A 144,179-nucleotide genomic window follows, 5' to 3' on the forward strand; every position below is an offset into this window, starting at 1 on the left:
GAGAAATTATTTTTTTATTAATCAACTTATTTAAGTTAGGAGACCTTAAGAAATCATGGAAAAGCAGAGTAATGAGGATTCAATGCAACCAATCATCACTCCTGAAAAAACCATACAATGGGCTGGTCTATTGCCTGAGATTAAAATCCGAACTGGGCCTCCTGGAGGAGCGGAAACTCAGCCACTGAAAACACAGCAGCACTCTTTGGTCCTGTTCACTGACACTGCAGAGCCCCACTTTCCTGTACTTGAGAACCCACCTTTGTAGGCTTCAAGGGAAAACAGTCTCTCAGCCTTTCAAAAATAGCTTTGTCTATTAAGGTGCGAGGAGGGAAGCCGCATCCCCAGACCACCTGTTTGCCACAGGTGCTTTAACTGCTTTCTCAAAACAAATCCTTACAACGCACTACCCCAATTTCACTCCTCTGAACTTTTCCTTTGCCTTGACTGTTTCACTTGGGCAAGGTCATCTAGATGACAAGTGGACGAGAAGAGGCTCCGGCTCAGGTGTAAATTCTAAAGGTGATCAGACCAACGCTTCTCAGAAAGAAGAGACGATGCATTAAGCACAGGCATTATGGAGTAAATTCAGTATTCTTTTGAAAAGCGGAGAGCTATGACAATAGGCAGGGCAGAGGCTCTGCCCTCCAACAGTTCCAGCACACTCAGACACAAATGTCATCGAGGAGGCACTGCCGATTCACTGAGCTTGGGTTTCAGCCTTGCTCTGCTCCCACCTGAGCTTCTCGCCTTGGACAAGGACCTTAATTTCCCTTCATTTCGGTTCCCATGGAAGAGAGAATAGTATCTAGATTCTGGAACTTACTCCTGAGAGGGAATAAAGGCTCAATGAGAAAATGCACATGAAGGATTTTTTTTAAATGTAAAGATCTGTATTTTCAGTTCTGAAATTGATGCTTTATACCTAGAATGTGGCTAATGACTGGCAAAAAAGCTGATTCCGGTTAGAACCAGGACCAAAGAACTTTAGAGGTGGGTTAATATTTTGAACTCTGTTGTAGGACGTTCCTCCAAGTAACATATTTTTTAAAAAGTGAAGCAGCCCTGGCTGGTGTGGCTCAGTGGACTGAGTGCCGGCCTGCAAACCAAAGGGTTGCTGGTTCGATCCCCAGTCAAGATACATGTCTGGATTGGGGGCCTGGTCCCCAGAGGGGGGGAGCATGTGAAAGGCAACCACATACTGATGTTTCTTCCTCTCTTCCTCCCTTCCCCTTTCTAAAAATAAATAAAATAAAATACAACTGAAGCAGAGTTAAGCTATTTTACCCAAAGTCATAATGCTACTGGCAGAATAAAAGCTCCAAGCAAGTCTAAGAAAAACGAAGCATCTTAGTCCTGCTTTGCGGATGGTATTTCATTGAACTGAAAAATGAACTTCTTGGGTGGGATATACTTTCAGCTTCTAAAGAGACGTCAAACAGAAATATGAAAACCTCAAAAACGGTAAGCGTTCTAACAGTGACACATTTGTAACGCATCGTACTCTTGCAACCTCGTCTTTTAGAAGGGAACATCGCTAAGAAGCGGTGGCAGTGGTTAAACGAATGTATACATCTGCAAAACTCATCCAACTGTGTTCTTCAAACTGGTGATTTTTACTGCGCAGGAGCGGGAACGTAAACTTACTAAACTGTAAGCTCCTGGGGTACACTTTGCCTAGTTCACTCTGACTTTGCAGCTGCCAACAACAACACAAAGCTATTAGCTGTGCATTTACCGAAAGAGTATTTGCGCCCACGAGGACGTCCTACATGCAAGTAAACGTCTCAATACGGACTTCTACGAGTGACACCCCCTTTCGACAAGTTATTGATACAACCCCTGCACTAATCTAAGTTCGGATAACTTTACGCGGAAAGTAAACCTAGCCAGCACGTGCAGCACCATTTCAGTGGTAACACATCGAATTTCGACCATCAATAATCGCCTTCCCTCCCCAACATGGGCCCCTCCTGCCCTCGGGTCTGCGGGGCGTTCGCACCGCCGCCCGCACAAGCCCTGCAAACGCCGGAGCGCGGGATTCCGTGCGCTCACAACACGTCCCACACGCCTGCTTGGTACGGAGTCTTCAGTACAAAGCGGAGGAAGCACGGGACTAAGGGCCAGTTGTACAACTGTGCGTGACGCTGGACACCCGCCCGCAGGGTCCTCGCGAGACCGGCGACCCACGCCCCCGGAGAGGCCGGGGAGACGGCCCAGGGCACTGTTAAGTATCCACCTGTCAGCCTCAAGTCCAGCAGAAAATTCTGGGAGAGCTGCTTCACCGCTTGCAGTCTGAACAACTTAATGATTTCTCGGATCGTGGGCAACGGCGGAAGACGGAAAGTGGTGAGCGTCCTGGAAGCAGCCATGAGCCGCCGCGGGGCGGTCCGGGCCTCACGCGGGCCTTTCCCAGAGTCCCGGAGCGCAGCCGGCGGAGGAGGAGCCTGGAGGAGCCTAGGGCCCACCTCCGTGCCCACCTCATTGGTCCGTAGTATCCTGTCGGAAACGAGGAGTGTGGACAGGAAATCCGGGCGCTCTCAGGGCGCATGCGCGACGTCCGGCTAAGTGCGGTGCAGGCTGGGTGTGTGTTGTTTTTCTACCCCAGAGGGCAGTAAAGGACGCCGCAGGCGACAATTCCCGTGGGTGGGCGGGGCCTCTCGTGGGCGGGCGGGGTCGAGTTGGGAACCCGGAGGGGCGGAGCCGAGGATGCGTGGAGCCCAGCAACCAGCCAGGTCTCCGGTACACCTGGCTGAAGGACATTCCTAATTTCCATCTTTGAACAGTTGCTGAAAAGCTAGTGATTAGAGGACTAGAGGCAAAAATTGTTTGCTAGCAATTCTTTCATACGCTTAGATATTTTTAGGGCCTCAGCGCAGCAGGGCCGGATGGCCGATTTCTAACTTCTCTCAGCCTTAGTTTTATCATCTGTTTAGTGGACAGAATGCCTGCCTTAAAATTGTGAGCACTAAACAAGAGAGATCATCTGATGTGCAAATTCAGGACAAAGTGCAATGCTTCAAGTGTTTCAGCCTCTCCTTGCAGTAACAGGAAAGCCGAGGCTGAAGGGAAGGAACACAGTAATACTAATAGTTAACTTTCATTGAGCTTTTCCCAAAGTACCAGCCTTCACAGTTGAGTGCTTTACAACTATTATCTCATTAACTGTTAGAAAACGAAGTAAGGCTTAGGTTCAGCAGTTTGCCCTAGGCTGCACAGCCAACCAGGTGGACTCAGTGTTGGAACGCCTGGGTCTGAGTTCAGAGACTTCTTTTTAAGCAGTGCAGTCAGTGTAAAGGTTATTTGGCTTGCCTAGGTTGTTACAGCCAAGTGCAGAAAGAAGGCTCAAATATGAGTTCAATCTCTCTATTGTACCAGAGACAAAAAGCAAAGAAAGATATTAAAATCTCTGATAGAATTTAGCTTTTCTAACCCTGTTGTGTTTTTGTTTTTGATTTTTCGGATTTTTTTGCAAATTGCTGCATTGATCACAATTGAATTTAAGATTTTTTTATTTATCAGAATAGTAAGTCTAAAATACAGCTAATGGAAAATCCACCCACCTTCTGTGATAGCTCTCTGAGAAGGGACTGTGAGATAATCTGACACACTTTCTAGCTTTAGAAAATTGGGATGTGACTCCCACCGAGATAAGATGATTTGTCCAAGGTGGCAAGGAAATGTAGGTCGAAAACCTACACTCTTCACTCAGAGCCCTTTTGGTAACTCAGACACACTATACCTAAGAAGGCATCCATTTGTGGTTATATTCATCGTTTCAGTTAGTCCTCACAATCCTATGAAGATGAGATGATTATCCTTATTTTACCAGGAAGAAGTAGAGATGAGATCCCCTGCCCATGGATGCACGGCAGCAAAACACAGAGAGAAGATTTAACCTGATTTCTTGCTTTTCTGAGTTCTGATCTCATGCGCCACACCCTCCCAAGAATTAAATTTTTATGTTAATTAGTTCATTAATGTATGTTAATTTGTGGTGTTTTTTAAACATATCGGATATATATGTGTAGAATATAAATCTGAGTATAAACTTAAGTTTAAAGTTTTCATATGACAATTTACGACACAGTTACAATAAGTATAGCAGATATGCAAAGGTGCAGATCCAACACAAATGATGCATGATGTTACTACATCACTGCTCGGAATGCAGGACGGTTTCGTAAAAAGGTCAGTACCAACCTGAGTGTGCCATGGAATGACTGAATTTCCTCATCAGCTTTCTGGATCCAAACTAATACCAAATCTTTGCTCAGAATTTTTGCCATTGTCTCTTGCCTTTCTCTTAGAAGAACATAGAAGCTACTTAATAAGTCTGCTTGCATCTGTTTCCGTTAGCTTGAGACACAACTAGAGGTGAATTACTTGGTACTAATGCCGTCACTGGAGACACACGTTGTATGGCCATTATCAGGAGAATGTTCAGATGACTCAGAATGTGCCCACATGAATTTTTAAAAGATTCACACTGACATAAAAATGAAACACAATTTTAAGAGCAAAACCACATTTACTGGAGAATTTGTCCCCAGATATGACTAGGAGAATTATTGTCTTATATCATGCCATCTTAAGTGATCAGCATTTGTGGGGTTGTGACCTATTATTTACAAAGCAGTTTCCCATGTCGCATCACTTAATTCTCATTTGAATTCCATAGTGCATGTTTACAAAGATATTCAGTGAGCACAATTACAGTGTTAGTGTGTCCAATTGAGTCTTGAGCTATGATCTTCTGACTCTATTATTACCTCTGGTATTGTATCGAATAATTGTTGAGCTGAATTAAAAAAAAATTCCACCTTAGGAGACTCTCCCAAGTTTTTAATAGTCCTTGAGATTTAATTTTTATCTTCATAAATATCTGATTCCCAGTCTTTTAATTTTCAGAAAATTATGCATAACTCTCTGCAAACCCGTGAAGTCAGCAGGGGGTGTTGCAGTAGTGTGTTTTACATATTAATGCAAACGGTTTTATCCCTTAGAAGAAAAGTATGCAGTTTCATCAGTTTTGAAGCTTTGAAGTAGCTGCTTCATCTAGATATAGATTTTAATATGGTAAAATATTATAATTAATACAGAAATTACTAGCTCCACCTATCCGTGAAGATGAAGAATTACAAGTCATTCTAAGTAGTTACTAAACTAGAATACAAAATTGTAGTTTGCACAAATCCCAGAATGGTTATATGAGAAAATTACTTATCATTTTAGTATTTATTTTAATGTAAATGATATATGACTTTATTTGGTATAAGTGATTTAGTGCCTACTCATAGAAAAAGTGCTACTTCTAAAAGGTTGTCCTTTTACCAGTTTCTTGAAAGAGACATGAAAGCCACAAAGAGCAATATCTTCCTGCCATGTGGGAATTTTCAGAGAAAATTAAATGTGACTTGGAATTGCCAAATTGAACTTTATAAAATGACTATTATGGCATGCAAAGTGCCCTTTTCTGATAGTATTTTATAATTCTGCATAATATGACTCAATGCTCCAGAGGAATACGAGCTGCATTTGACACATATTTAGTCTTTTTTAAATAGCTGTTTGATGCCACTGTTCAAAAAGGGATCTAGTGACCTACCTAGAGGGGAGAATAAAATACGTGATAATTCTGAGCAGACAGACCAAATGCTTATTCTGTGGGGATAGAAACGAGGCGACTTAGGGAAGCAACGCAGGTTAATTGCTGGAGAGAACCATGTAATAGTTATACTATATTTTAAGTATAGTGTTTTTCACTAATCCAGGCAGTATTTGAAAGAATGATGATTAGCCCCAACTACCTGTGAATTATTGTCAAGTATCCTAATGCGATGGTGAGCATGGGCAACCCTTGCTACTGAGGATGAATCAACCTGGGGTTTTCGTACATAACAACGGAAGTCTTTGTGTAGATCAGGGGTGTCAAACGGCAAACTCATCTTCACCGGAGGCCACATCAGCCTCGAGGTTGCCTTCCAAGGGCTGAGTGTCGTTTTGGGACTGTGTAAAGGGAACTACTCCTTAACAATTAAAGTGAGAGCTTGGTGCTGCTGCCAGCTAGACACAAGGTGCCGGGCCGGATAAAACAGGAGGGGGGGCCGTATTCGGCCCCCGGGGCCTTGGGTTTGGCACCTGAGTTACAGATTTAGAAAAAGGCAGCACCTGCCAAAGTCACTGTAAAAATAAACTAGCCTGTATTATAATAATAATTTATTAGTTCATCTCAACATTTAACTAATGAAAGGTTGAGAATACATGAAGCTATGAATAGGAATACACTTGCATTTAAGGCTTTTTCATGCATTTAAAACCATTCTGTGAATGGGGAGGCTCTGGGTTCAAAAAGTAAATGGGTCTCCCTGGGCATCGTGGTGATAGCAAAGGGACCATGGGTGGACCACTAAATAAGGCCACATCTATTTCTTCTTTCCCTGTTCGAGGTCAGCTGTCCTTGCCCGTCTCTACCTCAGTCCCCAAAGACCCAGGAGTATAGGCCTAGGCCATAGGAGGAAGGCAGTGCTCCTGGGCACATGCCTGGCTTATCATTCACATGGTTCTGTACAAGTGAATGAGTTGAAGTTAATACACAGCAACTGTCTGCCTGTTCTTCCAACAGAGAATGGGTAGGTGGAGAAGGATGGGGTGGCCTTCCCAGCCTCGAGGAGGAGGAGGAGGGCCAGCGCAGGTTGGTTGGTACCCCCGCCTCCCCTGGAGTTCAGTGTCTTCAGACTACTGTTGAATTCACCGCATTCCTCCAAGCCGCTAGACTTTTGCTCCTCTAAATCATCCAAAATTAGTACTCTCCTCACTATTCTCCATAGTTCAATTTAAACCATTGTTCCCCTAATGAATTTCTGCTATTGGGTTAAATGACCTAGAACAAGCATGCTTATTATTTCCCAGAGGTAATTCTGATAACTATGTTTTGGGGACTAGGACCCGGCGGACGTCCTGGTCAAAAGTTTGGACTGACAGCTTCCCTCCCTCACCGAGATGAGACTCTAGACTTAGGTGGTTTCTGCTTCAGTGTCAGAGTGGGTGCCCCCAAGGAAGGAGGAGGCATGGCTGCTGTTACCCTCCCACTGTAGCTTTTGAAGAAGAGGAAGCCATCCTGGAAGGGGTAGGAAAAGAAGACTTTGGGGCTCCTAGCAACCAACATGACTTCTATTTTGAAAAGAAAAGAGAAATAAATGGTACAGCTTTGGAGTCAACAGACCTCTTCAGCTCCTGCCCTATTTCCAGCCCCTCTTTACAGCCAGGCTTGTCCAAAGACTACCTGCTGTTCTGACGTTCTCATTTCCTTCAGCTGCCTCCATCCTTACTTCTAAAACCACTCTTGGCAAGATTCCTAAGGATGTCTACGTTTCCAAATCCAGAAGACACATCTAATCTCTCCTTACTTAATGTGTGAGTGATTAGAATAGTTAGATTTACCAGTGCTTACTACGTGACATGCTGAATTCTAGGTGCTTTGCCCATATTAATTTTTAAACATGAACAACACATTGTCTTTGTTTACTAATGCAGAAACAGAGCACAGAGAAGTTGAGTGTCCAAGTTCACACCACTCTACTCACAGTGGAGCTTGAACTTGGGCAGTCTGACTGCAGCATCTACACACTTCCTCTCTGGGCTGTGGTGACTCATACTGTGGGCTGGCAGTTAACCTCTCTTTGAAGTCCTGTTCTTTCAACTTGGACCACAACCCCTGTCTTTCTCTTCTTCTACCCAAATGCTCAAGGCTCAGTCCAAGGTCCTCTTCTCTCTTTCCCTCCTTTTTTCCTAGGTGATCTCATTCATTTTCATGGATTTAATGCCACCTTTATATGGATACTTCTTAAATTCGTATTTCCAGCTCCAAATCTGCATGTATAACTGCCTGCTTTATGTGCCAAGGGGAGGATGCCTCCCAGAGATCTAAAACGTCATATGTTCTAATAAGGTGCTTACTCTTCTCCACAAAACCTTCCCTTGCCACAAACTGTCCCAGACAGTAACCCCGGAAACCTGAGAGTCAGTCTCTCTGTCCCCTCCACACCCCTTATCCATTGCTATCGCCAACTCCCAAAAGCCCGATTGGCTTCCCATCTCCAAGTGCATGGTCAGCATCTTTCACGTACATTCCCACAGCAGCCTCCTCCAATCTCCTTGCTCCACAGTCCATTTATATTAAGCTGAAAAATTATCTTAAGAATGTCCATTGGATCTCTTACCTGCATACAACCTTTCAGGGACCTCCCCCTGCACATGAAATAAAAATCCGATTTCTTGCCATGGCCTTAAAAAGCCTAGTCTGACCCCTGCCTGTATGTCCTCCCTCATGGAGACCCACCTTCCCAGTGAAGCACAATTTTGCTGGCCTTCTTTTTTCCTCCAAGATGCCGAGTTCCTCTCACTTCCTCTATTTTCTTGGACACGAGGTTTTCTCTGTGTAGAAGGACCACCTCCCACTCTTCGGCTGGTGAGTGTGAATGTATAAGGTTACGTGGCAAGGGAGCTTGAGGTTGCAGATGGAATTTAGGTTGCCAGGTAGCTGCTTGGAAGATGGGGAGATTTATCCTGGATTATCTGGGTGTGCCCAGTGTCATCACCAGGGTCTTTACAAGCGGAAGAGGGGACTGGAAGAGAGACCCAGAGCGACGGCAGCCTGAGAGGGTCATAGCCCAGTACTGCTCACTTGGAAGATAGAGAAAAGAGGGTGAGGGTCTGAGAGGGTCAAACCTCCAACGTGTGCAGAGCCTAGAAGATGGGAAGGGCAAGCAAGCGGGGTTGTCCCCTAAAACGTCCAGAAAGGAACACAGCCTGCTGACATCTTGCCTTCAGCCCAGGAGACTTTTGAATGGTAGGAATGCAAGATAAACCTGTATTGTATTGTTTCAAGCCAACATGTGGAGGTTTGTTACAGCAGCCACAGCAAACAGAAATGGTTTTTTAAAACTAACATGAATATAGTAATGGATAACTTATAGCATTATGAGATTTTCATAATGTTCAAATATCACAAAACATTGTGTATCATTAGACTGCATCAGAGAATGCATATACTGGACCAAACACAGTGCCCAACACATTGAAAGTTTTTTGTAAACGTTTATTCTCTTACTTTCTCTTTTCCTGTCTGAACATACTTATCTAGAAGATAGATATCTAGCTATATATAATCAACATACATGTTGCTAATACTCTTATGGTGCTAAAATCAAATAACTGTTAGGATGTAGTTCCTTTAATGTTGTGACATGTGACAAAGTCAGCTCAGAGGCTTGCCTGCCAATTTACTATTCCGTGGTGCCCAGGAAAGATTTCTCCTTCGCAGATTTTTATGGAGTGTGACTGTTGCATAGTAACTCTATTCTTTTGCTTCATTATTTAGAGGCATTGACAATTTTAACGCCAGAGAATTACCTTAAGGATAGAATCATAAATGGTGTACCTTAAGACAAATGTGTGACTTGCCCTTAGTATTACTCAGTTTAAAAACTGTGTTCCCTTCAGCCTGTTCAGTACTTCTTGTGTTCTTCTGGGGGAGGAGGGTGAGGAAGGGTGAGTGATTTTAATTAGGCAGGTTCAGACCACCGCTATTTATACGGAATTCAGCAGCAGTGTAAACATAAAATATCACACGGTTATTTTAAAATGTTACATTGTGTAGTGAAGTATCTACACGTGATGCTGTGACTGAAATCCTGTAGTTTTAGACTGTCTTTAAGACAGTTTGCTCAGGAGTCTTATAAATGGGAGGGGCTGCAGGAGGAAGTGGGAGTACTTAGGGCCAGGTAATAGCTCCACCAGGTAACTTATATTGAATTATGTTCAGACATGACACCGCATCATTCTATTAATCATGTATCTTACCTCATTGTGCCATATATCGTGTCATGTTATAATGTACATATTGTATTACGAATTAAATATGTTTTTGTAGTTTCATTCAGAAATCCAACTGTGACTTGAACTGCTCTTTAGAGCAAAAATGTCTCCCCAGTTACAATTAATTCACAAATCATCTGTCACAAATTGCCAAACTGAACTCTGGTTCAGTGTCATTCTGATCCTCTGCCACTCCACATTCTCATATGTAATTTCCAAACTTTTTGGGCTGTGATCCACAGTAAAAAAAAAAAAAGAAGAATGCCTTTTGTGTTGTAACCCTGCATGCAGAACACCCCTCCCCCAGCTCAGATGTTCCGTGGAACACTTAACCTAACTGTGTGATCTATTTTCTAATCTATTCTAATCACTTGTGCAGTGTTCCCCCAAAATGATCATTATATAACATTATATTAGTTTTTGCTACCTAACAATGGACTATGACCTGCAACTGTTTTATTTTCTTGTTGGCTATTAAGCTTAAGAGGTAAAACTTAAGAATGCCCACTGGTTCATCTGTGGTATGTATGCTTTTCCAAAATCCTCACCAGTTTTCCTTCGTTTGCCCTCAGTGACTATCTCAGTAACTTGCATGACAATTTTTTGTTTGTTTTTTAAGTTCTGAAAGTGCTAGCAAGGCAAACCACTAGCAAACATAGTAGGTAGGTAACTTTCCTATTGAATAAACATTCCGTAAATGTACACGTATACCTTATTGTAAAACACAATGATTTACAATTGTCATCCAAACAATCCATCCGATACTGTTTTCTCCCTCTCTTCTGTGCATTAACTTTGGGGAGCTCATGGCATGTACCCATTTCTGGTTCATTAGGCAAAACATTCACCTCTTGCTCCCTCTCTGACCAAGGCAGGCTGCGTCTCCTTCACTATTAGCAGCATCTTTGGAAGAAGTGGGCTCAGAGCTTATACAAGTGGTGAGACTCTCTTTAAGAAAAGAATATAGATTATGAATACAAAATTAAATATGGTAGTCAATATTTATTTGGAATAAGGAAAAAATCACAAGACGTGACAAATATTTAGTGACAAATAACGCAAACCTCACAGCATACAGAAAAGTAACGTATTTTTATTAACTACTTTCGACTTTGAGAATTTTCCCCTACATTTTTGGGACACAAACTCTTTGTTTGCTTCCTCATGTGATAATAGTTAGGAATTTTTCCATAGAAAGACTAGAAAAATAATTTCGTTTTTGCACTACTATGATTGATTACTACTTGGTTTTTATTTTTGATAGTTTAGAAATATTTCTGGCAGCTTCCCTAATCATTTTTGTTTATGTCATGTACATTGTTAGGATTGCTGTCAGATTTGGAAAAATCTCTGTTAAGTATTTTTTTTTTTGCATGTGTAATCTGCATGTTTTGGGGGCATTCCAAGTTTCTTGTGCAGTGTTTAATCTTAAATACTTTGAATTAATGACACTCATGAACCAATTTGTCATAGGTGTCCTTATTGTAGTGATGTACTGTGAGTTTATATTATATTAATTGATGTCAGTATTTGGTGTCAAATAATCAAGACACTTAATTTTTTCCAATGTAGTCATATGATCCACTCCTCTTTATGAATTAGGTTATCAAACAATCCATAAGCCTATTCATTACTTCTACTCAATTTATTTATTCTTCTTTATAAATTACTGCATTTGGTATGATGGATTTTTTTATTGCAACTCACATCTTTGTATAGACATAATTTCTATTGATTTTATTGCTCTATATATCACTCTATTGCTTTTGTTTCTTATCCCATTGCATTTTTAATCTAATTTTTCTCTTGGTTCTTTAAATACATAAAATTTAAAGACAGCAGAAAGCTTGCTCCATATTTACACAAATCAGGAGTCTAATTTTGTATTGGTTTTACTGGAATGTCCTAAACCATCTTTTCAAATTTCAATGAAAATTTTCTAACTCAACTTCCCCTTTCACCCAATTCCCAAAGCGTTCTCCTCCACCAGAATACCACCTGGAGACTGACAATGGTCTTGACTGTGGTTAGCATGCCTCAGGTGGGCAAATGTTGCAAAAACATACAGCCAAATGCATACACTTCCCAGGGCCTTGGAAGAGGCTTGTTCCAGAGAAAGTTTGGACGCTTACATTTCCCGAGCTTCATGGTCAATCTGCCCACGTGCTGGAATAAGGGCCTCACTACACAATGACATCCTGGTGACACTGTAATTGTAATTACAGGACTGGTCACACTTCCAGGGCCAACCAAGGGCTTCCTTACAGCATGAGCATCATAGTTTGCATCATCTCCAAATCGGATCCTGAGGCTGGGGTGTGGACGGTGGTTTGTACGGTAGGAGGATCCCATGAAGCACAGACGAGGAGAAGGGGAAGGGAGAAAGCCAAGGAAATGTGGCTCCAGAGTCCTTTAATGTTAGGGTTCTAGGGACACCGAAGCCTCCATCCCACTGAAGACTTTGAAAAAGTGAGTGAAACCCGACTCGGAGTTTTCCCACTGGAAGCTGGGGAGATGCCCAAAGCCCCCTAGCTGTGACCAGAGGCTGCAGGGCAGGAGGGAGCTGCCAGGCAGCCCAGAACCAAGGCTGCAGGAGAGCTCAGGCTGGGCTCTTGCTGGGCAAGAGCCAGCACCCTGGCTCTGGGTGACCCCCATTCTGCTCACAGTTGTCTGGAGTGATAAGGAATCTTCTAGACCTTTCTTATTTTAAGACGACCTTGAGGTTAGAGGACAGGGGGTTGAAAGGCATTGTGGGATCGTTCCAACTTGCCAAGGAAAGTTCTCTAACCTGCACAGTTAAATTTTGGCATTAAGACATTTTGAGCTAGAGATACAACATTTTCTTTAAGTTACATGAGAGCAGAGTAGAAATTTTTAATTCCCTTTACTTACAACCATTACCTCTTAAGTATAAAGGAAAGTGGTGAGACATTTTTGTGGATGCCAACAAGGATCCACTCATTCATGAGAATGAACTTTTTCTTTCTGAGCACTCCTGGGCTGTGGAATTATCCATTGTGAGGAAGGAAAATGAGACCCTTTATCCTCAGATGTTGTGGTCACCTGTTAAAAACTAGTATGACAGTACTTCGAGGGAGAAACACGCCATTTAAAATGAGATTGGTCTAGAAGGAGAGTGAATGCCAGGCCAAGTGTGATGCCAACAAGCTCTGTGAACCTCGAGAAGCCATCCCCCTTCTTTTTTGTGCCTCAATTTCCTCATCTTTTTGATAGAAGCCTGAATTAGTTGACTTTGACATTCACTTTCCATTCTGAGGTTCTGCGATGGAAGAAAATCAAGGGTGTAGCATGCCAGGAGGCATGGGTCCTATCGTGGCATCGTTGGCTTAATCAAAGAAGTTAACCTGTTTCGACCTTCAATTTTCTCATCTGAAAAATGTTGGATAGTCTCTGCTGGATATAATCCAATGGAAAACACGTAGGGGAAAAAATCTGGAAGGATGTGCAGAAATAAGCCCAGCCTGGCCACTGGGTGGCGATCTTGTTCCATGTTAAGGAAGATTTTTTTTATAGCTTTTACCAATTTTGCTAAAGTTTGCATTAACTAAGCACAGTGAAGAGAGATTTTTGAAGGCATACTAAAATAAAATCAGGTCCGCAAAACCCCTAGGATTATCGAGGAATGACAACAAACAGCAATGCCATATAAGAGACATAAAATTCCTCTTGTCAAGGCAGGAAAACATGCGGGGCAGGGTGGGAGGGAAACTGTTTGGATGTTATTTAAAGGAGTATAGGGGGGAGTGCAATGTGAGTTTCTATAGTTTTCCAAACACCTGGTTTACAAGTTAACTCTGGCATTTAAAGATTTAACTCACAGAATAACCAAATACCTTACAACTGTACTAGAGCATAAAAGTCTAAACCTGTAAAATCTGAACCAAATTGATGAACGTGTTACTTCTTTTGTCAAATCGAAAGGAAGCATGCACAGTGATTGCAGTCCTGTTCCAATATTTTAATATTAAAGAAAGGAACCCATGAGCAAGTTTTGAGCTTTTCTGTCCATCACAGAAGTGGCCTCCAGCAGGCGACCCAAGCTTCCCTTTAGAATTTAAAGTGCTGGTCCTTGGAGTTGATGGCCTGCCTGGGTATCTGCAGAGCTTCAAGCCCAGGTTCCTGTTTGTGGAGATCAACGAGGAACGCGGGGGAGGATACAGGCTGTCTGACCACAGGTCTGCCCACCTGTATCTCTAGAAAAGGTTAAATTCCCAAGAAAAATACCATCTCCCCCATACAGCACCCGTGAATGTGAAGGGACCACCCAGGGGCTCGAGGAAGAGGGCAATGGCGGAGAAACTGGGTGCCAGCACAAATCCACCACATTCCCCAATACTGCACGGCAAAGGGACAGGTGGTGGCCGAGGGGCGCGGAGGCCTCGGCCTGGCATTTTCCACCGCTGAGTCCGGTGCTTGCCTCTTCCCCAGGCTTTCCTCCCAGTTCCCCCTGACCCTCCCTCCCAGGACGGACACAGGTTTCTTCCGAAGGCCAAAATGTGGTCCTGCGGCTCTGGTTGCCATGGCTGCTGCTTTTCTCCCCTTTCCTTTGATACAGTTGCCATTAGTTTACATAATCCTCTCACAGGAGGATGTCCCCATTCAAAAGGGGGAAAAAAAGTTATATTGCTAAGTAACCTTTAACAATGAATAGCATTCATTATGCATTTGCTTAATGACACAAAGGCATTGTTTGCTCTGTTTCAGGGGATAATAGCAAATCAAAGGCACCGAGACCGGAGTGTACTTTGGAAGAGCCAGCAGAGACCGTATGGAAATAATGCTTAGCATTTACGTCGCACTTTATACTCTCAATGGACTCTGTGATTATTAATTAATTATCCCACACAATGGCTCTAGGAGGAGGGTCAGTATCATCAGCTCTGTTTTACAGATGAAAAATCTGGTAACAGTTAAGTGATCTTCCTACCTCCCCTCAAACATTTAAAGACCTCGTGGCAAAGCAGACCTTGGGGTCCAAACTGCAAGTGAATTATGAAGCGGCTAAAGGATAAACAGACCAGAGCTGCCCCTTGTGGAGATCCCATTTCCTTTGATCTATCTTACGAAAACCCTCCAAACGGAATTACGTTCTGGACCTGCATACTGCCTCCCCTCGGAGCCTGGTTCCTCTCATGTACCTGTCTTTTCTGCATATCCACTGTTTTATATGCAATGTGATTGCCTTTTCATGCATTCATGCATGCATTCATTCATGCATTCATTCATTCATTCATTCATTCAATGAACCTTACTAGAGTACTTCATGTAGTTGAAATGGGATATGGAAATGAAAACATGATTTTTCTAATGATTCTTGCCTCCAGGGACTTTGTCTCCCAGTACACACACAAACACACACACACACACACACACAGGACAGTGGAGGAGGAAGGAGTCCAGTTACCCTTGTGGAGTTAGGAAGGACGGCACTGAGGGGTGAGGCCCAGCCGCCCTCTGCTTCCCATCTTTTGTTTAAGCGGTAGGGCTCCTGGAGACCTGGGGGAGAGAAGGTATAAATAAGGTGTCCTGTGTTGGCTGCGTCTCATTTTTGCCTTAGGCCAGGCCTTCCATGGACTGATCTGATGACCTCACATTCTGTATGTTTTAGGTGTTTGTGAATGTCTTCCCTTTGTGTAGGACTATGAGCAATTTGAAAATGCTAGCTGCTTTCTGAGGGTGTGGAAGGGCACCGTGTATGGAGTGCCCACTCTGTTCAGTGCAGTGCACGCTGACCTTCCTTAAACTTCCCAGCAACTTTTAGGCGGGTATTGTCCATATCCTCCTCCTTTTTGACAGTTGAGGAAAGAGAGATTCAGGAAGTTTAAGTAATTGGCTAAAACCACATAGTCCTTTCAGCTATTAAAAGGAATTCAGTGACCTATGCTTTGTGCTAAGCACAGAAATCCAAATGGTGAGCAAAACAGACATGCTCTCTTCCTATTTTTACCTTACAGTCCACAGGGGAAGACAGACATTAATCAAACGTAACCGTATGTCAACGTGTAATTACAACCTGTGATAAAGTCTCTGAAAGAAAACTAAAAGGTACAATCTAGGAGATAGTAGCACAATGTGACCTGATCTGATCATAGACCAACAGGGCTGGGGACAGATTTGGGGGAAAGGCCAAGGTCAGGAAGCTTGACCTTACCTGGAGGCAGAATTTTAAAAGATGAATGGGTGTTAAATAGGCCTTAATGTAGGAGGGAGCTGGGAGTCTCTGAGAATCTGAAAGCAGGTCCACTGGGCAGCAGAGGGCAGAGGTGTATTGAGGGGGAAAGATGCCTGGAGGAGGAGGCGGAGCCAGATCTTGAAGGACCTTGTAAGCGAGGGTAGAATTGCATGTGTAGGAACATTAGGTGGGCAAGGGTTTGAGTAAATGCATGCCTTGATCGGTTGAAGTCAGTGTGGGTGAGGTTAGGAAGAACCCATCGAAGGAGGGCCCGAGTGCAGAAAGGGGAATGGGTTAGGCAGGCGTTACAGCAATCTGGCCTGAGCCTGGGGCGAGTCCAGGGTGGCCATGGTAGAGATGGGGAGAAGACACCTTGGCGTGTGAGGTATCTGGAAAGTCAAGTGCACAGTTCTTGGTAATGGGTCGGGAGAGGCAGGGCTGGGAGAGAAAGGCAGGTGTGAAGGCTCCTGGCTCAGTCGAGCGAGGGATTGGAGATGTATCCTGGAGGGGACCCAGGGTTTGGGGTAGGTTCTTAAGTAACTGAGGGGGCAGACTTGGCATCTGAGTCTGCTTCTCATCAAAATACGCTTTGTCCCCCAAGGGGAAGTAGAGTTTTCCATCCCCAAAATGCCTCTTTAAGATATTTATTATATCTAAGAAATGAAAAACCCAAGCCTCCTCCCTGTCTATAAGAATTTTAGGGGCCTGCTCCAGGAAGGGACCTATTAGTACTATTAACTATAGTTTAATCTTAAATTTGTGTAACAGGGAGGAACCCAGCAAGACCTGTTTGATGAAAATCCTCTCCATCTCACTTGTTCACCAAACATTTGCTTTTCTGTTTCCATGTGAATTGCCTCGCTGCCTTTGAACACATCCCCAGAGTCCATCGCCTTGGCTCAGGGTGGTGCGTATAAGCCTTAACTACCCCATAGGGAGTCCCTGTATATACATACACCATACATTTGGTCATTCTCTCCTATTAATCTGTCTCACATTAACTTAATTATTAGACCAGCCAGAAGAAACGACAAGGGCAGAATAAAAAATTATTTTCCCTGCTCACTCCCTACAACAATCCCATGCTTGTAGAAATCCAATGTTGAGTCGCACTTCTAGCTGGCTAATCCGATCAGCTTCCATGGCCATCACTGTGACCTTTACCTCTGTTGTCTAATCAATTAGCGACCCCCCGTAGAAATGTCCACCCGGCAGGGATGGAAGGGAGATCTTTTGGGGGAAGGGCTATTGGTGATTCCCCAAACTCTGCTGTTCAGCAGTGAGGCAGGGAGGCTGTGGTTCAGAGTGTCGGGGTGTAAGGCGAATTCCTAGCTCTGTAAATCTGGGCACGTTCTTTAACACATCTGAGCCCCCTGTTCTCTCTGTAAAGAGGAGATTATGATAAGACCTTCTCCACCCGGAGGCTGTGGGAAGAGTGAGGGCTGCTGCTAGCCTGTAGGACACCTTCACATGAATTAGACAAAGGGTACCATTCTCAAAGAAAAAAAATTTTTGAAGTTAGTATATTATACATTTCTCATTAATTACAATGATACAAACATAAAATCATTCTGAATAAGTAATAAAAATCATCAAACATAATATACAATTTGAATTTTTAATCACAATAATTAGAAAATCAAATTTTAAAATAATAGATATGTAACAAGTCAAAAATTTTAATAACGGTTAATTATGAAATTTCCATAGCAACAAATAAACAAGTCCTCTAATGTAATTAGCAGATCATTAGGTAGTAATCTCTAATTTATGTCAATTTAATACTTACTCTGTATATTATTAATGCTAAATTAATATTTGCTATTATCAGTTATTTGTATCATAATGAAATTGCCGGTATTTTAAAATAGCTCTGCAGTCTCTCTCAGTACAGAATGCAAGTGGCAGAGTATACAACCTACAGGATATTAGTGCTGATATATTTTTTTAAAAAGTTAAAGAAACTAATCAACCACTACTTTAGTGAGAAAAACAGCCTCTTATTTAGGAACACGGGTTATTTCAAAGGTTGTTAGAGCATCAAGATTTTTTAACTAAATATATCCTTTTTTTTGTAAATCCAAGCTGAAAGTGATATGCACAAAAATTCTATTGAAAAAAGACCTTTTATAGTCCCCTGCCACAAAAGTGTCTTAATAAATATATAGCTTGCTCATCTTTGAAGTTAACGAAGTTCTGGTACGAATACGGAGATATTGCATAACTGGGAGGTGGTGCTGCTGTGAGGGTCTCCTTCTCAGACAAGCTACTTTTGTATGGTGACAGCCCAAACCACTGGGTACATGATTCTGGGGAGGATTGTAGGAGGTTATGCTATAAAGTATTCAGCATACATATCCCCTGACTCATCACGTTGGATTTTTATTTTAAGTTTTTAAACCTACATAGTAATGGAGGTGCTTTACGGTTACCAAGTCCTATTTCCCTTTTTGATCAGAAGTGGCTGTGCGTCGGCCATGTGGGTACTATAGTTCAGCGAGTGGTGCTCAGCTCAACAGCACCACAGCTTTCTCAGTGCACACCGCCCCCTGTCTTCACCGGCAGGCATTACAGCAGGTGTCCTTCCGGCTCTGGGAGGTGCAGTGCTTTGCTTTCAGTGGGCGTTGATTGCTCCTTCTCAGACTCACTACAGAGCAGGGTCCACACTGGTCCGTTTCACTGTTTTTCTCCAGTCCTTTCATGGCAGCAGGCTGGGAAAGGAACCCCAACGCTGACTGCGAACACGGACATAACTAGTTGCCCCAGTGGGCATTTATATTGGGATGTTCAAGGGAAAGAGGTGGGAATCATTTAATCCTTAGAGGGAAATATATATATTGTTGCCATATATATATACATTACATATACATACAGAAATAAAAACATATAAATATATTTATATACTTTCATATGTACATATACATTTAAATCATGTAAATATATATTTAGATATTGTTATATTAAAATATATATTATACATAAATATAAAAATAAGTTTATATATATATGGTAACAATAGAACTTGGCAACATTATTTAAAATGACTTAGGAGAAAAAAGAGTCAGAGATATGGGAGAGATTTTTTTCAGGTAGACAAGATGGTATTTAGCCCCAAAGCTTCCATTACGATCAGAAAAATGTGAATGTGTTGAAAGAAGAAGGCCTCAGGAAGTGATGGGGACAAGATCAGGGCCACTGGTGTGGCAGATGAAGGTGAGGACTTCAAGTCAAAATTCCAGGCTGAAGGCATGGGAATGGGATGAAAGCAGAGAAACAGCTAAAGCCAGAGCCAGGCACGACATTTCTGCATGCAAGTGTGGACGTGGGTAGAGCACGGATTTGGTGCTCAGGGATCGTTTTCCGTGGGAAGTTGAAAGGAATGGTAACTAGTTGAGGGGACAGACAAAGTTCCACCATTTTGTTTGTGTTTTTTTTAAAGCTATTTTCTTTTAAATACCCTGCCCCAGTGTTTTCAAAGGCTTTTCTTCATCTTTTAACAGAAAAATATCAATGCTCTCTCTTTGCCTATTAAAGAAAAACAGCAATTCAAAGCATCATTAGGTATATGGGGTCAATTATGGACAAATGTTTCTAAGAAAGGAGGACATTAAAAAGAGGAAGAGAGCGTCTGGGAGACACGAAGTGAAGGCAGGTAAAGGCTGACCGCTGTGATGAGTAAGAAAACTGCTGGAGAGAAGCAGTGTGACAGCGAGAAAGTGACAGGTCTAAGCTCTGAAGAAGTGACATCACCCAGAGGAGGGACAGTTTTTCTATTGCAGACATGACTTTCCCACTCGTACAGCTGTCATTCTGTACCTACAGAACCAAGGATGAGTCAGTCCAGTCAGGACTAACTCTTCCCACACCTGCAAAGGAGTAAATACTCTGCTACTTCATACGAGTTTTAGGCGCTGCAGGCCACCCCTCCGCCACGGTGGATGGAAGGCAGCTGTGGGCAATAGGTGAACACTCGAGGGTGTCTGTGTTCCAACAGTACTTTATTTTTATTATTATCATTTTTTGTTTTCTCCCGAAGACATTTTCTTTTCTTTCTTTCTTTCTTTTTTTTTTTGTAGAGAGAGGGAGAGAGCGAAGCATCGATGTAAGAGAAGCATCAATCAGTGGCCTCCACATGCACCTACAGTGGGAATTGGGGATCGCTCCGGGTTGGGGTCACAAGCCCCTGTGCCCAGACGAGGGGATGGACCCTGCAACCTTTTGGTTACAGGAGGAGGCTCCGACCACAGAGCCACACTGGCCAGGACAACCAATAGCACTTTATTCACGAAACACGTGTCAGGCAGGTTTTGGCTTGTGGCTGCAGTGTGCTGACCCTTGATGTAAGGACTTACATCCAAAGCAGCACATTGGAAGCCTGTTAGGGAGCCACCCCAAGCATCACGACTCAGTAGTTGGCCATACAAATTGGTGAATAAGAACTGTTTAGCAAGAAAAAGAAGATAAAAAATATGAACTGTGAAAGGACAGCAAACTCAGTTATTAACAACCACACCTAAAACAAAAGCAAACTAATCAGACAGCTAGATCAGGAGCGGAACCGCAGAAATGGAGATCACATGGAGGATTAGCGACAGGGGAGTGGGAGGAGGAGAAGGGGGGAGAAGGGACAGAGAATAAGTAGCATAGATGGTGGGGAGAAAATAGGAGGAGGGCAAGAGTAGTGTGGGAAATGTAGAAGCTAAAGAACTTATGACACATGGACATGAACTAAAGGGGTGGAATGTGGGGGGGAGGGGTGTGCAGGGTGGAGGGGAATGAAGAGGGGAAATGGGACAACTGAAATGTTATAATCAATAAAATGTATTGAAAGAGAGAGAGAGAGAAAGAAAGAAAGAAAGAAAGAAAGAAAGAAAGAAAGAAAGAAAGAAAAGAAAGAGAAAGAAGTGTTTGGGTATCTCCTAATTTTGGAGGGATCCTGATCTTCTTAAGCAAAGTAATACTCAGTTGCATTGAAGTTTGGGCTCTCGGGCATGTTTTAAATACTTCGCTCTGGGTAACTGAAGCTGGGAGTAGCTCGGTGGGTTTCCTGGCCATGTCTTTTAAAATGACATATGATCTCGCGTTTGTGGACAAGAAGGTTCAGTTTTGTCATTTAAACTAACTTTAGAGCCAAGAAGCCGTTCGATGTCATCTCACCTGTTGAGCCCATGCAAGTCCCTGTTCACTCCTCCACGGGCACCCGTCCCTTGCCTGATACTGGCTGGTCAGCCATTCCCTGGCTGTGAGAGCACCCGGCTCCTGCAGCACCTCATTCCCCTCCCACGGCCGAAAACCAGGGTGATCAGTAATGAAGCTGGCCAGAGCTAGGGTTCCCATGAGGTTCTTTCTCTGTTCTTACCTTCTTCCTGACCACCTGCAACTGTTGGAGACCTTTCCCTAGCCGCTGGCCTGGCAAGAGTTGAAAGCCTTGGTCCTGGGTTTAGCATTATCTTCCTAAATATGATATTTGCTCCTCAGTTCCCCAGCCACACGCATACCTCAGGAGCTGCTGCCTGCCTGTAAGTCCCAGCAGACATAACTGGTCTGGGTCCCTAATTGTTTCCTGTATCCTGCTTAGCTATGTTCCTCTCTGTGGGGATTGGAGACTGCTTCAAACTTGAGCACTCTTGTTGCAGACCGGCCTATTTTTTACCCCATCTGACCAATCCCTGTAGCCCACCTACCCCTGAATAATACTGTGAGCAAAGCTCACCGACCAGGGCCCTTGCATTGCCTGACTCAACAACTGGGCACTGCATTTGTCCTTAGGACTGACTTGACATGTGAACTAGATGTTAGCCACAAGTTCATTAATTATCCTGGTAGTTCTGATTTGGATCACTGACCTAAATCACCTATGTTAGATTCCAAGGTTGAAACCTGCCCTTCTAGGCTGAGTCTGAGTCTTTTATAGGTAGCATCACAGGGAAGACACATCAGCTGTTTTGAGGAGCGAATAAGCTCCATGAGAAGGTCTGAGGGCTTCCGTGGGGAAGGATAACACAGCTGTGAGTGAACGTATCTCTAGGGTGACTGTGTGTTCAGGTCTGCCTGGGATCACCCCACTCCATCTCTCTTGTCCCAGCATCCTTATCAATAGTGAGCCCTCTGATCATTGTCTGGATGTAGAGGAAATGTGCTATGGGAACCCTACATTTATCATCTGAAAAATGAGGGTAATATTCCAATGCTTTCTTTCTTCTAATGTTGTTAAGAGGACCAAATGAGATTTTGTTCATATTATAAAAGTGTTTTTAAAATGACTTGCAGAAAATCTGCCCTGGCCACATGAGGTGGTGGTATTATTTTTTTTGTTGTTATTATCTGGTTTGGTTCTCATGGACTTACTAGTTCAATCCCATTGTCTTGGATATGTGTTATGTTGTTGAGGTCATGAAACAAGTGATCTCCAGATTAGGGAGTTGTTAGTATATATAGATGCCATTAGCAGTAAAAAAAAAATCTCATTTTTTTTCAAGTTAACACTCCATTTAAGAATAGAATTGATTTGTACAAAATAGAAACACTGCCACCATAATCTTCCCCCACTATTCAGGCTGGACTTGTAAATGATAAAAAAGGAAAAAGATACACAAATAAAATTTTAAGCAAAGAATAAACAATAAAGCACCATGCTAGCAATAGCATACACAAAGAAAACAAAACAAAAAAACTCACCCTGTATGTGTGGTGTGTGCGTGTATAGTTTTGGTATAAACTTGGTAACTGTACGTCTTCCTCTGTCTTTCTAGTACCAAAGTGGATAAACGTTCTAAACAAGAAAGGAAAAGATGGGAGCTGGGTAACCAATCAGACAATGAATCAGATCTTAAATAATTGAGGGCCGACTGTCTTTTAAGCAGTGACATTTCTCCGTGTTAGCAAAGTAGGCAAAGGATCACAGCTGCAACTAAGCCCTGGTTGTGTCACTGCAGGAGCTGCTGCCTGTGGGGTAGGTAACACTGTGCTTTCTCACACCGGAAACATGATTGCTTTTTTAATGCTCTTTATTCCTGAATGACCGGATCTTTTCCTGAACAGGGAGAAAATGGGCTTATCTGAACAAAACAATCCTTTCTTTCAAGGTCTGACCCATTATTTGGTGAGTTATTCATTTCTGGGCCTCAGGTGATGCCTCTGGGCAAAGAAGGAGCTCATTCTCCTTGAGTGGACAGGGTGGGTTCCTGAAAGGGAGGAAAGCGTTTGTGGATTTTACTGGACGACTCGGGTGATTCACGAGGGCATCTCACCCCTGCATTCATTGCAATTGTGTTTAACACGGTGAAATGGGACCTGTACTGGAAGGCCTCTAGGTTGAAACCTGGTGGCCTGTATGTTCCATTGGACCTGTGGCACTAACAATATTAAAAATTATGAGAGCTCATATAGAAATATAGATTTCTGGCTTCTCCAAAAAAACAAAGTATTTCATGTCACTGAGTTGGCTGGAAGCTGAGTAATGAGCGGATGGGGTATTTGCCAACCCCCTCTTATCGAAGAGACTTGGTGTTAGAGTTCAAAACGTTTAATCTATATCTTTATTTATTTAACAAATTATAAAGGCCAGTTGTATGCAAAACCTTATTCAAGGAGCTAAGCCAATATGTAGGTGGCTCGTTTGCCCAAAGGATCTTAAGGAGCAACAGTCTCTGAGACGCTCCACGGAGACCATTCCACGGGCACGTGAGTGGGAACACGCAGCATGTTTCTCCCTTGGGAATTATAATGCATATTATCATATTAGAAGTTCTGAAATGCTCTAACAAAGAAGCTTGTTAAATGTTGCTTAACCATTCTTTCCTGCCTAAAAATGATTTTTAAAAGTGACATCTATTACCTTCACAAAGGCTAGTTCTGGGGAGGAATATAGTTTAAAAAATAGTGACCTGTACTTGGATCTAAGTTGAAGGCTATTAACATTTACATGTTATAACATGTAGGGAACTGATTAGAAACATAGGAAAATTTCTTACACACATATTCAAAGGCAAAAAATAGCTGAATGAAAGACTATTCATCTATAATCTGAAATAAGATCTGTAAGATGGAAAGGTTCATTAGTCTTTTTGTGTGTGCGCAACATTAATATTGGTGGAGCTTTATACCTTCTCTTTTGTATAAGGAATTTTTCCAAAAAAATAAATAAAATAAATAAATAAAATTTTAAATAAATAAAATAAATAAATAAAATTTTAAATTTTATTTAAATAAATAAAATTCAGTCAGTATGGTAAGTGGGAAGAATAAATAAATGCTGTTTTGAGGGCTGATTCAAGAATATGTTCATCTATTCATTAAACAAAGCCAAGTCCTGTGGGTTTATCCTCCTACGTATTCCTAAATGCGCACACCCCTCTGTATCTCACAGGTCTCCCTACAGAAGGCCCTGCTGGTGTGTAGCTCAGGGCAAGCAGAAGACCTCCTCAGTCTAATCCATTTCTTCTACTAGGATGACTTTTTAAAATGTGAATCTGGAAAACTTTGAATGGCTTCTAATGGCTCTTGAAGATCAGACTCTGTGTGAGGTCTGCAAAGCCTCACCTGCTTTGGGTCCAGCTTTCTCCAGCCTCCTTTCACTCAGTCTTGCCGCTCTTGTTCTGTGCTACATTCTCTTAAACCTTTCAGTTGCTGAATGGGAAGTCTCTCCCCTGCCCCAGGGCCTTTGTACATGCTGTTTATGTTCTTGTCTGCAACCTTCTCTTCCCCATCTTGGTCCCTCCATTGGGACTTCTGCTAGATTAATGTCTAGTTATTCAAATCTCAGCTCAAATAGTACTTCTTCCTCGACTCACCCCCCATTCACGGTTCTACGACTATGTCAGGTTTTCCTGTTTTATCCTTTCATGTAGCAACAACCATTGTGATTTGTAATTAGACACTCTTTTTTAAAAATACATTTTATTGATTATGCTATTACAGTTGTCCCATCCCTCCCCTTTATTTCCCTTAGCCCTGCACCCCCAACCCACATTCCCTCCCTGCCTTTAGTTCATATCCATGGGTCATACATATAAATTCTTTGGTTTTTCCATTTCCCATATTATTGTTAACCTCCCTTCTGACTATTTTCTCCCTACCATTTATGCTACTTATTCCCTGTACCTTTCCCCCCTTTTTCCCCCTCCTCCTCCTTGACTGATAACCCTCCATATGATCTCCATTTTTTGTGATTCTGTTCCTGTTCTAGCTGTTGCTTAGTTTTTTTTCTTTGGTTGATAGTTGTAATTTAGCCTTCATATTTTTATCTTCTCTTTCTTAAATAAGTCCCTTTAACATTTCATATAATAAAGTCTTGGTGATGATGAATTCCTTTAACTTGACCTTATCTGGGAAGCACTTTATCTGCCCTTCCATTCTAAATGAAAGCTTTGCTGGATAGAGCAATCTTGGATATAGGTCCTTGCTTTTCATGACTTGGAATACTTCTTTCTAGCCCCTTCTTGCCTGTAAGGCTTCTTTTGAGAAATCAGCTGATTGGGAACTCCCTTGTAGGTAACTGCCTCCTTTCCTCTCACTGCTTTTAAGATTCTCTCCTTACTCTTTCATCTTGGGTGATGTGATTAGGACGTACCTTTGTGGGTGCGTCCTTGGGTCTAACTTCTTTGGGACTCTCTGAGCTTCCTGGACTTCCTGAAAGTCTATTTCCTTTGTCAGATTGGGGAGGTTCTTCTTCATTAGTTTTTCAAATAAGTTTTCAATTTCTTGCTCTTCCTCTTCTCTTTCTGGCACCCCTATGATTCAGATATTGGAATGTTTAAAGTTATCCTATAGGTTCCTAAGCCTTTCTCTCTTTTTTTGTTTGAATTCTTGTTTCTTCATTCTCTTCTTGTTGACTGTTTATTTCTTCCTTCTGCTCCAAACCATTCATATAAGTCCTGGTTTCCTTCCCATCAATCTTGGTTCCCCGTGCATTTTCCTTTATTTTGCTTTTCATAGCCTTCACTTTTTCCTCTGTTTTGTGACCATACTCAACCATTTCTATGAGCATCCTGATTACCAGTGTTTTGAACTGTGCATCTGATAGGTTGGCTATATCTTCATTGTTTAATTGTATTTTTTCTGGAGCTTTGATCTGTTCTTTCATTTGGCCCATTTATTTTTGTCTTGCCACACCTGTTATGTATTAAGGGGCAGAGCCTTAGGTATTTGTCAGGGTGGAGCAACCCACGTTGCTGTGTTGTGATGCTGTGTGTAGGAGAGGGGTCTTAGAGGGAACAGTGTTGCATGTTCAGCTCTCTGCCAGCTTTCAGTCACTTCCCCGGCTATCCACAGCAAATTATGTCCTCCTGGTGCTGATTCCCAGGTGGGTGGGTTTGTGTATATTCTAGGACTCTGTAGTTCTCTCCATCGAACTCTCCTGTGAGGCTAGGAGTTTCTCCTGCAGCTGCCTCAACCCCACAGCTGTTTGCAGTCAGAGATTTTGAGGCTTTATTTCCCTGCACTGGAAACCTGGGTTTCCAGGTCTGTCTCACTCCCCAGTTGTTCCTCCTGGTTTATCCACACTCGAATGTGGGGCTGCCCAGTCCACCAGCTGCTGCCTTGCCTGCCCTGGTCCTCCATCTATTGCCTTGTGGTGAGTCCTTTCCGCCCGGCTGCCTGTCTCCACCCCTCCCACCAGCTTGAGTGAATGTTTCTTCTTTAACTCCTTGGTTGTCGGATTTCATGCAGTTCACTTTTCTGTCAGTTCTGGTTGTTTTTTTGTTTTTAAATTTGTTGTTGACCTTCTTTTAGTTGTGTGAGGAGGCACAGTGTGTTTACCTATGCCTCCATCTTGGCCAAAAGTCCTAATTACACACTCTTTATAATTATTTAGTCAACGTTTGCTTTCTTCCTTTGTTTACTAGTTTCCGAGCACCTGCCACAGAGAGGAACAGTGAATAAATATAAATGGAGAGGTGTGTGATGGAAGATAGAGTTTTATGCATATTGGCAAAAGAAGTGACAAAATAAACCTTTGGGGATATCTAATAAAAAGCCAAGATTGTTTATAAACTGGGACCTTGACCCATGAATTTTGGTATAAAATTTGTTTGCTGGTGGAGGGTGGTAAGTGAGAGAGGGGAGGCAACTAATATAGCAGCAAAGAAAAACAAAATTTCTTTAGGTGAAATAAGTAATGGTTTTCAGATTGGATAATTCTACACACAGAAAATGATTGATTAAAACTTCCTGCAAGTTTGGGCTATGCAAATATACCAGGTGTCTATGTATATGCAAGCTTTCAACAGAGTCTTCAATTATTTTTTTGAAAAGTTGCCCCAAGTTGAATATTGAATCAGGCTTCCACATCTGTCAGTAGGTTCCAATCACTGTCCAAATAAAAATCAGACATGGCCAGTGAGGCCAAAAAGTAAAAGAAAATGAATAAAAATAGTTGGGCTGCCCAGTAGAGAGTGAATGTTCCAATGTACTTATTTCTGTTTTAATGAAAAAAAAAATAGGGTGCTCATGAAGCCATCACTGTTGTCTAACAAGTTCACTGGAGCCTCTGTAATTAGGTGTTACATTGGCTGAATGGGTGAGCAAATGAGTCAAGCAGACAAAGAGTTCTGAGGTCCTATGGCAGGTCTCATTTGATCCCTTGGGGACCTAATACAACCAAAACCTCTTTTGACAAATACTTGTCATGTGGCATTAAGTGATGCCCTAAGGAGGCATTAAAAAGTTGATGGGAAAAGGGCCACTTGGTTCCAGGGGATGTTTTTCCTTCCAGGCTGGTCAGTGGATCCTTGTTTCTGGTCCACTTCAGGGTAATGCATTCGGTTTGCGGTATCACTTTTTATGGTCATCTTCTGGACAATAAAATGTATTCTGGCTCAAGATCGTATTATTGCTAAGTTCCTCTTTGTCTTGTACTGCAAAACCAAAGCAAAACACAGTGAAACAAACAAAAACTCACAACTGTGACCATTGAAATAAAAATTGCTGAAAATAGCCATCAATTAGGATGGAGTCACATATAACTGGCACTTTTTTAAATCAAGTTTTTTTGTTATTGGTAAAATTTTCAAATTGACATGTATTTATTAAGTGCCTCTGATGATTCAAGTTTCCTTCTAATTCTAAGAAAATTTAATTATTCTCTTCTTGCATAAATCATCTTAATTTCTGATTCTGTGACCTTAATTTATATGTGAGTCTTTCTTTAAACTCTGCTCAGTTGAAGAGAATAGTAATATCTATTTCTGGTAGCACAAGCTAAGAAAATGAATCACATTACATGAATTAAATAATTATATTCAGTTTAGAAACTGATACTAGTAGTCCAAAATTTTTAAGTTAAGGGTAGTAATAATATCCCACAAGCTCTCTTAACACCTGGATTTCTTCAAATATAAAGGAACAGACATGAAATAAGATCCAGTTATTGTCAAAGAGTGAAGAAATTTCACAATACTCATGGCAACCTTTGATAATTAATTCCTCTAACTTGAGTGACTCCTTAGATTCCTATTTAAAATATGTTTCTCATTAAATGTTATATTTTTTAAAAGGATAAATCTATACTATTTATCTAATGGGTTTCTGGACAATTAAAAATGAAACATGGCTTACTGTGACAATTTTAAATGCATTTATTTCAATGTGTCCTACTTAATATGTGACCTGAAAGTCTCCGACCGACATCGAAATATGTTTGTCTAGCTCTGATTTGCTCTCCTAAGGCTTGGCCATACTTCTCAGTCTTGCTTCTTTGCCTCTGAGGGAACTGACGGAAAATTCCTCAGCTCTTAGGATCACTTTCTGCAATACAAACTCTATTCTGAAACCATCCTTGGTAGTTATATATCTTCAAGTCAGAGATTGATATACATTTAATTATTTTAAATTATTGTTTAGTGTCTCCTTAGATTCATCACAGTACGTGTCTTAAAAAGTGGTGCCCTTTAAAGGAAAAATGCCTTAAATTTACTAATGGGCTTTGTTAAGTAGGAAGTAAATTGTGTTATAAAGGCAATTGAAGGACATGGAGAGAGTTTTTCGGTCCTCGTTCAGGCCATATAAATACCTTTTGAATTCTCAGTGTTGATTCTGACTGCTTTAAGTGTGGTGTAATTGTGTGTTTGTGTGTATATCTGTGCACACACACATTCCACTCCCTAGTGTGAGATCCTCAAATCCTGTTTTCTTCAAGTTTTAAAACCCAGCGAACATCTGACTTCTTCAAAGACATCTTGAATGAAGCTAAGGTGTCTCCATCCACAGTAGTTCTGAATCTCTCAATCAGGTGTCAGACCCTATTACTTAGCCATCCTTACCCAATGACCTCAACTGTTCTCTTTTTTTTTGAAGTCATTAGGATGACCTCTACACTTCACAAAGTTGATTTTAATTAAAGACAATTTTATTGCCTCACTCAACTGGCCAAGCTGAAAACAAGGTGTTTTGTATAATAAGCTTTGAAACGTGGAAACCTCTTCCTATTTCCCTTCCTCACTATTAAAGGGAAATGGGGCCCGGGACACCCCCCTGGTGTGGATAGTGCAGTCACGGGGTTTGGGGTTTATTTTTGATTTTCATGTTTTTGGTTTTTTTAAGGGCAATGCTCTTTTCCAATTTATTTATTTATTTAATTAAACATTTTAGTAGTTGTTCAAACAGTTTTCTGTCTTTAATCACAGGGGTTTTATTATTATATTTTTCTGGCAGAACCAGGGGAGGAAGGGAAGCTTCTGCAATGAGCTGGGGATGGTGTCGGGCAACAGAGAGTGTTTTTCTGTCTCTAGGAGCCATAGGTAATATAGGAGGCCTCCTGGGGCTCCATCAGTTCATATGTTCATTCATCATTCATTCATTCATCCCACAAGTAGTTTTAGAATGCCTCCTCTGTGTCATGTGGCAGGATATTAAAGGCTGATTTTTGCGTTGTGGTTTTTTTCTCTCTCCAGGTTAACTAGGTTTGTTTTCTGGTTTGTCTTGGTTTCTCTTTAAAGAGCTTTGTGTTCTCTACCTGTGTCTGCTAGGTTCAAAGTGAGTTTAATAAATCTTTGTTATTGACAATGATGGTTACAACAAGGCTTTTAACTTCATTTGCTATCTGGAAATTTCTTATATAAGACTTTTTCTTTTGCCAAAATCATTGTCTTTTTTTTCATGTTCTTTTTTTTCAGTATCATTTAATTTCTTACATGACTGTTTGTCATTCCTTGTCTTATCACCTGTATTCTCTTCAATTCATATTCTTCCTTGGCTAACTAAATAGAAATACTTGGAGGACTTTTTTTACCCCAATTTATAAAATCTCTTTTATCTCCACATGACACTTTTCCCTTTCTGATAGCTCTTTCATTTTTGTGCTTTTTTCTTTTGCCTTTTATTTGGCATTGCTTTTTATTCCTGTGCTCAGTGAAGTCAGGGTTTTTTTTTTGCACATTCTACCATTTCTTTTCAAGTTAGACTGTATCTGCTCTCAGGTTTTTCTCTTTTTTTTTCTTCTTCTCAGTGAGTCTGTCTTTTTTCTCTCTGATCTTTTCCTCTCTCCACTTCTTATTCTCTTTCCTTATTCTTCAAATTGTCCAATATACCCTCATTTCTGTGTGTGTGTGTGTGTGTGTGTGTGATTTTCTTCTTTTTTCACTTCTTTTATTCCTACTTAGTACTCTAAGGAAAGACTAATTTGGAACCTTTTAATTTTTTTATCTATTGTCCAGACAGTGTACACTTTCTGGGCCCGACTCCCCAAGAACAACTCCAACATGGGAAGTTCTGGGTCAGAGATTCTGCCTGGCTTCCCCCAGCCCTGTAATCAGAGCATCTTTAGGGCTGAAGATGGGGCCACAAACCCCCACTTTAGCCTTTGTGCAATAGTGCTCTTTCGTCCCAGATGCCCCGAGCTGTTCATCCTCTTCTTAAAAATACTCCAGATGACTCTATAGTTTAATCACCTTTTCAAATTCTCAAAGTACCTATGCCTCATTTCACACCCCTCACACTGAATGAGGTGTGACAGTCATCTCCCCTGCGTGACTGAGGCAGAGTGAGGAGCAGTGTGTTCCTTGGGGTCTCTCAGTCCTACCGGGTCTGGTCAGCATGCAGAGCGTCGTGGTTCTAGGCTGTCCCCTCCAGATTCCCGGTGGGCGTTTTCAGTACTTCCCCACGGCTCTGCAGAAGGGGAGTGTCTGTCGCCCTGCTTTGCTCTCCTTTCTTACCCCACTCTTCCCCTTCCTGTCCATTCTGGAGAGCGTGCTTAGCAATTCAGAGAGCTCCGCACCTGTCTACCATTTGGATCGGACGGCACTGCACTTGGCCTCCCTTATCTCACTCACTCCTGGGCCATCGGCTAAGAAACTCCAGCAAAGAGGGTCTTGATTCTATGGCTGCTGAAGGAGGACCACGTGTTTTAGCTTTTTTGTTTTACATTTAAATTTTGATTTTTCAATTATAGTTTACATTCAATATTGTTTTGTGGTAGTTTCAGGAATGCAGCATAATGGATCATCATATACTCTATAAACTGTCCCCTGCCCCATACATAGTTATTACAGTATTATTGACCATATTCCCTATGCTGTGCTTCACATTCCCATGACTATTTTGTAACTATTTGTGCTTCTCAGTCCCCTTCCCTTTTTACCCCGTTCCCCCAACCCCTCTCCCCTCTCGAGACCATCAGTCCACTCTCTGTCTGTGTGTCTGTTTCAATTTTGTTTGTTTAGTTCGTTCTTTAGGTTCCAAGGAGCATGTGTTTTTCAAGTCCTTTCTGGAGGGCCGTGCGATTCACCAATGTCTCCTCGGTAGTTCTGTCGTGCATGCTCGTGTGGGGAATTTTTAAAACACGAATATACTTTCCTCTGGCTTCTATTTAAATAGATAAATCCTTTTGTAGTTTCCCTGTTTTCACAAGTAACTATCCATAATCACATATGTTTGGGTGTTGACTAGTGACAAGTACCAGCCCTTTCTTGTCTAGGTCCTAACTCCAAATAATACAGATTTCAAAGTTGTTAGAATGAGGAGACCCCATAGAGAGGACCCGCATTCAAGTTGAAGGGCAGATTCTGAATGTAGTAAGGTAAGTGTAGCAATGGTCTGTTTTCAGGTTTAAAAGGGGAGTACTTGCCAGTGATAAGTTGTACAGACTATGAAAATCAAACTTTTCAGCTCCTGGCGATAATGATATCAACTTAGTGTGTCAATCCTGGATGTTTCAAAGGAAAATATTTTGTAAATGGCCCAACGACAGGGATATGGCAGTCTCAAATTTTCCCAGCATGGGCCCAACATGGGGAGAAGAAATAAATGTGCTCCTTTGTGTTCAGAGGGTAAGGGACTCCTCATTGGAACTCACTCCAGACTCAGATTCAGTAAGCGGCTGAGGTGGAATTAGAACTCAGGACTTTTGACTCCTACTCAAGTGCTTGTCTCTGCAAAACAAACATTGATCCGTTCTTTCATTCAACAGACAGTTACTGAGTGCCAACTATGGGTCAGACGGAGTGGAAAGGCACCGGTGCCTACACCAGAGCCATGTCATTCAGCAGAAGTGACTCCCAGCTGAGTGACCCATGGGTGCTATGGCAAAAGGCTTAGGGAAACCCTGTAAACCTTACAGTGTCTGCTTTTGCTGACTATTTGTTTCATGTCTATGTTATACTTACAAAATGTGCCCATTTTGTATTAGTTTTGTCCAGCTCGCTTGCTTTTAATTTGTGCTCTCACAGTTTTCTATGATGAACAGTCCTCTTTCTACTTTCAAACTTCTTATGTCAGTTATTGCTACCCTAGTCTGTCCAATATTCAGCAAATGTTTCTTCAATAATAATGACGTGAGGTTTGCTGTTCTTCTGCTTTGGTGATAATCTCCACAAATCCCTGATGAAATTTGTTCTGTTTAGAATGTCCTGCTTTTCAACTTGTGATCCTTAATAATTTCAGCCAGCATCTTAAAGGTGTGGTGCAGCCCCTCTAACTCTAATGAGCATGTTCTCAGTTCCCCCATCTCCGCAACTTAACAACACGTAAGATGGAACTCAGTCGGGGGCTGGCCCTGTTCTCAGCCGAGGTCCCTGCTCAGCAATGGGCTTCGTCCAAGAGCTCAACTGGCCCAATGTCTCCCTAGAAAGTTTTTCCAAAGTCAAGGAAGGCAGTTCAAATTACTGTTCATTACATGCTTAATATTCATTATAGATAATGTATTGCTTTTTAGTCACACTTGTGACAAGGTGGAGTTGTATTTTTATGCAGTTAATGTACTTAATAGTAGGTTAGGGCCCTTTCATAATCATTGTGCATGCTCTATTTTTGCTCATTTTGCAAGACCTGGGGCCTAATTTACTATTTCAAGTGATTATAAAATTTTGAAATGGTAACTTTTCCCTTTATGATATATTGTTGGTTATATTTGTGATTTACTGGATTTGAGTCTTTGGTCAAGAACAAAACTTCTTATTACATACTAGTTTCTGTGGGAGAATACAACCTTCTTTACAATGACACGTTTTGTGATGAAATTTTTCAGGAATTTATTGTGGCAACAATTGTGGACACTTAAAACTGCTTTGGTTCAACTTCCTATCAAAGGCCCCTGAAAAAACTAAAAACTAAAATTGATTATTAGATTGAATAAGCCAACTTCATTTTTTGTTTTGTTTTTGAGAAAGGTTTGTAAATTATTTTAGTGTATATGCTTTAAGAACAGAGAATCTAGTGCCTTGCTTATTTTGTGTGATATTGGAACCTTTTGATCCAACACTCTGACTATTGAAAGGGAAAGGGAGGAGGGTGATAAAAGGGGTGAGAGGAGGAGGGAGGGGACCGCAAAGGGGTGGAGAGAGGCTGCTCGAAGGAGAACCCTGGAAGAGAGAGAAGGTCCAGAGGGAAAGAGGGAGAAAGGAGAGAGTGGCCGTAAGATGAAGTAAACTAAACGTAAGACCCTGTTGGTCTGAAGATCCTGGAGTGATTGCCTGAGAACCACACGCACAGACATTCCAGGGCTGTAGGGTTTGCCTCCCGGGATCTGGGGTGGGAAATTCAAGCAGGCGTCCTCTGGGATGGAGGCCTACAGTGGGGCAGAGGGAGTCAGGCTGCAGGCGGGAGTTGGCCCTGGATCAGTGAGATTCTCACCCTCCTTTCTCAGCAATGAAGCCACGCATGAAGAACTTTGGAACAGACGCCAAGCCATCAGCACTTTAAATTCTGGAGAGGCTTGACAGTGAGCACAGCCCAAAGGGGTGACCCTTAGGAGCGTGGAGGCATGGCTGGACAGGGCCAGGTTGCAGGCAGTGCAAATGCAATCGAGCTGGGGGAGACACACTGCCTGTACCTGAACAGTTAGTTCCATCCCAGGTTCTCTGGGGTCAACGTGCTCTCAGAAGAGGTGGCCTACTAAGTGGGTCCACCCAATAGAAGGTGAAATGCTACAGAAATGTACCACAACCGAGGGGGCAGACCCACACCCGTCATAAACTCAGCTGCTTCTCTATCTGCTTGTCCTCTCCAGTGGCCATTCTCTTGAAAACTCTTCAATGGGATAAGAGACCACTGAGAAAAACAAAAAATAAAACTATTCAATGACAGAAACAAATGCTTGGCACTGAGTCACTGGGTCTCAGGGGCTATTTTTGGCCATCTGGTTTCAGTTAGCTGGAGGCTCTGCTCCCACACCGCCTCAGCCTCTTCCATTTCCTGTGTGTCCTCATCTGACTTCGGAGATTTTTATCTCCTGCCTCAGGTCCAGCTCGCGCCAGACACAATGTTGAGATATTTCACTGGGATGGTTTCCAGTAATCTTGAAATCCACTGGACATGACCGAGTTTGTCCTCCCGGGTCCTGGCCTTGCTTCCTCTCCTGGAAACATTTTCCTGTTCCTATTCAAGGCATTATGACCTTCCCATCCACAAAGGCTCAAGGTCACCTTTGAGTCATCTTGCTCATTCTCATATGCAGTCAGTTTCCAAGTTCTGTCAAGTCCTCCTTGAAAAGCTTCTTTTCTTCTTCTTTCTTTCATTTCTACTGTTAATCCCCCTGGAATCAGGTTATACTTTACCCTTTATGGTCCCCTTTACAACCTCACCCACTCCATTTTGTCTGACATACTGATGCCAGGATACTATTTGTTAAATACTTAAAAAATTATATTGGAAAATTTGTGAAGACTTTGTTCTGCTAATGGAGTGAAGATTTCACAAGACCACATAGTTCTTTAGGGACAGAGTTATGGCTAGGGCCCAGGATGTTTTAACTTCAGTCCAGTTACTTTTTCTACTAAACTGTACTGTGTCTTTTGAATTCCAGCATGGAAGTGTTTTATCTGTCCTATTTTATCCCTAAAATCTTTAGGAATTATTTTGTGTTTTATTTTAATCTATAAGCTTCCCTGGAGTTTTATTTTAATCTATAAGCTTCTTACTTTAAAGTAAGACGGACTTTAAAACTTAAGTAAATAGAAACAAATGCTGGCTCAAATAAAAATGATACATAAATAGGCAAAACTACATCAGACAGGTAGAACCCACTTGGTTTTTCTCCCCCTATCAGATATGAATTCTACTGAAAGAATTTGGTTTCAGATGCTATTGGCTACTGATTTCTGATCTGGGTTCCCCCTTCACTGACTCTTCCTCCAGGGCATGTGTCTGTTCTGATTGCACAAGAGAGAGGTAGCCCTTGGTTGCTGAATTCTGGCTCTCGTGGTGCTGGGCTTCAAGACTATCTGGATAGCTCACTATTTTCACATTGTTAAATATCATCTATCCAGGGAATGGGGCTAAAATCTCACTTAAACACAATGTAAGTTAAGGTCGGAAGCATCTAACGAGACTATGTCAAGCCTTTGCTAGGTCCTGAGAGGACTCCTGCAGGGGGCCTGTAGTGGACTTCAGGCCTGAGAGGGGCGAGGAAATTGGTAAACAGAAGCAGAGAACTGCAAGGTTGGGTGGGGGTGAGTGGGAGGGGGCCCGGGCACAGCCTGCCGCTGTAACCTCACACACACTCTGAGCTTGCTTCACTCAAATCCTAGTGAAGAGATGTGCTGGACTCAGCCTCCCAAGGGCCAAAGACCCACTACAGACCCTCTTGGCCACAATATTTGTCTCAACTATTTGTGGACTTGACTCTCATGCTACCTGTTATAACAAGTGAGAAATGGGTTCAAATTCCCTTATTTGGCAACATTCATCTTCAGTGCAGTTTCCAAATGTTAACTAATTAATCTGCTTGACAGTGTTCCATTTAACAGTTGTACACGTTTTATGTCCATAAACTCTTGTAAACTTTTTATTGCTTTGATATTTTATTTCTAGGTTTTTTTTCCTGTGTTCTGCCAAGGCCAGATTATCATAGTTCTTTGCTGACACAGTAGGCAGCATGTTCTCCACAATCTGGATGCCTTCAAAGTGGTAGATGGTCCAGCAAGAGACTAGGATCAAGATATGGGGAGGGGTGGAGGCAGCAGCCATATATTTGTGAATATCAGAAACACAACTGGGGGGGGTAAGTTGGGATGGGAGTAAAAGGCAGAACACTGTACTCGAACAACAATTAAAATAAATAATTTTTTTAAAAAAGAAGGTGCAACTAAATCTTAAGAAGAAAAAACAGAACAAAAAAGAAACACCACCAGCAACAGACCTGGCATTCATGCAGCCACTGTTTCCCATTGTGCCACCAAAACCTATCTAGCTCTTGAGTGATCAACACATATTTGCTGAGTGCCTACTCTGTGCCAGGCCCTCCCTGTTCCGAGCACAGCAGGTAGAGCAGTGAACAAAACAGACATCAGCCTTTGACTCACGAGTCCCCGATATCATAAGCTTAGAGGTTATCTTCGAATAGTACATGAAAATGTCTTCTTATTCTATAACATTTCCCAGGAAAATGAGTTCTACACATTCATTTTCCATGGGGTGAATGCAGCTCACTTTCTTCTAAAGCTTTCTCTTTCAAGTTTCAAGGTCTGCTCCTAGGAATTAGTGATCAAATCCACACAATTAACATCTAGACCTGTAGTTCTTGAGATTTTGGGCTATGATTTCCGTTAAGAATGTAATGACAACTATACATTCACTCAACAGGAGAAATATATATATATATTACAAACACACATAAATTATATGCAGATATAGAAAAACTTGCATGGCATTTTAAGGGGTTTATAGACTTTCTGAAGTCCGTGCACCCCAGGTTAAGTAATATCATTTAATGTAGAAATACCACTCTATATAGATTTTATCTCATTTAGATGTCAGCTGTAACAATCAGATTTAAGTATAGGAGAATGCAATTATTAATACTGATTCTAATAGGCTATGTTTTCACATCTTTGACCTTTTCAATCATTCCTTTGAATTGTTTTGGCTCATGTTAAGGTACAATTGGAAATATACAGAGCAGCATACTTGCTGTGGACATAAGATTGTTTTAGAGAATAAACTATTGCCTTCTGCATCATTTTAAAATCATTTTGTTGAATCAGGATATTGTCTTTATGATATAGTCTATAATGATGGCATGTTCCATGTTCTAGATGGTGATGGAAACCTTAGACATCATCATTTTTTTCCAGAATAATTGGTCTTACAATGCCCTAAATGTATTCTCTGACGCTTGTCTAGAAGGAATTTCATCTGCCAGTTTTCTGCTCCCATATGTAGACTTGTGAAATTTTCAGTTTCCTCTGTGTAAATGGCATGATATTTCATTATTAAAAAGAACTTAGCGTCATGTGCAAAACTGACGATTTTATTGCGAACAGTCTCTTGTTACATCTTAGTATCCATTTGTGAGTCAGAACCACTTTAAAAATATTTATCCTTGCCCTTCTCCACTTTTTTTTGAGCCAGTGTCATTTCTTTTCCAAGATAAAACAGTTAATTAAATTCTGTGTTTGATCCCAAGTTATATACAGCAACATATGAACAGTGGACATTTCTGTTAGCTAGATTGTGGATGATTTCAATTTTATTCACTTTGCTTCTTTGAATGTTTTCCACATTTTCTACAAAGAATAGATAATATTTTTGTAGTTAGAAATATTATTAAATACACAGGTTTTAAAAATGGAATCTCACCCAAGTCTCACGATTTAAACTGATCTGCACAAATTTCAATGGATCCAACGTTTCACCATTGAATTGCTTCTAACCTCTTGGGGAAAGCCCATTTGTTTCCAGTGATTACTCAAGTTTGGGAAAGAAGATTGTGACAAAAATGCATTATTGATCCGGCTAAAAACATCTTGTTTATTTATTGCTCTTTGATTTTGTACCTGTGACTGATCTGCTTCAAGAGTTAATTGAGGAGTGAGAATGTCACTAATGCCTTCCGTTATACACTGATTCGTTCTGCTACCTCCTTCTCAGACCTGCATGGACTTTTTATATTGTGGTCATCAATCAGTTGGTCTCATCGATTCTCTTGCTGTCTTTCTGCCTCCTGTGATTCTAACAAAGGTTTTAATATTAGGATTAGTCCCTCAGAAATGCCCCCCCAATTTGTTTTAGCTTGCTTAAAGAAAATTTTACATTGGCATCTGTTCTATGTATGCCATTCCTTGTATTTTTCTACTTTGGGGTGTTTATTTTGAATATGGTATCTTTTCAAAGGGTACCTTTTTTTTAAAACTTCACTTAGATTGCAGGTTATACAGAAATAGGCTGTGGGCTGGATTCGGCCTATAGGCCACAAATTGCCAGTCTCTTATCCTGACAATTAAGTACAGCAGCCTGCCTTACCCATGGTATCACACTCCACAGTTTGTTATCCACACTCAATTGTGTTGTGAAAATATTAAATGAAAAATTTTGGAGGTACTTCATAAGTAGTAGGGTTATGAAATCTCACACATCCCACCCCATGGGGCCCAGGATGTGAATCATCCCTTTGCCCAGTGGCTCCACACGTATACTCAAGTATAGTCAAGTAGTTTTCAGATGTTTTGACACACACAGAGAGAGGCTCCACTTAAGTATTTTTTATTACAGTATATTGTTATAATTGTTCTATTTTGTTATTAGTTATTGTTGTTAATCTCTTGCTGTGTCTAATTTACAAAGTCAACTGTATCATAGTATATCTATTATGCATGTGTATACACACACACACAGAGTACATGTGCATATAGGAAAAAGCATAGCGTGCATAGGGTTCAGCACAATCCCTGGTTTCAAGTGTCCATTGGAGGTTCTGAAACATATTCCCCACTTATCAGGGGGCACTGCCGTATGGCATTTCTGCCCCCAGCGATTTTATTGTAAATACATCCTTTTTCCATAAAGTTCTGTAATTTGTTTTTATTTAAGATGTTCTAAAACACAGAGCCACACCCCCTCCCATGTGCCTGCACCACATCTTTCTTGTACAGAATTTCTGTTTGGCAGCGAGAGCCTATCTGGTCCCTTACGGGCTAATTATATCCCAGTCCTCACTTGTTGCCAAGTGTTCCCATCTGGCCATTTGGTCTGGTGAGTCTTTAATGTGCATTTGAAGCAGTTATGCATAGTGGATTGGCCCTTCACTACGTCTCCCATCCATTAGTTCTTAGATTAGAGAATCCTTATTTTATTACCTTCATTTTCCTCAGATACTCCACTCCCTCCCTGATTGCTTTAGTTGAATCTTGGATACCTTAAATATTGTGTTTGCATCCATCTTCCCCCTCACTTCTCAATTTAAAATGTTCTGAAAGTTGAAAAATATCCTTGACTGTCTGGTGCTATTTTACTTCAGTATATGTTTTTCTATATAGACTCTACTTATCTGAAAAACATCTTGATTCTTGGTAATCTGCAAATGTCTCCCTTCTACCATTGTCTTGTCTATATTTTGAGACTCTGGAAGTCTGCTCGTCTTTAAAGTTCTTCATAGGACTTACCTTGCTTTGGAAGATTACACTGAAGTTGCTTGCCTTGTACCGTAAATGGGACCCAGACATGATTCAAAGTGAGTTCCTATGATTGTTAACCGTTTATCCTCCTGAGCACCAGGAGCCTATTCCATAAAGGTCACTGTGGGGGTTTTCACCGCAGTTCAGTGTGTGGGTCATGGCCAACACAGTCCGTTTGTGAGAGTGACCGAATCCACTAACAAGCCCCAACTTCTCTGCACTCAGTAGCACCCTTCCTTTTGGAGAAGGGGCTTTAGGGGAAGTGACTCTGGGAATCTCTTAGCAGTTGGATTCCAAATAAAGATCAATTCATTTTCTCACTATTTGGATTTTTTTTTTGGTGTGATGAAAATAGCACTGAAGTAAGCTTTAAGAGATATGAATTTGAGTTCTAGTTACATATCCTAACTGAGTTAAATCAGTCTGGACCTACGTTTCTTCAACTGAAGAACAAAGAATTTGATGTAGTTGGACTTCAAGACTCTATGTCCACCTTTCCGAGACTCTGTTGTGGATAGTGTATTAGGAACAGTGATGCATGCACGTGGCACCACAACTGGCGCATAGAGATGTGATTTCCAGGACCATTTCATGTGAAGTACAGTCCTAAGTTTTGATTGCTTAATTCTTTAATGTGTTTTTCCCCCAGCGATGGTGAAAATGATGGTGTCTCCGTCAAAGAGCTGAGAATGATGCCTCAATTGGGCGCATGAAGAATCTGAGACCCGCAAAGGCAGACTCTTCCTAAGTGGGAGAAAACTGCCAGGTCCCAGAATTAAATAGAGAGTTATGTGAATTGAAGTTTCAGTTTGAGACATAGTCATTGGTTCCTGCTGAACACTATTTCCAATGATAGTTTTATGATATTCAGTGGGTGGTGTTTCAGGCCCTAAATTCAAACTGGTTTTGACTTCTTATTTTCAAAACCACTTTTCATAAGAGTAACTGTCCAGGGAGAAAGATCCCACTGTCCTCTGGGTCCTCATACCACCAAGACTAAGTTTATTTTTTTAATTTAAATTTTTTTAGAAAAATCAAGACAGGTGTTTATGTACAATTCTCATAAGAGTTCACTCAGTCTTTGGATTTGGTATTCCTGTTGACAGAAATGAGATAGCGTTAAGAAATTTGAACTAAATAGTTTATTTTAATATTAAACAACACAAATGGAGAATATAGAGTATTTTCCTAGTATGTCTCATATACCAGACACATTTTGCAAGCAGAGGTCAGCATCTGCCTCATGCTGGACACCCGTGCTTCTATGGAAAAGGCACAGTGGTGCTTTCTTCAGTCTTACCTCCTGTCTGGAATGTTGCCTATTGACAGAGACCCTTTCTCTATGGCCCTGCCTACAAATACCCTACTGCTTCCTTTGGCTCCGAGTCTGTCTTTGGTCTCCCGTTTTGGTGTTTGCTGTCCGTCTGAAGGGCTTCCAGAGACTGGTGCCCGGGGAGCTTTTTGCAACAGGCGAGTTGGACAGTGTTGTGAATTTCACTTCAAACGAAGAAAATGGGCTGTGGCACAGAGGCTGTGTTTGGCATGGTGACTGTTAGAGTCCAAAGTCAAGTGGAAAGATGTGGTCTTCTGAATATAAAACAACCCAGCTTCTGTGTTGGTGCCATTGCCGGGTGGCTTATCAGAGAAATAAACACATGGTAAGGAATACATAAGTGATGGGCAGAGGATCTGAAAGAAGCCACTTACAGATCAGTGCCTTTAGTTGCAGAAACATGAATGATTCCACCTGTATGAGGTTCCTAGAGTAGTCACATCAATAGAGACCGAAAGTAGAACCTTGGTTGCCAGGGGCTGGGAGGAGGGGTGAAGGCAGAGTTGCTTTAATGGGGACGGAGTTTCAGTTTTGCAAGAGGAAAGGGTTCTGGAAGTGGATGGTGTGATGGATGCACAATAATGTGCATGAACTTAACCCTAAATTGTACCTTGAAAATAGTTAAGGTCATAAACCTTCTGTATATTTTATCACAATTAAAAATGTATTAAAATTCATTGCCAGTACTTTTATTTGGCTTATGAGTACATGTTTTCTGCTCTCATCAAAATGCACTGTATCAGTTGTCTCGCCTTATGAATTTGGTGGCATATACTCTGAGGAAATATTTTTCTTGATTGAAATGATTAAGCAAGGAAGAGGTCGAGATGGTTACTGGTTGGGGGGGTCTGATGTGCCATAGACATTGCAACTCCAAGATCAACTTCTGCAGTTCTCCAAACCATAGAAAAATGAACTATTAAAAACTGCTAAGTCTACACTGGTAGCATATGGAGTTTTGTTCCTCTTTTTTAGTTTAAAAAATTAGAATACCTAGAAGAGCTGCTGGCAACTTCATGTGTCCACTCAGCTTTGTCAGAACGTTCTCTGACTTGACCACTTCTTAAATATAAAAATCACATGAAACTTGATTTGCCCAATTCTTCAAGTTTGCTATCTAGTAATATTTAGTACACTGAGCTTATTTAAAGCACAAAGACATAAATCCCAAATCAACTGTATTTTCTTAAAATTCAGCATGTCTGGGCATGTCTGCATGACCCATAGGGCACAGTGTATACCTAGTTATACAAAGAACCAGCAGAAAAACTTATCACAGTGGCAGAATTAGAAGGGTATGTGTTTGGCCCAGGATGTCAGGGTTGGGGGAGGTAGACACATTATACTCCCTTTGTCTTCCGTCTGAGTTCAAACCCAAACAAAGTGGAAGAAGGATACAGAGGGAACAAGGCAGTTTTATGATACTTCACCACATGGCCTGGGACTGCCTGTGTAGGCTTCCATCTTGAATCTCAGAATGAGATGAACATACCCATCCAGTCCCAGGCAGCTCCCAGGCTTCCCCTGTGGGCACAGAGCCTTCACCGTTAAGCTGTGGCCTGCAGGCCGCATGTGTACTACACACCATGTTCCATACAGGCAGGGGTGAACTGTCTGTCCCTGCCTAGTGTTTGCTCTCAGATTTCCCAATAAAATAGCTCAATCCTCCTCTTTACAGAAGAACGAGTTAGGAGGTGAGGCATGTGCAAGAGCGTCTTCTTGCTTCTGTGCCTTCCTGTGGGAAGGTGAAGCTGGGGGTCAGGAGCCCCCTCCCTCAGACCCTCACTCCCCCCACAGCACGGCTGGCTCATCAGTGGCCCTCATCTCCAGGGCCAGTCATGCAGGCCCTTCACCGGTCCAGTTCCCATGAAAGAGGCGGTATTAAGAGTGACGAAAAGCCAAAATACAAAAATCTGGGTAATTGAGATTTATTTATTTGGCAACACTGGCTTTAGTAGCCTAGACTGGGACTGGAGACCACGGTCCACAGTGACACGAATGCCCGGGCCTTCGGGTGGTGGCGGCCTTCAGGGGAATGTTGGCAGGCACTCACCGCAGTGACAGCCTGGAGATGATAAAAGCAGCCGTGATGATAAAAGTCAGTATTATTAAGCATTTATGTGTGTCAGGGAATCTATTAAACAACTCACATGCATCATATCACCTTTTAAAATTTCCTTATGAAATTTATATACAAAAATATAGCATATGAATAAACATTACCCATAAACCCATCATCCCAATTTAATATTCATTTTTTTTCTGTATTTGTGTCATTTTTTTGTGAAAGTACGTGAAGTTACAGATATCATAACATCATACTGAATATTTCAGTATCCACCTCTGAAATACAAGGACATTCGTATATAACCATAACATCATTATCATCGCTGGTAAAGTTAACAGTAATTCTCAATATCTCACACTCAGTCTACATTCCAGTTTCCCTAATTCTCCCCACAAATGTCTTTAATAGTTCAGTTGTTTAAACTAGAATCAGATTGTCATATTTATTATATCTCTTAAATATCTTTGGGTCTAGAAACGTTGTCCCTTCCATTTTTTTAAAGCAGTGCAACATTGTCTGTTCCCCCTAAATCATGACATTGGCTCATTGAAGAGACCAGGACTGTTACTCTTTGTAACGTCCCTCCCGTATCTGTCTGATTGTTTCCTTGTGGTGTCATCTAACCAACTCTTCTGTCCCTTGCATTTTAAAGCCCAATTAGATTTAGGTAAACCATTTTAGCAAGAATATGTCCTAGGCTAGGGGTGTCAAACTCATTTTCACCAGGGGCCACATCAGCCTCACGGTTGCCTTCAAAGGGTCGAATGTAATTTCAACTCCTTGACAGTTAAGGAGTAGTTACATTTACACCTAAAATTATTTTGGCATCTAACCCCTGGTCTAGGCATTGCTGTGTATGTCATCTTGCATTGCATTGGGAAGGAACTACTTTGTGATTGTCTCACCATCAGTGGCACTAAAATTGGTCACTGGGGAAGGTGGTGACAGCCCGACTCCCCCTTTTGCATGACATCATCTAAGCCTCACAACTTGGGTTGTTTTACACATTTGACTGGCACACGAATGGCCGCATGTGACCCAGATTCGATATACTTAAGCACTTCCTCATCTCACCCCCCATTAGCAGCATCTTTAACCCATGTCAGAGGTGTGGCTGACCTTTTCTAAGTGGTATGTGTCCGCACCATGAGCTGGTGCAAGCAAAGAAGAAAATGAAAGAGAACTGGGTACCCCAGAAGCATCAGATACATTTATGAGAACAGAATCAGAAAATTTTTTTTTATAAACTGGTATCATATATTTACATTTTTTATTTCCATTCTTATTCTTAGCTTATTTGGGCCTAGAAAAACATGGCTAGACAAAAACCAAGTGTGTTGGTTGTCACTTTCCTTCCTCTTTGTGATGTGGATGTGGGAGTGAGTGGGTCGGGACTACAGCCAGGGGCAGGGTGCTGGGGTGTCGCGGGCATAAGGGGGGCTCGGGAGAGTCATGCACCAGGGCTCACTGTGCTCATTCCTTTGAATCACCTCCTACCTTGGGCTGCTTCTTGTTGTCTCTGCACGCTAAGCACTATTTTCCTATTTGACAGGCCTAAGGCCTTTGAGGGCAGCCTTGGGCCTACTGCCTTTCGGAAAGAATATTAATGCGGGAAGAACCTGGTCTTGGAAGTCAGACCTAATTAGTTAAGAATACAGGCAGCTATGAATCTGTTGTGTGATCATGTGCAAATGGTTCAGTCTTCGAGTCTATATGTCCCCATCAGTAAGATGGGTAACACGCTGCACGGATTTGCTGTACTGATTCTTTCATGCACTTACCCACTCAACACGCATTTCCTGAGCAGGTCCTACCTGCCACGCCCTTTAGGCAGGAGGATACAGTGTGGGCAATAAGAACAGATCCCTGCTCTTGTTGGACTTCCATGAATCAGATGTGAGGAACTAATTAGCCCATGCCACACCGCTTGAACGGACAGTGAAAATATCTAGGCGCCCATTCTTGCTACGGGCGGGACGTGAAGACAAGTGCTTCCACTCTCTTTCGGTTCTGTGGTCCCTAGTGTAGCTTGGACATGCAGAAAGTCCTAGAAATGAGGAAACGGAGACTTCCTAATTCTGTTAGGGAAAAAAGGTAGAAATGTCATGTATATAAAACATGTAAATACAAATATAAACTCTGGAGAGTGGCTAAATTCTTAGAATATTTTCTGTATTAGTTAGATCATTGGAGCGACTCATTTGAATTTCCTGCCCTGCATTTTTAGGGCCCTCCTGTGTGTTTGTGGAGCTGCCCAAACTGAACTGTAAGCTCCTTGCAGACAGCACCCCTGTCTTAGGCTCCACGTCACCCAACACAGCATCTGTGGGCCTACTCCGTGCTCAAGGAGTGTGTGTCCCAGAAGCACAATTCAGGCTCCAGCAGGAACTATCCCAGGGAGTGGTTAGCACCTCAGGGCCGCAGATGGATATTTGACTTCCACACAAACCTGTGTGGCTGTTCAACAGTCTCTATTTTGGCCACTGTTACTAGTCCATTCCTCCAAGCATTTTCTGCTAAAGAAGCTGACTGAGCAAGCCGATGAAGATATCTTTCATTTCCTTTGATGGAGCATAATGCCTTTGTACATACACACAATAACCCAGTCATCACGTGCGCACTTACATTATCTTCTCGGCTGTGTGCTCAGCAGCACTCCTGGCCAGGCAAGGAGCCCAGTAGTTCTGTTTTCCATTCTGATCTAAATTATGTTCATAATAAAAGAGTTTTCAATCAAGGTAAATACAATTTCATCCCAGCATACCATCTACACTCCTGCACTCTCTCTTTCTTCCTTTGCTTTTATTCTGGGTCACTCGCCCCGGTAGGCGGGAGGTTCTCCTCCCGCGGGGATAACAGCCTTGCTCCTCAATGAACCATAACAACAGCTCTAAACGCCTCTCCCGTAACATACCTCTGTGATTTGCAAAAGTGGGAATAAATCAAAGCAGGGAAGAGATGCCGCGTGAAGCCAGAAGCTAAATGCTACATCATGTAGCGCGAGGCTAGGGGAAGAGGGCGCGTGCTTTTTTCCTGGCAGCTCAGCATCTCTGTGCTCGTTACCTGTTACTGCAGTTCCTTCCGCTGCAGCCCCATTAAAACAATCTTCCCGAATCTGCGGGAAACTGCCACCTCTTTTCTTCCTGCCTCGGCGGCTGGGATTGCAGGCTGCAGACACTGTTCAGTCCCCTCAGGATTCTTAACACACGCAAAAAAAGAAAATGAAGCTTAACTTGTTAAAAAAAAGAAAAAAAAATCGTCAGCCTACCCTGAGGCTCCGTGCAGGCACCAGGGGGAGGAAAGCAAAGATAAATGCCTCTGGGTGAACTGGCTCAGACTCATTCTCCACTCACTCCGCGGCTCACGTTTATCACGGTGGATGGGGAGACCTTTCAAAAACTTAAAGCAATTTTCCAACAAAGATGCGCCGCTTTACACACAATAACACAACTTTATTTGGTGTTGTTTTCTTTGTATCAGCAATGAATCTGAAAAAAATGTGCTGCAGATATTAGTGCAAATAATTAATGCCCAAGTTGGGGGAGTGAGGGGTCGAGGCAGGGGAGAGAGGAGGAAATAGACGAGTGTAGGCAGAAGAGGAACAACCAGCAGCCACTGACCTTTTCTTTCTCTTCCTGTGGCCTTCCCTGGATTGCGGGGGCTGGGCTGCACCTTCCCTGGATTGCAGGGGCTAGGCCATGTCTTCCCATTCAGCGCAAGGTTTAGCTCTGCCCTGGTTCCTGGACCAATTCAGACGACGGAATGGGCAGTATTTAAATAGCTCTATCATTTCATTCCATGGAAGTTAATACCCCAACTTCCCAGACCCCAGAGCCCTGTGATGCCCCCAGGCTCCTGTGTTCTCTGCTTCTAGGAACTGAACTCTGTTTTGGTTCTCACTACCCTGCCATCCTCAAATGAGTGCAGGGATCTCTGCCGCTGACACCCAGCCCTGCAGTTTGCACCCTGATGCTGGGTTTGAAGCTTCCTGTTGGCGACACAGGCCATTCTCAATCCAATATGCTGCCTTACCCCAGATTTCTGTTACCCTGGTTTACTTTTCTTCTTGAGACGTGCCTCCCTCTTCTTAATGTTCATTCTTGCCTGATCCACAGGTCTTCTTTGGGCACTACACTTTGCCTTGCAGGCCCAGCTGCTCTTGGATGCTAGGCTGGGCCTGCCTCCCAGCCCCCAATCTGCTGTAGTTGGGAATGTTTGTGCCAGACCACTCCTCACCCTTCTCCTTTATTCTGTCTATACCATGTTCCTGCCATACTGAGAAGGGGAACAGAGGTTCCTAGAACTCAGTAGAGTGTGGCTGAGGTCAAAGATACTGAGCTCTAGGAAAGGACGCCTTGGTGGACCGCAACATATTGGTGCATAATCCTCAAGGTCTGGATCCCAAAGTGATTGAGAGATGCGGTCACGTGTGAGGGATGACAGTGGTGGGACGGGCCAGGAGGGCCTGGGTCTCTCTTGCCACAGACTTTTGAGAAACCTCTAGACATCAATTGTTGGGAGACAAGGGAGTCTTCCTTGCCTCAGACACAATGATGAATTGGACGTGTCCTCTTTGGTTCCAGAAGAGCAAGTGTCTGAAATCTCACCTTTGATTTTGGGGGTAGGTGTAGAGAGCCCTTAGCCAGCAGGAACTTGGAAAACCCCAGCCACTGAGGACAATCTCTTTGTCTCATGTTCCTCTTTAAGGAATCAGCCCTTGCCCAGGCGAGCAAACATTCACCCAGGATGTTCTAATATTATGAACCACATCACATGCATATAAAATTGCAGTGTCTCAAATTTGAAAAATCCAGGTTAAGAAATAAAGATCACTGAGACGACGGAAGCCTTCAATCCGTGTCCTCCCTCTTATCAGGAATGACCAGTGTTCTCCATGTGGGGCTTTGAATTTAATTTCTGCGCATTTCTGTATGCTTATATACGTGTGGTTTTATGTGTATATAAATAAATAATAGTGTTTTGCATGTTTTATAGCCTTATTTGAGTAGTTCCTCACTACATGCATTCATCTATAACTTTTTTTCCCCCTCAATATGACTGTGAGGCTTATTCACGTTGTTCTAATTCTGGGAATGGGAAACTATGGCCCATGGGTCACATCTAGCTGGTACTCTGTTTTTATACATCCCCTGAGTGAAGAATGGTTTTTATGTTTGTAAAGAATTGAATACAAAACAAAATCAAAGTAATAATCATGACAGAGGCCATATGTGGCTGACAAAAACCTAAAATATTTATTGCCTGGCTCTCTATGGAAAAAATGTAATTCTTGTTCTTTATTTTGCTTTGGTTAATTTTACTCCCACAGTCTTCTAAATATACTTGTTACAATATGCTATTGCCTGTCAAGTTTCATTGAAAAAACCTTTTCAGAATTCTGATGGAAATGACTTTGAATTTAGACATTATTTTAAAGAGAATTGATATATCGATGCTATTGTACCTTTCCATCTGTATTAATTATTTGTCGCTGCTGTGACAAATTACTGAAAACTTAGCAGTTTGAAACAATACAAACTTTGTCATATGTATCTTTAGGTCAAACTCCAACATGAATCTCACTGGACTAAAATTCAGGTGTTGGTGGGACGCGTGTTCCTTCAGAGTTTAGGGCAGAATCCATCGCCTTGCCTTCCCAGCTTCTCTTAGAGGTTTGCCTTCTCTTAGAGGTTGTCCACGTGCCTTGGATTGTGGCCTCTCCCACCTTCGAAGCTGTCACTCACATCACTCAAACCCCGGTTGTCACCATGTCTTCTCTGACTATAATTTCCTCTTCTATCTTCATCTCCTAGTTATTTTTTGATATTTTTATTAATGTTTGAATACAGTTGTCTTCATTTTCCCACCACCACTTTCCCCAGCCTCACTCATGTCCACCTCCCACCCTCCATCCTGCTACCCTTTGGCTTTGTCCATGGGTCCTTTACACACGTTCATTTACCACCCTTTCCCTCCTTTCCCACATTAGTCCCCTCCTGGCCCCCCTCTGGTTCCTGTCAGGTGGTTCTTTATTTCCATGTCTCTGGTTCTATTTTGCTTGCTTGCTTGTTTTGTTGTTTATGCTCCACTTACAGGTGAGATGATACGGTATTTGTCTTTCACCGCCTGGCTTCCTTCACTCAGCACAGTGCTCTCTGCACCTTCTACCTGCAATGTTCTTGGTGATAACATCGGGCCTACCCAGAAAACCTAGGATGATCTTTCCACCTCACAAAAACCATGTCAAAACAACCATAATTTCATCTGGAAGCTTAATTTCTTTTTGCCAAATAACCCCACATATTCCCAAGTTTCAGGGTTTAGGATATGGGTATCTTTATACCCTTATACCTACCACAGGTCCATCTATGGAGTTTTTCTTTCATTTATTATGATTGCAAGTTCTCCAACTTTCCTTAGTTTTTTTATGCCTTCTATTTCTCTGCTGAGACCATTTTTTTCACTCGCTTCACGAGTGGTTGCACTTGTCTAGGGGAACATTTTTATGGTCGCTGCTTTAAAATTCTTGTTAGAGAATTCCAACATTCATGTCATCTTGGTGTTGGCATTTGTTGATTTTCTTTTTTCATTTGAGTCGAGATTTTCCTAGTTCTTTATATAACAAAAAATTTGGACTGTATCCTATACATTCTGAGTATAATGTTATGACACTATGGTTCTTATTTAGATCTTCTATTTTAGCTGGCAGTTAACAGGTTTAGTTAGGTTCAGAACACACAGCCTGGCCCACTTTTGTGGTTTGTAGTTCCAATGCCAATTTAGTCTTCAAAGCCTTTGCAATACTATTCCGATATACCCCTCTTGTGTGCACGCAGAAGCCAGTCTGAAACTTGGGAGGTATTCCTCCCCAGAGCTCAATTCTCTAATCATTTGCTGTGTTGATTCTGGTTGGTTTCACATCGTAGCCTCTTGGTAATTTGCCAGGACTTCATGCACAGATTTTAGAATCCCTTTCTTCAGCTTCCTTCTTTCTGTGATCACCCCCACCCCCAAACTCTCTCTAATCTCTGCTAGACATGTGTTTAGTGTTGGGCAAGAATGATTGTAGGTCTCCATCCTACAGTCTCAGGGTGGGGTAGAGGGAAAGGGAAGGAATAACACCTCTGATCATGTTATTGTGTGGCAGATATGGTTGATAGAGTTTTAATAATTTTCTCTAGAAGGTTTCATATATTCTGTTGGAATTATTTATTGGCATCTTATATTGGTTGGTGCTATTCTTACACTTCTAAACATTTGAAAAACTAAACTTGAAGTTTGAGGTAAGTTGGTTGGAGATTTGGAAGGTGTGCCTCAAGACTGTCACATAAAAATGTAATGCAGAGGTTCCTTCCCGTTGCTAGAGGATTACTTGATTAAATCAGTAAATTGAGACTGGATCATTATTGAGCTGTTTCTTTAAGACCAATCAGGAATTTTGATAATAGTTTGAAGGTGTTTAGAATTGATAATTATTAACATAGATTTTATTCTGTTCAGTCTAAGGGGCGGAACTGGGAAAAAGTAACTTAGAGGACTGAAGATATTCTAATGAAAATTGGTAGAAAGAACAATTTAAGAATTGAGGAAAAGAGAAAAAAAGAAAAAGATCCAGCATGATAATGGCTGGGGGATGTCTAAGAAGACAGTCTAGATTATTTGGTAACAAGGTGACCCTGTAGACAGAAACATGCCTGACTAGGATACCACCCACCTGTCCGAGAGGGAAAGACCAGTGAACCTGATAAGCAGGGCTTTGTTTGTGCCAATCATGTGGACCAGCTTTGCCTACAAGTTTGGACTGGTTGCTCAAAGTTGGAATATACATAAGCAATGGTGTTAACTTAGAAATTCTATTGTACATATCGAAGGACACAAAAGCATAAGTTACACTTTCCTGAAATGTTTGTTTTACATAAAAAGTGGGAATGGATAAGATGACCAAATAGTGGTTTTGGATAGGGATTTGAGAGTGTGGTGGTGGGGGGAGGGGAGTGGAATCAAAGACTATTCAAAGGTATTTAGTATTTTTAGCCTAGGTGTTTGGGTGGATGATGGTGTCCTTAACTGAAATAAGAAACACTGGACAAAGAGCAGAATTTTAAGGAGAAAAATAAAAAGTTTGGTTTTGCATATGTACAATTTGAGATGCCCTTATATTTCTAACAGTGGACTAGGCAGTCGAGTGTACCAGACTGGAATCAGAAACAAGCCTATGCTAGAGTTTTGAATCTTGGAATCATCAAACAGCAAACAGATGCTGTTTGAAGCCCTGAGAACATATGACATGACTCAAGGGTGGGGGGCAGATAGAAAAAGAGAAGAAGAGCTGTGGCTGTGAGGAAGTCCTAGGACACTGCAACATTTTAAGGTTGGGCAGAGAAGCCTGAGAAGAAAACGAAGAGTCACCAAGGTCAAAAGAAGAATGTGTTTCAGGAATGGAGACGTGGTCAGCCATTTCAGTTGCTGCTAACAATAAAAAGAAGCTGGATTTCACAACCAATAGGAGGTTCTGGTGGACCTTGCAAATAGGTACTGGTGGGGAGATAATAATCCAATAGGAGTGTTTTAGAGAGAATGTTGTGGACAAGCCACTGTGGAGAGTTGACTGATTTTGCAATGAACATACATTCTCCCATAGACGGAATGAAGGACACATTTAATTTGATAAATTTTAACAACTCATGCACAGGAAAAGGAAAAGGATTATGGAGCAGACTGGAGACGGCAGTGTGACGTGGCTTCCACAGAGCCCTACTCCTCCAAGTTCCACTTGTGAGGCCCCAATACGTACTCTCACTCGTGGCAAAAGGTGAAGGGGTCATGTTCTTATCTTTTTTCTCTTCTGTGGGAAGTTATGGATGAGTAGGGGAAGAAATCTGTACAGCTGACTTACCCTGTTGGAAGAGTGGGATTCAGAATTTACATCTGGTTGAGGGAAAGGGTCTTAGGGCCAAGAGTGGCTTCATGGAAACTCATTATTATCTCTCCTCCTGCGCCCAATTAGTTGGAGTGAAATGAAGACACGAGGAAGCCAGTACAATCTCAGAAGACAAAACAGAGCCAGGAATCTAACAGATTCCACACACCAACCTTCTCCCAGCTGCTCTTCTTCTAGATGACAGAAAAGTGGATAAAACATAAAATATCTAAAACCAAGGTTTGGATGAGAAAATGTGATCCACTCAAAAATTTGCACATGAATGTAGAATGTACTTTAAATGGGTCAATTTTATGGTTTGTAAATTATATGTCAATAAAGCTATATTTTGGGAGAGGGAGAGAGAGGGAGAGAGAGGACCATGGTCTTAGAGATGATGGGGGAAAAACCCAAGAAATTATTTATAATGTGGAAGAACCAATAAAATGATAAAATGTCTGGACAGAGTCAACTAACATGAGCAAGGTGAAAAAATAGGACTGAAGGAACTGTGCAGATACCACAGGAAGAAAGGGAAAATAGTCATGTAGAGTAAGAAAAACAAATCCAATCTAGTAGAAAGTATAATTCAGATAATTCCTCAATGTTGCTTCATGTAATGGAGAACTTAATGAGGACATTAATACCATAGAGAAAAAACAAAATGGTAAAACAACAGAATGAGATCGACAGGGGTATGTTGGGCCTAACACAGCAAATCAGGGCTCCGCACAGCACCATCACAGGACTCATTGTGAATGACGAGCAGGATGGAATAGAATCAGCATTACTAAATGCCGAATTCTTAGTCCACACTGTCTCTCGAAGATGAGCTACCCAACTCCAAAAAACTAAGAATAATTGGAAAATTTCTTGGTACTGCATACCACCATCAACATAGTTTGCCCTGAACAGATGTAAAGTTCTCTATAATTTTTGTTGATCCCATTTATTTGAGTATTCATGTTTATGCTCTTTATCCCCCCCAAAAAAGAAAAAAAACAGTAAAAGTGTTGAGTACTGGATACGACTCCAGACACTACTGGGAGTATTTTGCAATATATGAAATATACATTTGTTATTTTCTGAAATGTGAAATCATTTTGAATTCTAAAATATATCTGCCTCTAGGATTTCAGAAGGAGATTTTGGCTAGTAACAAAATAAGAGAAGCCACAAGTAAATTAAAGAGGCCAAGGAATTAAAGTGATTAGAAAAACTTGAAAACGAGTAAAAAAAAAAGATCCACTATTAGGATAACTGATGTCTCTGAAATAAGGAGACAAACAAAGGAAACAGCTGTGTTCAAAGACCTAATACAAGAAAACTTTTCTGAAATGAAGAAAACAATGCTCAAAATAACATACTATCATAGAGGAAACTTTATATGAAATATTTAATACCAACAAGGAATGAACTCCAAAGATAAAGAATTATTTAGGCAGTGAGACAGAGAAAAAGTAATTGATTTATAATGGGGAAACAATGAAATTGGCCTCATACTTCACAGCAATTATTTAATGACAAAAAATACTGGACCAGTGCCTTGTAAAGTTCTCAAGAGAAAAGAATATTGTCCAAAAATGTGATATCCAGTCAAATATCAGTTAAATGAATGAGCAACAGGCTGACATTCTCAAATATAAATTTTATCAGGGAACATAACACTCACGACTCTCTTAAAATATAATGGTTGACAATTAATCCAATAAATTAGTATTTTAGGTTAATAAAAATTCCAGAATAGACAAGTTAGGTTAAAAACCAATGGAGGTTAGGAGGTGGAGGGATTGAACAAAAAGGAAAAAGGACTCATGGACATGGACAACAAGGTGGTGATTGGTTGGGGGAGGGGGTATAAGGGGGCTAAATGGTCATAGAAAAAAATACAATAAAGATGAACCAAAAATGAATCGTGGTGATCAGGGAATATATTTAAGGTCATTTCTTTCAAGTTATTTATGGAACTTCGCAAAGGCTACATTAAACCAATATTTCTTTTATCCTCCTGAGCAAGATACAGATCTGGGAATGCCTTAACTCCAGTGCCTGTCTCCTGTCTTCTATCTTATTGTTGTCCCGTATTTTAGTTTTCCTTTTTAACAACATTTCTTCTGTTCATTTTTTTTAGAGTCAATGTTTAAAGGTTTTGACAAAACGTTTTAAAATTTCTTTGCTTATCACTGCTTCTCGGATCTCGTTAATTGAATTTCCTCCTTCCTTAAACACAGCCTTTGGTAGTTGTTCCAGGGAGGGCCATGAATTTCAGTTTTCTTTTGGTTGAAAATATCTGTATTTTGCCTTCACTTTTCAATAATAATCTCACTGGGCACAAAATTTCCAACTGACGTTTCTTCAACACTTTGAAGACACCCCATTATCCTTTGGTCTCTGTGGGTCGCGTTGAGGAGGCAGCCGTCAGATCCATTGCTGTTCATTTGTGGGAGATTTAAGTTTTTTCTCTCTGTTCACTTAAGGGTCTTCCCTTTCATGACGATGCTTCTGAATGTTGGATTTTCATTTTCTTTCTCTTCCTTTTGTTTCCTTCTTTTCTTTCCTCCCTTCTTCTTTTCCTTTCCTTCATTTTCCACATTTTTTTTGCTTCTTTATTTCTCATATATGTTCTCCTAGACCAGGAATGTAAAACTCATTTTCACCAGAGGCCACATCAGCCTCGCAGTTGCGTTCAAAGGGCCGAATGTAATTTTAGGACTGTATAGATGTAACTACTCCTTAACTAGGGACAAGGAGCTTGGCACTGCCACCAGGTAGAAAGAAGGTGCCAAATTGGATAAAAGGTGGGGAGGGCTGGATTCAGCCCGTAGGTCTTGTGTTTGCCACCTGTGTCCTAGCTGAACTTTAGAATATCTGTCATTTCAGAACATTTAAGACAATTTAAATTTTAATTGGAATTTTATTTAACCTATTAATTAATTTGAAACAAATTGATGTTTTCAGTATGTTTAATACTCCTATTTAGAGACATATTATTACCCATTTTAAAAGGTTTCTCTATAAATGGTTTTTCATTTATCAAATAATTGTGCACAATTCTTGTTAAGTATATATACAAGTCTGCTACCATTTTATTTCTACTTTGAAGAGATTATTCTCTCTTAAAAAAAAGCTACAGGTTCTGCTTGGTTCTGCATTACAGTTACATGCTGATTGTTTTCTGGCTGGATAAGTCTGACTCTCCATAATATGCTGGGAAGTAGCCTAATGGGCAAAACAAAAAGGGGGTGCAAACAGGCAGAGATGTGAAAAAAACGCAGCAAAGTCTTTTTGTTTAAAAAAAGACTTTATTTTTTAGAATAGTCTTAGGTTTACAACAACATTGATAGAAATGGACAGAGCTTGAAATCTTTGTTTAAGGACAAGTACATTCTACTGCACTGAACAAAACAAGTTAACAATAGAGTGTACTAGATTTTTAAGTATCCAGGGGAAGAAAAGTAATCATTGAAAACTAAGAATTAAATACAACTAAGAGAAAACCTTTCACTACATTTAATTTTTCTGCTAAAGTAAAGATTTAGTATGTATATTTGACTGCAGAAAATTCTAGTGGTAAAGACTGAATCAAACTTAAATGAGGAAATAAACATGCAGAAAGACTGGGTATGTTAAAATTAGTAGGGGTTTGAACAACGTGCATGAAGCAATACTGAAAGATACTGAGAAATGGCAGTGCAGAGTTACTAGTAATAATTTTTGAGACATCAGAGAATGCACCCAACTTTTCTCCTAAAGCATATTTAAAAATTATAGAATCAAAGTCAATATATGAGGATAAAGTAAAAGAGATTATTAATTTGTAACTTAAAAAATATCTAAAACAGCTTAACGGGCTTGCCTGACTTTATAAAAATAAATCATGTCAGGCCAGTTTAATTCACTTTTATGACAGAATGCTCTATTTTAATTTCAATAAATGTTTTGCTCTATTATATATGGCATGCTATTTATAAGCTAAGAAATACAGGGTGGTATACTATTCTCGAGGGCTAGTTATTACTAATTTGTTTCCAAATGGAAGCCCATAGTAACTAGCAGTTGCCAGAATTCATGGTAGAATTCTTTGGGTTCAATGATTAAAAATCTAAAGAAAAATCTTGAGATATTACTAATTAAATGTGTAGATATTACTAAGTTAAATAGTTGTATTCATCTCTGGTGCTAAACTTCAACACAATCTTCAAATATTAGAAGAAAAAATAGCCCCCAAATTAAGCAGCATTATTAGAGAAGACTATAAGATATGAAGAACACGCTGGGATCACTTCCAGGGGCAAAACAGCGGCAGGATAAGGACAGACTTGCTCAGTGGGAGTACAGAACTTCAAACAACATCCTAGTGGAAGGTGAGCTGGAGTCTTACTTGTCACAATGACCATAGATCAAAATGTTATAGTGACTAAAAGTACTTGTTAGAAGAAAGTGAGAAAGAAATATGGAAGGAAGAAAAAATGAGAGACAAACAGAATTGAGTTGTCTTGGAAAGCATATGCCATACGAGATCGAAAGAGTCACTTCACTCAACACTAGTCATGCTTCTATTGGAATATTATGTCGCATTTTAGTGAGCACAATTTAGAAGCATGTGGAGAAATGGAAATGGATTTAAAGAAGAGCAACAAAAATGATTGAAGGGCTACAAAATACATCCTAGGCTGAAAGCTTAAGAATTCAGTGTTGTTTGGACTGGGAAGGGGATGGGGACAGGATGACTTTATTGTCATTTTCGAGTATATACAGGATTTTTGTGAACGGTAACTCCCATCAGTGATTTCTCAGGTCTGTAGAAGAAAGCATGGAGTTTAAGTGTCAGCAGAAAAGATCAGGGGTGGACACGAAGCAGATGTCTTTGCTATCAGGGTGTTGGGAATTCAGAATAATTCTACAGAAGACCGTGAGCCCAAGCTGCCCTGCTAGTCTGCATGTTGGATGCAACAAGTTTGGGAAATGCTCTGTGTCAGTGGTCAGCAAACTACCCACTGGCCCATTACCTGCTTTTGGATAGCCCACTGACTGAGAATGTCTTCTACATTTTCAATAATTGAAAGTGAATCAAAAGAAAAGTATCTCATGATACAAGAAAATTACATAAAATTGAATTTTTGTGTCCATAAAGGAAGTTTTATTGGCTCACGCCACACCCATTCAATGGCATATTGTTTGTTTGTGGCTGCTTTGCTACCTTACAATGGCAGAGTTGAACAGTTGTGACTGAGACCACGATCCACAGAGTCAAAAACCATTATTATTTGGTCCTTCACAGGAAACGTTTTTCAACCCATGACCCATATAATTGTAACCACTAACAGAATAGGTGGGTTTTATGTCCAAAGTCTAGAAGCTTTCTCTGTGGTAATAAAAGTGGACACCCCTGGGGTCAGCCGATGAATACAAGCGGCACATCCTCTGAAGTGTCTTTGAGAGCGCTTTGGGCCCACAGAAGAACACGCCAATGCTGCTGCTGTGGGCAAAGGAGGAAGGGAAGCGTTAGACAGGACAAGGCTGGCCGAAGCCAAGATGGAATTTAAAATCCAGGAGGTAGCTCTGGTTGTTACTTGGCTTTCTGATTTTTCTCCCTGCACTGCCTTGTTTCTCAGATTTTCATTTCCTGTTTTCAGCACCATGGTCTCCTAAAGGTTGCCAGGGCCCTGTTAGACTTGAAATCACACCGGCAGATGGGGTCAAGAAAATTGAGGCTGCGGGGTCATGATGACTTGGTGGGGGGTCGGGGGTGGGCCGGGCAGCTTCAATATAAAGGCGATATGCCCTGGAGTTTGGTCTGGTGACTTTGATGAACGTCCTCTTGGATGGTAGAATGTAAACTTGAGAGCAGAAACCTGGACTGTTTTACTCATCTTTTATTGTAATCCCATCCCCCAGAATAGCGCCCGGCATACAGTAGACCATCAATAAATGTTTATTGGATGAATGAATGAATAAATGGTTCTGCAGGTTGTTATCTGTGTGGTCTTGGCCAAGACACTGGGCCTCCATCTCCACATGCGCAAAACAAATATAGTAATAATGACTACATTATATGCTTTATTGAAAGTAGAATGCAATAATGCATTCACAAAGCTTTAAAAACTGTTAGCTATTACTCGTGTTTTGTTCCACCCTGCCTTTTTATAAATAATACAATTTAGACTAAAGTCATAACAACCTAGTTTACTTCTTCGGTTGGAATTACTTTAGTTTTCAAAGAAGACCAAAGAGAAGAGTTGAAAGGAAAAAGATGTTGCAGAAAATGTAGTCACTCAGAAGTTGTCATCACTGATCATGGCCTTTCAGAAAACAGTGCTGAAGAGGTATTTTTGCATACAGGGATGCTCAGATGCCCCACGAGGGCTACCACCAACTCTGCCGATCTAGCAACAACGCCATCAGAGAAAGGATGCGGGTTACCTCTGGAAGGTGGGAGGGGCTATTCTCTCCATGGACTTAGAGACCATGCTTTTCCTGAGCTTGCATTGTGCTATTCCTTATACCATTTTCACTCTGGCATAGAGTAATTAGTTACTCCAGCCAAGACAAAGAGTTCTCCTACTTTGCTGTGCATAAAATCATGTAGGCAGATTGTTAAAACTTAGGGTCCTGGGCTTGAGTCCAAGGAATGCATTTTTAGCAAGGCCCCAGGTGATACTGAGGCATGTGGTGTACGAGCCACACTTTGAGAAACACTGTCTCAGAAGAATTCTTCAGATGCCAGGCCCCGCCCACCACACTACCTCTCTGTCTTCCTACCTAGTTTTTGTCGGAAAGGGCCTCTATAGCCTCTTCCTACTTAGCTTATACAACAGCATGGTTCTCTGCCATATATCGTATCCACATTTAATTGTGTTTCCCAGGACCATGATATCCTTGGTAGAAATTGATGGTTCAATTACATTTCAAACTCTAGCTTGAAAGAAACTTATCAAGTGGATTCATTTGTAAATGATAATATGTTTAAAATGGATGAGCCCTATTTTTAAACATATCATTCCCATAGCTAAATTTGAGAAAGCAATTTTTTTCAGAAAACATTTCATACCCAAAACTATGGGTTTATGAGTTCATACAGCAAATGTGTTTACGGGAATATAAGGCGGTAGTTAAGAGTGCTGTTGTCCCCCCACTTTTGTTGCTGATCCACTTTGGGTGCATTAAGGACCTCCTCAGAACTCCACTTTCTAATCCCCCGTGAGGGTTAGACACACTGCAGGTACAGCTTTCTGCCACAGGCTTGGTCCATGATGAGCTCTCAGAAACGAGTAGCTTCTGTCACGACCCCCAGGGTGCTTTCCTGCTTTGCAAAGCTGAACGGAAGGTATGAAGGGGACTGTTAACCCAGAGATGATTGCAGACTGCCCGGATCAACACGCCATCAGTAGGCCTTTTGAGTTCTGGACTAAAGACATTCTGAATGATAGATGGGTCAGGCAAAACCTTTCCCAGTGAGGGGTCACTGTTTGGCTCTGTGTCTGATGCTCAGAGGTACCCTTGCATCTAGGTTCAAAGATGCTGTTGTGGGTGGTGATATTTTTCTATTAGTGTGGGTGTCACCAAAGAGATTGCCGCTGGCCCATTCCCAACAGGCTAAGACTGCCCTCCGTTTGCAGCGGCAGTGACTGCTAGCCCTTTGATGCTCCACCTGTTAAGGCTCCGTTTCAAAGGATTCTGATTGCTGGCTGCCAGGTGGAGCGCTGGTGTCCCCAGCAGCTCACGGCTACCCTGCGTCTTTTGAAGTTGTGACTGTTCCAACGCACAGCTAAGTCTCACAAAGGCCATTTAGTGTCTACCTTCCACTAAGGCGGGAAGGCCAGTCCCTCGCTAGCTCTCTGGGTGTCCCTGTCCCCACGTATATTTTCACTTGCCTTATTTACCCCACTTGGCACTTGTGATCTCAAATATGGAGATTTCTGGTCACTGTGCGAACTGTGACTCATAGAGCTGAGAATCCGCACACAATGGTTAACACACAGATGTGGCTGTATTTTTTTTCCCTTTATGAGGCAATGGACAAGTGAAACAGAGCCCTAATGGGATTGACAAAGAAAAAAAATACTTCTATAAAGTTTAATTATCCACGATTGCTTAGAATGTAAAAAAGGAACAGATTCTCTGCAAAAGAAGTATAAAAATGTGAGGCATTGTTCTTCAGTTTATAGCCTGCCAAGCTTGCGTGCGCAGGAGTTGGATCGGGGACGTTAGCAGCACTGATGGGCCTGAGCTGCCGACTTTGATGAGGGAAGGACGCATTCTGCACGGGCGGCAAAGACAGCTAACACAACGGTGTTGTATTTAACTCTGATAAACAATAAAGAAAATCCTCTTTCTCTCTTATTTGCTAAGTAACTATCATCTTTTCTCTGTGGGGTTGGCGTACTTTTCAAAATAGTTCAGCAATGCTACGCATGAAAGGCATTTAAAATGTCACCCACCAGGAGACTTCCATCCAGCAGATATATGGGAGAGTGGGTGCACCCGGGAGTCATCCCGCCATCTTGCTGGATTCTCAGCTTCTGCTGCCTTGAGCCCTTCTCTCCCTAAATTGTGTGTTTGTTTTTATGTGTTTGCTTTTATGCTTGGTAAGTTATAACCCTGTAGGGGCAGACCCTAAACCCCTTTTTAAAAAAATCAAATTACTTTATACCCTGAGTGCTTTCTGCAAATAAAATCGATACACAGAAGCTTCCCATGGATTTATGAAGGCTTAGAAGGAGGACAACTAGAGCTACAGACTCGGTATCAGACAATGGACACAACTTCTGGGTAATCTTTCCTAGGGGACGTTTTTCATTACAAATGCCTCCAAATGATTCACCGCGTAATTATATTTCGTGCAACACCTTCTTTTTCATAACCGCAGATGGTAATTGTGTTGGCCAGTTTCGTTTTTTAATCCATCTCCCAGTGGGTCGGAAGCAGCCTGCCCTGTTACTTCTCTCTGTGTCCTAATGACTCAGGTGTTCATCAGGACCTAAGGGTGACCCTGACAGCTTGCTCCTGGGTGAGGCTCTTCTTCCTTCTTCCCATCAATTCAATCTTCTCTGGCAAGAGTTAGGACTCCTGTCCCAGCTCCCTCCTCCCTCTTACTGGCCCTTCACTCACTGAGGCTGGTCACTTGCTCGGTACCTGAGGAGCACAGACAGAGTCACTGTCCCTGAGGACGTCATGGTTAATAAGGATGAGAAGCCGAGGTAGCTGACTTGTAGCATTGGACCCCTGAAAATGGTCGACCCATTTTTCTGCCAACCCTGTCTCCCCCTCCTCCTTGAAAGAACACTAAAATACATTCAACTTCACAGAGAAATATACTAATATTTTTGCCACAGTTAATGATTTTATAGAAACTTTGCAGAACAATGGTAAATCTACCTCGTTCTCACTCACCTTCCTAATTCCGCCTACCACAAATGGAGCAATGCCAGTAATTTTCACTGAGTCTTCACTTGATTATAGGTGAAGAGCCAGTACCCTCTGGTGCAAACATACTGTTTAAATATGCTAATGATATTCCAGTCATAAATTTATGATGGCATTAATTTTCCTATGAAGCTATACTTTGTCATATGTGGGATTTCCCTTTAAGTCTATTTCTTTGAGGAGGCTGAACATTTTAGCCCTATAACAAATGTTTGGTATCCCTGTTAGACAGAGGGCCTTGTATGCTATAATGAGAATGTGAATTTCTTAAAAATATCATTTAAAAACATGTTGCACATATGCACGTACAAATGAGAAGTGGAAGGTGGCACAGCAGCCAGCGTGGTTCCAGATGGACACAGTGACTCAATTTAGTACAAAGGTATTTTTACACTTCTGGAAACAATGGGTTGTCTAAAATACACTCCTGTCACATGGATTCACAGCTCCCAGTCAACTGGATTGGGCCTAACTCTTCTGACAAATGCTTGTACTCCTGTATACTTTATTTCTTACTTCTGGATGAAAGAAACACCTCTATCGGAGTTAGGAAAAAATGGCCAACTCTTCAAAGTTTTCATGGTAATCAATGATGCAAAGTTTCACGTCTGCAAAGCATGGTGAAGCTATTAGTAGATAAGTTGAAAGTGGCAAACTGTAAGTATTATGTGAAGTGTAAGATCAAAGACTGAAGGTCTATGGAAAATTATTTTATTCAATGAATTAAAAACAATTGATCTATATATCAGAAGGTTGATCAGAAGGTTGACTATATGCACCATGTATGTTTATCAAAACAGTAGCTAGGGGGTGACAAGAGTATATTTATTTTCATTCTCTCTGTCCTCTTGGAAGTGATTGCCTGACCTTCTGAACGTCTGCCTAAAGCTTGGGGACATATTGAAAATGACTATATAAATGAAATACAATTTCCATATTTGTATAAGATATGCACATCAATGCATGTATTTAATTAACCTACCATATTTTAACTGGGAGCATAGTTCTCGTTGTTTTTGTGTTTAGAGTACTCTCCTGTGCTTGCCCAGTTAGCAGTATATGACAGTTGTCACATACATGTGATTTTGGGTATGTCAACCAATGACTCAGCTTTTATACATCCACATCCACTTACTATTGGTTGACCTTCTTTTAAAGCTATATTTGTGTGTTTGTAACAGCTGACATAATTGTGAAGATTAGTTGCAAATAAAAACAATAGAGTATATTTTCCCATTTTCAACTTTCAGACTTTGATCTCTTTTTAATTTTTTTTCTCCTTTCCTTATTTGTATTCATTTTGATGCTCATCAATTTGTTTCTCTATTACTGTTATTTTTGCAATTTTCTGGTTCCTTTATAGCTTGCACTATTCTCTTTGATCTGCTTCCCTTCAAGCTTTATTTTTGGTGCTGTTTTTCATGTTCCATAAAAAATATTTTTGCCCCTCTTCCCCTTATTCTTTTGATTTAACTCCTTTTTCTTTTTTTTAAGAACAAGAACAAACTCCAGCTTTGAGCAAACAGGTACATGTTTTTAGAAGAGCAAGCCTGAAGATTCCTCGGCTTCACACTGATGAATAGAGATGGGCGAGAGCCCACTTCAAAGGCCCTTGAGAACAAAGAACCTTTTTTGAGGCCACTAACAAACCCACCAATTCTTTCTGACCCATCTTTGCCAAAAGATACGAGCTAACCACAGGACAGACCTGTCTTGTAAGACTAGCCAAGTAGTCTCGGGAACAAACATATCCTTGACATAATCAGGGGAAAACATGCTGTTTATCTCTTTAATAACCATCTCGGGGAAAATTAATGTTACTTTGTCCTTTGTGTAGAACCGTAATTGGATTGTGTATTTCATTTATATCTGGACAAAGGCCAGGATATTGAAATACTTTTCCATATTAAATTTTCATGTTTAAAAATTAGATTTTATTGGCATTCTCTTTCCGAGATTTCTTCATTAAAAGCTTCATTAAACATAAATCTTCTTTCTCACAGCAGAAAACAAAATTAGTTTAAGGAGGTCATTTTAGGAGTCTTTTGGAAGGGTGGTGCTAAGCTCTTTAGTGGTGGCTTGTCTTCCTAGGTAGCTGGCATTTCAGGGATAAAATGATCACTGTTCTTTGCCCGTGTGTGTCTAATGTTAATGACATTGATAGTTGAAGCCATACAACAAGTTGTGGTGTTCTAGGAACTAAGGTTGTTATGAATATGTTATTTTTAACATTTGAGTTAGGAAGTCAGTTGTAGACCCCCAATTCAGTGACACCCAAACCTCGGGGGCCTCTTCTGCTTGGGGAGGGTGAGGTCATCTATCAGAAAAGGGGTTCACATTGCTAACGTGCTGAAGAGTTTCACTGGGCTTTAAATACACTTCTGTACCAAACTCTGATTATGGCTTCTGAAAAGGAACGAGTGCACTCTTCACAAGGATGACAAGAGCAGTGACAGCTACGCTCTTTTCCACCTTCGAATTGTTCTCTTTTCCTTACTCCCTGCAGTGTCAGGCGCACTGCTCAGCACCACACAACGTAGTTTTGGGGGCAGATTGTGTACAAATTCACTTCCACTCTCAGTCTTTTGATGCTGCTGTTTCTGGCTCACACCTTTCTGAGGGAAGGGAGATAATTAAATATTTTGGCTTCAAAGGCCTTCCCCACTGGGCTGAAAACTTCATGTGTGACCAAAAAAAATGCATTGTGAAACATCAATAAGAAACAATCACAATAAAGAGGAGTCTTATCTATAAGAATGGAAAACCAAGACGTGTCTGCGTCAGAAGCCTGCAAAGTGGGAACATTCATTTCATGATAATTGAAAATGGAATATAAAACATTTATTAGATGAATATATATGTATTTTTTCCCAAAAGGAGAAAATAGCAACCAAAAAACCTGGTGGTGGCTGCAACACATGCACTTGTAAAATTGTGTTAGTTTTCCATTCATAATGTTTTCCTTTGTTACCTATGTAGTCTTCTTAAAGAATCAGCAGATGAAATGAATCAGTTTCTATCTCTGGACAGCTGTCTGATGGGTGTGAGATGAAGGTGGTGACTTGCAGCACTCAGCAGAGGCTCACAGGGGGCCCAGGGGACAGGACTGGGTGTTGAGTAAGAAGCACAGGAGAACCAGATTTGCAGACTCCAGAAGCCAGACTGTGTTAGAAGCACCACATTTGGAGAGAAGACGGGGCCCCAGAAATGGATTTTAGGCCAAGAGTCAGCAAGTGTGAAGTCAAGAGGGAAGGGAGTAAGTGGGTTTTAGGAGGGGTGACTGAAAAGTCCTAAGGTCACTTGCTGTGGGCCTCGGCCATGTCTTAAAGGTCATCTGAGGCTGACCTCGAGGGGGATGAAGTGATTGTGTAGGTTGTCCACTCTCCCTCTCTTAACCGTAAAGACAAAAGTTAAGCTTTTCTTGGCCTTTGTTGTTGGAAATCTTTTACTCTCAGGACTAGTCAAGATCAGGAGTAAGTCTCCACAAGCACTATCTCTTGCTTGGGCTGATGCAGAGCCTCCAGGGTGGACACTCTTGTTTTGCATCCAGGGTTCCTTAGGAACACTGCCAGGGCACAGGGGATAGAAAGGGTTGCCAGGGGCATTTGAGTGCATGGGGCAGTTTAAGTTGGGGTAAGCTCGCAAGAAAAAGAGCACAGGAATTGCATGGGTTACAAACTTTGGACAGTTAGCCGGTCACTCTTTCCACTCCCCCCTCCTCACCAAACCTCCTTCAAATGGCTGCTCCAGGGAAGTCTAACAAATCCAATGACAAGATGCAAGAAAATGGACCATTTCTGACACAGTGAAAATATAAGAAAAAATGCAAGAAAGAGCAGCCAAACTGACCAAAAGATGAATAATATTCACCAGAAGAGTATTCCAGAGAGCAAAAAATGAAAATAAAATAAAATGCTAGGGAATTACAAAAGGTTTAATGAAGGGATGGCCTCTACGAAGGAAGACCATAAAGCAATAATACCAGAACTTGGGGGGAGAAATGACAAGACAACAGGGAAATCATAGAAAATGGGGAATTAGTCAGAAATGCCCTCGTAGGTCTTACTTTACTCTTCTTGGTTCAATACTGATAGAACGGACAGAAAAAAGGTCAGGGTATAAAATACCTAAATGACATGATTAATAACCTAGCTGTGAGTTAGAATATATTGCCCTCTCCTCTAGATACTGATGTGGTTTGAACTCTTGTCAATCTATATAATACTTCTTTGGCGATCACATCCAGTTTCATGGCTCCAAACACATTTTATATGTGGATACTTCCCAAGTGTGTATCTTCAGCCCAGACTTCCCCCCAAACCCCTGACTCCTATTCATCTGCCTACTCGACCTTTCCACTTGGATGTATAACGGGCATCCTTAGCTAAACATATTAAAAACCTGAGCCTCTGATACGGCATACCCGCCAACCTTCTCCTCTTACAGTCATCCGAACATCCATAAGTGGTAAGTCCATTCTCGCTCGGGCCATACCCACCTCCCATGCAATCCACGGGCAAGTCAGGCCAGCTCTGCCCTCAGACAATATCTAGAACCCAACTGCTCCTCAGCAGCTCCACTACTCCTACTCCAAGCCACCTCCACTGGCCTCTCTGCTTCTGCTCTAGGCGCCTCACAATTCGTCCTCTCACGGCAGCCGGAAGTGATCCCATGAAACATAGGATCGATCATGCTACTCTTCCGCTCACACTTGAAGTCACTTCCCTTCACAGAAAAAAACCCAAAGTCTTATAGCAACTTGTCATGGTCCCCCAGTTACCTCTCCCTTTTCACCCACTCTGTTCCACTCTCACTGGCTAGGAACCGTGTCTCCTGCCTCAGGGCCTTTGCATGTACAGTACTCTCTCACTTCCTTCAGGCCTTTTCTCAGATATGGAAAGCACTCTTTAAACAAAGACAATATTAGGACATACTGACTCTCAAGAGCCATAGATGATGGAGGTTCAAAACAAACACTGGTTTAGGAGACACGTGATAACAATGAGAGATGTTTGCATTAGTGCTTTGCACTCTACCAAACTCTTCCACCTACCACTTTTTAAATTATGAAAACAACACCGCGACTGCACAATATCCTCCATGTTTTATACAGAGCTGAAAGGCTTGAACAAGCTCAGCTCACGTAGTCGGTACCGTCTAGAATCAGAAAGCACAGCCTTTGATTCTGTCTCATGGTCCCAGAGCAAAAGCTCTTTAGTTTCTACAAAGAAGTTTATTATATATGATAATAGTTATAGTAACAATTGAAATAATGATGATAGCAGCTAACACTTACTGAATTTAAAGTCTATTGTAGGCACTTTATACATATTCATGCATTTCATCCTCACAGAAGCCTAGGAGACAAGCACTATTATAGTCTGTGGTCTACAGAGAAGGAGACTGAGACAGTGGCAGAATAAATTACATGTCTGAGTAAAATGGTGGCAAGGGCAGAGCCAGGGTTTACACCCAGGCACTCGGGCTCCGTGTCCTGGGTCTTTAAGTACCATGCAAAACCCCTGCTTGGTTCTGTAACATCTCTGTCTGCTGTGCCAGATCCAGTTTACAGCTGGGCATAAGTGATTTCTTAGGCCCCATTGGGTAATTAGAGATCAGCTATGTACATCAAAGATTTCTTGAAGATGTAGGCAGTGTAAAAAATACCATCTTTGAGTTTAAGTGTGAGAGGGTTCAACATCATCGATGATTGTCAGGTGTTGGAAGCCAGTGAAGCAGACATTGTGGTTCCTAAAACATCCTATGACCAGCTCTCCCTAGGATGACATTTTGTCTCTAGACCAGATGCTCACTACTGCAGCTGAGCCGGTGTGCCCAAGAGCTGTCCATTTCAGCAATGGCTTGCATCTTTCCGGGGAAGCTCCCAGTGGGCGGGGGAAGGAGTGCCTTACCTGGGGTGATCGTAGGCCATCTGCCTGAACTCGTTGTTCCAGTTTGGTCTTCCATAGGAGGTTTTCTGCTTTAACCCGGTAATCACATCAGTGTTTTCATCCCAGTGTAAAGCTATGTGAATAGCCTAAAATAAACATTTAGGTGGTATCAGGTGACAGTTAGGAAAAAATAGAAGTCTGCTACTGAATATAAGATAATTATGCTCATTCATAGATTTAATACTCAAAATTCTTTATGGGACTGGAAATGCTTATTATGATGATAATAAGATATCAATAATTATAGGACAAGCATAATATGTCATTTATCTTGTATTCCACCATGGTCACAGTTCATACAAAGCACCTCTGACATAGTAGATGTGCAGCAGTAACATGAGCCTGGAAAGAAAATTTCTCTTTAAAAATGAGAGCAATAGTGTAAATTTGGTAAAAGGAAACCTCAAATTAAGGTACTTCTTTTTTTCTGCCAAACTTTTCAAAAATTAATCAGTCCCTTTGTCCCCATTCACTTAATACTAAACCTTGGGGGTCAGAGAAAGGCACTGACAGATTAAAGTGACAGGGAACATACAGGAAGAAGATCTTACAAAGGTCTGTCTACTGGGTTGGAAGGATTTGAAGTTCACTGGCTGGGTTCAAGTGCAGGGAGGATGCTGAGTCTGGCAGGCAGGCCACAGTGGCCAAACATAGCAAGGGGCCTGGTCGGAGGTCTGTGCCCAAACATGTGCCTTCAAATTACACGAATGCACGTAGACATCCGGTAACTAGCTGTCAGTGAATAAGAGCCTGGGCCTAGCAATGCCGAGTGGTAACATTTTGTTGTTGAATTCTGGCAGCTATGTTGCTTTTATGCCTGAGATTTGTGGCTCCTGCGCTCCTCCGTTAGACTCCTGGATAGTTCTTGAATTCCTGTGCTTCACACTTCGCAGCTCTGATTGCTCACTTCTAACTTTTCCTGCTCCCGACAGTGTAGCTAACAACCCTGCTAGGCCCAGTCCCACCCCAGGCTCCTGCTGTGTCTGACTTCCCCCACTGGGTTTCTTCTCAGTCTAGAAAGCAACCAGGGATAGGGTGGTTGAGCAGAAAATAGTGGTAGAGCCCTAACAGACCCCGTGATGATGGCAGACTGAAGCGGAATCGCAGAAATCGAGGCTCCCTCAAGCTGCCGTCAAGCCAGGCCTGACCCCAGGTAGGTATTGGGATTGAGTTTGGGAATAGGACTTGAGGAGAGAAAAAATGGGGAGGAGAGGGCAGGTGTATCAGGACAGAGAGTGAAACATGAAGTTGAAGACAAGAGTCCAGGAGTAAGAGCTGAGCTGGTGGGTGAGTATTGAGCTTCAGACAGAAGACCTGTTATCAGAACTGGTCGAAGTCAGAGTCACATTAGCCCCCAACGTAGAGTAACATTTTACATCCACCCCACCAGCCTCTGGCTTAACAGCAGGATTGACTGGTGCCATTTCATAAGCTGTGGGCAAAGAAGACAGGGTCAGTTTGCTGTTGACTACGCGCCAGATCTAATGACCACGTCAGGCCTTATTCTCCTTGGCTTTTTCACCACGTGGCTGAACGCTGCTCCCTCTTGATTCTGTTTGCATTATAAAATCCGCTCTGAACCTTTCTTGGCCCATTACACCCCAAAGAGCTCCTGCTTTTGCAGTCCTGGCTAGGACGGCCGGCAAAGATGAACCCAGACTTTCTTCCTTCATCTTCCTGTCTGGGTAGAGTGCTCATCTCAAACTCCCAAAGATATTTTTATGAAGAATTCTTTCTGTTCCTTCAAATTGATCATCGTAGCTAAAAACGAGTCTTCCCAAATAATTTGTGACTTCAGTTGTTGAGTGGTTCTTAGAAGCAGGCAGTGTATGCTGAGTGGGAGGTACGAAGAGCAAAGATTATTTGCTTTGTGAGGAGCTGCGCCTCGGGAGTGCGGGCAGCCCATGCGCATCACTGGGCGTCCGCCCCAGATCCTCTGTCCTGGAGACAGACACCAAGCGCTCTGCAGAAGCGAACAAATGGCTGTGGTGAAGCTCTGAGTAATTTTGACCAAGAGAATTGGGGAAGGCTTTACAGGAGACTGGGCTTTGAAGAATGTTTTCATGTGGTATGCAGTGGGAAGGGACATACATGTCAGGGAGAGGGGACAATACAAGGGAAGACGTGAAGCTGTGTGACATGATAGGAGAACATGCCTTGTTTGGTGGCTTCAGTGGCAGAGGAAAATGATGAGAGTGGATAGGACAAGGCAGGCTGTCCTCGGGTCAGAAAAGGACTTAAAGTACTTACTGGTACTTGAAGTCTGGGCATTATTTAATAGTAAGAAAGGGCCTTTCCTACTTATAATAGTGGTACCATTGAGCTGCCAATCACTGACGTCTGAGCTTTTGGAACTGTTTTCCATATTTCTCAGCCCAAGGCTCAATTAATCTCCAAACCCCGTCGATTTGCCCTTTGCAATACCTTTTCCATCTGTCCCTTCTGTGCTTGTCATTCTGCCACTTGGAGGTTGTTGGATTCAGTTTAGCAATTGGCTATTCCTAAAACAGCCTCTTGATTTCTTACCAACAGATCACATCAATTATTTTATTCCCGGAATTTGAGCACCTAAAATATTTCCAACATGTCATGGCAAGAATTTAAGAACATTAATTTGATTTACTTCTATTCAGGAAAAATAGTGTATGCTATAGCACACTTTTGAAAGGGACAGAGAGAGAAACTCACTAGCAGACAGAAATGCATTCATTTGTGAGTCTTAGTGATGAATGCAAATATTCTTGGCTCCCACACACGTTCCGTAAGGTGAATATCCACAGGAATTACTATGGAAATGACGATTTGAACATACGTTTCATAACTGAGTAATCATGTCACTGTTAGATTTCATGTTTGATGAGTTAAAAATGGTTTAAAATTTAATTGTTATCATTCAATATTCTCAGCACTGAAATACTATCATAGTGAAATATTTTGATATGCATTATTTTTGCTAAATTCAACCTTAATATTTCTAATACAATATGATGCAGAACACCTGCCACAACAGAAGATGACCTTGATCTTCGGTGAATAAACACACACGCACACAATTTCTAAGAACACCTTAGAAAATAAAGCATCTCCAGCTAAATCATGGATTCATAATGATTATTTTCAGTAGAAACTTTCATACTTTAAAATTTGAAATATTGGATATAAACACCAGGGAATTTTTTCTGTTTAACTCTGGACAGCTCAAAGTATAGGATTAGAACCAATTAGGAGGTCAGCACGACAATAGAGCCAATCAATAATGTTCACTTGGTGTCACTAAAATGACAAATGCCCCCTTTCAGTGACTTAATTTTTTATAATTTTTCTTGGATTTCCAAATTTAGAGTTGTCTTCCACTGACCCCCCCCCCCTTTTTTCAATCTTCTTTTCTATTCCCTAGCATGTTAACTGTAGGTTCTTTCATTGCTATGATTTGAATCACTGTTTTTACTCTGGTTTCATTTTACTTTCCTTTCCTTTTTAAGAACATAAAAATAATTCTTTCATGCTATCAGAAAACTCTACAGCTCATTATTGAAATTGTTTCTTTTCCCTTTGTTCTATGATTAAATCACTTGGATGATATTGCTCATTCTCAGTCTCATCGATACCTGGTTTTCATCCCAGCCAGTGAGAAAGATATGATAACTCAGAAGGTGGGTCTTCCCTCGCTCGCTCATGCGTGTTTCCAGTGAGAGTAAGAGATCAGCAAACCACTCAAAGGCTCTGGAATCCCGGCAGATCCAATAGAAATACACCTGTCGAGAGAAGAGGAGAGAACTAATTTGCCCCTCTCTTCACAATGTGCTGATAATCACAGACTACTTTATCTCCATTCAATTATTTGAACCCAAATGGGCACTTCTGTGAAATAACATGCTTCTTTCTGCCATTGAACAGTCACACTGTGGTTTCTTTTGAAAAAAATTCACATTGCCTTTGAAAAAGCCCAGAGTGAATTCGGAGTCTGGAGCCTGTTGGCTGTTGCCAGTTTCTCTGGATGAGGATCAATTCACCACGTGCCTGGCTGTGCTCCTTCTGAACGAGGTTAATAATCACTACTAGCTGTGCCTTTCACTGCTCCCAGAGGGGGATAAACTGTTAGACCAGCCCCTTCATCTTTACTTATGACCTAAGCTGGGGGGTGGAACTCCTGTCTCCAGATACCCCAGAGGCTGAGTGCTAATCCACTTCACCAGCTCCGCCCTCCCTCAAAGGGTGGAGATTATGGAAATCACAGAATCAGGCCTCAGAGGCCAGAAGTTTCCCCCCAATCAGACATATCATTGTTCAAACAAGCTGGTGGGTGGTGGCTATGGTTGTGTGTTAACTGCTGTAATAATATTATGTCCAGAAACATTTTTAAAAAAACCCCTTCTGTGTCAGCAAGGGTTTTTCTTGCACGTGACAAGAAGTAGTTTGGGTTTGTTAAAAAATAAAGGCTTAGTTTTTGTGCTTTGAACTTTAGATAATTGTCTCAAGAAGAAACCACAGGAGACAGATCTATTAATTCTCCTCATTTTTTCTCACACTCCTACCTCCTGCTGCCCGCTACTGTTTTCTGCAACCCCTCCCCAGAGAGGCACCTCTCTACTGCATAGCAAGACCTACCGGGGCGGGGGGCTGGTCTTGAGCTCCACCAAGAAAAAGCTTGTCCAATAGTTGGTGTTCTCCCTTCCCCCTCCACCAGACAGCCTGCAAGCTCACCATCATATAATTAAAGTTATTGATGAACATTAATTAACAGATAAAGTCATGAAGTAAAAATCACAGAATGCATTTCAAGATGAGCCATCTTGCTCTTTCTCTCCAGGTTTGCACAGGAATTTCAAATATTAACCACGAGGAAGAGCAGAAGCTGGTGATGATAAGACACTGTTCTCTTAAGTATCAGAGCTTCCATGTGTCGTTGGACATCCAAGTATTGCTGCTACTTGGGAGGGTATTTTGCATATAATTTCAGGGCAAAAGGTAACCTCTAAGTGTGTTAACTGCTCCCCCACAAGGAGTGCCTGTCCCTTCTTGGCTGCGACACTGAGCCAATGGTCCCTTTAGGTGAGCGCCCCATGAACCCCCACAAGAAAGCGCAGATTGTGTGCATCCACTCACATGTTAACTGGGCAAATATGTATTAAATGTCTACTCTATGGCAATGGTGTCTTGGCTCTGGAGCTATAAGAGAAAAAAAAAGGAACAGATTTCTTCCTTTCCTCACGGAGTTTGCCTTTTAGAGGGGGAAGGAAGACGATAAATTAAGACAACATATAGAATATGTCAGCCAATGAGAAGTGCTATGGGAGAAACATAAGGCAGGCTGGGAAGGCTTGCAATACTAAGTCAAATGGTCAAGAAAAGGGGACATTTGGGCAGAGATGTGGATGAGGCAAGGGAGTGGAGTCGTTAGTGGAGGAACTCTGCAGATGGAGGGCACACGGAGGGAAGGAACCCTGAGTGGGACCTCTCAGGGAAGACCCAGGGGGATGGCTGGCTGGAGCAAGACGGGGGTCACGGCATGGTGTCAGTGCCCAGCAGGACAGTGACGTGATCTGAGGGAAGTCCAGGAGGGAGGGGCCATTCCTGCTGTGTTGAGATCAGACTGGGCCGTGTGCGTGGTGTGGGACTGTGGGCAAGCATGAGAGAATGGTGGCCAGGAGGCTGACTTCGTCCTCTGCGTGGGTGGTGAATACTGCTCTCTTCTCTATGCACTTGTGTGCAGTGCCTAATCTGCATCATTCTTTGCAAACCTTAGCCCTCCCCTTAGCTTGCTTGGCTCCTGATGGAGGTAGAAAAGCCACTGAACTTAATCTCATTCTCACCTACACACCTGCCCTTCCTCCCACTCTCCATAGGTTGTTTTACCTAAAAACATTGCTGGTGACAGTTGCGATAGAACAAACATCACTGGCTTCTATTATTTCCACTGTTCAAGGAACATGCTTAATATTCATTCATAGAGAAATAATACACCAAAACATTTTTTTAAGAAACCTGTTCATTTTGAATCCAGTCCTAATCATTATTGCTTGAAAAATGCCTCCATCTTAGCCTTCCTTTCAAACAGAAGTCGCTCCATCGTTACTCCCTTGGGGTCTAGCTGTGTGTCAGTGTTCTTCCGGTTTGCCAAGTCTTTTATGCCCTTTTCATCCTTGCGAGGGCTGGGTGGGTCCTTCCCTCTATAATTGCCTTATGGGTGACACCAGGCGGCTTTGGGGCACAAGGCAACATAGAGCAGTGAGTAGGCTCAGAGATGTTCTCCAGGCAGGGCAAGAGGAAAAGAGGCTTTGGACAGAGGAAAAGGGTGTTGAGGTTGACTCTCTTTTATCTTCCTAATGGTGACTGGTCACTGGCTGTGCAGGGACAGAAGAGGTCCCCTCCTGCATTTCAGCCACCAGGACAGGCTTGCTTCAATGGCACAGCCAATACCCCAAACAAAAGGCCACACCTCCATGATCTCTGCTTCCCCAACACTCACCCCCTCAGTCTCCAAAAATAAAATGACGCTAAAACCAATTACTTAGGTAAAACATGGCTGTCAGGATTCTGTAGCTGATATCAGAAGACCCTAAATACATAAGATTGCTTTTAAAAGTTTTGTAAAACAGAAACTCCCACTCAGGAAAGTGGTGCAAGCTCTGAACTTTTGGAGTAATGAAGCTATTTCTTTAATAGGACACATTCAACACATTCTTCTCCTGTGTATACAAAATGGCTCTCTCTGTGGAAAGAGGTATAGAGTAAGCTCAAAAAATCAAAAATGAAACAGCCTCATGACACAGCAATTCCATTTCTGGGACTATATCTGAAGAGACCCAAAACACTGAGTTGAAAGAGTATATGCCCCTCTACATTCATTGCAGTGCTATTTGTAATTATTTACAATCGCCAAGACTTGTAAGCAGCCCCAGTACCCAGCAGTAGACCAGTGGATAAAAAAGCTGTGGTATATTTATACAATGGAATATTGCTCAGACTTAAAAAAAAAAACAATCTAACCTTTTGCAACAGCCTGGATGGACCTGGAGAACATTATGCTAAGTGAAATATACCAGTCAGAGAAAGACTAATACCATATGGTTTCACTCATATGTGGAATCTAATGAACAAAATACAATAACAAACAAAACAGAAACAGACTCATAGACACAAGGAACAGACTGACAGAAGGAAGTGTTGGGAAAAAGGGGGGTTGAGGGGCTGGGTGAAAAATGTAGGAGGATAGATCAAAGACAAAAGGCACTCACAGACACACACACAGAGTGGTGATTACCAGAGGGAGAGGGGTATGGGAGGAGGTACAGGAGGGTAAAGGGGGATGAATGGTGATGGAGGGAGACTCGACTTGGGGTGGTCAACACACGACATAGTATGCAGATGATGAATTTTAGAATTGTACAGCTATAGCCTATCTAATTCTATGAACCGATGTCAGCCCCCAAATTCAGTTTAAATAACGGCTCTCCAGATGTTTTAGGGGACCCCTCTGGGACTGCGTCATGGGGGTGAGGAGTTCTGTGTGCATATGGCCTGTCACAGGCCACCGCTGTTACAGGATTCCCAGGCGTGAACCACCAGACCAAACTCAGCCAAGTCCCATCTCAGACGGCCGGTCGGAGCGGCCCTCCTGTGCTGCGTTCTCCCTGAGCCCCACTCATTCCACGCTCCCCCCGCCTGGGCTTCTGTTTAGGGCTCTGCCATGCTCTGTGTGAGGACCAGCTCGCGGCCATCTGGGGCCGGTAGAAAATGAACCTGTGCTATGTTTTGATAAACGTTTTCAGAAAATGAAGCGAGGGAAGCTACTAATCTGTTTTACTACCAGAGTTCATAGACAACCCCCAACTCCTTCCTCGGCTGCATCCCAGGCAGCCGTCCACAGACGCAGGAGGTAGACATGTTCCCAAATATAATCTGGATTTTAGACCCCAACTCAATTTCCTGAGGATGGTATGGAGACAAAAGCTACTTATCTGTTTCTTTATTTATGGCCCAGAACGCCTCCCCACCTCAAAGAAAGCAACTGTGCACGGGGCGCGACAATTACACATTGTGCATTTTTGAGTCCTATCCTAGACACCTGTCCTAGACATCTGGCTTCACCATCTACCAGTAACTGGGGGCAGATCATTCAACTTGAACTTAGATGGCCACATATGTAAAATGGCAAAAAGCAGACAGCAAACAGAATACCAACCCACGAGGCTATTGTGAAGAGGTAAGGATGCGGCTCATGGAGGCATTTTGTACAATGACAGAGGCATTTCGAGGTCAGAGCTGTTAGCTGCTATTGTCAGAGTCATTTGAAAGAGGTTACAGAATAAACACCACAAGTCTGGAACACAAAGGGGGTCATTCCCGTAATTGGAGGTCTGTGTTCCCACTTGTCATTTCTGAATTGGAGGGATGGCGGTCATTGACAGGAGGTGACACCAGACTTCATCTCTAGTCTGAATGCCTCAACATTGGTCACAAGGACATAGTCTTGAGAAAGGAGGTCTTTCACCAACAAAATGCAATGCCAGCTCCATGTGTGCTGAACCCACATGGAGTTTTATAGGGTGCCAGGGTTGACCTTGACCTTGGTTAGCATCTCCACCAACAATGGAGTTGCAACGTGACCTTGCCTCCTCCTGGGCCACACTCTTTGTTCTCCGTTGTTGTGGACTGAATGTCTGTGTGCTTCTCGAATTCATATGTTGAGTGATGGTATTTGGAAGTGAGCCTCTGAGAAGTGCTTACTTTTAGACAAGGTTTTAGACAAGGTCAGGAGACCAGAGCCCCCAATAACAGGATCACTGCCCTTCTAAGAAGAGGGACGGGTCAGGCCATTTTCTCTGGCACGTGAGGGCACATGGGAAGGTGGCCACCTGCAAGCAAGGAAGAGAGTTCTCACTAGAACCCAGCCCTGCTGGTTCCCTGATCTTGGACTTCCAACCTCTGACACTGGGAGAAATAAACGGTTGTTGTTTTAAGTCAGCCGGCCCATGGCGTTTTTGGTGCAGCAGCCCGAGTTAGCTAAGACAACCACACTGCGTGAGCTAACAGAACTGACCAGAAGCTTCAGGCTAACAGGGTAATGGAGACTTTTCATGGAGAGAATCATGACCATTTTCCAAAAAGAAAACTTTTTGCTCTTAAAAGATAAAGACTGTGACTGATACTTAGAAAACATAATACCTCCTTAACAAATAGTAGCTATTATTTTCCTGGTTTTTATTTTGTTGTTGTTGTTGTTGCCAAGGTCATCTTGGAGGAACACAGTAACAAATTCTAAAACAACCACTTCTTATTGAGATACTTCCTTAACAGGCTTCCACGTCCAGTTTTAAGGAAACATAATTATACAATTATATTTCTGGTTAGCCATTATAAGCCTGAGACCAGACTTTGTCAAACATTTTTAGTCCTCAAGACTGCTTCGTAAAGCCATTATCCTTCATGTTAACTATCGCATGGCTAGATTGCTGGTTTGCCCTGCGGCCAAGCCCTGGCCTTGTTTGTGCCTTGGTTTGTCCTAACTACAGTAAACAGCAATTGTCGAACAACCAAAATGATGTTAATAATAAAATGGTCACATAAATTGTGAGATACTCGCACTACAGAACACCCTGAAGGCATAAAGCGAAATGAAGTCAGTCTGCAGGTGTTGACAATGAATGTGCTATAAGCCATGTTAGGGCAAAAATGAAACAAAGGGCCCTCTTCCTCTCTCTCACACACACAGACTTCCCACTCCATCAGTATTTATGTAAAAATAAAATAACACCCTGCATGCAGGCATAGGTGAATGTGTTCATGCAAATGAATGGAAAAGGAGCAGAATAAGATGCACTCAACTGTTTAATGAATGGTGAGCCCCCTGGACAGTAAAGTACTGGTGGTGAGTTTGGGGAGAAAAACTAAGGAAGGGCGATTCTTGACTGTTTGAGTATTTCATTTGATTCTTTTACAGGGACACTTTTGTCTTGTATGGTAGGTGTGATTAATAAGCCAAGATATTAAAAACGTTCATACTGGTCACCTCCCCACAAGGCAGTGGTGCGGCCTGATGGAGGATGAAGTCGCCAGAGATAACCTGGTGAAAGATGAGAAGAACCGGTGTCTCTGGAGAGGTGAAGGGGGCCCCACGCTCCCCGCTCAGGTAGCACAACACGGCAGGTGGTCGGGAGACGTGATCAATCCCGGGAGCAGCCACAGTGCCCGTGTGAGGGAGAGTGGAAGTGAACAATTTCTCAAACTGAGCAGATTCAATTAAATGTATTTTTCATTCATTAGAAAAAAGAGCAGGCCTTCCTTTGTTTCATTAGTATATTTAAGTAGAGTATGGATTTTTGTCTTCCTTGGTCTCTTTGTCTTGTTCCCACTGGCCCAGGCTGTCTTTTTATTTGAATTACCTGTTTATTATATTAGGTTAAGAAACCAAAGGCCATTTTGCATGGGACACACTATAAATACCCATTAGCACAGTTGTATATTCCTAAGCTGATGAAGGCAGACAATTTATGAAGAAATTGGATTACCTCTGTTTTTCTCTAATCTGTTTTATTAGAGTCTGAAGGTGACGTATCAGCTAAGAATGGGAACCCGCTCTTCCGACGGGCAGTTCCTCAGTTCTGTCTGCACAGCTGGCTATGACATTGGGGCGAACTCCAATGTGGAAGCCAACGTTTTCATGTCAACAATCCTCCCATGCCCTCCCCACCCATACACACCGACTGCATTCATCATTCTGATAGTTTGCACCAGCAAACTGCCCTTAATGTTTTCAAGCTCTGTTCACAAATTGAGTGTGATGTAGAATCAGTTGGGCCCCTTGGGCAGGAGCTGGAGGGTGCCCATCGTGACAGGGCGTTTACACCCTTTAGCACCCAGCTTCCTCCACATTGCATCACCGAGACTGCTCGACCAATCCTGCCCCCTTCCCTCATCCCAGAGCAGCCTGGGTTCTGATCTGCCTGCCGCCAAGTATGATAACTTCCCTGCATTTTCTTATCGGCCAGCCATCATGATCACACCGACTGTTCTTTTGCCTTCTTGGGAAGTCTCCTCCTAACTCCTTCTCTCCCTTCCTCCCCACCTCCTCCTGACTACCTTTAAAAATAAAAGATTGTTAGGAAGAAATTTTTAAACAGCACCTTCAAATAGAAAGTGCTACCCATGATCCCAAGGAAGCAGCAGGTGTCCTGCTGGCCAATCTGCATTTTCCTTAGAAGTGTTCTAGAACAGTGGGGCAGGGGGAAAGGGTGAAGAAAATGGTCTGCAGTGAAAATAACACACAAAACTTTGTGTGCAATTTTTTTTCTAATTGTAGACTTGTAACATCAGGCTTTTTACAAAAAAAAAAATGTATGCTTTTGTGCCAACTGGTGTTTTACTCAGGAGGAGAAAAGCCACTGTAGTTAACCATTTGGGCTTAAAATCTGGCTCTGAACCCCAATGCTGTTTGCCCCCTTTCCTGTTATGGAAGAAAATGATCTGAAAACTGTAGCCCAGTACTATAATTGTGAAGATGCTGTTAGATAAATATATACTGCTCTGCTCTGCTGTACTTTAAAAATTATATAGATGCTGACAGTTTAATGGAAGAAGCAGCATTTATATCTCAAAGGCACGTGGGCGGCCCTGACAAATATTAGTTACATAAGCCTAGTGATAACTGTACTCAAACAAACACAAAGTTGCTCTGAAACGGAAACTTCTGAAACTTTTTCTCACGCGTGCAGACTCTAAGGAAGTGGACCTTTAGTGTAATTGTCAGCCTAAACGTTCAGCAGTGCGAAATCTCATTTTCATGAAAGAGCTTTGCTGTGGGGATCAGAAACACAGGCTCCCGTCCTGACTCCGCGGCCAGCCAGCTGGGCACTTGGGACGGACCACCTCCCATGCCAAGTATGGGAACTGACTTTTGTTGCCATGGCAAAGCGAGGAGGTTAGACTCCTCAAGTTGTCCTGTGATTCCATGCTTTTAGCTCCCATTTACCATTATTTCTACCTTTACTTGCAGCTGAATATTGATCCAATGTTACCCCCAATGTTTATATTATAAAAGCACTGCATTTTTACGTTCAGTTTCTGTGTTTGGAATGAAGATCGATGTCCCTGTTTTATACTTTCATGTTAAGCCTCCCACTGAAACAGCCCTGAAAACCCCCCAAACAGTGCCCAGGAATAACAATGGTGCTGGGTGGGAGGAAGGGGTATTAAGATTTTGTAGGTTCCTATATGGACTGTAAGACTTTGTGGGGTCTTATGAGAATTTTTCTGCTCTATTTGTAGTAAAGTAATTGGATACATTATTTTAATTATAAAATTACTGAACAAATAGTCTTTCTAGTTAAATTAAAAACTGAATTAACCTTAGTAACCTAGACTCTTATAGAGAATTGCACAGAATCCATTTGTTTTTTGGGGGAGCACAAAGGCATTTATTCACTCATTGATTAATTCAAAGTTTATATATGTTTATGTGTGTGTGTATATATATATGGAGAGAATGAGATCCATATATATATGGATCTCATATATATATATATGGAGAGAGATCTAAAGAAGCCAGGCTCAAAGGAGCTTAGAATCTGCTAGGAGAAATAAAATATTATCTGAACATGAATGAGGAAAGGAGGTAGATGTTGAGAAAAGGGCGAGGTATTGTAAGCCTGGTGTGAGCAGGGTGGTGGGCTTTTTGGATGGGGTGTCTTTGGGAGATGATTAGGTCGGACAGGTGGAGTCCTCATGAATGGGATTAGTGCCCCCTTTAAAAAAACCTTCTAGACCTCCATACCTATTTTTTCCCTCATTGAGCTGCAAACTGTAAATTGATAAACTTGACTTCCATGGACCAAAAGACGCCAAAGAGCTACCTTGTCGCCTTCCGCTATGGATGATGGCAATTCTGGCTAGAAGACAGCCACCTGCAGGTCAGGAAGCAGGCTCTAGGCAGATACCAGGTGAGTCACCACATTGATCTTGGACTTCCCAGCACCCAGAACTGGAGAAATAAGTGCCTGTCATTTCTAAGCCACCCAGTGATGCTATTTTTTTTTTTTTGCGGGGGCGGGGTGGGGGGGACGATAGCAGCCAGATGTAGGCGCTTGTTAAATTTATCGTGGTGTAGAGAAAAGAAGACGGTCTTCCGCACAAGAAGGACCCGGATTCAAAACCACACTCTCATACTTACTAGGTCTCTGAGCCCCAGGTTTCTCCTGGGTACGGACTGGGGCTTTCCTGTTGTGTGGGTCAGGAAATGCAGCTGAGGGTCGAGAACGGATTCATTCCAAGTGATGCGTCTAGTGAGAGTGGGACCAGGCTGAGCTAGAGTCTGACCAGGACTCGCACCTCCTTCCCACAGTGCTGAGGGGGAAATCGTGTCTATCACCTGTTGCCGTGTTGCGACAGAGCCAGATGGACCTGAGTTTGAATCCTCAATCTGCCTTTTCTTACCCATATGTTTTCAGGAAAGTTGCTTTTGTCTTGCTAAGCTTCAGGTTCCTTATTTGACAAACAGGTGTTTTATTATCTACTTTGTAAGGTTGTTGAGAAGATTATAACGATCAAATAAGAAAATGTATGTCAAGAAGCTGTCACTTGGAAGCTTGTGAAATGATAGCTAATTTTACTCTTCTTAATTGGGAAGCCCCAACCTCAGAGATCTTCTGGTCTGGCACTGCCCCAGCGCTCTGTTAATTAATGCTGTTCCTGAGTGAATGTCAGGTGCAGAAAGCTTCCATGGTTAAATGAGCTTGGGGAGGGTGGGGGAAGCGAACCGAATGAGATTCTTTCCTACACAACTTATTTAATAGGCTTCAGGAAGATGTGAGCCTTCTGCCGTGGGATTTGTACCAGCATTTCTTAAGTTCCTCGGACTACAGAATTCTCGCTGGTGGACCACATCCTGTGACTAATGCTCCATAGAACACAGACTGAGACATGCTCATCTGACCAGGCGTGTCTCTGGCAGATGAGGAAACTGCAGCTAAAGTGTTGAGCAGACAAGAAGGAGCAGAACCAGAATCGGGACCAGAACCAGGGTCGCCTGGTATCCTGGGTCCTCCTGAGTTGACACCACTCGGTCTTAGCAAGGGTCTCTCTCCTCTCGCTGCGCTAGGGTCTTAGGAGAGTTAAAGCAGGGGACAGAGTTTCTAGAGGGTGCCAAGAAAGGAAGGCAGCCATGGAGGATCTGGTGAGAAAACAGACGAGAAGAAAGGGAGATTTGGGGGTGGAGGACAACACCCAGTAAGCAAGCCAGTGAATCCCAGCTGTGGCATTGTCACTGCTCGGTAAGGCCCAGAATCCGTGAGAGGAAGATAGTGAATTGTACACTTACAACCAGAGTCTCAAGCTAAAGAGACCAAGGAAAGGCAGCCTGTTAATATTACCGACTGCATCCCAGTCACATAGCCATCGGCAGCCTGTCCATATTTTACTGACACGAGCAATCGCATGTCCTGTAATGGCAACGAAGCAATCAAATTTACGTCTCGTCATCTTTAACAAGATCAGACAACCCTTCTCCTGAATGTAATACTGAATGGAGATTTTTAAGAACACAAGTACAGTTAAGGATCCTTGCGTTTGTCCCTCCCCAAGAATCGGCAGATGATAGATATCAGGACGCCGAGCCTTTGAATCTGTGGAAGGTGCACTGAGGATTTTTCTCCGTACCTTGCTCGGCTTCAGCTGGGGTTGTGACTCGCAACACCTGTACCACAGCGATTTCAGAAGCGCTGCAAAGGGAGTGACGCCGATCCCCGCTGCGATGCACACGCTCACCGGGTAGTGAAACACGTCGGTCAGCGCGGCCCCGAAGGGCCCGTCCACCGCCAGCCTGCAATCACAAAGGCCAGGCGATGCAGCGTGCAGGACCCTGGGCTCCTGACCCCCACGCCGTCGGAGACCGGTGCTTTTTGTGGGGGCCGTTTGTGGGGAGTGTGTGCAGGGAGGCTGGCTTTGCGCTGGAGAACGCCCTCTCTGCAGAGCTGGGACTCAGCTTGAGGATGTGGGGGCCTGGCTCCTGGGGGTGGCCCAGAGGGTCAGGGCCAGGCGACAGCACCTCTGCCACGTGGCACGCTCCTCTCACAGGTCGTAGAAGTGCTTGTTCTGGCCCCCTGCATCATGAAGCCTGCTTGGAAGGGGCCTTGGCTTCCCTTTTAGTTTCCTAGCTGCCCACCAGAGAAACAAAGCAGAAGCATGGGGGGGGGGGGAGGGTAGCAGGGTTATCTGTCCTTTCGTTGATCTCTTTCTCCCATTTTTGTTCATTTGGTCTCACTCCCTACTACCAATATTTATATAATTTTAGCCTAATGGAAGCCATTTGTTTGAAATAAAACACTTTGAGATAATTTGTCAGATATGTGCTATTCCTAAAACTTGTTATTTTTGATTATGCAAACTCAAAATTTGTAACAATTAGGGTCGGGGTGGCCCTGAGGTATCTTGGCTCTGCAAATCTCTCTTTATAAGGAGAAAGCATGTTCATCGAATAAATATGACTGCCTTTAATGTGGTCCTAAATGTGCTGGCTTCTGAGTTCTAGTCCAAGGCTCATGATCACTTCTCCACACTGTTTTTTTCTTTCTCTTCCTATAATATTCAGTACCCAATTCTGCCACGGGGCCTTTGTACGTCATAATCCAAGCAATCACGTGGAACACTTGGCCCCAACTTACCCCTTGCTTGGGTAACAGTTGCTCTTCCGTGGGTTGTATCCCACTATCCTGGGGAAGACTCTCAGAGCCCTTAGACGAGTTACATCACTTCTTGTATGATTTACAGCACCATGTGCCCCCCCTCCCCCCCGCAGCAGTCCTAGTCACAGTTGCAATTTCACCCTTGCTTTGGGGAGTGTGTGCCCGATTGTTCTGTGCCCGCCTTTGCCCGCTGCTGCATCCCAGCGCCTGGCGCTCCCCAGCAATGTCGTTGTTGTTCGATACCAGTTTGTTGACTAAGTCGGAGAGGGAATGTTTAAAAGATTTCTGTCAGCAATTTGTATTTAAAAATGCCAACTATTCCAAAAGCACACATTTACATATGAACAAAGATATGCTAATTAAAAGGGCTCTAAGTTATTCATCACCAATCCCTCAGGGGTATCTGTGGAAGGCACCCCAGGTTGGCCCATTTGGGTTTATGATGTGCCATGGAAGTTCAATTGGGTTTATTTAAAAATATTCCATATGCCAGAGCTCCTAGTAATTCAAATGAACCCTCCTCCAGTTAATCTTAATTAATAAGGCTTTATTACATATTGATGTATGGAAATGGAAGAATAAAAATAAAAGGTCGGTAACCAGAAAGGGTTAGTGTTTCAGCCCACTGTAGATTATTTCATAAATAATTAGATAAGGGGAACTGAGAGAGAAAAGGTGAACCTCCGTGGATTAACATGTCCTATTGGTAATTGTTTTTATAATTAGTCGTATTTGGAATTTACTTGACACTGATTTGAAAAAATAACAATTACCTGCAAAGACGAATTGTGTTATATAATCCACAGAAATACACAGTACACGAATTTCTTCATAATTAGGATTGAGACTGGAAGCGGCAGGAGAAAATGTTCCGTCCAACTTGCCTGCTCATGTGGTGGCCCTGGCCCCCGCGTCCCTGGTGGCTGGCTCTGGCAGATTCTATGCTGAGGGCACCTGCTCCACCGAGGGGCACTCTCAGAATTAGAGCGTTTGGTCTCATGTCTCACCGGAATCTGTTTTCTGACAGCTCCCCACTTGTGTCTTCTTGAGAGACACATTTCAGGTCTTTTCTCTTCCCTGCATTTCAGGCCTTTAAATAGTTGATTGTAGCTGCCAAGACGCTGTAATCACTCTTTTTGGGCCAAAATGTCTTACTTCTCAAGACTTCTCATAACCTCGAACTGACTGCCTTTGCCTAAATTCTTTTTTGGGGGAAGGGGTTTAATCCCTTTTTAAATAAATTTGTTTTTTAAAAAAATTATGGGGGTGCTGTGGGTTAATAAATGTATATAGGTTTCAGGTGTACAGCTCTATGGTACGTATGTGTCAAGTTCGCTCAGCCACTTGCTCCTTGCTTTGTAAACAGAGAACTCCTAACGGCGCAGCCTGGAAACCCACCTGCCTTTCCAGCATCTGCATCGTGCTGCTCCTGGTTGCTACGGTCAGCGGCATCCCATCCACCTCATCCTCTTCTACGCTTGTCTCTTCGACCGTGACTTTTATTCATCTCTGTGGTTTCCGTATCTAATCATCACTTTCACTGCCGTCTCTGTGGTAAGCGACCTTTCTTATTTTGCTAATAATAATAGCTAACTCTTTTTTCATTATGCGTCACTCTGAGGGCTTTCTATGGACTGTCACATGTAATCCTAAACAAAGCCTCAGGTACTGTTATCGTCGCCTTCATTTTACAGATGGGAAAATGGAGGCGGGGTGGTACAGACATTCTCCATGATCACGTAAACAGTTGGGCTTTTAACTCAGGCCTTTTAACTAGGTTGAAACAGAGACCAGGCTCACAAATCAGATGTAGGTATGGGTCTCGGCAGACCAGTGGCTGTGTGTGCGTGTGTGTGTTGACTTTTATTCCCGATTTTAAGAATTTATACTGCATTCTGAATCTTAGAGTTCTGTTACGTTGCTTCTTTTCCAGGACAAAAAAAAAGTTCTTAATGGAATAGTCAGCTGTTGTCGTCTGAATTGGCACGCTAGCCTGTTTTGATATCATACCACTTCTCAGTGCTAATGCTTGGAATGAAAGCATGTGGTTCTTCCTACCCGTGAAACACCCAAGCCCGGGGCCACGTAGTTACAGGCCGGTGTCCCAGTGGAAGGGAGGCAGAAGAGACAATACGCTGATTAGATTCTGTGCCTCAAATTTATTCTAGTGCCAAGTTTGCCACCTGAAAATAATTGTCAAGTGAGCTGAAGCATCCATATTGGGTCCAGGTGTTCATTCTTTGTCAGGCATTTTCTCTGTACCCACTATGTGTCAGACACTGCTAGGTACCAGCCACAAAAGACAACAGACAACATCCTGCCCCCAGGAAGTTCCATTCCAGGTGTGTCTGTGCCGTGGCCACCACCCAGTTTCCTATTACGGTGGCGCTACTTGGTAGTTCCTACACCCCCCAAGGATGGCAGAAGGGAGAACCTCCTGATGCTTCTTTTGAACTGATTGGTCCTTTCAAAAATGTTTTCTTAGCATTTTGTGTGTCTGTTTCTCTGTCTGTCTGGGGCCCTAGGCGCAGGCTCTGCGTGCTTCTCAGGCAATCCTGCAGTGAGAGTGGGAATCAGCCTTAGGCCAGGGGCTGGTAACTTACACTGTCGTGTGCTCAGGCATTTTTGAACAGGATGCTGTTTTGGATTGAATCGTGTCCCCCAGGCTGATATGTGGAAATTGTAACTACTTATCACCTTAGAGTGTGACCTCATTTGGATACAGGTTTCTTGTTGATATAATTAATCAAGGGAAGATGAGGTCAGACAGTAGGGTGGGCCCTTACTCCAGTACGACTTTATAAGGAGAAGTTGCAGAGATACAGAGATGCAGTCACAGGAAGACAACACCACGAGACAACAGAGGCAGAGACTGGGATGCTGCAGCTGAAGGCCCAGGGAACAAGGTCAACCACCAGCCGCCAGGAAGCGGCAAGGAAGGACGCTCCCCTCCAGGTTTCGGAGGGGGCAAGGCCCTGCTGACAGCTAGATTTTGGACAGTAGTCTCCAGAACTGTGAGAGAGTATAGTCCAAAATGGAGAATAAATGTTCATTGTTTTCAGCCACCCAGACTGTGGTCCTTCATCCCCAGGGAGACCAATCCAGGTGGCATGAGTGCTTTTCCAATGTTCTTGGACCGACCTTTTGCACATCTTCCTTATAGCAAAATTAAATCATTTGCTGGCACCAGACCTCCTGGTGTTCTAGAGGGTGGGGGCAGTGTTTTGCCATCTCTGTATTTCCAGTGTGCAGTGGAGGTTAATCAATGCCTGTTGTGTGCACACATGCAGGACGGACTGACAACGCTACTACCTTTCTTGACTCTCAGATCATTTTTGTCTTTTCATGAGCTTCCATCTGTAATTGTTAGTGCTTCCTCTAGTGTAAGGAGCCTGCCAGGTTAATTCTGACCATGAAGTATGTGTCTTACGAAGACCAAACTTCACAGATACAGTTTATAAACCTTGGCTTAACAACAAAAGCTTCGCAGGGCAGTCTTAGCCATTTTAGGCTGCCTGTCACCACCCAAGTGGCATTTGGAGCTGGGAAAGAGGGGCCTCCTGTTCCTCGCATCATGGCCTGCCTTTGTTGGGCTGAAGGGCTGGTGGGCATTTTTTTGAAGAAATGTACCAGTTTCTATTGGAAACTTTTACAATTACAGTTGACCCTTGACCAATGGGGGGCTAGAGGCACTGGCCCCATGCAGTGAGAAACCCACCCTCTTGACTCCCTCAGGACTTAATGACTGCAGTTTTTTATGTATATTCTCAAATTTTAAAAGCACAGACTCAAACTTACCATCTAGAAAGAAGATCATGCTAAATCTGGTAGCATATTGGTGCACTAAAATACCTTACTCTTAAAAATATTCCAAGTTATACATAAGAAAGGAACAGGATCCAACCTTGGCAGGCTCTGAGGCTCCCCGAGGGCCTGTTCGTCGGCGTGGAAGGCCTGGCACAGAGCTCTGGTCCAGTCTCCTGCCGCCCGGACGTGCACACTGAAGAAGTCCTCCTGCGGGGCGGAGGTGAGGGTGAACGGGTGCCACTCCAGCCGGGATATGGTCGGGCACTGGAGCAAGATGTACTGCCCTGGTGCCATTTGAAAGTGATGCTTTTTCATGTGAAGTTCTAGCACCCCAGACGGATGGCTTACCACCTGAAGGAGAGCAATGGAGTTATTGGTCCTCTGACTCAGGTAAAGTGCTAAGAAAGTGGCCTTCATTACATCAAAAGCTCGTCTTTTCCCAAATCAGCTCTTTTGAGGTATAATTTACATACACCATTGTTTATGAGCCTCCGAAGATCTTTCCCATGCCTTTCACATCTGGGTTGACAAATCCAGCAAGAATAAAGTTTATATCCTTTGTAGTGAAGTCTGACATTTGAGTAGCTGCATCTGGCATGTGACTTCATGTCTCAAATGGCCAAGCTTTCCTTGGGACAGTCAACCAGACCCAAGAAAATACAAGTTTGACTATCATGCATTGTACTTAATTGTACTTAAAGTTATTAAAACAGTCACAGGATTATCTCTGTGTTTGAAAAATGTAGGCTCTGTTTTAAATGATTGGAATGATTTCTTAATTCTTTGTGAATTAGCCCTTGTATTTCTTCCTTTTAAGTGGAAAACAATCTTCAAACTCACTCTGAAATGTTTTGTTTTAGTCGTCTCATCCAGTCTCCTATCTAGGCTGTGAGTTTTAGATTAGAAAGCATCATACAAAATTCTTATCCCTTTTAAAAGAACTTTATAACTTGCTGTTTTTCAGAGGAAAGGAATTAATTTCCCTTTTCTAGATTCTCATCTTGTTTTCTGAAATATCGCTCCAGGTCCCCAGCTCTTTTACTGTGGCAAGGGGTGTAAGGGAACAAAATCTTGTGTCTAGATTTTGTGACAGTGTTTTTTCCACACAAAAGAGAATTTCACTGCATTTTAATCATCATGTCTGTTTCTCTTCTTCCTACTGATATTGGTTCTGAATCTGCTGTTAAATTGTCTCCCTAGTAACAGCTTCAGTAGATTTCTACAAGTTTTACTGTCTAGCTTTTGATACAGCCTCATAGCCTTTGGTGTTAAACTTGAAAACAGCAACACAAAAACAGCTTAAAACAGAAATATGAAGCAATTTCCAGGCCTCTGCTCTCATGAAGACAGTTAAAGAGATATAGTATTCCATTAATATTGTACTAGCAAGGCGGTGCAGGTTTGGTTAGCAGAGAATTTCTTCTTAGACACTTAAAAAACTGGGGGCAAAGTGTGTGGTACTTCTTCAGTCTCCTAGACTATGTATTCTTGGTCCACCTGCTCACATCTTCCCCCAGTACTAGGTGAATATTGGTGTGCTGTGGGTAGGGCTGGCAGGACTGGAAAACGCTACCCTAGAGCAAATGCCACTCATTCCCCATGACAGAGTTCCCCCAATGTTCTTCCTTTCTTAAGTTGAACCCCTCAGCACCCTCCTCTCTCAGGGTGAGGGAGTTCACCCTCACCCTCAGGGCGACTGTTAGCTCTTCTTCTGTTCAGTAATTCTAGGTATGAGTGTATGGGCTTGGAATGACATGCATATCATTTGTGTGTTTGCAGAATCTGTGCCTTTGTGGTGAAGGAAATGACAATACTTCGAGTTGCTATGACCAGTGTAAAGCACACCCAGTCCCCCGCCTGTTTCCCCCTGGAGAGAAACTGAAATGCACCTTACACGGTTGATTCGTGAGCTGTCCTATAACCTTTATCAGAATTCTGTGCACTGGGCTGGAGCCCTGATCTCTGCCTTCAGTAAAATTAGTCACATGAAAAGATGCACAGGATGTGCAATTATTAGGACAGAAGACGAGCCTTTAAATTACAGACAGTTCTGCAATAAAAATGGCAAATTAAAACCTTGGGCTAATAAAAAATTTTCATCTATACTCAGGCTTTTATTCTGGCATAAAGCTACATGCATACCTTTGTAATGACAACTTCTTGTTGAAATCGCCAGTACCTAATTATTCTTTCACATGCATACAAGACCACAGGGCCCAACACCCACTTCCAAGCCTTCAGAGAGAGAGGAAAAGGACATGAAAATAGAATCCAAATATTTTCAACTTGAACCAAATCAATATATAACATGATGGCGTTTAGACATTTTCCTTTAACTTCAGGCCAGTTGTCAACAACAAAGATGTCTTCTTGTATTAAATACTAGAACATTCAATTATCCCTTGAAGTCTACAAGCTTATGTAAGAGATTAAACTCTTCTGTATTGGCTTTTATGCTTACTTGATCAATGGTACCTTTATGTAATTAGAAATAATTGAATTTGCAGAGAAATAAGGAAGTAGATTGACATTTATGTTACATATGATAGGGTCATAAATGCTCCCAAACTCAGCCAAAGTCGAAGGCTTGCAAAACTACGTTACTGGCCAACACAGGACATGGGAAATTAAATAAAGACATTCTGAAGAGTAATTTGGGGGGGCGAGCAATGCATCACAATTTGGGGGTCTGCCTGAAGAAATATTCCTTCCCACATGTATATGCACATGTATGCGTAGCTAATATTATCTGTAATAAAATATAAAGTTAGTTTCCCAGCACTTTAAATCCATGTTTACAGAATCAGAACAAATACCTCAACAGTTGTCTGGATAACTGTGACAGTGGACATTTCCATTTTCACTAAGGCCCCTCCCGTGGTAACCTTCCCTGAGTTTAAGCTGCATGGTCATTTGACCAGCAGACTATTCCTCTATCAGGTGTTGGTTACAACATCAGGTGTCTTCTTTCCTTGAAATCAAAGCAATAAAGCTGGAATTTTTGAAGGTCTCTCCTAGGTCTGATACCAAACAAGCCCACATGGCATATGACAGTGTCTTTGTTTTACAGAAAAGGGAACTGAGGCTCAGCAAGATCAAATTGTCCAGGGCCACAACAGCTGTAAGATGCACAGTCAAGACATGAGCCCCAGAGCGCCTGGCCACCTGAACGGTGTTCTTTTTAGGACCCCGGTGCCTCCCTTGGGCATTTCCATGTAATCATGCTCTTCCTGTCCAGCAGCAACATTGGTATTGACACTTGTTTTACAAAACATCTGAGACATTAATTCATTAAATTCCAGGATGTTAAGGGTTCTTGGAAATCTAGTCTAATTTTGCATTTATAGAATTAAAAACCAGACGTTCTGGGAATGAGTATGAGTTGCCTAGGGAGACAGACTCAGATCGCAGATAGCCAGGACCATAACTCAATGCATTTCACAATTTCCCTAAATTCCCTCCCTGGTGTTCTAAATCCAGCAAAACTTTATCCTAGTGTACTCATTATCTCAGGAGCAGGGAGGGTGTTCATGAAGTCCTCACTGGTTGACTCCCTCTCTCATTACTCCTTAGTCCCTCACCTGCTACCCTAGTCCCTCTTTTTGGTTGACAAGCCACCAGCCCTTCAGCATTACTTTTTACTTCTGTTATGTTTCTTGTTGTTTTTATTTATTTTTTAAAAGATCTATTTATTTATTTATTTACCTTTAGAGGGGAAGGGAAGGAGAGAAGGAGAGAAATATCAATGTATGGTTGCCTCTCGTGAGTCCCCTGCTGGGAACTGGCCTGCAACCCAGGCATGTGCCCTGACTGGGAATCAAACCGTGCTCGTGTGGTTCACAGACCCACGCTCAATCCACTGAGCTACACCAGCCAGGGCTTGTTTTTAGTTCTTTTTTGTTTATTTCTGGGTGTGTTTGTATGGCACCTCTTCTCATCCACATCAGCCTTCTCTGCTTTTTTCCTGAGAGTCTCTTGTTTACCTGAACAAGGCTTGATTTATGCAGGCAACGCAAAGCAATTTGACCCACTTATTCTCTTCTGCCTCAGTGGGGTTTGGTGACGTGTTCAGAATGGCAGAGAGAATAAAGCCTTTGTCCACTTATGCAGCGTGATGATGAGCAGAGCACGGGAAAAGACAGGAAGGGGTGGGCGTGAAGGGTGGGGTTGCACCAAGGGAATGGCTCTGGACGTAGCTTATGCTCAAATGAATGGAAAATGCTATTGAGCATTGGTCTGGATAGTTACAGAAATGATAGCAAGAACACAATTCTTTCTATATAAATTTAGAGAAATATTTGCACAAACACTCACATAGCTTCTATGTTTTTTTTTTTTTTTACAAATAATCTTCCACGCACATTTTGGAAAGTTTTTGACATCACAGACTAGATTGGGGTGGTGTCAAATCAGTCACAGTCCCTGAGTTTTCCATGTTGATGAAATGGAATGGATTAGTTTTCTTTGTACGGCTCGTCAGGAAGGAGAATGTAAGCTATTAATCCTCAGCTGGATCTCTACTCTACTAGATAAATTGCTTCAGGAGGAGAAAGCCCGATTTAGTTCCACTGAGATAGCCACAGAGGCTCTGGAACTTAGGGAGTGAGGGAGAGGTATGGCCAGAGGGGATCTCAGAAGATCATCCCAGCAGCGATGACCAATGCAGAGAGGGTGAGGGGAGACGAGGAGGCCATGGATCAAAGCAGGAAGGGCAGGTATGAGGTAGATCCTGAGCCAGGTCTCAGAAGACCTGCTTTTGGTCTTAGGGTTGCCATCCATAACCCTGTGCCTTCGGGCACATCTTGAGCCTTTTATGTTCAAAGTTTCTGTTTTGTGAAATGTGTTGGAAGAAGTGATTATTTTGGGTTCTCTCCAAGCTCTTTGGTGTTTTAGCTTTATTCACAGAGATACATATAATGTCAGGAACCTGTGCTCACAGACATCAGCGGAAAGCTGACAAGAGTGAGGGGTGGAAGAAGGCCAGAGATTCAGAATGAATGCTGTGGAGTAGAGAGATGAAATTTCATGGCCACAGAGTTAGAAGCTCTGGTTTCTTGATGTGGCTTTGCACAGAAGGGGCTTTGTGACCGTAGGTAAGAAATGAAAACTTTTGGGGCATCTTTTTCTCTATCTGTTAAATAAAGGGACCTGACTCTTTAGCATTTATGTTTCTTTAATGCTAAAATAATCTGTGGACTTTTTTCTTCTCCCAAAATACTCAGAAAGTCACGTACAGTGAGTATTTTATGATAGAAATAAAATCATATTGATTTAAAAGCTGCAGTAATGAAACTTGTTTCCTCCACTTTCACTCCTGGTTTTTCATTCCTACCAGAAAATAAGAACATGCTGGCTTTGGTTTTATTTTATGTGTGTGCTTGCGAATGGCCTCTTTTTTCAGACAATAACATTTCCAGGGGCAGGAACACGTCTCTGAAGCCTGCCTCTCGTGCAAGTCCAAACGTATAATAGCCACTTGGAGAGAATTTGCTGAATTGACTCTCCCTCAGTTAAAGCTTTCCCTGTATTGTTGATGTCATTCCCTAATAATTTAAAAAGCATCAGCCTTATCATTATGCTCATCCTCATCATTATCATTATGCGTTATTACTTTTTGATGCTATAGGTCAGGCAATGAGGTGCTTCTTTGGCTAAGGAAGACCAGGCATCTTTTGAGAATGGATTGGGTGAACAATTCTAGATTCTGGAGTCTTGTATGTGTCTGGGAGTTTCAGGATGAAAGAGGCTGCGAGACAAGTCAGGGAGAAGGGACTGCAATGTATAATTGGTTCCTTTGATCAGTACAGTTTCTAAGAGATGAAGTACAAAGCATTCTCTGTCCTAACAGAGGGAGTAGTGCAGCACTGATGGGGAATCGAAACATGATGTTTATAAAAGCACCATGAAAAGGCACTGAGTTAAAGGAGGCAAGAGGAAGAGTTGAGGCCCCGCAAAGACTGGGTACATGTGGTGCAGCGTAGCACAGGAGCCCTTCCTTGTCCTTGGGATGCCTCCTGGATTCAGTGTCTATAAGACATCAGAGAGAATATTGTACATCCAGCCAAGCGGTAATTGCACAGCCCACACACACTTTGAATTAGGATCCATTAAAAATAATGAGAAAGAGTGACAACATGAGTTTGGGTGTGCAAGGAGGTGTAGCAGGCGAGAGTTAGAGAGATGGGTAAGTTCTCCCTTTTAATGATAATTAATGTCGGCATCTGCTGCTGCTGGGAGCAGGCTCTGGTCTGTATTCATGAGGTGTAGGAGGGTATTGATTTTTTTATGGAGATGCTGTAGCTGAAATTTTTAGAGAGGCATTCATGTTCCCCATTAATATGCAGGCCGGGTTCTGGCTCCTGATAGTTGAGTTTAAGACCGAGACAATCTATACTGACCATTAAAGAAACCACAGTCTTATGGGCACATCTATTCAGGTTCACCCTGTTTTAAACATTCTTCCCAGCAGTTTCACCTTAAAATCCAGTGCTGAATTTAGTATATTTGAGGATTTTAGAAAAAGGTGATTATTTTATTCCCCAAAAGTTGATGGCTTAATTTCCTAAATCTCGTGACTTATATTCTATTATATACTATACACCCATTTTTTATGACATATTTTTTGGCATTTGTTTTCTTCTAGTTTTAATCTCCTGGCTTTCCCCGCACCCCCACACCCACCCACATCATCCAGCTGTCCCAAATTTTCTGTTGTTTCAAGATACCCAAGAAAACCAAAAAAGATTATTTCTATTTATTCCTATTTACTTATGCCATCAGTGGAAATCATTACAGCGCACCCTGGAAATCTTACATTTAAGATCTTATGGGCACTATCTTCTAATCTGATTAAGTCTCTTTTTGGCTTCTATTGTCATTATTTCAGTTATGGGAACTTAATTAGAACAGGAAGTAAATGCATTTCCCACCCCTCCCCCCTTTTTCTTTCCCAAAAGCTACAGAAAGAAGAAAGGCAAGCTTAGAAAGAGGGCATGTTCTCATTTGGTTGTTGCTTAATGTTTGCTTGAGAAGTGATGCTATTAATTCTCAGAATGGAGAAGGCGGACAGGGAGCTGAGCTTGCTGAAAACAGGGGGTGGAGAGCCACACGGCTTTCTAATTCCTCCAGAGACATTATTGTGCTTGCAGTGGCATGAATTCCCACAATATCAGACACTCACATTTAAATGTAAGCAGGAGAATACATTTCAAAACAGACAGAGTGCTTTTGGCAGTAAACCTCTTTTAAAATTATCCATAACTTGATTTCTCCATTAGCACACTTAATAAAGGCTTGGTGTTGTCTGGTGGTGACATGGGCTGTTCTTTCCACGAGCACATAAAACTCTAGTCATTTTAACTATGGCGACAGCTATTTTTAAAAGCAGCTGGGTTCATCCTTACCGAAGGCTCCTTGCCTGAAAATTGAGGCACAGGGCACTGGGCCACTGCCTGCCATTCAGCATAGCGGTCTCTACAGAAGGTGACGTTGTGTACCAAGAGGCTCTCGGGAGTTTGGCCTCGAACGATCCGACTTGCCATTAAAAACAAAGCAAAACACCAAAATTTAAAACAGGGTTTGTGCAGTCTTGTGACACCACAGATACACATTCTACAGCGGGCTCTAGAATAACACTTTCAGTGTCTCGCAATGGGCTATAACTCATTCATTCCCTTCAGCATCTTTAAAGATGGGAATTTAAGAAGCTTTGGGTAACTTTGAAGATCCCAGAAAAGAAGTGCCTCTCTGTGGTATCCTGTGTTAAATTGGAAGTGTCTGCATCAGAGAATTTATAATGAGGGGAAATTGTTTGAACACTTCCTTTTGTAGACTGTTGAATTTAATTAGGTCACATCTTGTCCTGATTGCTGATTCGTGCTAATTGGCCAACTTTGTACTATTTGGGTCTTTCACAGATTTATTTAACTTCTACCCTTCTTGGTTTGTTTCCGAGCACCTAGAAGTTTTCAAGTGAAGAAGTCAAAAGGAGTGCCTTGAATAATGATACTTTCCCCCCCAGTGACCACCTGCAGGCTTAGTGTTTGACACGGTCAAAAGACATCCGTGTGAGGTGTCTCTTCAGGACGGCCCTGATGACTCTGACAGTGAGAGAGGAAACTGGGCTCTGTGAACCGAGCACTGGTCAAGAGTCCCGTGATCCTCCTGGGCTGTATTTGTCGCAAATGCAGAGCTGACTGACCTTTGATCAGTAGTTTTGGTACAAGGTCCTCAATTTGTGCTCATCGGTGCCCAAGCTGCAGAGCATGTCAATGAGGCCGTGTAATCTGGGAGTCGCTCAGTTCCTGAGTGTTCATGAATAAAATACCTTGCTTTATTTGTGGGAAACATGGGAGCCTATGGGGTACCATATGCCCCTCTGCATCGTGGGACATGGGAGGGGGAGCATCCGTGCCTTTGGAAACAGCCTGGAGAACTGGCCTCTTGGCCTTTGTCCCAGTCTGCTTATGGAAGCCACCCAAACCTGATAACATCCCTTTGAGTGAGATGAGCAAAACTATCTCCGAATCTCCCATTCGATGCCCAGATACAGGAAGGGTGAATGACAAACGGAAGCTGGAGGAGAAGAATCTGGAAACGTTAACACCTTCATGCTCAGGCTTTAGGCAACATCCCCTGTATTGTCTGAAGAAGCCTCGGAACTTGCCACAAATGCAGTATCTTTTTAAACATTAAAAATTTTTAATGTCTTCATCTCTGCCACCCCCTAATAGGAAGATTAGTGGGCTTTAACACATTCCAATAATCCTACTTTACTTGGAATTTGCAAATTACTTTTTGCTGTAAACAGTAGCTGTAAAATACTTCAAGCTGAGAAGATTAAATGGGGCCCTTATCCTAAAATAAGCCTTTCAACTAAGTTTAAGTGACTAAAAATTTCATCTTATGAAATGTGGTATTTGGGTATTAAAAAATATCTCCAATGAAGCACTGCCCATTGAAATCTTCTTGTTCTTGGACAATGCACCAGGGTGTGAACGCAGGGGCAGCGGGCTGGGGGTGGTGGTGCATGCATAATTCTTGTGAAGAGGCTTCTAGACTCGGGTGGCTTAGGAAGAGCCTCTCAGAGGTACTGCAGTGGTTGACACCTGGTATTGGGGGACAAGTCTGAGGAGGAAGGAGGGTCTCTGGTGTGAAACCCTTTGGGATGGTCTCCTCTTTAAGATATGAGTCATCAGGGCAAGGGTTGATCGTGCACTGAGAGGAGGAGTCAGTTGCAAATATTTTGAAGCTAAAAGGGACTAGAAAGCCTTAGCCAGGCATCAGCAGCAGCAATGCGAACTTGACTGACTGGATCCCTAAGGGTCAGCAAAGGGTTGGGCAGTTGGTAGGGTACAATGTGCCCCCAGGGGCAAGTCTCCCTTCCTCAATGTTTGTGTGTCAGACAGGCCGTGGATAGTGGATAGTGGGGCAGGTCTGAGGTGTAGAAGGGACAACGGTAGAAGTGTGGCTCGCTCCTAGGAGTCAGGGCTGAGATAGAAGGAACATCCAGTGTGAGGGTGGTGGCAGGAGGCAGTGACTTGCTGATGGGCCGGTCCAGAAGAGATGGCCTTGGGCCCCAAAGGCCCACAGTCACCGTGCTGTGCCACCCCCGCAGCTGTGTGCTATTTCAGATCTGGGCAGTGCAGGGCCCACCTTGGGTACCAGGCCCCTCAGCACTCGGCAACTGCAGTGATGGGAGATCAGGGCGCAGGAGAGGGTTTCTCCTGCTGCGGGATGCAGAGCTGCTTCGAGTCACGTGTGCGTCTGCAGCTTCGCAAGCCCATTCCAACAGGTGTTGAGGAGGAACGTTTAATTCTCAAACTGGAGACCCACTTTTCAGGGCTTGTTGCCCGTAAAGGTTCAGTTGTCTGAAGACTGGCATCCTAGGTCTGAGTCGGGCATTTATTTGTCATGAGGCCCTCAGCAAGTCAGTGAACTCACTGAGCATCTTATTCCTTCCTCCCGATGAAAGGAGGAAAAGAGAAAGCTCTGTCTCTGTTGGACAGGACTGTTCTCGGGGGCAAATCGATCATGCCTATGGATGTGCTTTGCAAAGTGTGACATGGGGAAAAAGGCACTGACTTGTGAAATAATTAATATGGGACAAATTACTTGATAGACACCAATTTGTTGATTGGTCCAGAACCATGTGGCTAATACCTACACAACTGGACACATTATATTGGGGAGTGTTATACTTCAGGTACTATTCTAGCTTCTTGATGAAGAGGACTAACAGTATCACAGAGGTACTGAATGCCCGAACAGCATTCATGGGATGTTTGAGCAACAGGGATGTCTGAGGTCAGATGGGAAACTGGCCTCCAGAGAATTTAAAGGGCCAGTCAGATGGGACATCTTATATGCTACCCCCTCCTGTACAGTGGGTTTCCTGGTGGGTGGTTTTGGTCAAGGAGGCCATCAAAAATGTATATCCTGACTTATGCCACATAAATTGGATTGTGGAAATAGGTTCTGAGTGAAACACTCATATATTGTCATCTACCTTCCTTATAAATCCTACATCTTATAAACACTTCAAGACTGCCCAACAGAGTTAGCTAGAAAAAACAAATACAACACTTGATCATGTTGCTTATTTTCTAAAAAAGGTACATATGGTGAATTTGCCACACCGAATGTGCTTTTTCATGTGATCTATGTGNCTTCAGGTACTATTCTAGCTTCTTGATGAAGAGGACTAACAGTATCACAGAGGTACTGAATGCCCGAACAGCATTCATGGGATGTTTGAGCAACAGGGATGTCTGAGGTCAGATGGGAAACTGGCCTCCAGAGAATTTAAAGGGCCAGTCAGATGGGACATCTTATATGCTACCCCCTCCTGTACAGTGGGTTTCCTGGTGGGTGGTTTTGGTCAAGGAGGCCATCAAAAATGTATATCCTGACTTATGCCACATAAGTTGGATTGTGGAAATAGGTTCTGAGTGAAACACTCATATATTGTCATCTATCTTCCTTATAAATCCTACATCTTATAAACACTTCAAGACTGCCCAACAGAGTTAGCTAGAAAAAACAAATACAATGCTTGATTATGTTGCTTATTTTCTAAAAAAGGTACATATGGTGAATTTGCCACACCGAATGTGCTTTTTCATATGATCTATATGCCCTTTGGTCCTCTGCATGTCATCTTCCTTCATCCAAAGGACTTCCTAAGATTATTTTGAGGTTCACACAGATAAAATCTCATACACTGAGCACAGCGTGGACTTACCCAGCCCCGTGGAAAGCCAGACTGATAAAGAAGATGATGAAAACGTGGTGTGTGTACCAGAACAACTCGTAGGAGATCTGTCTAATGAACTCAGTGGAAGAGGTCATGATCAAGATTAAAGCCAGGGAGATCATCAGGCCCGTGACACCTGCGATTGTTGTTAGCAACTCGGTGGTTGTGTTCTGAAAGAAAACAGACACCAGGACACTAATGTCTTAGTTCTAATTTTCCATTTCAGGACTGGTACTTGAGAGTCCAAGAAAGCAGCAATTCAAAAGGTTTTAATCAGACCCCAAAACAGGATGGGACAAAAGTGGGTTTAGTTGTTCATATGGAAAATAATAAGATAAATTAAAAATTTGTAATACAAGAATAAACCGTTTCATGTACTCACACTGTAAACCTACTTCCCCCCACTGTGTCTTAGTCTCAGAATGGTCCCCACACAACTCAGGAATGGAGGTCCTTCGCCCTGTCCTCTCTCCCATCTGCTGGTGGACAGTCACATTGTGAAAATTTCATAAAATGCATCTCATGAATTTCATTTTTTTTATCTGAATAAATCAGTTTTTTTTGGTCAAAGTTATATGTTGAACTAAAATTAGGTCAATATATAAAAATCTGTTTTAAGGTAAAATACTATAAAATAAATCTGAGTTTCACATTTTTAAATTTTAAGATAAAAATGCAGATCACCTTGCTTAATTTCATTTTAATTAAGAAACCTTTTTGAGGGGGCTTCCAGTCACAATGGAGGTATAGGTAGACATGCTTTGCCTCCTTGCACAACCACAGAGAGAATTACAACTGGACCTCAAGAAAATAACACCCAGAACTATCAGAAAATTGAAGTGTGTGGAAGTTTGACAAAGGATATAAAGAAGCCACATTCATCCAGACAGGTAGGAGGATCAGAGACGTGGAGACAGGCAGAGAGGCAAGAAGATGAGGTGTGGCACATCGTTGTAGAATGGGTGGTCCCATAGTCACATGTGGTGGATAAAAATTGGGAGGGATACTTTGGGAGCCAGTGATTCCAGCCCCAGGCCAGACCGCACAACCCAGGGTTCCAGCTCTGGGAAGATAAATCCCCATAACTCCCAGCTATAAAAACCAGTGGGGGTTTGGGGCAGTGTAAGAAACTTCCAGGTTTTCAGGAGACTTTGCTTAAAGGGCCCCCACAGTCTTAGAATGTGTGCAAACCCACCCACTCGGGGATTCAGCACCAGAGCAACAGCTGGGAGTTGTATACTGGGGGTGGGTGAAGTGACTGGAAATGGGTGATTGCCAGGCAAACCTGTAGGTACCAGGAAGCAGCACTGTCCCTTTCCGGGACCTCCCCCAACACAGAGCCACAAAGCGGTGAAGCAGTTTGCCCCATCCAGGTGATTACCTAAGGCTCTGCTCCATACAGTTTACAGGTGCCTTTTCTATAATAGGCCACGCTACTATAACAAGAAGTCAAAGCAGCTCTATCTAATACGCAGAGACAAACACAGGGAGGCTGCCAAATCGATGAGACAGAGAAATATGGTCCAAATGAAAGAATGGAACAAAACCCAGAAAAAGAACTACATGAAATGGACATAACCAACCTATCAGATGCAGAGTTCAAAAACAGTGGTAATTGGGATACTCAAAGAATCCTTGAGTATGATGACAGAATAAAGGAAGAAATAAAGTTTACACTAAGTGAAATAAAGAAAAATCTATAAGGAGTCAACAGTGAAGGGGAGGAAGTGGAATTCAAATCAATGATTTGGAATGTAAGGGAGAAATAAGCATTCAACCAGAACAGCAAGAATAAAAAAGAATAAAAAAAAACTATGATAGTATAAGAAGCCTCAGGGCCATCTCCAAATGTTTCAACATCTGGATCATAGGGGTGCCAGAGGAAAAGAAGATCAAAACATTGAAAACTTATTTGAAAAAATAATGAAAGAAAACTTCCTTAATTTGGTGAAAGACATAGACATATAAGTTCAGGAAGCACAGAGAATCTCAAACAAGTTTGACCCAAAGAGAACCACACATTACAATGAAAATGCCAAAGCTTAAAGATAAAGAGAAAATCTTTAAAAGCAGCCAGAGAAAAGCAGAGAGTTGCCTACAAAAGAGTTCCCATAACTGTCAGCTGATTTCTAAAAAAAAAAACCTGTTCAGGCAAGATGGGACTGGCAAGAAGTCTTCAAAGTGATGAAAAGTAAGGACCTACAACCTAGATTACCCTGCAAAGCTATCATGTAGAATGGACGTGCAGATAAAGTATTTCCCACACAAGGTAATCCTAAAGAGTTCATCATCACCAAGCCATTATTACATAAAATAGTAAAGGGACTTATTTAAGAAAAAGAAGAAGATAAAAACAATGAACATTAAAATGGCAATGAATTCACAACTATCAACAACTGAATCTAAAAAGAACAAAAGAAAAAACCAAAAAACTAAGCAAACAACCAGAACAAGAATAGAATCCTCAGTATGAAGATCATTCTGAGGGTTATCAGCTGGGTGGGGGCAGGGGGAGAATGAGGGAAAAGCTGCAGGGATTAAGAAGCATCATTGGCAGGTCCGAAATAGACAGGGGGAGGTTATGAACAGTATAAGAAACAGAGCAGCCAAAAACTTGTATGTACAACCCATGGACACGAGCTAAATGGGTGTTGGGGAAGGGAAGCTGGGCACTAGGCAGAGGAGCATAAAGGAGGAATCACTGGGGCCACTGTAATAGCATAATCAATAAAGTATATTTTATAAAAAGAAGAAAAAAACCCCTTTTATTTGAGGGGTCCCTGGGAGATAATGGGGGTGGGGGAAAGTGGGGCCAGAAAATGGAGACAACTGTACTTTAACGACAATAAAAAAAGAAAGAAACAAACGGTCCAAACAAAGCAGCTGCAGACACTGCTCCTCTGGTAGTTAGTTACTCCCGGCTTTTGCTGTTGCTTTTTAATTGGAAGGACCATGACTTGCATTTCTTTCATGCCACCTCAGGAGACTTGGCATAAGACTTTGTAAATCCTAGGTGATCAATAAAGATACAGCTATTCTTATCTGGTAGACGCTGCCAAAAGGCTGAAATTCTGACCTGTGAGTTCAGGGGATGGTTAAATAGCCTTTTAGAATATAAATCACAAAGCGTTTTGTTTTTATTGTTAGTTTCCCGTATTATTGTCAAGTCATTAGTATTCATACATCGTTTTACTATCGTTCAGAAGACCACGAGCTTAATAAACGCATGCTGTATCTTTTGTCAGTAAAATCTCATTAATTTGGGTTGCTTTGAGATCCCCAGGTAGTTTAGACAGGGACTTGGCCGATGTTTATTTTCTCTTCATAGAGCAAACAGTGGAAGTAAAGTGGAAAGGGTATGTCTAAAACATTTAAAGGTTTTTTTTTTCAAGTGTACTCACAGATTTTAGAAATCCATTTCCATTATATGATGAGCCAACTTAGACCATTCCTCTTTGCTTGTTGAAGTAACCCCCCACTTCCCTTTTCTGCACCCTACTTATAGACTGGTTTGAGTTACAATGTATCATTTAAAACAATCCCACTGCATCTGTTTAGAAATACTCCATAAAGTACACTTTGTGTTGCTGATACTCACCATTCTCCACATACCGCAAATTAGAGGGTGTCCTGGGCTTAATTAGTGTTTACACGGTGTATTACTTCTAAAACTTTAAAATAACTATATCGGAAGTAACTTAATCATGTTGTTAAATCGCTTTAAAAGTATTTAGAATGAATGTTATTTACTATATAGACTGTTCACGCGTAGCAGGGAACATTCCAGAGCCTTAACAGAGAAAACCGTTCACCCCAGTAGGTGCCCAGATAAATGCTCTGGCTCAGATGAGTACACCAAGGCGTCCCACGGACTTAGGGTATCTGCGGTTTTGATTTATAACTCTGAAACTTGTGCTTTTAACTGCTGTCAGCTAAGAAAAGATAAGTCCGTTTGATCAATGGCCTGATATTGGAAATCATCTTAGGATAAGGAGGGGACATGACATAGAAGAATTTCCCCCCAAAGAGACTTCGCATGTTGGCTCCTCAAAAAAGGCTGCCTGGGTAGAAGGGTCCAGACAGCAATGGAGAGACTTCCATTTCCGGAGTGTATTGTCTTAGGGCTCTCCTTGGGCAGTAGAGATTTTTTCAACAGCCTGATTCACATTCCGGATGCATAGTATGGTAGTGCAGGGCCAAGCTTTAGATCAACGAGGAGGACAGGTAGGGAGCAGATTAAGTGAGAGAAATGTCTCAACCTCTGCAGATGGGTTTCTGTGGCTACATGTTTGGTCTTCTTTGTTTCCCACAAGTGTTGCCACCCTGTGCACATGGATAACTAGCAGTGATGGTGTCACTCGCCATGTAGGTCTCACTGTGAAATGAACTGCTTTGCCCAGCATGTGATTTGGAGAACCAGCTAGTCACACGTGTGCCAAAATATGACACAGGAGACTAGATCTAGCAAATAATTAGCAAATTGAAAATGAAGACACCTGATTTATAATCTCTGGATTTATATGGCCTTTGCATTCTTTATAATTCCAATATGAGCATGCATGTGTGAGTGTATATATATATATATAGTGTGTGTGTGTGTGTATATATATATATATATAAAATCACAAGCTTCTTTCAAAATTTAAAATATTTAACAGGTTACTGCATTTCCTGTTTAAGTATATTTATTATAATTTTTTGCTATAAACAAACTAAGTGGCATCAGTTTTTCTCTGTGCTCAAAACCTCTTTGCAACATTTATGGCAGAAAAAAATAACTTTTATTTTTTGAAAAGTGAAATTAATGTTCACATTTTACAGAAACTTCTTCTCTGGAGCTCCTCTTATTAAGAGCTTTGCAAGTGTTCTTGGTTGTAAAAGGGATCAGAAAAGGAAGGGTTTCTCAGATGCAAAAGGAAGTCACGTGCAAGAACTCACCGTATGAAAGGTCCGAATGGGGTTGAGGTAGCTCACGTTGGAGGCGTCGCCAAGGCTGGCAAGTGCAGCCACAAGACCCTCAGCGTCCGAGGACTGGCTCCAGTGGTAGCGCTCCAGGTTGCACACGTGCGCCACGACGTGGATGGCTGTGGACGAGGAGACAACACGGGACACGCATGGGTTTCTTCCTTTGTTGTTCCTCAGGGACGCTCCATGGTCTCTATGGTCAAGCCTCTCTGTCGAGGTTTTGTAGCCTCCAAGGCAGAGTGAATTAGACACACGTCTTTCACAGGGTCTTAAATGGAATAAACTGAATGCTTCCTAAGATATTGTAAGGTTTTCCGTATTCATACTAATACTGTTAAGAAATAAAGTAAATCTCCGTTCACCATAATTTAATTTTAAGCATGTGATCAATCTGGAAGTGGAATTGGTGTTGTTATCAGAACATGGTTATGAATAAAATTTCTTTCCCAAGCAACCAGAAAACATTATTCTAGAATACTGTACCTTATAACACACTGATACATGAGGTCTGTCTAGGAAAAGTCCAGCCCTTGTCAATATAACAAGAATGGTTTGCATAAAATCAATGTAAACTGGCAGCCAAGGAGAGTGGGCTGTAATGCGCATGCATGAACAATGGTGACTTCACTGTGCTAGTCATTGGGGGCAACAGATGTTATTGAGTGAGCATGTATATTGTGTGGTCATCGCATTCAAAATGAGCAAGTAGAGCAACGTATCTGCATTGAATTTTGTGTTAAGCTTGACCATTCCTCCACAGAAACTACTCCGATGATTCAGAAGGCCACAGCAATGGGCAACTGGTGATTGGCAGCTTCATCACAACAACATGCCCACTCATGCATCACATCTTGTGCAGAGTTTTTTTGTTAAACATTAAATCACCCAGGTGACTCAGCCTCCCTACAGCCCAGATTTGGTGCCCTGTGACTTCTTGCTTTTCCCTAAACTAAAATCACCTTTGAAAGGGAAGAGATTTCAGACTATCCATGAGATTCAGGAAAGTACAACAGGGCAGCTGATGGTGATTGGGAGAACTGTGTGAGGTGCCGAGGTGCCTACTTGGAAGGGGACTGAGACGTCATTGTTCTATGTACAGTGTTTCTTATATCTTGTGTCTTCTTCAATAAATTTCTATTTTTTCATAGAAAAAATTTACATGGCTGGATACTTTCTGAACAGACCTCGTATGTGCGTATGATCTATATGATAGATACTGGGGAGGGGTATTGTTTTCATTCTCTTTCAGATGAAATATTGTATCTTTTGCTTTATATATTTTATATATGTATATCCCTACACATACACAGATAATAGGGAAGTTTTCCATCATTATTTTCTAAATAGGTTTTCAATTTCCTTTTCTCTCTCTTCTCCTGGCAACTCTGTAATGTGATGTTGGTAGGCTTGAAGTTATCCCAGAGTCTCCTTATGCTATCCTCAATTTTTTGGATTTTTTCTTTTTGCTGTTCAGTTTGGGCATTTTCTGCTTCCTTATCTTCCAAATTGCTTATGTGATTCTCTGTTTCATCTACTCTACTCTTGATTCCCTGTAATATATTCTTCATTTTAGTGAGTGTACACCCATTATCAACTGGTTCTTCCTTTTTTTATGACTTCCATGCCTATTTTGTGTGCTGTGTAAGTTTCCACTAAGTTCCTTGAGCACCTTGAACTCTGTGTCTGGTAGTTTGCTTGCCTCCATTTCATTTGTTTTTTGTCTTCTGGAGATTTCACCTGTTCTTTCGTTCGGGACCCATTTCTTTGTAGCCTCATTTTGGGTGCTTGCCTGTGTTTGTTTCTGTGTGTTCGTCAGAGCTGCCACATCCCCAAATCTTGGTGGAGTTGCCTTATCTAGTCGGTATCCTGCAGGGCCCAGTGGCACAGCCTACGCAGTCAACTGAGCTGGGTGCTCCAGATGCGCCCCATTTGTGGGCTGTTGTGTACCTCCTGGTTGTAGTTGAACCTTGGTTGCTGTTGGCAAGTCACTGGGAGGGACTGGCCCCCAGGCTGATCAACTGGGGTGGGGCTAGCTGTAGCTACAACAGAAGAGCTGCACAGGGCCTGACCTCATAGAGCAGGACTCACTTAACCGAGGCCTTGGCAATCACCCCTGAGTGTGTCACTAATAGAGGTGGTTGAGTCGAAATACCTATGCTTACGGTGATGGCGGTTTCAAGTATGCGGCCAAGGAATGAGGCGGCTTTACTTTTCTGTCTCTTAAGCCATCAGAGTCATATCCTTTTATTAGATTTGATATTAAGCAGGAGAAAGCAGAGTGAAGAGGATAGCTCTCAGTAACTTGACACTTTCTGGCCTCTGTGGCATGGGGGAATTGGACTGAGGCTCACGGTATCTAAGCTCCCTTCTGGCTGCCTGTCTCCTGTGTCTTGATCTGAAGTTAACCAGCAACATTTATCACCAAAAGGGATCTGTAGTCTGACATGAAAGTAACACAAACATGAAACTCATGCTTTATTATGTGTTCAAAAGCCACACTGGCTGAAAGGGGCATTTTAAGTCTCGTGGCAAATCCAGTACCATCCACCAGGCAGGGGTACTGGTCCTGGTGCCTCTGAGGACTTCTTGCTGAGGCTTTGGAAGAGCCCATGATGAACATTTCCAGAACCCACCCAAATGCTGTGCTAAAAGATGCTGTAATTGGGCCTTTCCACAGTTTTATTTTCTTGCCAAAGTACTTTTACAGTTAAAAGGGAGCAGCAATCTTGGACATCTTACAAACACACATTTAATTAGTGTGTGAGCTTCTGAGTTCGAATAAGGAATTGTATTGAAGAGTGAACAAAAAAGAATCATAAAGGCTACAATTAGAGCCAGTTGCCCTGAGAAAGTTCCTTTTCCTTCTTTCTTCCCTTCTTTTTCACTCTTCAGGAGATCAAAGGACACGTAATTGAGGGAGACTCTTGGAAGGATGGTCAGTTTCTGCTCCCTTTCTGCCTGCCTCTCAGTGATAGCAGTCACTGTGGAGCTAGTCACCTCTTAATTAAGCAGCCGTTAGAAATGAGGACTCAGGGACAAATCCTGGCTGCACTCCGACAGCCAGAACCCGGTCCCAGACTTTCACATTTGTGGCCTGACTTCTGCAGGACCATGTAGTGACGATGGTGCTCTGTACAGGCTACTCATTTATAAATCACATTTAATCATGTTTGGCAGGATTGGGGAGGGAGTCTCCTTGGAGGGCCCAGTGCCTGAAGCAGAACGCGATTAGTAGCAGTTCTTTCGGAATCCAGTCCTGAGACTCACAGACCCACCTACCTTGGGGCCTCAAATCTTTTTATCTCTCAGCACCCTCATTATGAGCTCTCTCCTCTTAACCTGTCCCTGATATGTTTATTGGGGTTTGTAACCTAATTTTAGCAACTCATCAGGAGCTGTGTATGGGTAATTGCAGGTCCCTGTTAACTAGCAGATGCAAGCTGTGAATTTGCTGGAGAGAGCTCTCTGGGTCATTGTTTGCAGCCCCCTTTGGGGGAAGTTCAAGTACTCCAAGTACTGCTATTCAATTGGGAGGGTCTCCAAGGTCTACTGTGGACTGGAGAGTCCAGAAAGATCTGTATTAATCAGAACGAAGAGGCTGTGAAACTACGATTTTATACCAGGGGGGGTTATAGGTCCCTGGAAGTGATTTATTGGTGGCTGAAGAATGCTCAGGCAGCCCTTATCAGAGGCAGGCAAGCAGGAAGGCAGGAAGCCAAAAGGAGAAGTGTGTGCCTCTCGCTGCATTTTCAGTGATGCCCTTGATTATAGATACTATTGTTTGCCTCTTCCCTCCTCCTCCCAGCCCGCTTCCACCAGCCTCTAATTACATCCTTTAATGATTTGACCAATTAAAGCCTGCACTTCAACTTAGAGGGGAATGATGAGAAATTAGAGGCTGGCACGCAAACTTCGGTGCGGATGCGCCTTTTCCAAGGTTACACACCTCTATTAAGGCAGTCGGCTATTTGAAAAGCAGCGTAATGGGCGATGCTAATAAATAAGCACGGGGACATGTTCAGTGGCTCCCAGGCGAATACAGCCGAAGGATGAAATGTGAAAAGCGAAGGTCCATCTATGAAATCAGGGTTCCGCATTTCCCTTCCCTCTAAAAGTGCCGTTGCCAGCCGCATCTCTGAGTTAATGTGAAATGTAATCATTGCTTTGTCAGGGTTTGGGAGAAGTGGATCGACTTCTCCCGGGCTCCTGCCTTTGCCAGGAATGGAAGCCCCAGCAGCCTGCTGGTTGCCATGGCGGTGGGAGAGGAGGAAGAGGCAGAGCCGAGGAGGTGGGGGGGGGGGGCGGTTCAGGTGGAGGGGAGCTCTCGAGGGGTTTTCGAGGGAAAGAGGGAGAAGTGGCACCCTGCTTTCTCTTGTTGCACCAGAATGTGACTATTATCTTGGACCATTGGCATCATTTTGAATCTCTACCCTGCCCACACCCTATTTTCTGCACCTGGAACAGCTCCCGGTGCCCTGAAGGGTTCCTGCGGTGTCCTGTCTTGTGCCTTTCTAAGTCATTCTTTCAACCTCTTTTGCCTGCTGATCGATGCCTACTCATCCACAGGCTTGAACGAATTCTCTGAGGACTATTATGACCTAAGACGCATAGGCGTAGTCTCAGCCCTTCGGGTAACCAGAGCCTGAGAAATTTCTCTCTGTGGTAGGAGGTGTAACTGTGGCCCCAGGTGAGGGAGAGGATAGCAGAGACCTGTTGGGTCCAGGGGAGGCAGAGCAGGCAAGGAGTCCTGGAAAAGGGGACATCCTACCCAGTGAAGGAGAGGAAAAGCAGTTCAGACACAGGGAATAGCAAGAGCGAAGGCACAGGCTACTCCCGGGCTGCAAATAGCTGGGTACATCCAGGGGAAAAAGCAAAAGGGTGTGGGGAGAGATGAGGCTGGAGCAGAGGCCAGGACTGGTGCCTGGAGCCCTGCTGCCTCACTAAACTTGGATTTGATTTCTTTTGCTCCCAGAACGTAAGTGAGTGACCTGTAGTCTGTAGGTGTCCAAGAGACCCACTCCAGACAACTAGTATGCACATTTCATAGAGATGGATACATTGTATTAGTGTTCTTTTAATTCCACAGGGGGGAGGGTTTAAGGAATTTATCTGAGATCACACAACCAATCACCTGCTACAGGGGCACAAAAGAACTTGATTGTAGTCAATTGCTGCCCCTACTAAATTACACTCCATTCTGAGAACAGTACCCACTACTCAAGTTTGAGAAGTGGTTGGCCCCAACCAGAATATCTTGCACTTGGAAGTCATCTGATACACCTCACTTAGGCATTTGTGCTATTGATATACAATTACATATGGAGAAATTTACATGCCCAAAGGTTTAAGGAGAAAATTATTTCATATGGAGAAATTTACATGCCCAAAAGTTTAAGGAGAAAATTATTTCATAACATATTTTCCCTTTTTCTTTGCTTTCTTTTCTGATGTATTGGATGCTGTAGGTTTTTGTTATTGTTGTTGTTCTGTTTATAGTATCTTTATAACTTTCTTTAGAGTCCAATTCTGTCTTTAGGTGACCACATGGTGGTTTTAGCCTTCCTGTCATTTTGTTGTGTTCCATATCCTATTTTAGAGTGGGAATTAAGGATTCTTAAACTTTTAAGGAAGCCTAGAGATCTCTTGAATTCTTTCTCTGAAGATTCTTCCAGGAATAATCTTGGCTCCACTTTGACATCACCAAGGGTGGGGAACTCAGTACTCTCAGGGGACCCTCATCCTTATTTTAGATAATCTCTAAGGCCTGGAAAAGACTTAGATTTCTGAGCTGACGTCTTCCCTGAGCCTTTATTTTTTCACGCATTCACTCATTCACCTAAGGTTATTGGCATCTAGGTATAGCACTTCGCGCGACTGTAAGCCTTGGAACACAACAATGAATTAGCCTCGTTCTTTGCCCGTCGTCCCTTACCTGGTTCTCTCTAGAACATGTTGTCTTTTTACCTTATTTCTTAACAAAGTACAAAGCCCTTTTGCAAACATTTATTGGGTTGGTTTAATCTGGTGTCAAAGACCGTTGATGGGGAAATCTGCCCATGTATCACCACACGCCCGAAGTTCTGTTAATTGGCACTCGGACACTGTCTGTCACGGGTTTGCTGCTTAATTAGATCCACATTGGTTTTGAGTGTTCTTTTTTCACTCTGCTATTTTTTATGCATGAGAGGATAAAAACAAATGAGGAGAACATTTTATAGTTAAATCAGTTGGAGGGAAACAGTCCTGAATCATGTCTTTATCCTTTCTGATAGCCTTTTATTTTAATGTAATTTTTTGACCAACAAAACCACAAACTTGTTGGTTAATGCCTGTCTACTTGTCTTTCTCACTAGAGTTTAACCTTGGCCTTGGATGTTAATTTCTAGCGCCCTGCTCTTGGATTCTCTTGTTTTCTAATTCAAGAAATAACAATAACATTTTAAGTACCTATAAAGCTTCATATCTTTTTGAGATCTTTTTGTATTCACTGGCACAGCACTATTCAGAGCCTGTTCATATGACCTTGCTTTTCTTTTTTCCTTTTACTGCCCATGAAACCAATCGACAGTCACTTGCTATGAAGGTAAATAAAATTTTGAATATAGGTCAGTTTTATTTCTGATGTGAATTATATTGAATAACAAAGTATTCAGTTTTCAAGTTGTCATTTATCATTGTATTATCAATAAGCTCAATTAGTCACATATGAAAGTGAAGTTTCATAAACTTTTCTAGAGAGACAGGAGGCTTGGTAGGGAAAACTGCGTGGATATAAATTAGAAATTTAAAAATTCATTTGTATAAGGTTTACATGGTCAGGTGAAAGGCACAGATTTATTATTACTATTATTATTATTATTATTATTATTTACTTTTTTACCTAAGGGTGAGCCTTTGGTGACAGGAAATAAACAAAGTTATAGAGTTAAACATGGGACATTGTAAAATCCATCAGTCAATTAATTAAGCACTTACTTGCATTAACCGCTATTCCGTAGGCGACCAGCTTATGGAATTTGAGGTTTTTGTCTAATTGCCTTCTCCACGGTCCTCTGCAGCACTGGAGTGACAAAAATAACAATCTTGCTTTGGGAAACCTCAGAGTGATGACAATGTCATCAGAGTGGGACAACGTGACAGAACAATCAGTGGCCATTAATTTGGCTCCATCAAACAGGCGAAACCAAACGGTTATTTATTGGCTTTCCTAACATTTCAACTCAATGAAAATCACAGTGTTGATAATACCCAGGCTCTACATGGAAACTCTGGAACAAACCTGCTAATACTCATGCTCAGCTTCTTTGGGAAATGAAGATGCTAACCCTCTTTGTCAGTGGTGTGGCTTAGTCGTCTGCGGTCGTTCCTCGTGACACAGAGAAAGACACTGCAGCCATTTACACCTAAATGTTCATATGATTATGATGATGAGTGTGTAATAAATTATTTCGTCTACTGAAGGTTATTGAAGGTCTCGTTTTTCTGTGCAACATGTTACTGTTTCACGTGAGCCATCATTGAGTAGCCAACACTGTGAAATCAACATAATTAGGAAAGTTCCATCATGTCTGCTGGGAGTTACAGTATTCAGAGTAAAATCTGCGTATTGTGGTTGTGCTTTCTGGTGTTGAGAACTCAGATGTTTCCATTGTGTGGTCTTTGGCTTTCCTGCGTATTCGTCACCTCTCCATCAGAAATGGTAATAGTGTGAGCTGTTATAACACTGTCATGTCTGTGAGCCAGGTCAATTTTATTAACCCTACTTTTTCAGACTTTTATGTACTTTTTCAAATACATCGGGGAGAGTGCAAGCAGGGAGTCAGTGGCAGAAACAAAAGTCAAGTCAGATGTACCGATTCCTGATTTTCACTTTTAGCCACTGTGCTCCCTTATAAAGCAACAAAATCTAAACAAGATTATTGGGAATTTCAAAGTAAAGTACATCTCTGTTGTCAGTGGCACCTATTATTAGTTATAACAACTAAAATTATGTCAAATAACTTAATACTTACCATACTTACTCCTCTTATGAATGAAAGAAAGTTTCGGCTGATTGGTAATAGAATTAGCATGCAGTTAAAATTCAGGCAGACCGCAGAGGCTCTCGCCCAAGCCAGTGTCGACTGTCCATGTGTAAAGATATGAGAATGAGATACAGTGAAAACAAGGCCACGGGGAAAACAGAATGCATCTGGTTTCCAAAATGACAACACGGCGTCACAATTCTACTTACACCCAGGATAACTCGTGTGTAAAAGAAAGACTCTTCCTCTTCATACCAACAGTATGTGTCCAAAAACAGATATAAGTTAACTCCCAACCAGAGGAGCTAGAGCAGAAGGAAAAGAGAACCAATCAATCCTGTCTTCAAGCTTCTTTTCTCTCCAAAATCTTTTGAGGTTCTTTTGGGGGTTCAGCTCAAGTAAAATGAGCTTCTCAATAGGAATCAGAATTAATCCATATAATTATTTTACAGACTAATTTTTAACAGTAGTTATTTTGGTATGAGATTGTTACACTTATTGAAAAGATTTTAAACACATATGGGTATTCCTTAAGGAATCTAGTGGAAAGTGTGAAACCTTCCTGATCAACATTACTATATATTTTACACCAATGATCCCAAGAAGGAGGACCTCTTTAAAAACAACTCAGAAGGTGCTCTAGAAAAACGCCAATTTCATAGTCTAATTCAAAGACTTCATTTGATTTAGAGAAACATTCATACATTATGCAAAAACAAACTACTTGACTTTAAAAATAATTAAAAATAAACTCAGTCGGAAAACAATTTTACATGATTATGCAAGGGTAAATTAAACATATATCTACTGAATGTTTTCCAACAAGTTTTAGTCTTTTAACCAGAGTAATGCATGAAGCTATTTTGCATCCCTATACAAGCTATCCTAAAAATCAAAGACTATTCAATGTATAGATTTAAAATGGAATAACAGAAATAAAACTTACTACTAAGATGCCAGAGAGACTCTCATTCAAAATCCAGCACCTCATCACGACGGCTTTGCTCTTTTGCTTTTGGCAAATTATTTCTTTCAATCACCTGAGTTATATGCTTAGTAAGGGCTCCTCTGCCAAATTGTTTTGTCTTTTTGTCCTATGAAGCACCTACTGGAGCAGCTCTTGAGGAATTTCTAATTAAGGACTTCTTGCCAAACGCACATCCCCGAGCTGACATGCCTCATGACCTGGTTGAATACAAGGCAAGTCTCTGTCCAATGATTCCTTTCTTCAAAGATCTCATAAGAAAAGAAAGCTCATTTTTATTAAATTACCCTCATGTACTTTATACATGAGGATACCCTATTCATTTTCTACATGATTGCAGTCAAGATGATAATAAGTCTTTATGTAAATTTGAGAAATAACCTGACTGCTAAAGGTTGGATACAGCAAAACCACAAGAGCTTTCTCTACTTTGTTTCTCTTCTCTTCTTTCCTTCTTCCCACCTTAAAAAACAAAACAAAAACCTCTTCTAAAAGACATAGAATGGTGTGTAAATAAATATGAATAGGACAACCTTTCGGAACATGGTAAAGAACAAGGAAAAAGATCTTTTAAATAATCACATATAGGAAAACTCTCATAAATCTAAGTGTGACTATACAAAATGAAGTAGATTATATTTGTGGGCTTAATGAAATAAATCCAATTTTTTCGAATCCCCCTTGGTGCACCCATGAGTGTGAATGAGAATATGGTTTTATGCTAGCGATCCCAGGAGGGGCTGTGCGTGAACCTGGCTGTTCTCTGATCTGGTGTGCCGTTGATGTTAATGGCAATGACTACAACAGCTGGCAGTTGAAACATTTGTTCTGGCTAGGACTGGCCCAGGTATTTTATTGAACACTTTTAGACAGTTAAGATGAAAATGGGAAGGGATTTGAATGATTATCTAAGCTTTCTTTGTCATCCCTATGGTGAATTTATTTAGTTGTCCTAAAATAACGGAAACATTTAAAAACCCAGGTAAAAATAATAAGTATTCATTGACCTAAATCATCATCATTCTACACCTTAAATAAAATAATCCAGGTACTAGGTTTTGCACTTTCCAGTATTGTCCAATTAAATCACACATCAACTCTGTGGGGTAGGGTTTCATTACACACACGTGGAAATGGGCCCAGTGGAGTAATGGGTAGTAGAAATGGTCAGACTTGAATTCAGTTCTCTCCGAACTGCACATCTCTATTTTTTATATATTGCACATTTTGTGAAGTATTCACATATGGATATGTGCATCAAATATAGATAATATACAGATATTAACTTCATTCCTATACATTGGACACATTTAAACCATAGAAATTCAGTTAAATTTATTAATGTTGTTATGTATGATTGAATATGCTATTAATTTCTACATGATGCCAATGAATTACAGACACATAAATTTATTCCCTTATGCAAATCATGCTTTCTATTTCTTATATAAAAAGATGTCTCTAATGCAGCGGGGGCCTTGCCGACATGGGGTGGGGGCCAGCCCTCCCCGTACGGGCTAATCCTCAGTAGTGGCAACCAGCTTGCACGAGCACATGGTCTTGATGGGCCGACGAACCCATCCAGCGCTCAAGGCCTCAGTCACTTCTGTGATCCAGTTCTCTCCAGTTCCACATCCTCTCTGGCCTACCTCATCCCAGGGCCAGGTGTTGGGCAAGTAGGGACCACCCTCCTGCCCAGAGTCTATGAAATTCTTCACACTATTAAATCCTAAATTTGACTAGCTTGCCTACCCCATCTTGCTCATTCTTTTCTCCAAAAAACACAATGAAGGGTCTGGCCCACGCCCTCCCTCTGCTCCTGCAGCCTCCTGACTGACCGCACTGCTTCCCCACGTGGCACTGCGTGCTGTGGTGCCCCTTGCCCTTGGGAGATACAGGTAACATACTCTTCATTCAAGGCAGATGTCTCATGTCTACCACCTTACCACACTCGATTAGAACAAATTCCATTGTAGCTAACACACCTATGTGTCTAACCATCCTGAACTTCAGTATCAGAGGTTAAACACTCTGAGAAATAGGTAAGCTTTCTACTTGTCATCCAGCCCTGTCTCACTTCTTCTGAGCCTTAATTTTCACATTTGTTTAATGGGGCTAAATCTATCTAACTTATTAAGCCAGTCCTGTTTCTCCTTCGCCTCCAGTCCCTTAACACACGCTCAGACACCCAGACACTCGTAAACATACCCACACATACGCACACACAAGATGGTTTCTCCTAAGGTTTCTCTTTAGGAGAAATCTTAGATTTGTCAGTAAAAGTTTAGTAGGTCTTCTTCTCTTTAGAAAAAGAAATCTTGTAAAAGAAATGTCCTCCTCTAGAAATAGATAAAAACAGAGGTATTTTGGCAGCATTAACCTGAAGTTATAGTGCAACTAGAGAAATGTCTCCAGTTGCTTCTTTAACAGTGAGTAATATAAGCCTCCATAGTCATTTCTGTAAGCCAATAATCTTCTGAAATGATTTGTTATTTTTGAAGTGCTTAGGATTTACATATCTTAGAGACCTTATTCAGCTGGGGTATAAAAATTAATTCAGAGAGAATACACCTAGAATTTTTTACTATCTTGTCTATTTTAGATTCAATGAGTGTGAGGAAAAGCTGAAACCTTCTAGCCTTTTGTACATGTCACACAGTGTTACAAATGAGAGGCATATATTGCTGAATAGTAATATGTGGTCACATTTTTTGGGTTAATTGCTGAAATATTTCTGGTGGTAAAAACAAAGTTTAAAGGTTTAGCTTTAAAAACATATCTTTGCATGCTTCATTCTTATTTCTAAAATGCATTTATTCTTCTTTTGAATATGGAAAGGTAGATTGTGTTAAATGTAGCTGTTATTCATTTATAATGTATGGTAATGGTTCATTGTTGTATTATGACAGCTTAAGCCATGACTTAATTTTAGCATTTTTCTTCATAGGTTTTATTTTCGCAGAACTTGCTGTGACATTTAGTTCTCTCATATCAAAATATGTGAACTTCAAATTATATCTAAATTCATCCAGAGGGCACATACCTTTACTTTTCAATTTTTTAATTTTCACGTATAGGAATAATTGGATAACATCCCTGGTTGGTTTACAATATTGGAATCAGACTTCCTAAGACTCAAGATGTTATATCATATCACACACCCAAGTCCAACTCAGTTCAGCCTCTGATCTCCTTCCCGAAGCTCTCAGTTTTGATGACTAGGGCAATGTGGTTACTCTCATTTTTTTAGTTTCTGTGGTGAAAGTTTGGGAAAGCCTATCACGCCCCGGATGTCTGCCTCAGTTTTCACTGCAGTGAAAGGATCTGTACAGATCAGAGTTTTAAATTAAGACTATTTGAATTGGGCCAAGTTAATGGGATTCCACCTAAAGAGAGAAGCAAGGCTACACGATCTACTAAAGGGATGTCAATGCTCAGAATTTGATGTAGTCCCACCTAATTGTTTTTGGTGCTAATGAGTAGTGCCCCTTTTATTTCTCAGAACAAATGAAGTGAAATTTGTGTTGCTTGTTTCCAAGTTGGGTAGCCTAATTAATTAAATGGATATGTACGTTGGCTTTTCCAGCAAACAAACACGAGATGTGTGGGCGTCGGCTTTTCCAGCAAACAAACACGAGATGTGTGGGCTTTTTCCCGTGTAAAGATCATCAATAACCAACTTTCTGTCATGAAGAAGGAGGGAAACAGAACAAAGTTGTTGATAAAGGCAAGCGAATTGCTTGTACCTATGAACACAAACTCTGCATTGCCACACTGTATGCCTGGACTGGATTCGCTCTATTATATTTTTCATTCTTTTTAGTTTCTTAGTTAAACCGTTGACCCAACAAAGAAACAGTTTGATCCTCAAGGGCAAGATGGATCACCTAACAAGGTTGGCTGCTGCGTACTAAAATCAAGTTCCCTGTGGACAGAGCAGAGCTCTGAGAGTGTAAAAAGAACATTGCCAAGTTCTCTTCCAAGCATTGAACACTGGATATTCCTTTTCTTAAAAGCATTTATATACATCTACTTATACAATTGAAAAGAGATGAATGAAATAGAGAAAAAATACAAGCACATGTAATCTCAAACTCCTAATTTGGCTATTTTGAGGAGCATTTGTTGTGATAATTGTGTATTTATATGAGATAATTCATACGTTTGATAAATTTCATTTTTAAAAAGAAAATCAGAATAAACACAAAAGGTAAGGAAGTTTATACATTTAAGATATATTTAGTTTTCAAATAAAATTTAATTAAGCAAGTCACCAACATTCTACCTTTTGCTGAATTAAGTATTTTTATTTCAGGAGACATTGTGCTCTCTTAATATCATTTTTAAATGGCTTGTGTTACAAATCTAGTTTACGTGATCCAGTGCACGCTGTTCCGCCACCTTTGGCATCATTGTTTTATTTATATTTTTGCAATGACTCCTCACTGAGACCACTGCAGGCCTCCCTCGATGCCAGGCACCATGTGGGTCAGAGGTCTTTGTCCCATCACTCATTTGCTTATAACATAGTAGGGAGGCGACAGGTGCCAGTGCAACAGGGATGAATCTTTTAAAGGTGAGTGCGGCCCTGGCTGGTATAGCTCAGTAGATTGAGCGCGGGCCTGTGAACCAGGCAATCGCGGTTCGATTCCCAGTCAGGGCACATGCCTGGGTTGCAGGCCGGTTCCTTGCAGGCTAACTACCAGCAGGGGATGCACAAAAGGCAACCATACATTGATGTTTCTCTCCCTCTCTCCTTCCCCTCTAAAGATAAATAAATAAATAAAAATAAAATCTTAAAGGTGAGTGTGTCCTGGAGTGGCAGAGGTTGTACTCCCGAGGGGACCGGAAACCCAAAGGCCTCTAGGTGAGGGATTGCCTCTCGGGAGAATTCTCTCCAGAAGTGGATCAAGCTTGGTCAAAAATGATATAGTGTGGAGAAGAGGAGGAGAATAAGTTCAAGGGTCTGTGGCTCCCAAACGGTCACTTGAATAAGCTCCCAGAATATCAAGCAGCACACAGAACACACTCCTGCCTCCAGCTCTCTTCCTGTGGTAACTTCTGGACTGGTCTGCACAGCCCAGAGGGCTTCGGGGCTCCGTTCTGTTCCCATTCTCTCACCTTCGCCTTCCTCATGCTTGTGTGTGTTTGCAACATGTTATATTTAACAAGTCACTGCAACCCTTCTCCCAGTCATTTGGAGAGCCGCTTCTGCAGGGCATGCACACTGGCACCTGGCAAACACAGTCCACAGAAAACAGAGGGACCCACTCACCATTTTTTCCTCCAGACTGAGTGGTGCAGCTCAAGTCTCCCACTTGGCCAGTTTCAACTTTTTGGTGTAGGAATCTGGTGGAAGCTGGAATTGTCACACCTTTTAGGTTCTGCACTGTGTTGGCATGCATTGGGATTTCGTCAGTGTCAAATAATCAGCACAGAACTGCACTCATTTCTCTGCTTCTTTAAAACGGTAAGACCATTCTGTACCAATCTCTACACAGACGCCATTGTGGGATTTTTAAACAGTCCGTGTTTTTCCTTAAAGTTGAAAAGTGAGAAGGAAGTTTTCCTAGCTAAGCAGCGCCTCATTTAACTTCTGAATTCAGGAGAATTTGAAGTTGAAGAAGGCTAGTCTAGAAATCCCTTCTTTGCATACCCAAGCTGTTCATATCTCAAAAGTCAAAGTGGATGCCAGAATTCCATAGATTTCATTTTTCAGGATGAACATTTATATTTGAACATATTTCAAGCCAGATGGTTTACAGTTCATGTATTTGTTGCCATTTTCCTGCCACAACAACTAAATATTGAAGACACATATTTGTGATGAGGAGAGCACTTCCAAACCATCGTTTCTTGCTGCTCTTTCTCAACGTACGCTTGCTAATCCCCCGTGTGCCACCGGGGAAGGGTCTGGAATCAAGCAATGAATAACACCCATTTGATTTAATAGAGAGAGGAGGGGTGAAATAAAATAAATCAAGCTTCCTATAAATAAACACTTTTGGAAGAGCCATGAATTTTCTGGTAACAAGTAAGAAAGCAAATGAGCATCTATTGAAATATTCTGTTGCCACGGTCCACTCAGACAAGCAGGAAGGTTTACTTTTAAGCCCGTTAGCAACTTACAAGATAATTTGCCAAGCTGTGGGACAGTTTGGCCAGAGTTCAGAGGAACAGAAAGTTCAAACAAAGGTTTATTCTTTGGTTTTTACAGCAAAACCACCAGCTCTGAAAAGGTGAGCTGTAGAAAGCCTCGCACATTTGTGCTGAAGGGTGCCAACGTCACTCGGCAGGTTGAGCAGTGTCTCTCTTCCAGGCTGAGATGATTCACTCTTCACTTGTCTTCCCATCTGCGGTTTGTGATTACTCTACTCCACTATTAATATTTGCACCAGGACGACTCTGAAGATTTATTTTGTTGACAAAGGGCCATTAAGAAGCTGAACCAAAACGATACACAATTTTTTCAAAAAATGGAACAAAGGATTCTAAGCACAGAACAAAGATATGTTTGCTTGGTGTCATGACTAGATTTCTACAACTATTCAATGAACAGTAAACAAGAAGCTGGCAAAATGGGACAACCCTGTCTGTGGTCATCACCATCACCGTCATCTCACAGCACAGGACACGTGCACACAAAAATACTCAGTGATCCCTTTTTAGAGATGGTTTGCAGAGCCTCATACTCTGAATCAAAGTTGCCTGGAATCGTAGTACTCAGGAATGGAAGGAAATCTCAGGGATGATGTAGAGTGGTGTTCTCATTTTAAGGATTAGTCTGAAGTTCTATTGCTATTTAGTGGAGAAACAGGACTAGGGCCTAGTGTTCAAGTTCATGGGCTACCCCATTACATCACTCGTTTCTGTTTCCATATTTTTGCTCCGTGGTGGAGACAGATGAGAGAATTAGCAAAAAGCATCTCCAAAGAGCCTACTCCAGGAGCCTGGGTCCTAGACAACAGGGCCAGACGTGCTAATAGGGAGGGTCTTAATCAGTCTCCAGCATCCTGGGGAATGTGTTTCCTGAGGGCTACCAGATGCTGGGCATTTTGTGCATTATGACACTTCATCCTGCAGACCTATGAGGACGGTAGAAGACCTGTTTTACAGGTGAGGAAGGATGTGGAGAGACAAAGAGCCTCGGTAATTCTCCTAAGAGCTCCTGTTTAGCAAATGTCATGGCTGAGCTGCAAGCGCATGGTGCCTGGCCCCCTGGCCTGTGGTCTGCCTGTCTGACCATGTTACTGTTACGAGAGATGCAAAAATGCATTTCCCAAACCCCTGATGACAACTTCCCTATGTGCACGGATGCTTCTGTCTTGATTGGCGTCTGGAGCTAAATGCATTTTATGATGGCCTGGCTAATTAACTTGAGCCAATAAAGAAAAAATATGATTCCAAATGACTGGAGCCCTTAGGCTGAGATCTGTCACATGCAAAGATAGGATCAGTCAGCTAGTCCTACTCTGCCCTACCTCCCTGACAACGTAGCTCTTGAGAGAGTGTAGATTTTATGCCAAAGTTAAAGGGTTTATACTTAAAGCATACATTTTCCCAGTGGAAGAATACAATTTCATAGGGAAATTGTCCTGGAGAAATGCCTTGTTACTGGTACGTAATTCAGAACCAATATTTATTTTTTCCATTGACCTACTTTCAGTGTTTCTTTTGGCCAAGAGGAGAAAACAAAATAATTGCTCCAAATCCATGTTGGAGAGCTTTTCAAAAGAAGGATCTTCAGCAAGAGCAATTAACTTCAGGAACTGTGTTGAAGGTGAGTGTATTGGTCTACTGTTGCTTTTGACGCCTGGTTCAATTCCTACATCCCTCTCCACGTGACTCAACACTTTCAGCCAACTGAAGTGTCAGCTGAATCTGTGCTGCCACCGTAGCCATAGTCCCCAACTGTAACTGACCCATTTTTTCGTTCAAAGTCTCTCCAAGTCTGCACCCAGAGTGGTTGCCTTTCTTTCAACACAGAACAAATGGTATGTTGACTCTGCTTGTATGTCTGAGACAACTCTCATAAGAGGCTGGCCCTGAGCTTCTACTTAAGCTGTGTCTCTTCCCAGGTTTCAGCACACCATCTGAGCCAAACATACCCGTGTGCATTTTGTTTCTGCTTTCTGGAATGTTCTTTCTTCGCTTTTCTGCCTTGTATTCGTTGGGGTTCTCCCAAGAAATAGAACCAACACGATGCACACACACACTCACGTGCAGACTGATGCATTTATTTTAAGGAATGGTGTTACTCGACTATGGGAGCGGGCGAGCTTGTGATTTGTCAGGCTGGCAGGCTAGAGACTCAGGCAGAGTTTCCTTGTGTAATGCAGGAGATCCAAACTGGGGACCTGCTTAACTGTGCGATTCCAAAAAGACCACCTGGAGGACTAGCAGATAGGCACATGCCATTTATTACTCACATTACAGGGAATGCACCAGTGACAGCACCCCCTCCAGTCTGAGGCTCATTGTAAGGGGTCCCAGGCAAAGGAGGCGCATCTCCTACATGTGACTCAACTACATGACCTCAGTGTGTCCGTGCAGGAAGAAAAGATCACTCAGAAGCCACAGGACAAGAAGCCACAGGACAAGAAGCCACTCTCAAAAGGAGAACAGGAGGGAGTTATGATCCATTCCCCAAACAATACACACTCCTTCTGGCCAGAGGCCCCTGGGCCAGCCTTTATCACAGGTGGTGGGAGAGCCATGTATTGACCCACCTTGTTTCAGTCTTGAGAAGAATTCTTTCTACTTTTGGAAACCTCAGTCTTTGCTCTTAACGCTTTCAACAGATTGAAGGGGGCCCACCCACACTGCAGACTTTTACTCGAAGTCCAGTGACTTCAATGTTACTCACAAATACCTTTACAGCAACATCCGGACCCATGTTTGACCAAGCCATTGGGCGTCCTAGCGCAGTCCAGTTGACATATCAAGTTAAGCATTACGTGTCTTATAAACCGAACTCCCTTGAAGGGATTAGTTCAAATACGACCGCCTTTAGAAAATTCCTACCCTGAAATAATTTCTGTCTGGTATGGGGAAGTGCTTCTAAGAGGTGTTGTAGTTGAAGGTACAGTTTGCCACTAGGGGGCAGCAGTCTGCTCAGTTTGGGAGATGAGGGGTTTTCCTAGGAGTTTGCCTCCAGTCAAATGACAGGCGTGTAAGAGTTTTCCAGGCAGGGGCCACAGCAGGTGTGAACACAGAGTCAAAACCCCATGGATGGGGTGGAGCCGTAAGCATGTACACAGAAGTGAAGGCGAAGGCAGGACAGACAGGAGAGGGGACTGGATGGCAGGCAGGGGCCAGAGCACTAGAAGCGTTCATTAATTTCCTGGGGCTGCTCTGAAAAACGACCACAAAATTGACAGCTTAAGACAAAAGACATGCATTGTCTCACAGTCCCGGAGGCAGAAGTCCAAAATCAAAATACCTGCACGGTTGATTCGTTCTGGAAATTCTGAGGGAGAATCCCTTCCTGCTACGCTTGTCCCTTCCTGGTGGCTGCCACGTCCTTGCTGTCCCTTGACTTGGGGCTGCATACTTCCCATCTCTGCCTCTGGCTTCACGTGGCTCTCTTCTCTCTGCCTCCACGTCTTCTCCTTTTCTGTTTCCTGTGAGATACCTGTCATCATATTTAAGGCCCATTCCAATCCAGGATGAGCTTATCTCAAGATATTTACCTTCATTGTATCTACGAAGGCCCTTATACCAGATAAAGTTACATTCTGATGTTCCAGTTGGACAACTCTTGCAGGGCATGATTCAACCTAGAAAATACAGCCTTGTAGGAAAAATAAGAGAGTGGGTCTGAGCCCACATTCAGGGACAGACTGAGGTTTCAGGTGGTTAATGGCAGTGGGCAGGGGGCCTGAGGTGTCTGCTGGGAACGACCTCATCTGAAGGGGGCAGCCCCCACTTACCTCGAGAAGGAATGTTGACCAACATTACTGGCTTTTTAATTTTTGAAGAAAAGTCCGACTGTAAGCACTTTATATGAAATTTCCTTAGTTTTAAGTTTGGAGCCAAATTTAAATTAAAACACAAACTAGAATGATGTCACAGCATGAGCCCAAGCAAACACACCCATTGGCTAGAAATGGCCCATGTTTGGCACTACCATGCTTTGCGGGGGGATGAGCCCTTAAAAGCGGGAAGCACGGGCCCCAGATTGTTGCCTCAGAGATGACCTTGGTGACAGGATACAAGATGGCCTGGCGGGAGGGGGGCTGGAAGCCAGAAGGCCAAGAGGGAACCAGGAGAGAACACAGGAGAGTCAACTCCAGGTTTGGCTGCCCCCCCAGCCCGGCACTGAGCCCCCGTGAACACTGAAGGAAGGAATGCAGGAGTGGCGAAGCGTTTAAAAATTCTAGGACATGTGAAATAATAAAACCTGAAGAGGCAAAGTTTTTTTCTATGGAATTAAAATATCAAAGAATCCTTTTTTCTTGTTTTTAGGAACTACATCTATCAACTGCCATTCGGCTTTCATTTTCAAATAAAAACTATACCCAACTAATTCAATTAATATGACTTATTATGACAAAAATAACTTCTTTTAACTTTGTGGACAGCACCACATTCTCTGTTAAGCTGCTAATACTCATAACCATATGATTTTAAAATCAACCAAGCTTGAAAAATTATTGTCTCTGACATGCCCCATGATCAAAGCAACCCCAATTATAATGTTCTATTAAGCGAATTAAAAAAATAGTGGCACAATTTCTAACCTTTCTTAACTGCAATTAGTCATCTAACTATGTATCCAAATTTATTTGATATATTTGCATAGTTAATTAATTATGATTTATTTAAAAAGTGTTCCATTTGTAAAAGTTTGTTCTCTTTAGCCTACAAATCAGATTGCCAGGGGATAAATTTAATTTTTAAATATGTTTTAAAAATCATGTTACGATACATTTAAGACCTTAAGGAAGAAAGTGTTGAAAATATACAATTCATTCTCTTTTAAAAAAAATTAAACTTTTACAAGGGACTGGGGCTGCGTTTGAGGAGCACAGTAACTAAAATGCAAATGAGGCACTTTTGGAACTCTGGAGTTTCCCTCAACAAGGACTGACTGGATACGGAACCAGAAGAGACAGCGCCCCCTACAGTGCTTGACACACACCCACAGAACGAGCATTCAAGCCTGTAGGATCTATTAGGCTTCACTGCATTCACAAATCCATTAATATCACATGGTCTAGGATGTCATAGCTCTAGAATGTAGAGCTATATGAACACAAGTGTCCAGGTGAAAAATTCCATCCATTTTTCTGATGTGTACAAATACCATCAAATTCCTCCCAGATTTTCTGGACTGTGTGAATATATCTGTACAAGTTCAGTGTCTGAGATGTCTGGTCAAGGCCTTAGATGCAAGAACACCGCTACTACTTAAAATCCATAGACGCGTCAGCCTAACTATTTTTAAATATTAAGAAATCTATAATGAGCACTATAATAAAAATAAAACTACTGTTAGCCAAATGAAGAGAGTATGCAAAGCAGTCGCGGTGAGAGGGGAGTTCCAAGGTAGAAACTCACCTTAGGATCTACAGGTTGGAGGAGATGCTCCAGGTGTCCCCAAGAGGCGATAGCGGGCTCCCTGCCCAGTGGAAGAAGCTGTGTGATCGTTGCCGTTACCTCCCAGCGGGAGCATCTTTGCTTGTCAGCCTGGATGACAAGGGTTCGTGCTGTGGGAGCAAGGAACTACCTTGAGAGTTGAGACCTCGAATTTGTACTGAAAGATGAGGGAACATGGAACCATAAATTCATGTGAAATAATTGATAACTCACAGCCAGTGAAGTTTTAGCATCTTGGTGGAGGCATCTTGGAAAATGCCCCATGAGAGGTGGGACTCAGCTATTGGGTTTTCCCTTAAGATTAAGGATGCCCTCATCTATAGAAATTTTAAAATTATTATTATTTTTCATTGTATTTTTTTCTGTAACCATTTATGCACCTTATGCCCTCTTCCACCTCCAGTACACCCAAGGTTCAGTACAAAACTGATGGTCCATAGACAATAGATTAGATAATTACCATCTAAATGATTAGGACTAAAAGAAGCAATAACTAGACGGAGAGAAATTATTCCAAATTATTTCTAAAAACTTATATGACTACATTCTAAATTCTATATCATATCATATCATATCATATTATATTATATGGACATATTATAAGGACAAAAGGAACAGTATACTTTCAGCTGGTACTATTCTTCTGAGATTGTTGTATGTATTGAAGGATAAAGAAAATGAATATTCCCATTGGTGTCATTGAGAACCAAGGTTTTCTTTTTTTTTTTTTTAGACCTCTGGGGTTTCTTTTTTTTAAAGATTTTATTTATTTATCTTTAGAGGGGAAGGGAAGGAGAGAGGGAGAGAAATATCAATGTGTGGTTGCTTCTCGTGTGCCCCCTGCTGGGAACTGGTCTGCAACCCAGGCATGTGCCCTGACTGGGAATCGAACCATGATCCTTGGGTTCACAGGCCCATGCTCAATCCACTGAGCTACATGAGCCAGGGCTAGAACCAAGGTTTTCTATGTGAGGAAAAATGATGCAGATGTGGGGCCAGTCAGGCTAAATAGAAATTCCATTAACTGCAGAGTGGAATTAGAAGCATCAGTATACAGTCATGATATATAGATAAAAGATTATTTTCCAGCTGTGTTCATATATGTGAACACAGGCCTGGCCAGAGGGGCAGGGCACAGGCACAGTCAATGGCAGTGGAAATGAGCAGAATTCTCATGCTGGTGTCTGAATGCCATTTACCAGGGAAATGAACCAGAATCCATGGGAAGTGTCTGAGTCTAGGTCAGGAGGAGGGAAGTTATGAGAACCTGGAATATCTTGTCAGATAGAAAGCAAGGAAGCTATCAAGGATTTAGTAATGCATCAAGAAGACTCAGGAGCCAAACTGGCCATATTGAGAAAGTTCTCACTGGCCAAAGATGGGACAATTCAAGAACCAATAATGATAACATATCGAATATGTTTAAGTGCATGATTTCATAAAGATACTTAAAACGAAGCACCTCCTTCATTACCTTTGGGAGCTCATTATTTGACAACATATTTAGGCAAAGAATAAAGTATTTTTACATTTTTATGCTGTCTTTCTATTTGAACTGTACCCAAGGTAATCAAATAATTGAATTAAAAAATTCTCTTTTTAAGAGAACTGCTTTCAAGCTTATATCTGCAAAAGGGATGGTAATATTTTCAAGTTACTGTTTTATGCCTCCTAGCCCTGAGTCTAACACTAACTCACCTTGAGTTCATCTCTAGCTGTTAACATTGAAAAAAGAAATTCAATCAGACATTGTACATTTCTTTATGACACAAAACATTATGAAATATTTTTGCCAAATAAAATATTTTTAAAGATTTTATTTATTTATCTATAGAGGGGAAGGGAAGGAGAGAGGGAGAGAAACATCAATGTGTGGTTGCCTCTCATGCGTCCTGCACTGGGAACTGGCCTGCAACCCAGCCATGTGCCCTGACCGGGAATCGAACTGTGATCCTTTGGTTCACAGGCCCGTGCTCAATCCACTGAGCTACACCAGCCAGGGCTTGCCAAATAAAATATTGAAACTGTATTTAGTCAGCCTTCCTCTAGATCTAACCACTAAGTTTTTTAAAAAAGTACTGGATATAGCAGAAAATTTAAAATAATACCTGGATGCATGTAGCAAATTCTAGACCAAGATGCTCTGTAAGGCAACCTGGTCAGTTTCTTCAAATAACAACAACATAAAAGTTGGCAAAACTTTGCTGAGAAATACTGAGGAGGTTTAAACTAAGCAAAATGCATACCATGTTTATAGATGTGAAGACTCACAGTGATGAGGAGGCCATTTTTTGCCCCCTGAAAATCAGTCGTAAATTCAATGCAATTGCTATCAAAATCCCACAACTAAGTTTTAACATTTTGAGAAAAAGCTTAAAAATTATATCAATAAATCAAAAATATCTAAGGCAACTCAAAAAATTAAACAAAAGAAATAATAAACAAAGAAAGGATAAGGACCCTCCCAGATACCAAGGATTAAGGTAACATTTAATTTAAAAATATATAAAACATATAGTATAAAACAATGTAAAATGTGCTTTTCAGTGAGAACAAATTGCTGAATGGTACAGAATATAATGTCTACAAGCATATTTGTCTAATGTGAGAACTTGCTATGTGAGAGGAGGCAATTCAGCGGGGAGAAGATGGGATGTTTGATACATGAGAAGGAGGTAAATGGGTTTTGACACGGCAAAAACACAACTCAGTACTTCCTTTCCCGTCACCTACAAGTCAGTTCTGTGTGGATTAAATACCTAAAGGTGTAAAAAAAAAAAATAGGGAAACTATTAGAAGGAGACGCATGAGATAGAACTATCACCTGGGATTACAAAAAGATGTCTTACTCACGGCGCAAAAAGCACAACTCGAAAAGAGAATATGTATAAACCTGCACATTGAAATTAAAGTACTAATTTATGCAACAATAAATGCAATATGTAGTTAAAGTAATGTGAAAGCTGAGAAAAATTTTAACACATATAACATGTAAAATTACTATCTTTAATATAAGGAAAAAAATTAAGGAAACCCTAGAAATCATAAGGAAGAAAGACAAAGAACCAGAGAATTAGACAAATGAAACTGGACAACTCTGAGAAGAAGAAATCAAATTGGTTAATATTATACAAGGAAATTTAGCTTTATTAACAATCAGAGAAATACAAACTGAAGAAACAAAGTATTCTTTCTTACCCATTTGATTGGCAAAAATTAAAATGACAGATTCTATTGAGCTGGCAAGCAGAAGGAAATGGAACTCTTCCAGCCTGTGGGTGGAAGTGCTAATTGTTGTAACAATGTTGGAAAGCTGTTAATAGTGTAGCCTTCTTGCACATCTGTGCACTCCACAACCTAGCAATTCTTCTAGATTCTTGCCTTAAAGAAACTCTCACTCACATGCCCAAGGAGACATGCACACAAGTTTACTGCAGGTTAAAAAAATAATATTTTAACCACGTCATGTCCATGAATAAGGGATAAAAGACACTGGCTTTTGAGCTATGTTGGCTATTATAATTCTGAGTATTACCTTTACTGATTCTTAATCAAATTAATGTTTTGACCCATGCTTGCTATTAGTTTGGTGCACAGAATTGTATGTCCTTCTTCCTCAGCGATTTTCTAAAACTCTGTTTCTTCATGTTCTTATGGATCCTTACATAGGAAAAAAAATGAGCAGAGATTAATGTTGGAGGATGCCTTTAAGCAGTAACCCAAGGCTCAAGAGAAAGATGCAGTTTGTGAGATGGATGGAGGAGGCTGTGGTTAAGGAAGCGTTTGGGGAGGAGAGTGATGGGAGCCGTGTGATGTCTGGGGAAAGGAGAGAGCATGTGCACTGTTCAGAAACCAGAGGCAGTGCCCTTTCAAAATGAAATTCTAGGTCAAGGTTTTGGTGGGTTTTTTTTCCATTTGAAATAAAAGAATGATTGAGCACATACTTCATAAAAGTTATGTTATTCTCCATTAGGATATTTTGAAAAGCACATACAACCTTTCCAACAGATCCCTGTTGCTGACTTTTGGGCACAAAGACTATGAGACTACTTTCTTCTTTTATGATTACATGTTAATTAAATATTCTGATTACATTACAGAGTGATTACATATTCCCTTGCTTCAGTCTTTCCAAAGGCAGCATTTTAGACGATCTTGAAGTAGTCTTTCATAAATTATCACTTAATAAAAGAAAAGAAGCGTAGCCAATTATAATTAAATGTTCAAGAGCTAACTTTTTTTAAAAATAAGTTCTGGGAAATTTGTGCAGCCTTGTGTTTTGAGAGACAAAAAAAAAAAAAACCCATAGCAACCGAAAAACGACATTGTTAAGTAAATGAGGTGCAAAATTTGATTTACCTTAATATTGTTACAGTCTGGTGGGAAAATCCACAATATTCTTCATCCTGTCACTTACAAATTAAAAAGTATCCATTGTTTATTTGGCCGCTGGGATGCTGTGGCTGTTGGGGCAACAGCAGGTGCTGTTGGTGGGTCTCAGGTCGAACATGTTAAGGAGCGTGTGGGTGCTGCACTCATGCACACCCACGCACACATATTCATGTCCCCTCCTTGAGGACAGGCATGATGTGTGTGTGTGTGCGTGCAAGAAAGCGCATTTCAATTACAATGAGTTACAGTTTGGGTGGCTGGTGATACTCTCCTGCTTAGCGTTCTGGAGTAATTTACAAACTTTCACTTACGTGCACATTTAGGACTCTCTCTCACACAGATCATTTAGGAGAAAATTTTAAACTTTCAGTAATGGCTCTACTAAATCATTATTTGGGTTTATGTCATTGTATGCCTTTAGTTTTGGGTCACTTAGGAAGGTAGAACAGAAGTGCCATTCAGGTTCAAGGTAAGTTTAAGCAAAATTAATTATCTGTCTCACGGTGTATCTGGATCGTGCTGGATCCGCTAATGAAACTCTGCAGTTAGCCCAGTAAGTGATGTAGGGGTAAGTCTGAAAACTGACAGGAGGGCACTCCCATGTACTACAGGTTCCACTACGTATAATACAGTGCGTTTTTCATTGTTAGTCTTAGATTTTCACACCTGTTTTTTCCTCTTTGTCTGCGTAGCCCCAGGAGCTAATGATTTGTTTACATTGTATCTGCTGTCATGGTGCTTTGGAGGTGGGATCAATGATTTAAATGTGGGAGGCAGGTGGACACACAGTTGAGTTCCCACGAATCCTGCCTCTGCTTTCAAGGAGCTGAACTTGGCTGAAGTACCAACTAACCTTCTTGAACCTCAGTTTCCATGGCCATGTAGTGGAGATGATGATAACACTTATAACATGGTTTTAAGGGTGCATTAGGATGGTATGAGTCAATTCCTGGGCATGGGGCAGCTTAAATGCCTAAACTGTGTTAGATACTATTTCTAGAAGCCCCTCTTGAGTGGCAGGGGTCTGCACGTTTCTTCTGTGAGACCTGGAGGCTTGAGCTTGGTTTCCTCACTGTCACCTAGGAAAATGGTCTTCAAACCTGGCCGCAATTTCGAAGCACTTATGAAGCTTTAAAACAATATATATGTCAGATCTGTTTCCAAATCAATTGGATATGAATCTTGGCAATAGTCCTGGGTGTCATTATTTCTTAAAGTATCTTGAAGGGATTCTAATAAGCAGCCAGGGTTCAAGATTATTGGCCAATGAAGTCTTCCCTTTAAAGAAGGTTCTGCTCTTGGCTACATGGAGATTCGGGGATGGGAGTGCAGGGATCTCTCTTCCACTTCACCGAGAAGCACCTCGAGACCCACCTGGTAGGCCTGCTTTCATGTTCATACTGCCACTCTCTTCTCGAGCTACTGCAGTTAGCTCTTCCCCCCTCGCCAGGGCACACTTTGCCCTTGGCTTTCTCCTGCAGGATGTATTTCCTGTGTGGTTGGCCACTCTCTTCTTCTTGGCTTCCTCCTCCCTTGACTTAATGGCTGCCGCACCTCGTTCCCATTCTATTTCTCCCAACTGTTCTTTCTCTGGCTCCTCCATGCTCTCTTCTTCCTTTGTCTAGCCCTTAAAGGCTGGTGGTCTCAAAGATTTTATTCTTGAAGTTTTTTTCCTTCCCACACCTCATGTTCTGCGGTGGGAATCTCAGCCACCCTCGGTTTCGCCCTAATGAAGAAGTACCCAAATCTCTCTTTCTAGACCAGAGCTTCCTCGTGGGCTCTGGGCTTTGAATGACCAAGTTTGTTGTTATCTTTGCACACCTAGCATCATTCCTGGCACATAGAGGGGACTCACTTATTTTTGAAACTAAAGTAACCTACCAATGAATACATGGCCTCTCAGGCTAAGACCAGATTAAACAGTTAGGATTTCATCCTGCAGCAACAAGAAGTCCTTGGACAAATTTAAAGCATTGGGCTAAAGGGATTAGATGTGCATTTTTCGACAAATTATATCTAGCTATAGGTTAGGAGATAGGTAATAGGGAAAACTTTATAAAAAGGTGAAGTAAGAACATGGCAAAGCTAACATTTATTGAATTCATACTATTTGGTAGGTAAAGTACTAAGCTATGTACTTTACACCTATTGTCTTCTTTAATGCACACACTAGCCTGTGGAACGAATTCATTATCCTGTCCACTCCTCTGATTAAAACTACAGTAACAACAACAGCAACAACAACTGAGGAGTAGAGAAAGACTTAATATTCCCATTGTGATCCAGAAAGAGCTGAAGCACTAGTCCCAGGAAGAAACTGTGAGGCCCCGCACAAAGGTTTTTTTTGGTGGAGGTGGAAAGGAGAACACCGATTCAGAAGTGAAGGAAACAGAACTCGCTATCATTAAATGGTGATGGGAAGGGGAGGGTGGAGGTTCACAAGGTCTAGGTTACCATTCTGGGCATATTCATTGGTCTTGATAGACTTATGGGTCCAAAGCTGCCATCCCATTAAATCGTCTGCTCCTCGACAGATCTCATCATTTTGCATAAAATTGCATTGACATTTTTGAACTTCCTATTCCTGCCTTCATCTTGATATTATCAATTTCTCTTCTATTTATTCAGGTAGTATAAATCATGTCAACACTTCAAGAGCTGTATCTCAAATTTATCTCTTCCATGAAACCTAAAAAAATAATTTTAGAAAGAACGGAATTTTTTATTCCTTGGAATATATTACCTACATCCAAATATTTAGGGAAGTGATCAGAGGTTGCAGAGCATGAAGTTAAGGTGCATGAATTTTGGAGCCAGAACGACCACTGGCTCATAGTGTTAACTGATGACTTCAGCAAATTATTTAACTGCTTTGAGCCGAGCTTCCTCAGCTGTAAAATGGGGATTTCAATAACATGAGTATAAAGCACAATTGGACGTTATGTAATGTAATGCATGTACCATGCTTAGCACCTTGACCGACATGTCGTAGCACTTACTGAATTTTGGCTAATACCAGCTTTATTATTAAATGATTATATTTATCTCAATGTTGTCATAACGTTCTATTTTACACTTATTTGCTTTGGCTTCCCAGGAAAAATGTGATTATCTCAAGGACAGGGAAAGTGTTCAGCACATCTGGCAAATTACTGAATACTCCATAAATACTGAATGAATGGGTGATCGTACAACTTCTTTTGCTTTTATTTCAGCAACTAGCAATACGTTGGGCCTGTACTAGACACTTAATAAGCACTATTTGACTGTTTTAAAATTATTACTAAAGAGCAATGATCAGTATGATCTCATGCTGGATTCGCCCAATTCAGTGGAACTGCAAGAACTAGAGGAGTTTTTTTCTGCATTTCACAGCAGCAGAACATAGTGCTGATGTGTTTTCTTGGTATCCTCACTGCATGGATATCTTTTCTAGAGAGCTTCTGTGCCCTTCATATATATGCCATTGCCAGGACCACAGGGGTGGAGTCTCCTACTTTATGAGGATGCAGCAGAATTGCTTCCTCTCTCCTTCCTTTCTCCTTCCCTTTCTTCCTCCCATTCCTTCCCTTCCTCTCTTCCCTTTCCCCTCTCTGTTTCTCTCACTCCCTTTCCCTTCCTTCCCTTTCCTCTTCTTATCTCTTTCTTTCCTCCCCTTCCTCTTCCCATACCTCCCTTCCTCTTCCCTCCCCTTCTTCCTTTCTCCACTCCAGAAATGGGTGTTGCAAGCCTACTGCGCACAAGGCATGGCTGCGGCACCAAGAACCCAAAGAGGAACATGAAGATTCAATGAGGAAAAAGACACAGTCACTATCTCAAGGAGCTTATAATTTAGGGCATGGGAGAGACCAGTTAATTGACAATTACAAAGCAATAAAATAGAAGAAAACACATGGTGTAATGGGGCAAACATGAAGATCATTAGGAGTTATTGCCACATTTTCTGTCATGCAGGAGGCATCCGAGATGGAATTCTCTGAGCAGACCAAGTTAATGTGAAAATGTATCATTGTGCGTTTCAATCTAGAAGATGTAGGGTAAAATTAGGCGGAAGCATTGTTTTCCTCCCCTGACATTACACATCTGATTTCACTGTATACATAGTATACGGTTACGTGAACAAGTGCCTGTAAAGTGCATAAAAGTAAAAGGTTCCTGTCATCACTCTCTATGAATCACCCTATTATCAATATTTTATTTTATTTTTTAAAAGATTTTATTTATTTATTTTTAGACAGAGGGGGAGGAAGGGAGATATAGAGGGACAGAAACATTAATGTGTGGTTGCTTCCCATGTGCCCCTGCCACCAGGGACCTGGCCCACAACCCAGGCGTGTGCCTGACTGGGAATCAAACTGGCGACCCTTTGGTTCACAGGCCGTGCACAATCCACTGAGCCACACCAGCCAGGGACCATTATGAATATTTTATCCTTTGAAGCAAGATACTGAAGTTTCCTTAAAGCAATGACATCAAAAATTACCAATACCTTAGAAATAGGATCCCAGAGTATTTCTAGATGTGCTTATGTATGCCAATTAATTTTAGATTTATCATTCTTTCCTTTATAACTACATGATACAAGAGGTTCTCTTCACACGAGCTGTGATCGTGGTGACATTTGTCACTCTGACATCAACTAGAAACATGGCACACATGAATGTATATATGTGGCAAAGATGACAAACTGTAAAGAACGTTTATCTGCACACTGCGTTCATTGTCTGCCATATCCCCTCACCTTATGCGTTCATTGTGTCATGGAGTCCATGTCCTTGCACATTCGTAAGTACATCCCCCAATGTTACCCCTGGAGAGTGCCCATTGGTGTATCTGACTTTTAACAATGACCGGCTGTTTGTGCTGTCACCCATGTGACAAACGACAAAGTTGGTGCCACTACAGAAGCTACTTACGGGAAATAGAATAATTACGCCACTACTGTCAATTCTTGTTGGAACCATAGACTGTTCACAAGGGTGGTGTCATTACAGATTCATCAGGTTTGCATTTCTTCTTGACTTTGCATTTACGTATCTGTAAATTCATTTGCATAAGACCTTGAAAGCCATTGATTGAGGCTGCTGGAAAAAGAACATTCCAATTTCATGAAGGTGTTACCTGCACAGTTGAAGATGGAATCGTCTTAAATCCTCTCCAAGGGAAACTCTTACTGAGTTTCCCTTGGATCCCGTCAGTGAAACCATGTTTTTATGATTATAGTATTTTCTGAGTCATATTTGCTCATGCTACCATTTTAATCAAGTTTGAATTGCCAATTATGGGCTGCAGAATCTAGGAGAGGCAATATGCCACAGTAGTCAGAACTCTGGGGCCAATAAATGGCTAAGGCTCTGGAATAAGATTGCAAGAATCAGAACTTGGATCTATCTTTGGCTAGCAATATGGTCTTAACCAAGTTCTTTTGAATTCCTTTATCTTTAAATGCACACTGGAGCAATAATGCCATCTGCTTTGTAGTTTTGTGTTGATAAGTAAATGGGAAAAAAAAACCCACATTTGTAAGTCACTTGGCAAGGGAGAGCCACACAGTAAGTGCTCAATAAATTTTAAGTATTGCAAGATATATACATATCAATTTTTTGAGATATAAGTGACAGACATTATATTAGGTTTAGGTATGCAGCTGAATGATTTGATACTGTGAAATGACCACCGCAAGCTTAGGTGACATCCATCACCACACATACTTACATTTTTTCTTATAATGAGAACTTTCAAAATCTACTCTCTGAGCAATTGTCAGACATACAATACAGCTTTATGAAATCTAGTCACTGTGCTGTGCATTGCATTGCCAGGGCTTAGTTATCTTATAGCCAGAAGTTGGTGCCCTTTGACCATTTCCACCCACATAACCTACCCAGCCCCCCTGCACCTGGCAACCACCAATATGTTCTTTGTATGTATGAGAATTTTTTTTTTAGATTTCACATATAAGTGAGATCACACAATATTTGTTTTTCTTTTTTGACTTATTTTACTTAGTATAATGTCCTCAAGATCTATGAATTTAATTATAGATGACAAACTTTCCTTTTTATGGCTGAATAGTATTTCATTGCGGATATACACCACATTTTTCTTTATCCATTTAATCCTGAGTGGTGGACACTTAGGTTCTTTCCATGTCTTGGCTATTGTAAATAATGCTGCAGTAAATATGGGGGTACAGATATCTTTGTAAGATAGTGATTTCAACCTCTATTCTGTTTTCCATAGTGGTCAGGACCAATGAACATTCCCAGTAGTGCAACATTTTAATTTTTAATATTGATATATGCATGTTAATTACATTTGTCCTTTCAGATTCTTACTCTGATGATCTTAATCACATTGTTGAGCTTAGTATAAAAATGTGTGCATCTAACAGAGTAATTGATGATAGAGAGATAATAGCTCTTCACAGCTTTCCCAAAATGATGCAGATAGTTCCTTTCAAATTTTAACCAAGTCTTCATAAACACTGCACCCTAAGTGGAAACAACAAAGATCAGGAAATAAGTTTCTTGAAGACAGTTTCAAGATTAGAGAAACAGTAAAAATAAGTTCCATGAACTGTCAATAAAATGAAACAAAAATAGGAGAAAAAAGGTTAGTATTGTTATACACAAAAACAATTTCATTTTTACTTAGTTTCACTTTTTACAACATCAACATCAGAATCTCCTCTTGTGATAATGGGGCCCTTCCCGTTGTTATTTAAGAATGGCAAATAATTTCCAGTACACGCTGCCACTTTATTGTTTTATGGTCAGACCAACATGATATAGTGTGATGGACAGAACATTTAGTAGAAGATAGGGCTGCATTTTAACGTAATCTCTTCCTCTAAACAGTTGTGTGATAATCCACTTACTCAGATTTGTCCAGTGTAAAATCAGGCTGGTAGACTACCTTATCTTTGAAGGTCCCTTCTATCTCTGATGTTCTGTAAACTTGGAAATTTATTAGAATGTCAACCCAGATTTGCAGATGCAGAAGACCAGTATCCGACAAGGCCTTCTTTTCTAGGGTGTGTGAGGCTTGTTCTCACGTGTGCAGCACCGCTCGTGTCAGAGGGGTTGAGAACACCTGTCATACTAGAGATATTCAAAAGCACATACACAGTCTATTTCAAACAATTCAATAAGACTCTGGGTTTTGCCCTTTTGTTTGCATTTAGGATAAAACAGCTATTTAATCTGTATAACAATGGGAAACTAATGATGGTTAAATCACCTAATACTCCTTGATAGAGAATGGAAGTTAATCCAAAACTTAACTCCATTTGTTGGAGACATTGAGTCTCCAGCACTTATTTTAGATGTCCTCTAGGAAATGACTCAAAAACGTTCTGACATCAAATCCTTCTTGACTTTGGGGACTACATTTCAAAGTACAGGGATTTTGCATATTGGATCATAAATCAGTTCCATAGGAATTCGGTCTCCTTAGATTCCAGCTTTTGGTTTATGCTTCCAAAAACAATTATACTAATTAGAATGTCTAAGCAGGGGATAAACAGAAGTAGCAAGTACATTAGAAGCCAAAACAAGACTTCCTTTTTTTAACAGACAGAGAAGGAGAGACACCTCTTCGGCATTCACCATTATACAACACAAGATTAATTCAGTCCTCAAAAAGAAGGCTAAGTGCATAAAATAAAGAACACAACCATTATCCATCTCAATGGATAGGCCTCCAACTTACAAATCCCAGCAATGCATAAAAAATACATGATGTTATTAGCTGGTGAAAGCTGGCAATATATTGTCCATAACTTATTTATATAGGGCTGTCCCGAGAAGCAATGCTTACCTCTGCAGGCTAGGCAAACAGGAGATGGGACCTGAGTTGTGGTTTATGGGGAGTCAGAGGGTAACTGACAGACACTCTTTGAAAACCAGTGAAACGTGGGACATCTTAACACCTCTGCCATTATCTCCTGGACCAGTCCTCATTTTCTCTCTATGCTTTTGCTGATCTCACAAATCAAGGGACCTCTCAGTGTTTTGATTCACGTTGGTACTTGGTTGTTTGTATCCCTGGTGGATGTATTAAACTAATAAATGTCATGAGAATTAGGAACTGGTGGGTGCAGTCAATTTTGGAGTCTTTGAAAAGGTTGCCTCTGTCTCTTGTACTGGAGCCGGGCCTGGGGCTCCTGTGGAAATAGGGCTTCCTGGGATGCCAGGGGAATGTAGAGAGGGAGGTCCCCAGCAATAGGTCGCATGTCATTCAGGGAGCTCCATGGGTATCAATAAGAAATACAATGGAAATAGGCTTGGGCAGCAGGAAAGGAACTCTTGATGTTTAGGGATCTGAATGTTCTGGTTGTTCATTCTGAGTGTTCAGAGATTCTGGGGCTCTGACGGAGGGCACATGGCCTACTAGCTGGGGCTACTCACGGGAGTGAACTGATTGGGTAGTTAGGACAATTCATTATGGTAGCTACTACTTTCTGTATCTACATTCTGAAAATTTTGTTTCCATGACTACCTCTAAAGTTTGTCTATATACAAACTACTTTCACCATTTTTTTCTAAAAACAAATGCTTTTAAAGTAAAGACTTTAATCAACAAGTGACTTTAGTTTTTTTTTTTATGTAGTCAAAACAATGAGTAAGGAAGGTTGATATTTGTAAAAATTGCTAAATGTGTCTGCAGAGTACCAGGTGCAAAGGCAGCCCTCGGAGTCTAGGCCCCACCCCATTTTGTGAAGACAAAGTTTTAAGTTAGGACATAACAGGTTGTTGTCAAACTTCACTGCCACAAGTGCTCTCCTAGGCTGCACGGTAGGGATAGCGCATGTCCTCTAAGGTCATCAGTTGATAGGGAAGTTAGACTGTCCATTTTTCCTAGGATACTACACAATTGATTTCTTAAAGGTCACCAATGAACTCCTTCCAGTGAGTTGAATTTAAAATTTAGTTTAGCCTAAAAGGGCATTGCAGTTCAATGGTCTAAATCAGAGATTAACCATTAAAATTCCGAGCCCTGTTTTTCAGGCGTATGGTTGACAAGAGCAATTTCATGGATGCTCAGTATTAGCCAAGACAGCTCTTCCTCTTCCTTGTGTGAATTTCCTAACACATGATGTGGGGTGTATTTGTTCCTTTATAAGACATAAATATAACTTAAGGATTTTAAGATTATTGGATTTTGTAACTTGATATAACTTATTCTAATCTGTTAACTAGAACACTGCATCCTTGCTGAGTTCATTTGTACCAGGGGAGGCTCGTATGGGCCACCTATTTATGAATTCATGGTACAGACCCCTCCAGAGATATTTTGGTTTGATCATTTAGGGTTAGAAGCCTGGACAGTATATTTTGACAAATTTCCCTGGTGATTAAAACAAACAATTTCCCTGGTGAGTATAAAATGGTCTGCCAGAAGGTAACCAGCCATAGCCTATGGAAAACAGAGACATTTACTGAAGAACATACAAGATATAAGAAACTTTGTGCAGAGGACAATGACACCTCAATCCCCTTCAAAGTAGGCACCTTGAGACCTCACACAGTTAGTTCTCCTAATCGCCATCAGCTGCACCATTGTATTTTCCTGAATCTCACTGATGGCTGAAATCTCTTCCCTTTCAAAGGCGATTTTAGTTTTGGGAAAAGTCAGAAGTCACAGGGCACCAAATCTGAGCTGTAGCAGGTGCTAAGTCACCTGGGTGATTGATGTTTTGCCAAAAAGGATGAGAGGTGATGCATGAGTGGGCATATTGTCATGATAAAGCTGCCAAACACCAGTTGCCCAGAGCTGTGGCCTTCTGAATCATCTGAGTAGTTTTTGTGGAGGAATGTTCATGCTTAGCGCAAAATCTGATGCAGAATCGTTGCTCTACTTGTTCAGTCATTTTGAATACTATGGCCACACAGTACACATGCTCCTTCAACAATGCATACTGCCTGCACTGACTAGTGCAGTGAAGTCATCACTGTTCATGCATGTGCATTCCAGTCTACTCTCCTTGGCTGCCAGGTTACATAGATGTCATGCAAACTGCTTTCATTATATTAATAATGGCTGGACTTTTTATGGACAGATTTGAAATATACACATATATATTTTTTCCAAATCTGTCCAGAAAAATATATACACACTCATACACACAAATATAAAAGCATATATTTCACTTCACAACATATTATGGAAATCTCATAGCATCGATGCACATCTTAACAGTGTAAGCTCATTCCCTTTCCTGGATTCACTGCCTCGTTAACTTGAGGAGCACTTTTATTAAAGAGCAAGTTTCTTTATTTCTCTGTGCCTCAGTATTTTCATTTGTAAGGTAGAGATATTAACAGTAGCTGACTCATATACCCTTATAGTGCTGTTGTACGGATTAAATGTGTTAGGACTGGTAAAGAGCTTAGATATACGTCTGGCATATTTCTAAATGGAAGGTTCATGAAAAAAATTCAATTTTCACTTCATGTGTACAAAGAGAACATCATTTGGAAAGTCTTGCTCCTCTTAGGGAAAGTATTCAAATACAATAGAGCAGTTGGGAGGACCTAGTGGACTATTAATTAGAGTGATACTTTTCACACTGATGAATGAGCATGAATTTTTATAGAGCAGCAATATTGGATGCAGTTACATTATGCCTTGATAACAGTAACATTTGTTATGTGATTGGAGGAGAGCCCAGAAAAGTTGGAAGGTGAAAGGATTTGTATAGTCTTACTTTCTTTGATGATTTGAAGTCACAAGTTTGAGAGGTTCTGAAGCATGGATGTATCCTGGGCTTGGAGGTACCTAAAATAGAATTAATTTTTCATGCTGAGTATGGATTTTTTAAATGCCAAGTTTCATTTAATTAAACAGTGAAACCAAACCACATTTCTTCTTCACCAGGAATATTCCGGGGGAAGAAGTTCAGACAGCCAACGAGTTACAACAAATCATCACGAGTTCTCACTGAAAGACGCAACAGGTCAACCAATCTATGAACCTCTGGAGGGTAACAAGACAGTAAACTTGACATTGCACAGTATTTGACATGCTGTGGTATTTGACATACAGTGAATCATTATTTACATTTTATCCAAAAACATTTACCTGAGAAAAGGTCATAACGTTAAATTTGGAGACATTTACAGCAATTGCCAAATGTTTACTATCTGCATGAATGTCATGCTTCTCAGTCAAAAGCAGGTTGGTGTGCTCAATGTCAATTATTTCAGCTTGTCTGATGGTAGCACAGATTGCCAAGCAACATAAAAAGAGGTTTAATAAATATTGTATACACTGCTAACCATTAATCTTGCCCAGCCAAGGCTCGAGTTTTACATGCGGAGGATTTATGACAAGCAGCAGCTCAGGACATTCGAGCTCAATGATCTCAGTCCTGGATGGTGGCATGATCATTAGCTTCTGGGAGCTGCACCTCCTGTCCTCGGCCTCTGCCGTGACTTCTGAGAAGGCGTCAGGGAGACTGGAGTTATTTAAGGAAATCGTACTTTGATGCTTTCTTTGTGTATTCTGGTCCTTTTCAGAATTAGCAGCAAAGGAGGGTTTCCCATGTGTTGGTAGGAAGTGGAATCGTTCCACCACCCTCCGTAATTCTAAGACAGAACAACATTCTTCCGCAGCCCCAAAGGCGGCAGGACAGCAGCACAGAAATGTTCACAGGGATGCAAGAGCGCCGATGGAATCAAAAGTTGCAAGGGAGCGGGCAATGCACGAAATGCAAAAGACCTTCCAGGATGGTTTATCAGTACTGACACTTGATGAAAGCAAGTTATGAAAAGCCAGGGCTGGTTCATTTTCTTCTACTAGCAAAATATGCCTCTAACAAAGGGCTCAATGATACAACCACAAAAATACCTTGGATCAAGTGCCCAAGGTTGATACTCTGAAAAGCTGGCCTTGGGCCTAAAGTGAACATGTATATATGCCATTCATGTATGTATCCTTTCTTGATTTTCTTTTCCTTGGCATTTGAGCTTATAAATAAAATCATGGGTTCTTATCATTTGATAAGCACTCATGGAGCACTGCGGATTCGAAGCAGTGCACTAGGCCCTGTTGCCATTGATTACTGTAGTCAGGCAGAAAGATGATAAAATGGTTAGATTATTCCTTTCTCACCAGAAAGGAACGAGAGCAGTTCCCTGCGAGTCTAGCAGGGGAAATGAGGAGAGGTGTCAAAGAACTCTCCACGGAAGCATTAGTGTTAGAAGGGCAGCTAGAACACACTCACTTGGACACAAGTAGCAAAGGGCATTCCAGGCAGAAAGGATGTGCACAGCGGGCGTGGCAATGGCTGTGGGGCTGGGGAGAGTGGTCAGCTTTGCCTTTGTCGGAGGCCTCAGGAAGGGGTTGTGGGAAGTCAGCCCTGAAAGGTGGGAGTGGGCTGCCTTATGACGAATCTGGATGGTCCCCTCGGGTCTGGCTTTCATTCTGGAAGCAAACGGAATTGCTGGGGTTTTCTGAGCCACTCAGAGCAAAGATTAACCTCAGGGCTGGGAGAGTGAAAATGCCATTTATGGGAAGAATAGAAAAGGGCAGGGAGACTCAGAAGTTTAGGAATTAGTGAGAAGGGCAAGGTGACACACAGTTGTTATTTAAATGCCACTTTGGAAAAAGTAACCCCAGGACATGGTGACATTTTCCTTCCTGAGAGACCTTTATCTTCCCACCAGTCAGGGGAGGCTCGGGAGCTCTCCCTTGACAGACAGACGAGCTAAAGAGCTTCTCCATCCAGAGCATGAAGGGATTTCTAGAAACGAGGGTAAAGATTTAGTCGAGAGCTTTCTCCCTCCAAGATACGAGCAATCACGGGAGAATGCTTATGGTGAGCTCCTTGCCTCCCAGATGCAAATGCGTCAGCTGAGCTGTTCTGCAGCTCCTCTCAGGAGTGTTCAGTCACCTCCCCCAACAAGTAACACAAGCAATTATGTCCACGTTGAAATGTAGTTCATTCTAGAATCTGAGACTTGTTACTCCTGTTCTCCAGCACCGGGCCCCACACTAGACAAATCCAGTTCGATTTTAAAAGGGTCAAAAGCACTTTTCAGATCTCAAGGCCTCACTCCTTTCAAACTGCCAAATCATCTGGTGTTTTCAACATCTTGTAATTATTCACGTTAAAGGAGATGGTCTTGGATACAATGAAATGATGTTATCAGGAAAGGCTAAGTCATTCTGTCACAGTTACTTATTAGTCCAAATTCACGTTAGAGTTTTACCAATCCCCTAGTAGGGACTGAAGGGAAAAAATATAGGTAAATGACAGGGGAGATGTCAAGTAAGGGCTCTCCTAGGAGAACAAGCCAGACAGTGACTGAAAGAAGGCAAGAAGATAATGGGGACTCAGGGAATTTTGATGCTTTTTTTGTGATTTCAGGTCAAGGCCATGAGCAGGTAGGTAAACAAGTTGCTTACTTCATCATTGAACCTAATGTATGATCTTAACTAAAGTTTTGGTGTTACCAAGCAAATTGGGGCTGTGCCACCTGGCGCCTTGACATATGACCCAATACTTAGTGTTAAAAGAAACAGGTTTTTTTAGTGTTAAAAGAAACAGCCTGGTGTGTGTGTGTGTGGGGGGGGGGAGAGTACTCCTGCTCAGAGCCCTCCTTTCCCACGAGACCCAGAGCCTCCCTTGCTTTCCAAGAGGCCATAAGCCAAAACCACACCCAGAAGTTCCCTGCATCCTAACAGACCTCTCTGGAATGTGCACTGTGGGTCTCGGGGTCACCATCTTCTCCCAGCCGCTCTCTCCTTCAGGGTCTGGGGTGTACTGTTCTCGGCCTCCATGTAGCGGTTCAGGACCACACGTGCCCTGTTACGCTGGATGGTGGTGGAGTCCAGGGAGGCACAGGCCCAGGAGAGTGGCTTCTCTGTACATCCGTCACAGAGGCATGCCTTCTCCCCTCTCTTACTCCAGACCACAGTAGCTTTCTCCCCTTTCTCTTTCAGCCCACCCTCGTTGAAATGCTTGGCCTGGAACTTCCGGTGTGACTTCATGTCTGGCCTCTCCTATGGTGTGTTAGCGTCTGGCATTTTTGCCAGTTGCCTGGAATCTTCTACCTTTCTTTTGACTGCCATTTTTAGAGCAAAAATTCTCAGTGAAGCATGGACATCCGGGGTGCCCATCTCTTGCACAGATATTCTATCCCGGCTGTGTCGGGAGTCCCTGTAGGTTCTCAGTCAGTACACAATTTGCACTGGGCAGTAGCCGTCTTCCCTTCAGAAAGGCGTGGGGACTAACTTGCCATTGTTATGCCCGGTGTCTTCCATGCTGCATCACCCACACCCCCTCCCTCCAGTCAGGGAGTGTGGAGGATGTCCTCTGCACTGCATTACTTTTGGGATTTCCACAGGCTTGAAAGCTTTTCCAGTGTTTGATTGGCCGTGTGCGTGAAACGTTGATTTCTGCTTGGCCTGGAGAGCATGTACCACAGACTTTTCCCCCACCAGAACAAAACACACACACAACACGTCTCCACTGTCCAAATAAAAGCTGATTCACAAGACAGTGAGTCGCCTGAAGGCTGAGTAGCCATTTAGGGTTCTGATCCTCGGTCTGCCATGGGATTTAGATATCCATTGGGTGACTAGACAAAGGTGATCTTTAAAAGTCCTCCCAAGTTTGAGATCCATTGCCAGAAGAGTACTGGGGATGGTAAAGAGATCATATTTAGGATCTAAGCCTAAAAAAGGGTGGCTAAAATAACTCAATATGCTTTATATGTCTTAGTTAAGTGACGAATTGAAGAGATGCAGTAACTCTTGACTTCGATCTGAAAGATAGAAACAAGGGTAGGAGTATATATAATGCCAGGAGGAAGTACAATAAGAAAGTATAGCATGAAGTTTACTAAAGGAAACCATAGGATCTGATTTAGACACATTTTTCAAATTAGAGTTCAAAGTCTAACGTTTTCTGGCACTGTCTCCCAAGGGCAGCTGTGAAACCCCTTTGAAAAGCTCTGCATAGCCTTGTTTGGAGCAATTTAAGCATCGTAGCATTTAAAAAATAAATTAAAAAACACCTCTTTTGGAGAACAGGGAGGGGAAAAGCGCACAATTTTTTTTCAACGCACAGCATTCTGATGCGAGAATTTCTCCTCAGGTTTATTTGCCCAAGGTGATTCCTTCTGTAAAGAGGATGCAGGCAGACCCAGGCTTACCTGTTTCCACCGTGCACACTGGTGGCACAGTAAGAAATGTGCAGGGAGCATCTGAAATCGCCCTCCACGCCTATTCTTCCAGGGTCATGGGAGCAGCTACCTCTTGGGACAGGCTTCTGCCATCTTTCCTCCTGGACAATGTGTTGAGGAGGCCAGGCAGCTCTGCGTCTCCTCTCCCTCAGCTAGCGCTTCAGACTTTGGGGACCGGCTGCTTAGCGGAGGTGGGCGGGGCCAGTAGCCTTTCCTCATTTCCCTTACCCCCTCCCCCTTCTTCCGGGACTGAACTGGCTCATCACTCCTCCTGCAAGCCCAGTCTCTACCTCACCTCCTTTTTCTCCATCAGAAATGCCACACTTTCCGTTTCATTTCAAATCAGGAGGTAGCAGCTTAGAAAATGTGAGCGGCACCAGGAACCAATGATCCCAAGTCCGAGTCAGAGCCTCCTGGATCTTTCTGAGTTTGTAATCTAGTATCACCTAAGGCAAATCCCCCAACTCCTCCGAAGCTTAGATTCTTCATTTATAAACGGAGTCGTCCTATTTTCCTCACAGGCCACCATAGCACTACAGAGCAATACATGTATGGTAAAGTTCTATGTTAATGTGAGTTACTATTATTAACAATAACATACATGAACCATCTTTGGTTCATGTTATGCACGATGATTTCTCCTTGTGTGACTATGTCTCTCCTAACAAGGTCTAAGTTCTGAAAGAAG

At 42.0% G+C, this 144,179-nt stretch overlaps 2 protein-coding genes across 3 annotated transcripts in view; both read right to left on the reverse strand.

The window, feature by feature from the left end:
• The window catches only part of TFB1M (transcription factor B1, mitochondrial), a 54,457-nt gene extending 52,001 nt beyond the window's left edge, over positions 1 to 2,456 (reverse strand). Inside the window, exon 1 of one of the 2 annotated variants that reach the window (XM_037053359.1) lies at positions 2,240 to 2,454. In XM_037053359.1, coding sequence (XP_036909254.1) covers positions 2,240 to 2,372 — 133 coding nt within the window. In that variant the 5' untranslated portion in view covers positions 2,373 to 2,454. Of the gene's footprint in view, positions 1 to 2,239 lie in introns of both variants that reach the window. The other variant, XM_037053432.1, reaches the window with a different exon arrangement.
• Positions 2,457 to 57,567: 55,111 nt separating this feature from the next.
• Positions 57,568 to 112,310, reverse strand: NOX3 (NADPH oxidase 3). Its single transcript, XM_037066347.1, has 13 exons — positions 112,266 to 112,310; positions 111,529 to 111,624; positions 111,308 to 111,418; positions 110,271 to 110,355; positions 103,269 to 103,414; positions 98,319 to 98,500; positions 94,480 to 94,609; positions 89,219 to 89,311; positions 87,174 to 87,427; positions 82,245 to 82,407; positions 71,201 to 71,347; positions 67,554 to 67,678; positions 57,568 to 57,694 (listed from the first exon to the last, which is right to left on the reverse strand). Exons 1-13 carry the CDS (start codon positions 112,308 to 112,310, stop codon positions 57,568 to 57,570), a joined length of 1,704 nt encoding a protein of 567 aa, XP_036922242.1.
• Between the last annotated feature and the right edge of the window lie 31,869 nt (positions 112,311 to 144,179).

The sequence above is a fragment of the Sturnira hondurensis genome, unplaced genomic scaffold (genome assembly GCF_014824575.4).
Source record: "Sturnira hondurensis isolate 20B ecotype Veracruz unplaced genomic scaffold, ASM1482457v3 Scaffold0000167, whole genome shotgun sequence".
NCBI classification, from domain to species: Eukaryota; Metazoa; Chordata; class Mammalia; order Chiroptera; family Phyllostomidae; genus Sturnira; species Sturnira hondurensis.

Coding starts and splice junctions, on each gene's coding strand:
- NOX3 (XM_037066347.1), bottom strand. CDS start 112,310: ATGAGGTGCTGGATTTTGAATGAGAGTCTCTCTGGCATCTTAGTA. Junction 94,610..98,318: donor CTGGCTTTCCACGGGGCTGG/GTAAGTCCACGC, acceptor TTTAATGGCAAG/TCGGATCGTTCGAGGCCAAA. Junction 89,312..94,479: donor TTTCAGGCAAGGAGCCTTCG/GTAAGGATGAAC, acceptor CTCTCTCTGAAG/GCTTGGAAGTGGGTGTTGGG.